The sequence below is a fragment of the Urocitellus parryii genome, chromosome 10 (genome assembly GCF_045843805.1).
Source record: "Urocitellus parryii isolate mUroPar1 chromosome 10, mUroPar1.hap1, whole genome shotgun sequence".
Classification (NCBI taxonomy): domain Eukaryota; kingdom Metazoa; phylum Chordata; class Mammalia; order Rodentia; family Sciuridae; genus Urocitellus; species Urocitellus parryii.
The window spans coordinates 78,050,522-78,155,337 of record NC_135540.1 but is presented as its reverse complement, the minus strand read 5'-3'; the positions used below and the strand labels follow the sequence as shown (position 1 = coordinate 78,155,337).

At 36.3% G+C, this 104,816-nt stretch overlaps 3 protein-coding genes across 10 annotated transcripts; 1 reads left to right on the top strand and 2 right to left on the bottom strand.

Annotated features, from left to right (window-relative positions):
* Positions 1 to 35,105: 35,105 nt before the first annotated feature.
* Positions 35,106 to 82,200, bottom strand: Helq (helicase, POLQ like). 4 transcript variants are annotated; one of them, XM_077803612.1, is made up of 19 exons: positions 81,808 to 82,200; positions 79,670 to 80,384; positions 77,118 to 77,296; positions 76,209 to 76,409; positions 75,706 to 75,778; positions 72,118 to 72,215; positions 70,294 to 70,392; positions 68,421 to 68,566; positions 66,846 to 67,085; positions 64,348 to 64,425; positions 61,576 to 61,717; positions 61,109 to 61,213; positions 55,547 to 55,766; positions 53,970 to 54,127; positions 52,293 to 52,391; positions 49,047 to 49,220; positions 47,137 to 47,250; positions 45,875 to 46,009; positions 35,106 to 39,524 (listed from the first exon to the last, which is right to left on the bottom strand). In XM_077803612.1, the coding sequence occupies exons 1-19, from the start codon at positions 81,994 to 81,996 to the stop codon at positions 39,417 to 39,419; spliced, it is 3,273 nt and encodes a 1,090-aa protein (XP_077659738.1). In that variant the 5' UTR covers positions 81,997 to 82,200; the 3' UTR covers positions 35,106 to 39,416. The 4 variants fall into 4 exon arrangements, with proteins under 4 accessions (XP_077659738.1, XP_026267723.1, XP_077659739.1 ...); XM_026411938.2 differs by lacking the exon at positions 64,348 to 64,425; XM_077803613.1 differs by lacking the exons at positions 35,106 to 39,524; positions 45,875 to 46,009; positions 47,137 to 47,250; ... (3 more) ...; positions 55,547 to 55,766; positions 64,348 to 64,425 and having other exon boundaries at positions 61,100 to 61,213.
* A 119-nt stretch (positions 82,201 to 82,319) lies between these two features.
* Mrps18c (mitochondrial ribosomal protein S18C) lies at positions 82,320 to 86,940 on the top strand. 2 transcript variants are annotated; one of them, XM_026411942.1, is made up of 6 exons: positions 82,329 to 82,496; positions 83,615 to 83,670; positions 85,016 to 85,099; positions 86,076 to 86,133; positions 86,669 to 86,728; positions 86,808 to 86,940. In XM_026411942.1, the coding sequence occupies exons 1-6, from the start codon at positions 82,400 to 82,402 to the stop codon at positions 86,882 to 86,884; spliced, it is 432 nt and encodes a 143-aa protein (XP_026267727.1). In that variant the 5' UTR covers positions 82,329 to 82,399; the 3' UTR covers positions 86,885 to 86,940. The 2 variants fall into 2 exon arrangements, with proteins under 2 accessions (XP_026267728.1, XP_026267727.1); XM_026411943.1 differs by lacking the exons at positions 86,076 to 86,133; positions 86,808 to 86,940 and having other exon boundaries at positions 82,320 to 82,496; positions 86,669 to 86,725.
* A 232-nt stretch (positions 86,941 to 87,172) lies between these two features.
* On the bottom strand, positions 87,173 to 104,162 carry Abraxas1 (abraxas 1, BRCA1 A complex subunit). 4 transcript variants are annotated; one of them, XM_026411935.2, is made up of 9 exons: positions 104,059 to 104,162; positions 102,073 to 102,163; positions 99,226 to 99,262; positions 96,546 to 96,612; positions 94,502 to 94,695; positions 92,740 to 92,859; positions 92,206 to 92,290; positions 89,475 to 89,589; positions 87,173 to 89,078 (listed from the first exon to the last, which is right to left on the bottom strand). In XM_026411935.2, exons 1-9 carry the CDS (start codon positions 104,143 to 104,145, stop codon positions 88,648 to 88,650), a joined length of 1,227 nt encoding a protein of 408 aa, XP_026267720.1. In that variant the 5' UTR covers positions 104,146 to 104,162; the 3' UTR covers positions 87,173 to 88,647. The 4 variants fall into 4 exon arrangements, with proteins under 4 accessions (XP_026267720.1, XP_077659740.1, XP_026267721.1 ...); XM_077803614.1 differs by lacking the exons at positions 102,073 to 102,163; positions 104,059 to 104,162 and adding an exon at positions 96,724 to 96,743; XM_026411936.2 differs by lacking the exons at positions 96,546 to 96,612; positions 99,226 to 99,262 and having other exon boundaries at positions 104,059 to 104,144.
* Positions 104,163 to 104,816: the final 654 nt, after the last annotated feature.

Here is a 104,816-nt window from a genome sequence, read left to right as displayed (position 1 = left end):
GTGATGGAGGATTTGCATCTGGGTGAGGGAAAGGGTTTCTGAGGGGGTAATACTTGAGTTGAGACCTGAAAGGTGAGTAGACAACTAGTCCAAGGTGGGGGAACTCGTTCAAGTCTTAGGAGAGGGTATGACTGAGAGAAGGCTGAGGCAGCTGGATTAGAGAGAGCAAGGGGTTGGTTGGGGACACAGGGACAAACACTGCAGAAACTTACAGTAGCCCTGGTGCAATGGGAAGCCATTGAAAGGGCTTCAAGCCTAGGGTAGGGGATGCTATATAGTTATCTTAGTATGTTTAAAAGGCAAACTATAGGGCTAGAGATATAACTTAGTGATTGAGTGCTTCCTAGCACATGTGAAGCCCTGGATTCTACCCATAGCACTGCAAAAAAAGCAAAAAGCCCCCCCCCCAAAAAAAAAGATAAACTGTAAATGTTTCCTCTTTGGGGTTGATGACTATTTATAGTACATGGATGTGCATTTTTCTATAGATACAGACAGAATTTCTAGTTTGTAATATGTGTATATGTATGAGTGTATATATGTATATATAATGTATGAGTATCACTATAAATATGTATACCATGCTATGCAATATGAAATATGTATTTCTGTATCGGTAGCCAGCTGGGCACTGGCACTGTGAGCCAGAAGATGTCAGGAAAAACAGGAAGTGTTCTTAGAATCATAAGAAAAAATGTGCTCCAGTGGCCACACATGATAACCAGGTAGATAATTTATGTAGTTTGGGAGGTTACTCAAAAGGCCCCTGAGAAAAGCTGGCTGCCTAAATTTGGTCATATGTCTCTGAAATGATAAAGGCCCTTGGAGACCCAACTAATTATACTCATTCCAGAAGTATAATAAAGTAAAGTAGTACATTAATTATTGTTACCTTCAGCAATAAACAGTAAACTGTAAACAGTATAAACAATATAAACGCAAACAGTTAAAACAGTCCAAACATGGGGCAGAGAATGAAGAAGTCCAGCAAATGCTTTGGAAATAAGGAAGTGGTGGGATGGGAGAAAGTATCTGTTCTGGTAAATAAGGAAACAAGAAAATAGTTTTGGACTGGGGATATAACTCAGTTGGTAGAGTGCTTGCCTAGAATGCACAAGGGTCTGAGTTCAATCCCCAGCACCACCAGAAGAAAATAGTTTATTATGAGCCCAATATGAGTGACCTTGCCCAGGAACATGGATTTAAGTTACCCTGAATATGTTTTACCCTTGAAAAAATTACATGAACTCTTATAGTCACAGCAGAGAAGAAAGTCATAAAGCAATACATTTACCACTGACATTGGTGGGAGCAGCTACAGCAAGGTACATCCCTCTGTAGGCTTCAGATGTTAAATCTTTCTTAGCTTTAGGGTCGATGCAGCCTAGAGGTCTGCTAAGCTGCATGCTACCTTCTAAGAAACTTATCTTTTAGTTACAAGAATGTTAGGCCAGATAAAAAAGATAGGCCAAGATAATCTTGGCTCTAGACATGTAATATTCTGTCTCTCTACAATTGCAGTGTTCTAGTCAGGCACGGCCCAGCAGTCTGTGGTCTGTAGGAAATATTTTTTGGGGGGAGGGAGGTGCTAGGGATTGAATTCAGGGGCACTCAACCACTGAGCCACATCCCCAGCCCTATTTTGTTTAGAGACAGGATCTCACTGAGTTGCTTAGCACCTCACTTTTGCTGAGGCTGGCTTTGAACTCCATCCTGCCTCGCTCAGCCTCTCATGCTGTTGGGATTACAGGCATGTGCCACCGCACCGGGTGGTCTATAGGACTTTAATACAGCTGCTGCTTCTTCAGGGAACTTTGTCATGTAGCCTATCCTAATATTATATGTAGGCTAGACGCAGTCTAGAGTGTTCTTGATTTGTGGCCAACTGTCAGTGTTATGGTTTGGATCTGGAATATCTCCTAGGACTCCTGTGTGGAAGACTGAGTCCCCAGGTGCTATTGAGGTGGCAGTGCTACTGAGGTGGTGGAAACTTCTGGAGATGGGGTCTAAATGAAGGAAGTTGGGCCAATGGGACATGACGTTGAAGGGTGTGTTTGGACCCTGGCCCTTCCTTTTTCTCACCCTGTCTCTCTCTTTGCTTCCTGGTCACCATTAGGTGAGCACTTTGCTGCTTCCCACCATGGCATTCTGCCTTGCCATGGGCCCAAAGCAACAGGACCAAGGGCCATGGACTGAGACCTCTGAAAGCTTGGGACAAAATAAATCTTTCCTCCTTTCAAGTTGTTTATAGCATCAGGAAGCTGACTAATACAGTCAGGTTTGGGCTCTTTCAAGAAATAAGTGCTTTGGCTGGGACTGAGTGGTATATGCATGCCTCGAATGTGTGAGGCCCTGAGTTCAATTCCCAGAATTACAAAAAAGAAAAGGGAAGAAAGTAAAGTGTCCTGAAGGTGGGACAAAATTATTTCCTTCTTTGTTGACTCCAAATAAGGAGTTAATAATGGCGATTGCCTGTGTAGGAAACAGTCCTTACTGACTTAGTACTGGTGACTGAGGCCTTGTAATAGCTGTTGTTTACACCCAGATTTTTGCCAAAGTGCATGTGAGAGCATTCAACAAGCTGGGTTTGTAATTGCTTCTATGAAATTTATTGAATAGTTGGTTCAGTCATTGCTGTGGTTTGAATGCATACCCCTCAAAAAGCATATGTTGAAATTTAATTGCCTTTGTTAACAGTACAACTAGGTGATTAACATCATTATTGGTGGAGTGTTCAATATCATGGGAATGGATTCCTTGTAAAAGGATGAGTTCAACCTTCTCTTGCTTTCTCTCTTGCCCTCTCCTTCTGCCTCCCACCATGGGAAGACACAATAACAAGGCCTTCTCTACATGCTGGCCCCTCGATCCTTGCCTGCAGAACTGTGAGAAATAAATTTCTTTTCAGTATAAATTACCCATTGACAGGTAATCTCTTATAGCATTATAAAACAGACTAAGATTGGTCTGATTGGGCAATTATTTGAGTTTTGTACTAAACTTTGTCATTATTTCATAAAATTCATAGAAAATGGAAAATATCATTGATAGGAAACATCATTTGCTTACTTCATTTGCAACCGGGTGGGATATCATTAGGTGTATAGGTACAGACAAGTTTTTTCCTGAAATTGACATACATTAGACAGTAGCTTAATACCTGAGACAAATCAACTTAAAAAGAGGAAAGACTTATTTTGGCTCACGATTTTGGAGGATTAAATCCATGACTGATTTGTTCTGTTGCTTTGGGCCTGTGGTGGCACAGTGCCTCATGGTGGGAGCACATCAGGGTAGAGGCCTATTCACCTCATGGCCTGGTGTGAAAAAGAAAGTGGAAGAGATCAGCTCCCTCAATCTTCCTCTAAAATGTCACACCTCTTAAAATTTCCACCACCTCAACAGCATGGACTGGCAATCAAGCCTTGAACACATGGGCCTTTGGAGGACTTTTCATAGCTAAACTATAACAATACATAAACATTTATGAGTTTGTGGGGTAGAATGTGATACTTCAGTACATGCATACATTGTGTAAAGTTCAAAAAAGGGTAAGCCTATCTGAGATCAGATTTGTCTGTCTGAGATAAGTCTGTGTCTTCAGTCTGATGCTCTTCAGATTTAAGCAAGTCAAATCTGCATTTATTTCTGAAGAAAAACTCACATTAAAGAACCAACAAATAAACTTTATTAAAAAACATTTACAAGGCAATCAGGGAAACACGGATGGGATATTGAATGATATTAAACAAATTAGTGTTAATGTTTTTAAGGGTTGATGTTGGCATTTTGACACCATTCTTCAAGGATCCTTATTTTTTCAGAGATACCTGCTGGAAGGTTTATAGGTAAACTGATATGATGTTTAGAATTTCATTCAAAATAATCTAAGAGGAAGAATGAAGATAGATAGGGATAAATGAAACTAGATTGACCATGAGCAGATAATTATTGAGGCTGAGTAATTGACATAGCTGTGGCAGACTTGGTTTTCTAAATGTGACAATATTTGTTTTCAACCAACAAGTGTTCTATAATTTTTGGTCCTTCCATAGAAGGGTGGGGACCTGCCAGGCCTGGTGGTACACACCTGTAATCTTAGCAACTTGGGAGGCTGAGTCAGGAGGATCACCAATTTGAGACCAGCCTTGGCAATTTAGCAAGAGCCTAAGTAACTTAGTAAGACCATCTCAAAATAAAGGAGGGGTCGAGGTGCTGGGGATGTGTCAGTGGTAAAGGGCCCCTGGGTTCAATCACCAGTAACAACAACAACAACAAAGTTGGGAGGGTCTATGTCCCTTTCTGTTGGATATTAGTCAGGCTTATACTGCTTTAATCAACACAGTACCACAGAATGACACAATGTGACCTCTGAGGTCAGGTCATTAACAAAAAGCCCACCTGATTCTCCTGGTGTGCTCACTCTCCAGGTCCTTCCCTCAGGGTGGCCCCTCTGGGAACCCAACTGCCAGAGACTGAAGCCCACTTGCTGAGTCAAAGGTATGTGGCATTTATCTATCATCTACTCATTCTCTTTTGCTTTTTATTTCAAATCAAGTTCTTTTATATGTGTTAATAGAATAATCTTAAAATTTGTATCACTGGCTATTTTTTTCATCAGTTTATTATAAAAATTGCAAACATACAGAAAAATGGAAAGAATTGTACAATAGGCACTCATGTAACCTCCACCTCAATTCTATAATGAGCATTTTGCTGAGATTGTTTTATCATATGTTTACCAACCACCCCTCTATCCATTTATTAATCCATCTTATTTTTTAAATCAAGATATAACTCTCATATCATAAATCTACACTTTAAAAATGTACAAAATGTGCATTTCTCTGATTGACAAATGATACTGAACATTTTTCTAGTGCTTACCTGCCATTTTTTTTTAACTTATCACAAGGTTGAGCTATCATCACTACTATCTAAGATCAAAACATCTTCATTGCCCTAAAAAGAAAATCTTCATCCATTAATTAGTCACTTCCCACTGTCATCTACTTTCAATCTCTGTGGATTTGACTATTCTGGACATTTCATACAAAAGAAATAGACTATGTAGCCTTTTGTGCCTGATTTCTTTTACTTAGCACAATGTTTGCAAGATTCATCTGTATGGTAGCATGAATCAGTACTTTATTCTTTTTTTATGGCTGAATACTATTCTTTTATATGGATAAAACACTTGTATTTGTCCATTAATAGGTTGATGAACATTTGTGCTCTTTCTATTATGTCTTATATTCGTGTGAATATTTATATACAAGCTTTTATGTAGACATGTTTTCCAATTTAGAGTTATGTATCCAGGAGTGGAATTTTTGAGTCATATGATAACTCTATGTTTAACATTTTGAGAAAATATGCCAAACTGTTTTCTACAGTGATTTTGCCATATTACATTTTTCACCAGTAATATATGAGGATTCCAATTTCTCCACATCTTCAACAACACTTGTTATTGTGTGTCTTCTTTTTTTCCAGGTTGGGGATGGAACCCAGGGGCTCACACACCGTAGGCAAGTAATCTACCACTAAGCTACACACCCAGTCTTTTAATTTTTTTTTTTTAAATTTTGAGACAGGGTATCACTAAATAGCCCAGACCGGCCTCAGACTTGTGATTCTCCTACCTCAGCCTCTTAGTAACTGGGATTACAGATATATGCCACCATTCCAGTCTGTATCTTTTTGATTATAGTCAGTGTAAGGGAGGAAAAACTTCTTCCTACCCTTTTAGGCTCTGGGTCTGTGCCTAAGAATGAAACTGATAGGAAAAACATACAAATTTACCCAGTACTTTAACATGCACATGGGCGCCTTCAGAAGAAAAAAGAAGACCCAAAGGACCCAACAGGCCTTAACGCTTATGTACCCTTTTACACAAAGAAGGACACATTTGTGGGGATGGGACAAGGCAAAGGGCTTGCCTTGTCTAGCAATGAGAGTGTTCTCCTCTCCCTGGTGCAGATGGGGTACACTTCTAGTGGGAAATTTTGTGACCTGCTTTTGGGTAGAAAGGGGGCAGGCGGAGAGCCCTTCCTGCATCTGCTGCTTCCCAAGTGCCTGCAGCTCAAAATATTCAAATTTCAAAAGTGACATATTTGGGAGATGGTATGTCCTGAACCTCTTCACTCTCCTAATTGGTGAGAAGTGACATCCCATGTGGTTTTGATGTGCATTTCTCTGATGACAAATGATACTGAACATTTTTCTAGTGCTTACTGGCCATTTGCATATCTTCTGTGGAGAAATGTGTATTTAAATCCTTTGCCCACTATCTTATTTTTTGATACATTTCAAAACAAACTGCAGACATTAGTGTACTTTACTCTTGAAGATTTCAACATTCATACTAGTAACTAGAGTTCAACATTTGTTTGATTTTTTGTTGTTGTTGTTTTTAGGTAAAATGTATACACATTGAAATGCACAAATATTATATATAGCATTGGATGAATTTTTTTTTTCTTTTCCTTTGGTACTGGGGATTGAACCCAGGAGAACTTAACCACTGAGCCATATCTCCAGCTCTTTTTATTTTTTGTTTTTCAGACAGGGTCTTGCTAAGTTGCTGAGGTTGGCTTTGAACTTGTAATCCTCCTGCCTCAGCCTCCCCAAGTTGCTAAGATTACAAGTGTGCACCACCAGCTGTATTGGATGAATTTTGACAAATGCATAAACCCCAAACTCTATTACTCCCGCAAGTTTCTTCAAGTCCTTTCCTGTCCCACAGAGACAATGATTATTTTGACTTTATTCATTGAAAGTTAGTTCAGACTACTCTGAACTTAAAAAAAAAAAGTAGAAGAATCATAACATGATACATACTCTTTCATGTAAGGCTCCTTTAACTCAGTATAAAGTTTTTGAAATTAATTCAGGTTGTTGTATATATTAGAGTTCATTCTTTTATTTTTCTAAGTAGTTTCCATTGTATGAATAGAAAATAGGCTGTTGATCCATTTTCCTGTTACAGGGCATTTGAGGTTTGCTACAGTTTTTAAATAAAGTATTATTCAAAGATTTGTGAGTTGAAGTCTTGGTCCCCAATGCAGCAATGCTCAGAGGTGGGGATTTTAGGAAGTTGATTGGATCATAAAGGTCCTTATCCATGGGTTGATCCATTCAGGAATTCATAGCAGAATAGATTATTGGGAGGTAAGGGAAAATGTAGGAAGTGGAACCTACTTGGAGGGAGTGGATCCTTTGGGGCATGCCTTTGTGGGCTAAATCTTGTCCCTGGCCCTTTTTTCTGTCAGTGCTTCACAAATGGTGCTGGGAAAACTGGGAATCCATATGAAGTAAAATGAAATTGAACCCCTATCTCTCACCCTGCACAAAACTCAACTCAAAGCGGACCAAGGATCTAGGTATTGGACCAGAGACCCTGCACCTACTAGAAGAACATGTAGGCCCAGCTCTAGAAGAAAATGTAGGCTTAGGAACTGAATTCCTCAACAAGACGCCTAAAGTCTCTAAGGTGACTGGCTTCACTCTGTCACACCCTGCTGCCATGTTATTCTGCCTCACCACAAGCCCAGAAGCAATAGAACAAGCCAACCATGAATGGAAACCTCTGAAACCGTGAGCCAAAATAAATCTTTCCTCCTCTTCTGCTGTTTGTTAGGTGATGGAAAACTAATACGAGGTTGCTGCCAATTTTTAGCTGGTTTGAATAAAGTTGCTAAGAACATTTATATTTCATTTCTCTAGGGTAAATCGGAGAGAAATTGTTAGATCCTGGGGTTGATGTGAAACCACCAAAACATTTTCTAACATGGTTGTACCATTTTTAGTGTTTGTCAGTTTAAAAATTTTAGCCGTTCTGGTGGGTGTATAATCCTTTCATTTCTCTGATGACTAAGGATGATTTTTTGTGTGCTTATTTACCATTTTAATAGGTTCCTTTATAAAATGACTGTTCAAGTTTTTGTTCATTGGATAGCATTTTAATGTGTAGAAGGGTTGTATGTTCATTAAGGTAGTAAAAAGAAAAGAATGGGGAATTCTGTGATTCAGATATATAAGTATAGAAAGAGCCAAATAAATGCAAATACATTGGCATAATTTGTCAGCCTAAGTGGGATGTCATTCTGTAAGTTGACTTAAAAATTAGACCCTGGATAGGACTCACACCAGGAATATGGGCTCAAGTGACCAGGACCACATTATAGCTTTTGGGGAGAAGTATTAGGAATTATAACTTTCCAGTGTTTTGATACACAAATTAATATAATTGAAGCTGAATTTGATAGTATGTGATCATTGTTGCTACATTAAGTTTTTCTTCTGATTTTAAAAGAAATGAAAACATATTTATGGGCAGCTAAAAGTATCATGGGCTCTAGGCACTGTACCACTCTGCTTAAAGTGTGTCAGCTCTGAAGTAGCCATGCGCTCCTTATGACATAAAGAGCTATTGTAACTACAAAAGAAAGTCAAACCTGAGTCAGGGTTGTGACAAAAGCTGTCTTGGAGGTGTGCAGTCCAGGACTAATGCCCTGTCTAAAATCTCTGGTTGTATTTAATTCAATTCCTATTAAAATTCCAATGATGTTCTTCGTGGAAATAGAAATGAAATTCATTTGGAAAAATAAGAGGCCCAGAATAGCCAAAGCAATCCTTAGCAAGAAGAGTGAAGCAGAAGGCATCACAATACCAGACCTTAAATTATACTACAGAGATATAGTAACCAAGACAGACATGAAGAGCAATGGAATGGAGCCAAGGGGAATGGAATGGTAGAATGAAACCCATATAACATTCTTATGTTCATATATGAATGTACAACCATTGTAACACCACATCATATACAACCACAATAGAACAGAAGACACAGAGACAAACCCACATAAATACAGTCATCTCATACTGGATAAAGTTGCCAGATGCACATATTGGAGAAAAGATGGCATCTTTCACAAATGGTGCTGGGAAAACTGGAAATCCATATGAAGTAAAATGAAATTGAACCCCTATCTCTCACCCTGCACAAAACTCAATTTAAAGTGAATCAAGGACCTAGGTATTAGACCAGAGACCCTGCACCCACTAGAAGAAAATGTAGGCCCAACTCCACCATGTCAGCTTAGGAACCAAATTCCTCAACAAGATTCCTAAAGCTCAAGAAGTAAAATCAAGACTCAATAAATAGGAAGGTATCAAACTAAAAAGCTTCTGCATAGCAAAGGAAACAATTAAGAAAGTGAAGAGAGAGCCTATAGAATAGGAGTAAATCTTTGCCACCTGCACCTCAGATAGAGCATACTCTCCAGGATATACAAAGAACTCAAAAAACTTAACATTAAATCACCATCATCATCATCATCATCATCACCCAATCAATAAATGAGCCTAGGAGCTGAACAGGCACTTCACAGAAGAAATACAAATGGTCAACAAATATATGAAAAAATGTTCAATATTTCTAGCAATTAGAGAAATGCAAATTAAAACAGAGTGGCTATTATCAAGAATACAAGTAACAATAAATGTTGGTGAGGCTGTAGGGGGAAAAGGTATACTCATACATTGTTGGTGGGACTGCAAATTGGTGCAACTCTGGAAAGCAATATGGAGATTCCTCAGAAAACTTGGAATGGAACCACAATTTGACCCAGTTGTCCCACTCCTCAGTATATATCCAAAGGACTTCAAAACAGCATACTACAGTAATACGGCCACACCAATATTTATAGCAGCTCAATTCATAATAGCAAAGCTATGGAACTAATCTAGGTACCCTTCAACAAATGAATGGATAAAAAATGTGGTATGTATACACAATGGAATATTACTCAGTCATAAAGAAGATTGAAATTATGGCATTTTCCATTAAATGGATGGAACTGGAGACTGCCATACTAAGTCAGTCCTGAAAAACCAAGGACTGAATGTTCTCTCTTATAGGGGAAGATAATAGAAGTTCATCGGATTAGACAGAGAGGAGTGAAGAGAAGGGAGGGAGAATGAAATAGTAGAATGAAACAGATATAACATTCTTGTGTTCATATATGAATATAGGACCACTGTAACTCCACATGTGATCCTGATTAAAATAAATTATACTCTATGCATATCTAATATGTCAAAATGCATTATATTATATGTGTGTATATATATAGTGTATATATATATATATATATATATATATATATATATATTATGAAACCTCTGGTTGCTCTGCAAATGCTCACACATCTGAGAGGGCAATCCCTATAGTATGGGATGGTGTCATCTTTTCCTTAGCAGGTCAGAGCCTCTCAGCCTCTGAAAGCATAAAGTACAGGAATGGCTAGGAGAATCACACCTTTACAGGAATATTTTGGGGCTAAAGGAACTGTACATATGGGTTATGGAAGCATTTGAATTTGGCTTATTAGAGCAATATCTTAGTTTTATAATTTCCGAGTAAGTATGCAATTGAACAATTGTCCTAGTTCATCATTTCAAGTCGAAATGTTATGAATTTATTAGATTATAGTTTACCTGAGAACATGTGAAGGTTTTCTTTTAGCAGTACTTGATAGGAAAATCAAAGATGCTAAATGTTTTACTATAGTTGTTACTATTTAAGGGAATTTACTTAATTGAATTAAAAATCCTTTAAAGCAGGTATGAAAATTGTCTGGATTTTTAAAGCAAGTTATATGTTTTTTAGAACCGTGTCTTACTTCCTATAAAGCTTAAGGAATAATTAGATTTTTAATAATCTGAGTGATAATTTAGAAAATGAAAATAACATTCTGTGCACAAAAAACCACCCAACAGAATATAGAAAATATTCTTGCTCTGGCATATGTGCCACACCGGGGAACATCTGCTTTGGGATGTGAGAGGAAAACCCTGCACCTTTTGACTAAGCCTCATCTGTGTCATATTTTGGTTTCAGTCTCAAGAGCAAACTCTGCTTGAGCTATGAATTTATCTGTGAATTTATATGGCACTGACACACCAATGTCAAAGCCCTCTATCAGTTCCCTATTATTGCCTTTCTGTAAAACATACTTTGAAATTTGCCATCAGTACCTGATCTCTCAAACATGGATTCCACCTTGGCCTGAACTCTCTGCTTTTGCATTATTTATCTGGCTATTTATTCCACACAGCTTTTTTTTTTTTTTTTGTACTCCCTAGGTGAAAATTAGAGCTTTTGGAAGCAGCTTTAAGTTTTTCAGTCACTAGGGTCCTATTTACCCTCAATTACCAGAATAAGAATTCCTTAAATGGTGCCCTAGTGGCCCAAATAAATGGATGTCCCTTTCAAATTGCCTAATTTGCATGGTGAGCATGATTTAGCCAGCCAGCAACATCTAGAATTCCATTTTTATTTTTTCTCATTAATTAACTTTTTAATTTTCTTTGATAACGATTCTCATAGTACCTATATCATATTGCTTGGATAAGGGAAATTAATGTCACTGAGCTAATAGGAGCCAGTTCAAGTTACTATATAAGAATACATGTTCATATGCAAAGAGTATAATTTTTTAAATGTGAAGAACATGATATTCAAGCTGGGGTTGTTGCTCAGTGGTTGAACGCTTGCCTCGCATGCATGAGGCACTGGGTTCAATCCGCAGCACCACATAAAATAAGTAAATAAGTTAAATAAAGATATTGCGTCCATCTACAACTAAAAAAATTTATTTTTTTAAAGAGAACATGATATTCCTACCTACAGACAGTTTAATAGTTACATTGATTTCTCATGAAAGTTACAGAGTCTTTGTTCCCTGGGATATTGTCACCCTTGTTCTACAATGTGTTTGCCTTCTCCTCCCACCTCCAAGAACAGCTCCTTCCACCTGTCCAGAGTTGATTCTGTGCATAAAAATTGTACTACATGATAGCCACTATTTCCTGGTCATTGCTGATTGACCAAGAATGGAAATCTAATTTAAGCTCAGCCATTCCTTTCTGGAAATTGTGACTTTAGAGAGTGGGAAAGTGCCTGTTGGTGTACAGATGCCAGGCTCTGTAATGGGAATTCTGAGGTCACTGCTGGGGGGCAGCCATCCTGCAGGAAATATTCTAAATATTAGTCATAGAATCTAAATCTTTTTAAAAAATTACCCTTAATTTAGGAGAAAGATAATGCAATCTTCAATGAAAGAAAATCATGGTCCACGTAGATTTTTAGGTTCTATGGTATTAGGGTTTCCATTCCCAGTTTATAGTAATTAACAGTATGCAGTAACTTCAATCTAAAAGACCAAACTGGTCAGGCACAGTGGCATTCTCCTGTCATTTGGGAGGCCGAGGAAAGAGAATCACAAGTTTGAGGCCAGCCTCAGAAAATCAGCCAGGCCCTAAGCAATGTAGCGAGATCCTGTTTCGAAATTTTTTTAAAAAGTAGTTCAGTGGTAGTGTCACTGGGTTCAATGACGAGCATCCCCCCAACCCCCACCAAACCAAACCTACCTACTTTTCTTTCTTTCTCTCTCTTTCCCTCTCCTTCCTTCCTTCCTTCCTTCCTTCCTTCCTTCCTTTCTTCCTTCCTTCCTTCGTTTCTTGTCATGTTTTAGTCAGCTTTTTCACTGCTGTGACTTAAATATCTGACAAGAACAACTGTAGAAGAGGAAAGGTTTATTTAGTCCATAGAAGGTCGGCTCCATTCCTCTGGCTCCAGGTGAGGCAGGACATCATGGTGGAAGAGTGTGGGCAGAGGAAACTAGGTCACATGATGATCAGAAAACAGAGACTCCACTGTCCCTATACAAAATGTATACCTCATAGCCTCGCCCCCAATAAACCACTTCCTCCAGCCACACCCCATCAGGGAATCAATTTACTGATTAAGTTAAGACTTAACTTAATCATTCCTTCTCCAAACTTCTTGCATTGTCTCACACGTAAGCTTTTGGGGGACACCACAGCTAAACCATAATAAGTCAGTTCTCAATAAAAATGCACAACATGATTTTATTTATTTGCAATACTTGAGATTGAACTCAGGGCCTTGCACATGCTAGACAAGCACTCTGCCACTGAGCTACATTCCCAGTCCACAGAAATTTTTACTTTTTTAAAAATATTTTTTTAATTGTAGTTGGACACAATATCTTTATTTTTATGTGGTGCTGAGGACTGATCCCAGTGCCTTACATGTGTGAGGCAAGCACTCCAACACTGAGCTACAGCTACAGCCTTTTACTAACTTTAAAAAAAAATTTTGTAGTTGTAGATGGACAGCATGCCTTTATTTTATTTGCTTATTTTTATGTGGTGCTAAGGATTGAACTCAGTGCCCCATACATGCTAGGCAAGTGCTCTGCCACTGAGCTACAGCCAGAGCCTTGAAAATTTTTATTTTCCAGTGGAGATTTTTTTTTTTTTTAGTGCAGGGGATTAAACTCAGAGGTGCTTTACCATTGTGCCACATCCCCATGCCTTTTTATTTTGAGACAGGGTCTCACTAAATTTCTTAGGGCCTCTCTAAGTTGCTGAGGCTGATCTTGAAACTGCCATCCTCCTCGGGAACTTGAACTTGCCCTAGCCTCCCAAGTTGCTAGGATTATAGGCATGAGCCAATGCTCCCAGTATCCAGTACATATTTTTAAATCCTATAATGTTGTATACTTTGATCAACAGCTTAATTCAGATTTTTAACAGATATTAAGTGAGTATATACAGATATGCCAATATTGGGGATACAAAATGATTAAGAGTGGTCTCTGACTTCTAAAGGTTGTGTCCAATAATAGAGAAAGTCAATGCCATAGACTGAATGTCTGTGTCCCTTCAAGATTCCTGGGCTGAAACCTTCTGTCCAAGGTGATGATTTTAGGAGGTGAAGACTTTGGAGGTGATGAGGTTATGGGGTAGTGCCCTTATAAAAAGGACCTCTGAGAGCTCTTGCATTCCTTCCACCACATGAGAACAGGGAGAGAAGTCACCATTTGTGAACCAGGAAATGAGCCCCTGCCAGACACTGAACCTGTGGGCACTTAGATCTCAAGATCCAGAGCTGTGATAAACAATTTTTTTTTTAAGCTGCCCCGTCTGTGGTTCTTCATTATCGCATCCTGAATGACCAAGAGAGTAAAAAAATTAAATATAAGTTCCTTTCCTCCCATTTCTCTGCTGATGGACTTCTATGGGGAGATGGAAGAAATTATAGGACCAGCTAGTAACAGCTGGTCTGGACAGACCTTCCTTGGAACCTGCGCTGACAGAAGAGCATTGAATAGGAGAATGGAGACCTGGGTTCCAGGCTAGGCTTTGCCAGCACTGACATACCTCTGTGGTTCCTGTATCTTGCTTGCAGAAACATTTCCCTATGCTAGTCCTGTCCTTTTCCACAACTGGAAATGGAGCAAAGGGAAATTGAGAAAGGTGCTCACATGGATAGATCACCCAGGATTCTGTTGTAGGAAAGGGACACTATTCCACATGTTTTAAGAGGAAAGGAATTTTTCTTAATGAAGGTATTTAGGTAGTAAAGATAAAACTCCGAGTTGGGATGATTCTCAAGATCATATGGCAGAATTAGTTCCCCAGGGAATCAGAGACTGAAATAGAAGCAGGACATATTGACTTCAAGGATAGACCTCCATAACCTTGATCCAGGACTGATTATCTCTGGACTCCGTGAAGCTAATGATGGACCTGAACCCTGCTGTAGAAAACTTCAGTGGATCCCAGGCAGCACTTGCCAGAGGAAGACAGCAGCGTAACAGGAAAGATGGCCGCCGCCTCCTCAGAAGAGCAGCTAAAACCACAATGATGATTATAATAAGGCCAGCACTCATTGATACCATGTACCAGGCAAAGTGATTTATATAATTAACTCACTTAGTTCTTATAAAATCCCTATGAGAGAGATGCTCATATCTTCATTTTAAAAACAAGAAAATGGAGGTAACTAGAACCTAGCTTCAAGGAATTCTGGGAAGCAAAGTATGGTTTTTGGTTTTTCCAACTCTGCAACTCTTGAGGTCGCTAGAAGGGAGATAGAGTGGCAACTATGTGGTTGTCCATCCTGTCCATCTTTGCAGGGCAGCTGCAGAGCCAGTGCTTATCATGGCAAAAATGTCACAATAGCACTCATTCAAAGCATCCAATCTGATCATCTGTTGTCCTAAGATTAGCCTACCACAAAACCCTATCAGAGCAATACAGATGGCATCTAGATTATAGCTGACAGTCATTCCTGTTGAATGAAGCATAAATTAGTTTGTTGCCTGTGTTTATTTTATGGATTCAAAATTACAAACAATTTTAAATTTTGTTTTTCAAATGTACACATTTTGGCAAATTATGAAAGGTTTTCTTTAAAAACAAGCAAACCCACCCTGAATAATAATCAAAAGCTCAATAGATATAAATAGTTTTCCTTCATGTTTCAGTCCCAACTGTCACCTCTTTTATTAATTGTGTTCTCTTCTATAAAATATTTATGTCTGTATGAATTTGCTAGAATGCCATAACTGCGTAGTTTAAACAACACAAAAGTCTCAGTTCTAGAGGCTAGTAATCCCTGGTCAAGCTGTCAGTAGAGTTGGTTTCTTCGGAGGCTTGTCATCTTGGCTTGTGGATGGCCATCTTCTTCCTGTATCTGAACATGGTCTCACCTCTGTCAGTGTCTGTGTCCTCCCCATCCTCCTCTTCCTCTTCTTCCTTTTTGGTACTTGGGTATTGAACATAGGTATACTTTACCATTGAGCCACATTCCTAGCCAGTTTTATTTTTTCTTTTGAAACAGGGCCTCCATAAGTTGCTAAGGCTGGCCTTAAACTTTTGATCCTCTTGCCTCAACCTCCCAAATTGCTGGGATTATAGGCATGCACTACTGTGCCTAACCCTAACTCTGGTTCTTTTAAAGACACCAGTCACATTGGCTTAGGTCCACTCTTTTATTTATTTAATTTTGATTTTTAGTTGTTGACAAAATACCTTTATTTTGTTTGTTTATTTTTATGTGGCTCTAAAAACCAAACCCAGTCAGTGCCTCACATGTGCTAGGCCAGTGCTCTAACACTGAGCTACAACCCCAACCCTAGGGTCCACTCTCATGACTTCATTTTTAACTTATTTTGCAATGACCTCCATCTCCAATGCAGTCATAACCTTCTGAGGTACGAAGGTCAGAACTACAACATAGGAAGTTTTCTGTATTTGGGGTGGGGAGGGGACACCATTCAACCTACAACAGTAGTCCTTTGCCAACTAGACTTTCATGCTCTCAGCAATTTTCTTACCAATGTACATAAGCAATTGGGGTGGCCTACGGTGTGCTTGTTATGTTGCCTAGACTGGTCTTGAACTCCTGGGCCAAATGATCCTCCTTAGCCTCCTGAGTTCTGGGGCTATAGTCATGCCACCATGCCCAGCTTTCACAAGTAATTTTGATAAAAATATACTAACCTTTTAACTGTCCAACTTGCTGCTGAAAGAGTGTAGACATTGCCATCCCCAAATATCCTGCTTGGTGCATTGACTGTTTTGAGTTAAAGGCACATGAAACAACAGCAGACACAAGGAGATCACTCTGATTTTCATGCTGTTTCTTAAAAGCAGGAAATGAAATTCCCAAGTGAAAGATACCTATCTAAAGGAAAACAGCATTCTTATCATCAAGCACGGAAAGTCAAGGCCAACAGCCTTGTCTTCCTAGTCACTTTTTATCCAATTAACTACCTGAGGCCAAGTCCCTTTGATTTGGCCTATTCCATAATTTACTATTCTTTGTTCAAGTCAGCATACGTGTCCAACTCTAACTACGTATTTGGTCTCATTCCTTACAAAAGCTACACATAAAGTTTTATTAAATAAACTCGTATACTTTTCTCCCATTGATCTATCTTATGTCAATTTAATTCTCAAACCCAGTCAAAAAACTCTAAGAAGTTGAAGGTAAAGTTTTGCCTCTCCTCCACTGCAAATAATTTTTAAAATATAATTATATTTTGACATATAGGTGTTAAAATTGTTTTATATAATTAAATATTCCTACCTTTCCTTCTTTTGTTTTTATTTTTTTGGGGGTACTAGGGATTGAACTCAGGGGCACTCAACCACTGAGCCACATCCCCAGCTCTATATTGTATTTTATTTAGAGACAGGGTCTCACTGAGTTGCTTAGTGCCTCACTTTTGCTGAGGCTGGCTTTGAACTTGTGATCCTCCTGCTTCAGCCTCCGGAGCCACTGGGATATTCCCACCTTTCCTTTAATCTACTTCTTTATCTCTGAAACTCTAGTTTCTTTTTTTTTTATTTGTCCATTTTATCTGTATATCCTTAAAGTATCTTGAGCTTATGGATATTATTCAGGTAAGAATCTGATCAGTTTTTATTTTTCTCAGTTTTTAATGGTTTCAACATCACTTTCTGAATGTGCCTTTTTTTTCCTTCACCTGATGTGATGCCCTGTCCTTTATAAAATGGTATTCTTATACAATTCTCTTGATTTGTGCTCAAGATGAGGAGATAAAAAGATTAGCCTTGGACACAAGAGAAAACTCTTCATTGTCTGAGGAGGGAAGAAAGAAAAGGGTGGGAGTGTGTGTGTGGATGTGGGTGTGTGCACACGCATGTGTGTTGAGGAAGGGCCGTGTGCAGAAACCGGAAGAGTCCCTGCCTGGCATGTCAAAGTGTCCTCCTAATGTGGAAGAAGAATAGGGAAGATACCCCTGTCTCATCCATCTGTGGTCAAGGCCAGGTTGTATGTTGCAGGCTCTGCACATCTGATACTCACTCAGGATTTTTAATCTGGAAGAAATGACACAGTGATGCTCCACTGAGATGGCAGCAGTGTCTGCTGTCTCAGTGCCCCTCCCAACTGTCATAGCTAAAGGACCTTCTGTACTTCCTCCTCCTTTGTTCTAAGCAGCTGCCTTTGCTCTGGTTCATTTCCCAAGTCTGGCCGTTGTCAGACCGCAGGCCAGTACTGTGAACCTCCACTATCTTTCTGTTATAATGGTCGGAGTTGTTTCTGGCACCTGCATCCAAGAACCCTGACTGACACTTGGGGGTGAGATTTGGAATTAACTACAGGTTTTTTACCTCAGCCTTTTTATTAGCTTTTTGAACTTGAACAAGAGGCTTCAACTATCTAAACCTCAATTTCTCTCATTTTATAAAATAATAATAATGATGATGATGGCGATGATAATAATAATAATAATAATAACGATAATGATAATAATGTATACCTTACAGGGTTGTTGTTAGAATTACATAAAATAATAAGGTAAAATATCTCAATAGTATCTGCATTTTTGTCAGATTTTGATAAAGAAGTTTTTCTTCAACAAAATGACTTTGTATGTATAATTTAATATAAACTTCATGAATCAATGTAGGGAATAGGTCCCTGTATTACAGATTTGGAGTGAATAAATCTGGGGTTTAGATCCAAGTTTTCTGTCCCATTCCCTTAGAAACCCTTGTTGAGAGTGTACAGATGGATGCGAGTTTCATTTGGTTTCACAGAAATCCTTAAGGAATGGTTATTTGGGGGAAGGATTAGAAACCTATGACCAGGAAGATGTCTTTTTGAATCCTATGATTGTAGTGAACAGGAGGAGATAGTGTACCTGGTATATGCCCAGGTCAGAGGGGAAAGCAGAGCAGACAGAGGTGTGGAGTAGTAGATGGCAAAGAAGAAAATAATTGGCTTCTAAGCACCTGAAAATAAAGAAGAGTATGGGGTTGACTGACAGAATTCAGCATTTCAAAGAGATCATAGACCATAAGGGCTGAGACTGGCTGGATGCTACTATAGATATTACCTGTATTAAAAGATACCACATTGGTACCCAGTCTAGTTATTCAGACTTATCTGTATCAAGTTGACAATTATTTTAAAGGACTTGTTTCATTCACAAAAATTAGATATAAATAAATAGAAAATATACTAATGATATAATTCATTACATATGCTGTATAATGCTTTTCACTAATTGCCATTAATTTTTTAAATGGTAATATTCCCAGAAATGGAAGACCATCATTATAATAATTTCTGAAATCACCCCATAAAGTTAAAGGCAATTCTTGATTGTTAGAACATTTTTTGTATTGATCACTGGAAAAAAAATGAATAGCTTTTCTGATGCACGTAAATGCACAATTAAAGCAGTTAAAAAAATCTAGCAAAGCAAGTAATGTAAGGCTATTTCCTACTATATAGGAATAAGAAGCATATCACACTGGTGAGAGGTTCAGATTTTTTTTTTGGTTTCCAAGTTCAGGAGTATAAATGAGCTATGTGCCTCATGGGTTCACTCAGCTCCAAAGTCACAAGTTAATGCTGCTGAGCACATTATTTGAAATTAACTGTGGAGGTCAATCAATGAAGACAAGGCCACAGGAGAAAAACTTCTGTGATGCTTTGCACAGTCTCTTCTGTATCTTCTCAGAATAATATGATTAAAAATGAAAAAGAATTATTTGGAAAATATGTGGTTTTTTTTCTTTTGCTAATTTTTTGAAATTTTATTTTTTTTGCATATTTTAATGAAAATCCATGAATACTGTGTTTGCATCATCAAAACTTATTATTTTGGTTTTTTTTTCCCTTCTTTTATGTAAGGCCAAAAGAAAAACACTAACTACTCTGACAACCTTCAATCAGACTCGAGAAATGTCAGCAATAGCATAACCTTTGTGATCAAATCCAGCCACAAGACCTTCATCATTTTCTCAGTAAAGTCTGAGCAGTGTCATTGCTTGAACATAAGTATAGCAGAATTTGGCTGTTAGGCTTTTTCTAGCACAAAGGAAAAGTGCACAGGAAGTGCTCCAAAGCATTTTATTAGGTTTTGCACTGGAAAGACACTGCAAGAAGAAGGATATTCTCCTAGTCTGGTTCTTCTATTCATCTGTCCCTTCAAGCAGAAGCAGTGCTGGACTATAAGACAGTCCCCTGAGCTGGAGGTGAGAAGTCTCTGAGGGCCACATCCCCTTTGCCAGTGGGTGCATCCACCCCAGCTGCTGGGTGTGGGCTGATGACAAATCCCCCAGGTGTCCCTTTGTTAGAGAATTGCCCTTGACCACACAGGAGCTGCTGTGACCTGCCTAGCAGGCTCTGGCACATTCTCACTCACCTGCCCTTGGGTCCTCCAATGACTGACCCATGGAGGAGGGACCAAAAAAGGCTGGTCCTGTCTCCTCAAGGAGACTAATTCTGTTGCGATTTGCATCCCAGCACATCTTGATGGGGTTCGCCTTAAGGTAGGCATATGGTTTAGATGTGGTGTCCCCTAAAAGCTCATATGTGAAATAATGCAAGAGTGTTTGGAGGTGAAATGAGTGGGTTATGAGAGCCTTCACCTAATCAGTGTATTAACTCCTGATAAGGATTTACTGGGTGGTAACTGTAGGCACAGTGTGGCTGGAGGAGGTAGGTCATTAAGGGCATAACTTTGGGGTGTATTTAGTCCCTGGTGAGCCAGGCTTAGTCTCTCTCTGCTTTTTGGACATCATGTCCTGAGTTCCTGACCTCCTCTACGCCTTTCCACCTGAGGTAAGGTTTGCCTTACCTCAGGCCCAGGCCAATGGAATAGGCCATGTATGGACTGAGACCTCTGAAACCATGAGCCTCAAATAAACTTTTCCTCCTCTAATTCTTCTTGCCAGGTCTTTTCATCACAGCAGTGAAAAAGCTAAGCCACCAGGCCTCAGCTGAGCCCCTTCTTGCTGAGCTTCATTCCCCGTCTCATGCTCCTTTCCTCACTTTGCTTCTCCTGTGAGCACTCTCCCAGCAAAGCCCAACAAGAATTGAACAAAATTTAACAAGAATTCTCATTTCGTAGTGTGTGCAAGACCTGGCTTCCATCCCCAGCACCCCTCCCCCCGAAAAAAGAAGAATTCCCATTTCAGATTCTTCTTGGGAGCCTGATAATATGGAGGCAGGCCAGGGCTGACAGAAGAGAAGCTCTTTGAAGGCAGGAGCACCCCAAAGAGGAAAGTGGGAGAAGACAGAGCTGCAATATGACCCTTGTTCCTTCTCCCCAACTCAGCAGTCACAAACTATTCTTCCTTCACATCATATTTCTTTCCTTTATCTATTTTTTGTGTGCTTGGAATAGAACCCAGGGCCCCACACATGCTAAATGTTCTACTACTGAGATATACCCCCACGTCCCACATTATAACACTGTAAGAACATCAGAGGTGTTGGATTAGCAGCTCACCCTGTTCCTGTTTGAATCTTAACAAATTACAACTGCAATCATTTCCAAATAAAGTTGCATTCAGAGGTACTGAAGGTGAGGACCCTAAGGTACCTTCTGAGGACACAGTTCAACCTGTAACAACTATATAGGTCAAATACCATATGTCACAGGTCCCCTTCATCAAGAAAGCTACCACATAGCTAGCTGGTGTAGTTTTTTCTCCTCTGTTTCTACAGCACCTACCTGTGTGTGCAGAAGAGCAGTCTCTATCACAGCATCACACTATACAATAGTCACCAGCCTGCTTTGATTTCCCCTAGACTGCAACGCCTTCAGGGCAGGAGCAATTAATTTGTCTTTGAGTCAGTACCTGGTTACCAAATCTGCCACATAAAGTTCACTCACTAAATGTTTGTTGAATAAAAGTTCTAGATGTCCAACCAAACACAATTGAGGTTCAGATTATTGGCCTTTGACTTCCACTTACTGAGCCTCTAGTTTGCCATTTGTAAAATGGGATTCATTAAACAACCCACATGGCACTGTTTTGAGAGAGAGCCGGCCCCAGTGCCGTGATTTGAAGAGGGTGAGCTTCCAACACTTTTGCTGCTTTTTCCTCTTTGAGGGTATGGGGCCACCTGGATCTCCAAAATGTGTATCCAGATTTCTTTAAGCGGAAGGGCACTTGAGATCCCACAGATGCAGAAAGCTTCCCTTCACAGATTCAGAGCTTCCCTTATCTGAGCAGACATTTTCAACAAATAAGGATGTTGACAGAAGAGAGGATGCCATGAATTTCTTCTTTGGGGCAGGTCCACTCCAAGAGGAGAAACTAAGAAACTAAGTGACCCTTCCATAAGTCTCCTCTTCCTGGGAGTTTTATGGCCTAAAAAGATGGAAAGACCACTCACACCCATTATCACAAACTTTCCAATCTGCCATTTGTTCTCCTGAAACCTCATTTTTCTTCCCTGAAGAAACCTATTTGCTCTCCCATAGTAGCTTTTTCTTCCTCCTCCCTTTTCCATATGATATTAGAGACATCATAAACCTTTAACCATTGAAGAAGCCAACTTCTTTTTTGTTGTTGTTGTTGGCTCCTGTGTGCATACAATTTTCTCTTGGTAATGTCTTTTGTCAGTTTAATCAGCAGGCCCCAGACATAGAATATAACAGGGTAGAGAAAAAGTGTTTCCTAAAGGAGCCCATTTTAAAAAAATTTGTGTCCATGTGGCTTAACTATGTACAAATACAAATATCCTGGAATATTATCTTAACAAAGATGGATGATTCTGCTAAAAAGGTGTGTTCATTTTTGCTGTCATCAGTTTTCTAGCATTTGCTGTAATACATCTAAACCACAGATGTCCCCAGTGACCCCTCTCTCCCATACACAGACTCACAGCACAAGCAGGTACATTGTTAAAATGTATCTGTTTGCAAGGGAAGACAGAAGGAATGCATACTAAAGTGTCAGCAGAAGCTATTTCTGGATGAAGAAGCTTTAAAATTTCCTTTCTTGCAGTTATTTTTATTTTCTAAGTTTTTACCAGCAAATACTAGTTTTATCATAATAAAGCTTTGTCCTCCATAATAAATATTAACTTGAAAACAAAAGTAAGTAATTAAAAGGTATAAGAGGCATACTCTAGATCACTTGTTTGCTGGTATTTTTACCTTTTTTTTTTTAACCTTCTATCCAGATTTAACATTGCTATTTAAGCATTTATGCATATTCCGCATTCCTTGCCTTTGGATGGTTATAAGTAGTAAAAGGGAAGTTTTTCCTTTGGGATTTTGCAGTCTCTGCAGGGATTTAACCTTTGCCTCTGAACCTGAAGTCAAAGCTTATTTATTTATTTATTTATTTTGTTACTGGGGATTGAACTCTAGGGCACTCAACCACTGAGCCACATCCCCAGCCCTATTTTGTATTTTATTTAGAGACAGGGTCTCACTGAGTTGCTTAGCACCTTGCCGTTGCTGAGGCTGGCTTTGAAGTTGCAATCCTCCTGCTACAGCCTCCAGAGCTGCTGGGATTACAAGCTGTGCCACTGTGCCTGGCTCAGAGTTTATTCTATCTTACTTTTTGCAATTGCACAGCTAATCACTACTTCTTACAGCCATAGGAATTATTTTTATTAAGCAAAGATCCTAACAATAACGGATGAAAGAGGTTAAAAAAAAAGAAAAAGAAAGAAAGAAAGAAGCTATTTTAGCCAGTTTTCCATCACTATCACACATACCTGGGGGCAATCAATTTATAAGAAGAAAAGGTTTGTTTTGACTTGCAATTTTGGAAGTTTGGACCTATGATTGATTTGTCCCATCATTTTTGAGCAGGTGGCAAAGCACATGGTGTAACAAAGTTGCTCACCTCATGGCCAGGAAGCCAAAGAGAGAGAGGGGAAGGGACCAGGGTCCTACAATCCTCTTGGGAAGTGTGTCCCAATAACCTGAAGTCCTCCTGAAGAATCCACCACTTCTCTAAGGTGCCATTCTAGAGACTAATCCCTTAACACCTGGGCATCAGGGGGCATTTAAGATCCAACCGGTAGAATGGTGTAAGGGAGAAAAGTAAGATCTTTTCCTCCCCTGTCACAAGATTCCCAGTTGACACTCCAATCAGAAAAGCAAAAACAAAAACAAAATCAGATTAACAAGAGAAAAGCATAACAAATTGGCTTTCTTGAATGAAGTTTTTTGTGACACGGATCCTTCAGAAATGAAAACCCAAAGGAATGGGGAAAACTGCATTCGTGTGCTGAGGTTGGATGAAGAAGGGATAGTTGTGGAGAAGTGGACAAGGGAGTTGGTCTAATGATAGTTAATGGCGGTAACTTGAGCGAGGCCTGTTCATTCAGATCCATCTTGGAGTCTCTGTGTCTTCACTCCTTCCTTCTGGGGCTGGAGGAGGAGTAGGAATTGGGCTCTATTGAGAAGCATTGGCCTAGACAAATTACCAAAGTCAGCAGACCAAACCTTGAGTTGGGCCTGGACAGGGACCAGGCTTTCAACACCCCCTTGTCTCTCCCTGTAGCTCCAGGCCCATCTGAAGTGTGTGGCAGGAGTGTCTGGTGACATGGGACCGGGCCTCTCCTCTTCACAGTCCTCTGAGAGGATGATAGCTCAGCTCCGTATGGACCTGCCCAGCAGCCGGGTGCCTTTTCTTTTTTGTAACAGCACCTTGATTATCTTTTTCAGTCCTTATGGTGTGAGAAGAGAGGATTGATCTTGGGAGCGAAGGGAATTTTCCCCCACACCTTCTCAAGAGTCACTGAAATAAAGTGACAAAAGCAAATTGGAGCAAAGACACACACATTTACACACCTGCCTGGAGGCAATCCCAGGGGGTAATTATCCAGTACAACACGATTCATAAGATTATCTACCCCTTTCTATAGAGGAGGGGCAGAATGAGGAATACAGATATAATTTTAAGGGGGACACAAATTTTTACTAGGAGAATAAATAGTCCTCAGAGACAGGAATTAGCTTGAAAAATTATTCTCATAGGAATTTGATTGATCTCTAGTGACATACATCATCTTGAAAGGGAAGTCTGTCCAGTGTCCATCCACCCCTGTCTTTTTAAATTTTTTTTTTAATTCTGATGAATATTGTACATTAAAAGAAACCTGACAGTGCTAATAGGAGCTGAAATCTCCTAATCAAATGATAATAAGCAATGATAGCAATTATTTGCATTTACAAACGTCTGATAACATTCAGTATTTTTTTCATATAATTTAACCTCACTGAAAGCTGTTCAGATAAAAAAAATTTTTTTTTTGGTTATTTGTTTCTTATTTTTTTAAAATCTCAGACCAGGACAAATACTCTATCACAATCTGGCCTCAAATACACACTCATAACTCAATCATTTAAGTCTTCTTTTCTTGACGGACAATGAGACTTCAGGGTAGGATGGAAAGCAGTTTTGTTCCCTCCTGCAGTCTGGTCTCAAGGCAAACAAGAGGATTCCAGAGGGAGTCTCTCCTTGTGCTTATAAGGGAGAGGAGGAAGACAAAGCCTTTTAATTTTATTTATATCAAATTGCTCAGCATACCAACAAATGCCATATTTTAGGGTTATCATTCTTTGAGACTCATTGTGATATAAACCATTATAGCTCTGGGGGTTTCTTCTATCCAAGGCCTTGTACATGTAATTCACTGTTCTAGCCACCATGAAAAGGATAAAAGAGAATTCTTTTTTTTTTTTTTTGGTTTTGCCTGTGAGGGCATGAACCTGTAGACTACTATTTGCTATCATCATGAAAACAGTTCAGGGGTAAGAAGAATTAAGATAAAAGGAGATAGTGTCCTGGAAACCCAAATTCGAGCCCTGGATCAAGTCAGACCTGAAGTCATTGCTTACAAATTGTCAATATGAGTTATCAAAGCCATTGTTGGAAAGTGACAAAGATTCTTTGCTTGACCAAACTTTAATCATGCTCTAGGATCATCTGTGCACTCCATTGTCAAATCTAGTTTTGAGCCTGGACTCAGTAGTACATCCCTCTAAACTCAGCTTCTTAGGAGGCTGAAACAGGAGTATCACAAGTCTGAGGCCAGCCTGAGCAACTTATTGAGACCCTGTATCAAATTAACATTTAAAAAGTCAAGGGATATATCTCAGTGGTAGAGCACTAGCATGTGTGAGACCCTGGGTTCAATCCCCAGTACCTCAAAAAAACAAAACAAAACAAAAAAAAAAATCTAAGAACTCTCTCACTTTAGCAAGACATTTCATCTATGATATCTGATCAGTCCTTACCAGGTACCTCATCCTCTACCATCCTCCAAGATAATGTCTGATGACCCTATGCTGCTTTCTGCAAGAATCCTGCTTAGCCGGAATTCCCCATTACCCTTGTGTATCCTCTTAGTAATTTTCCACCCACTGACCCTGCTTCTTGGCTGTAAATTCTTTCTTGCCCATGCCATACTCACAGCTGAGCTCAATCCCATTGCTGGTCTCCATAACTACAGAGATGGTCCTGCATAAAATCTACCTCGTGAATGAGTTAAACACATGTCACCCCAAAATACATAGTCTGGTATAGTTATTTTGAGTTAAAAGCACTTAAAATACAGCAGGTACAAGATCACTCTGATCCCTAGCCAGGCGTGGTGGCGCAGGCCTGTAATCACAGCAGGAGGATCACAAGTTCAAAGCCAGCCTCAGCAAAAAAGCAAGATGCTAAGCAACTCAGTAAGACCCTGTCTCTAAATAAAATACAAATTAGGGCTGGGGATATGGCTCGAGTGGTCGAGTGCTCCTGAGTTCAATCTCTGGTACCCACCTTTCCACAAAAAAGATCACTCTGATCCCAGCAACCAAGAAGGATCACAAGTTAGAAGCCAGCCTTGGCAACTTAGTGAGACCATGCTTGAAATTTTAAAAAGTAGGGAGTGGTGGTGGGAATGTGTCTCAATGGCAGAGGCCCCTGAGTTCAATCCCCAATACCGAGTGAGGCAGGGAAGTTACTCTATTTTTCTGTTTCTTAAAATCAGGAGATGAAGTTCCTGTGTGAAAGATGCCCTCCTCATACCAGAAGAAAAATGTCAACTTTATGGAGGATGGTAAGTTGAGGCCAATGGAAATAATTGCACATAACCTTATTAACCTTTATCTTTCTGGCCACTTCTCCACCTGTTTAACGACCCTACCCCAAGCCCATTTGCTTCATTACATTTTGCAATTTATTACTCTATCCAATTTAGTATATAAGTGTTTGCCTAGAACTGATCTTTGGGTCTTCATTTCCCTATAATCTCCCCTCTGCCATGTAAAAGTTGTATTTGTAAGTCTTTCTCCTGTTTAATCTGTTCTACGTGTAGGGAAGTTTTAAATTTTCTTTTACCCTCTGACTGCTTGATAATTTTAGTCTACGAAATGAATAGACAATAGAGAGATTAATGGGGGAAAAAAGTCAAACAAGGTTTATGCCTAAGCATAGGAGTCACACACACTGCCGGGTTTCTGTTCTGAGACTAAAAGGCTCAGGGATCACTCCAGTTAAACTGGGCTAACTGGGCTGAGCAAAATAGCCACATAAGAGACACAAATACCTTTTTGTTTGGGGTCACTGTGACAGCTCCTCTGACCTTAAGGGTCCACAGAAAGAGAGAGAGAAAGCACACACGCACTGACCCCTTTTATTGAGGAGAAGCTATTCAAATGAGACAAGGGGTCAGGTTTCAGGGGGCTGAGTCTATCTTCATGATGTCCACTGTCAGCAGGTTGACTGACACCTGGGTAGGCCACACCCAAGGGCACAGTAGGAGAAGGGGACACACACACAAGGCACTTCCATGGAAGATTCTACCCTAAACAGGGCAAGAGGTTATATTACAAAGGAGCAGGTGAGCATAGCTTCACCCATGGGGCTGTATCAAGACACTCCCATGCCCGAGACACCAACCCTTGAACCCAAGAAGGGTGGGGAAAGCTCTGCCACATTTCTGTGACTGAGTGCCTCAGCACCCAGCCGGAGAGTGTGACTCAGTTATGTGTAAGGTTGGTCTCCCACAACACAGAGTATGAGACTTGTATAGGTGCAAGATGGCTGACCCTTACACAGCTAATCCCGGGAGAGGGGCTTGGGCTTCTGGAGGAAGGGAGGTGGTATGTGATGTGGAAGGCTGGGGGAGGTCTGCACAGCAAAGGTTGTCTTGTTTTGCACATGAGGTGTCCCAGGTAACAGCACCTGTGGTCACCTCTATTTGGGTCAGGTGTCAGACTCTCAGTTTCTCTTTCTCTGGAAAGAACTCTCCAAGGCAGAAAGGGAGACATCAGAAAGCTTGTAGCTATCTGCTGTTTGCTTCACTAACAGAGATTTCCCTTTTAGACATAGATTTCTTTTTACAAAACAATGAGTTTTGGGGAAAGTCTATAATTTCTCTGAATAACCAACTCAATATGTGCCAAAGAAATCTATTTCATGATGGCACATTTTTGGGTCTCACACATGCCAATTGAATTCTCAGCTAAAAAACAAAACGAAACAAAAGGGGTGGGGAAACCCCAAACCTTATAAAGTTAGAGGTAAATAATCTTCCACTCTTCAGTTCTTAGCTTGGTCTCTGTAACAGAAAACAAATTAACAAGAGGGGAAAAAAAGTAGAAGCTTAATACCATGAATACCTCCTGCATACATGGGAGATAATCCAGAGATTGAGTAAATTGCTAGAGTAGACCTCAAAGAGTTTAAACTTCAGGTTTAAGTGCCATTGGTTTCTGAAACAAGGAAAGAAGGGTGTGAGAGAAGCCTGGTGAGGATGAGATGGCTAGGAAAAGCACCATAAACCCAGGTGAGGTTTGCCATGTAGATGGAGCCATGTGTTCACCTCTGAGAAAAGCCTAACGGCAAAGTGTCCTTCTCTTCCCAGTGCAGTGGGGGAGACATCCTAATAAGTGGCAATTTCCCTTATAGATGTCAACTTCTCTTACAAAAGGACCATTTTCCAGAGCTTCAGGGCCTGCAGTTTCTCAAAATGACCAGCTCAAAATAATCCTTATCCTAAAGAGGCAAATTTTGGGGTGGCATGTTCTGGGCTCCTGCACTCATATTTTAGAAGACACATCTGAGCCCTGTAGTAGCAAGGACTTAGACTCTTCACTTTGTTCTGCAAATGTCTGATGGGTGACTAAAAGCAGGATTAAAGACTTGGTGTCTCTACTTCCATTTTGCATCTGCCTCCTATCCTCTGAGTCACCTTGCATGCCAGGAACAACAGGTCTGATTATTACATGTCTTGTGACGAGTTGAAGCTACCCCTCCACCCCAGGCAACAGCAACTTTTTCATGCTGACAAAGCCCTGCCTGATCAATCCTGAGACCAGACCTCAAGATCACCTGCTTGGGCAGCTGTGTAAAGCCTCCAGCAAGGCAAACCCACAACCCCTCCCCTCATTTCCCTTTCTGTAAAACCTCAAAGTTATCAGCCCCTTGAAGACAGGGCTAAGGACATAGGACCTCATGTCTTCCCAGTGTAGCTACACTGATTAAAGTTCCTTTCACCATTACCTTTTCTGTTAGGTTGTTCAGCGGCCAGACCTGATTTGTTGGATCCCCACTGTTAGGCCTCTGGCCCAGGACTCCAGTAGCACTGTCACTGTGCTTTGATAAGGACCATTGAACAATATTCCCTGCAACCGAATTTAGTGTGCAACTGGCATGCAGTAGTCATAGACCCTCCGTGCCTTCCCTTCTTCCAGGCAGATCAGAGATGAAGGTGGAAGAAGCAGCTCTTTCACGGTCTCTTCTAATCCCCCTCAGTTCTGTGCTTTGACCCCTCCTCTTAAATCCCTCTCCTTACCACTTTTGATGTAGTTATTTATGAGTCTGCTTTGTTCCTGAAGCTAAGCTGTATGTTTCCTAAAGGACCACAGGCGTCAGGTTCACCTTTATATCCTCTGCAGCACACAGAGAACTCAACAAAAGAAAGCTGGGGCTACATGAAGCAACTTCCAATGGGTATCAGCCTTGATCTACCTGTATCTTAAATTGATGCCTTTCTGGTTCCCACAGTAAGATTCAAGGAAAAATTTCAGCAGCATTCAGATTCTGGAAGCTGGGTCTGCTTCTTCTCTTTTGCACGCTGGACTCCATTTTTCTCGGCATTCCTCACTCATGTTTATGGACACACATCATGGCCAAACAGCTCGATCATCCCTTCCTTGGCTAGCCAGCCAATGTATTCTGTTCTTGAAGACTACCGGAATATGCCATCCCAAAACATGACTTTTTGGTTTATATATTATTTTGAGCTAAAGGCACCTGAGAACCAGCAAACACAGGGAAACCTCTTTATTTCCCCCTAATTGCTTAAAAACAAAGGCTATATATATAAAGGTAACTTCCATCTTTAAAGGTGTCTCTGTACAGAGCTACCCAGTTCTTATCACTGGACTCTTATCTGCATAATAAGACAGTTCTTATTTACCATATATTTCCTCCCCTCCTCTATCTATAACTTATCTTCTCTGTCCTTAAGTTCCAAACATCTTTTCCTTTGTTCAGACTCAGATTGTATATATGTGTCAATCATTTGATTGCCTCCCCCGCCACAATTTTCTTGATGAAATTTTATGCCTACAGCTGTAATTAAAACTGTTTTTTTTTCTCAAAACACTAATCTCTGTCCTCTGAAGAGGTTTTTGTTTGTTTGTTTGTTTGTTTGTTTTTTGTAGTGCTGAGGATTGAACCATGTGAGGCAGGCACTCTACCAACTGAGACATATCCCTGCACGGTGACAAGGAAGACCAAGCCATGCTGTTTATTTTATCAGAGAGGATCCAGTATGGAAAACAGTTCATCTCAGATAATTTGAAGAAATTTGATGTAGGGAATTGCTGTGGTTTGGGACACAAAGGACCTTATGTTAAAGGTCTGTGGCACTATTGAGAGGTGGTGGAACCTATAGGAGGTGGGGCATGGTGGAAGGAAGTTAGGTCATTGGGGGATATGGCTTTGAGGGGGATATTGGCATCCTGATCCTTCCTCTTTCTCTCTTCCTGCTTCCTGGATGCCACGAGGTAAACAGACCTTCTCTGCCATGTGCTTCCAGGCCCAAAGCCATGGGACCAAGTGAATATGGACTGCAACTTCTGAAAACATGAGCCCAAACAAATATTTCTTCCAAGTTGATTATCTCAGGTATTTTTGTTACAGCAACAGAACCCTGACAAACAGTGGGAGTGATCACCACATGAAACGTACAAAAGTGCTAAAAAATTTGAAAAGTCAAGCAAAGGAGCAGGGCAGGAGGGACAAGCCAGATGAGAGCAACAAAGAGCTATAGTACCCAGAGGGCTAGAGAGAGCAAGGGAGAAGGGGTGTTAGGAGCCCAGGAACCAGGCTCAGCACTATTGATGGCAACAAACCAGACTGGAGCCTGCCAGAGGGGCTGAATCTATCGAGGAGCTGTCACACAGGGGCTGGAACCTTGGCGGACACAGCCAGAGATGCTGCTCAGTTTCCTGCGGTGGCTCCCACTGGCCTGCTGGGGAGGGGAAATTTTTCCTTTATCCTCTAAGGTCTAGTGGTTGGTTCCTGTGAAATTAATTGAAATAAGAGAGATAAGAGTAAATTCAGTTTGTGCAACACACATACATGGAAGGGTGCTCAGTAATGAGCAATTCAAATTGCTGGTTAGAATTTAGAGTTTATGCTGGTGAGGTGGCACACACCTGTAATCTGTTTTGGGAGGCCAAGGCAGGAGGGTCATGAATTCAAAGTCAGCTTCAGCAAAGGTGAGGTGCTAAGCAACTCAATGAGACCCTGTCTCTAAATAAAATACAAAATAGAGCTTGAGATGTGTCTCAGTGGCCAAGTGCCCCTGAGTTCAATCCCTGGTACCAAAAAAAAAAAAAAAAAAAAAAAAAAATTGGGGGTTTACTACTCAACTTCACTGAGGAAGGGAGTGGGGGGAGAAAAGGCACCTAAGGAAGAACAAAAAGGTTTCCTTAGTAAGGACACATGGGATTTTACGAGAATGAGAGACAAGAATGTTTAGGCAAGTGTGAGTGGACTTTCTGTCTTCTTCCTTGCTATTTGCTTCCCCAAAGAGGGGCTTTATGGGAGGGTCACCACTATTCTCTCTTTTAGCAATAGACTTGCCTCCAAAGAGGAGATTTATGGCAGTTTTATTTCTTAGAAGTTTCTGGTTTTGTCAGAGAAGAGAAGCTCTGAGAAGGCTTTTTAAAATTTTTTATTTCTCCTGCATCCGTTGAATCTCAAATGTCTTCAGCTTAAAATGATACCAGTGGGTCCCCCTAGGCTAAAGCTGACTGAATGCTAGTTGCTCAAGAGGGCGTGGAAAATGTAGATGGCCAGATTCCAGTCCATGGGCCTTGGAGAAGACAGGAGCAAGGAATGGGTCTGAGAACAGGCAAACCACCAGCCTTCTGTGGTCATCTGTGATATAGCTTTCCCATTTCCTTTTTCTAGAGTCCTCCATTATGAAGGAAGCAATGCCTACCCCTCCAAGAGCAAGTCCGACAGTTCACTCCTGGGTCTACTTAAATCACTTACTTGATGGTACTGCCTAAATAACAAAAAGAGCTTTTTATTAGAGAGACCTCACTATCCCCAATGGTGACACACATGAAACTATTAACTTATTTGGGTTTATGGAATATGGAATAGAAAGAACTCTTTTTTTTCCAAGCCACTTGAATTACTAGGAACACTTTCCCTGCAATTCCCTCCAAAAATTAAGTCAGGGAAAGTTACCAATGATGGGATCCATGCTTCTCATTCAAGAGAGATCACTGAAGTTTATTATGGACAAGCAGAAATGTGAAATGGATTTTTCTGGTCTTACCCTTTCTAGTGGCCTGAATCAGATCTTGGAATTCCGTAGACATTATTTGTGAATGAAACCACTAGCCATTAAGAATCAGTAGCTCACCAATTATGCATTTGGAGTAAATAATGGGAAAAATTATTTACTTTTGCTAATTTGACAAGCAAGGTAGTTTGATGGCATGTTAGAATCTTCTCATGTTGCAAGAAAAGACAAAAATAACGAACGTACCATAAGCTTGTGGGAAAGCCAGACTCCCCTGAAGTGCAGGCTGCTCATAGTACCAGAAGGGTAAATTCAGCAACTGCCAAGTTCATTCTGTTTTCAGCACTATTCAGTGGGACATACACCAGATCATTTTTACTTTTTTCTATGTATGTACTCATGCCCTCTTTTTGTACTTCCCTCAAGGACTTTCAGCTTCTCCTTAAATAACTCATGTTCTTCTAGCCCAACACGTTGGCAAAAGCAAGTTGTTTTGGCAGCAGGGCCATTAATGATAGGTGTTGGTGTAAGCCTTGGCAGCCAGTGCTCTGGGGAAGGCAGTGACCTGATTACTGACAGCTGTTAGAGCCTCGCTTGTCTGTGTTTTAATTTCCCCAGCAGAGTGGCATGAACACCACCATCATTAACATTTAATTTTGATTTAGTACGTTTACACAGGCTGGGACAACTAAAGTGCAGCCTGTTGCCTATAAAAGTTCAAGCCCTCTTGAAGTCATTCTGAACGGCACCTGCTCAGGGTCAAGCGATGGGCAGAGGGAGCTTTTCAAGGTTGTTCCAGTTTTTGAAGTTTTCCTTTTGCTACAGGAGTCCTGAAAGGTGAACCAAAGAGCTAAAGAGCCAAAAGAACAGCAAAATCCTCTTCCTACTCCTTGGTAATTATACTGATAAAAAAACCCCCAAGAATTAAAATTAAGTTAAACTAGAGATCAAGACCCAGGTTTATAACACAGATTGAAAGGAATTAAATATCAATATTAGTGGTGGCATGTGTTGTTAAACTGAGCTAAGTGGATAATTTCAACAAATATTGGAAGGTGACAAAGACTCTCCTCTCAACCAAACTTTAGATAGACTCTTTTCAACTAGGCCTCAATTTTGGCCTATAAAAATGACAAATTGTTGCCACAAATAATTTTGTCTCCCTTGCACTAAAAAACTCGAAAAACACTAACATAATTTTCTTTTTTCTTTCTCTTTCTCTCTTCTCTCTCTCTCTCTCTCTCTCTCTCTCTCTCTCTCTCTCTCTCTCTCTCTCTTTCTCTCTCTTTTTCTTCACTACTGGGAATTGGACACATAGACACTCTACCACTGAATTATATCCCTAACTCCTTTTATTTTTTTGAGATAGATTCTCACTAAGGTGCTTAGGCTGGACTTGAACTTGTGATCCTCCTGCCTCAGCCTCCCAAGTAGCTGGGATTCTGGGGTGCATCACCATGCCCAACAGAACAAAGATTAACACAGTTTCTAAAAACTCAGGGCTACACCTCTAGAATGAACCAACCCCTGTTAAAATGTCTGCCTGAGGAAGTCAACACTACCAAGAGAATAGTTTGGTCCAGCTACACCTGTTAATAGGCCCCTGAACTTCCTACCAGCTATAGAGCAGTTCCTTTAGAAAGCTTGCCATTGTAATCTTCTCTTCCTTTGAGATGTTGATCTTCAACCAGCCAGAATGGCTTCTCTAGGACCTGAGAGCATTTTTGAAATGTAAACATTCAGGGAAGAAATAAGTCTCAGTGTGCGTGCCTTGCTCTGTCTTTTCTAGTCCTTCCTAGCATAACAATTTGAGAAGTTTGCTTCCTCTAGTCAGGCACCAATTAACAAACCCAGCCTTTGCTCACTCCTCTCCTTGTCTTCTACCCTAAACCCTCAATTTGCCTCTGAAACACCTGGTCACCCCTACACAAATGGAAGTTGATCTCGGTTCACGCTGGACCTCTTCCCCTTCACTATGGGGTTATCACAGAATATTCGTAGCACTTTAGTGTCCAGCTTTACTTTTGACAAAGATTAAATACACTTTCTTTCTGTCCTAGTTTTGACAGATCACAGAGCCAAGAAGGCCAAGGTTGTGAACTTATTCTCCATATGGCTTTGCCTGCACTGTGGTCACCTGTGTGCTCCTCCGTCAGGTGTTTCACAGATGCCTTTCATTGATCACAGGGGAGACCAGATGAGAAAGCGGAGATGGCTCAGCACAAACCATGAGTGATTTTTTTTTAATGGTTTCTCATAACCTCTTCTAGAACTCAAATACATAGATGGTGTGGCTCACTGACTTCTCTTTGTACACCTCAGCTGGAAGAGTACCTATGTCCTCCCTTCTGCAGATGCCCTTCTTTCTTTGTCTCCAACATTCGGAATTCTCCTGTCTTTTTAGCATCTAGTTCATGGATCATTTCTTGCACAGTTCTTCGTCGAGGACTCTGTCTCTGGGGTCTACAGCATTTGTCCCTGTCTCATTTTGTTCCTGTCATTGGCACATAGTCATTTTACTTGTGCCTAAAAGAAACAAGGGAATTATCAGTGTGATATTCCACCTCTTTATTTTCCACCTGTGTCTAGCATCAAACTAAATATATTGAAATTATTCAGTAAACTGTATTTTAAATATTTTTATTGAACTTTCAAATGGCTTTGACAAATTTCAGCAAAATGATGTTGAACTTCATTTATTGGGTGGACAACAGAATTTTATTATGACTCTCAAAGTGCTTACAAATATATACAGAATTAAACCAGTGTTACTGTATTTTATAGAGTGAGAAATCTATTGTCTGTGAAAATTTCCCCAATTGTATGTGCTACCATGCAGTAATATTGTATTTTACCACAAAAGAAAATCATTTGGCATGTTATATTATAACAGCTGGTTTTTTACACTTAAATTGCTGTTAGCCTACATTTTTATAGCTTTATGCATATCTCTTTATTATGACAATATACTTTCTGCCCATTTTAAAGAGAGAAAAAATTATAAGATGTCCTAGATTAGATGGCTCAGAAAACTCCTCAGAAGGATTCAAATGTCCAGTTATCTGCAGTAATTGGATCTCTTTTGTTGCTTTGTTTTAATCAGGGATAGAACTTTAACATTTTATATAAGCTGCTGTTAGGATAAGTAAAAAAATCAAAACATTTCACTAGAGAAAATTACAATTTATAAAAATTACAATTTATAAAAAAAAACATTTCACTAGAGAAAATTACAATTTATAACTATTTATCATAGTTAACTTCCATAGAGTTTTTAGAAACACAAAATACCCTTTCATGGGCATAATTGCTCATGTGCTAACAACCAGAAAGAATCCCCCAAAATGGTGATTTTCTAATTGTGTTCCATAGAGATATCAAAGAGCAATTTTCAGATGTATTAGTTTCTTATTGCTGCTGTAACAAATTAGCACAAAGTGCAGTGGTTTAAAACAATACAAATTTGTTATCTTACAATTCTGAATGTCAGAAGTCTAGAAAGGTCTCAGTAGTCTAACAGAAGGTATAAGCAGGACTGTATTTCTTTCTGCAGGCCCTAGAAGGGAATCAATTTCTTGCCTTTTCCAGCTTCCAGAGGCACCATTCATTCCTTGGCTCAAGGTCTCCTTCCATCTTCAAAGTCATCAATGGCTGGGGAATCTTTCATTATATCATTCTGACTCTCCTGTCACCTCTTTCACTTACAAGGTCATTTGTGACTACATTGGGCCCACCCAGATAATTCAAGATAACCTTGCCATCACCAGTCACCTAATTGGCAACCTTAATTCCATCTGCAACCTAACTACATATCAAATTTATAGGTTCAGTTATTATAAGGCAAACATGTCTGGGCAGGTTGTTATTATGCTTATCACCCCAAGAATCACACACATTTAAGTTAAATTCTTAAAACAGAAAAAAAAAAAAAACAAACCCAGGTTAATTATTTAGAATATTCAGTAGAAATGAAACAAATACTAAAATGTATAATGTTTTGAACTTTAAACACCAGACACTACAAGCATATTGTGCTGCCAGGTTACTCATTGGTTTTGGTACAAACTTTAAAGCTTCTAATGCTATGTGTATGTATGTGCATATAATTCATTTTGGGGAAGTTTAATTATCTAATGTGTTTGGTTCAGCTAAAACAGAATCCAATCCACCATTTCCTCCTTAATATTTGGCATTCTTGGTTGTTTGTGAAACTTAGCACCTGAGAATCCCTGTTCTCTGCTTTTGCTGTTATCAGATTGTGCTAACATGCTGAGAGCGTGTGCCAATATCTTTTCTTGTGGGTAGGAGGAGGTCATCTTTTTCTCCTTTATGGATTCCATAGAGAACCCTCCTCAACACTGCCTTAGCTTATGTAGAAAATGCAGCTTCTATAAAAATGTGCTATTCTGCATCAACAAAGGGCCTGGATGTTCCAATTGGCTCTTTAATCATCACAACTGTGTGTTAGTGCCCATCTTCATTGTTTCCCCCCACCTCTACTATATACTTAAGCTATGTTTCATATCTTTTTTTGTAATTATTTCATAGGGTTTTAGACAGATGGAAGAGTAAACAGATATGTTCAGCCTGCTATCTTGACCCACAACTTTCCAAATATTTGTTGGGTAGCTTGTGCTGCAATGTGCACAATCAACAGAATAATCAGTGTGATCAGGTTTGAGTCCAGGTTGTCACTTATTAATGGTGGGTTCCAGGCAGGCCACATTTTATTTGTAACATAGGGTAAAAAAATAACATCATGGCTTCTCACTCTCGAGGAGGCCTGCATTCTCCCTTGAATGTATATTTATCATCCTAAATAAACCTGTTTATGCCTAAAAAAAAAATAGCATCTTAGATGTCAGTAAGGAATCATCTAAATAGTGCTATCCAAAGGATTTAGCATAGTGCTGGCACATGGCAAGCCTTCAATAAATGGAAGTTTATTGTTTATTAACTTATCAGTGAGAGTACCATAGAAAATACACACATCACTGTGATCATGTTATTGGAAATTATCAAAGAAAACCAAGTATAAGTAATGCTTGGTGTTACTTCTTGTCACAGTGAGATGGAGTTCAGAAACTGCAGTGATGATTGTATGGGAAGGTTCTTGAAAATGGAAGCATAAAGCCAAAGAGGGTTTTCCATCAGTCCTTCCTAAAAAAAAAAAAAATCAGTGTGGAGATTTGCTAAGAGAATAACTAAGTTTGAAAAGGCTTATACTTGACCAAAACTTGGGTGTGCTCCACAGAAAAGCTTTTTTTGGGTGGTGGTTGTTTAAGCAAAATAAGTGTGGCCATTAGAAAGAGCTTAATGGAGTTAGGCATCCTAGAAATGGACAGGCTGACTTACAACTTAAAAACATTGAAAAAAGGAAAACCTGATACCACATTGGAATTCCCAACATTTTAATGTTTTGAAATTTAATATGAAGGAACTGCAGGTACCTTCCTTGATGTGTCAGTGCAGTCAGATGACAGCAACAAAAATTTCAAATCTGAATGTGATATACATAAAATTTAAATTAAGTCTGAGATAAGTAGATTTAATATTTTTCTAAATGGTGAAGTAGCCATTTATTCCAACTCCATTCACTGAGTGACCCACATTTTCCACTATGACTTGAAGTATCACCTGTACTACTTATTATTTTCTTCATTTACCGCCACTTCCTGTCTTCTGAAAAAATCATCAAAATTCTATACCCTGGTCATAGGGGTGGGAAATGGACCCAAATGACCACTAATAGCTTTTTCCAGATTATTTTTTTTCCTAACTGAAATTGTCAGCAGTGAGATCTTTGTGCTTTGGTCTTGAATCTATATGTCAGTCAGTCTTAATTTGCCTGACAGAGGACAGGTGGCAAGTACTGATGGTGTTAAGCTTCGCTGATTCTAATTGCCCTAAGGGTAGGTTTGTTGCTGCCCCCAGTTTGAGAATATGGTGGCTAAATATTCCTTTTTGCTTAAACTAGATATCCTTGGGTTTTTAATCACTCAAAAATGAAAAAAAAACATGTTTATTATAAATTCGTAAAAATATTTGGGTCTATTTTATTCTCCATCTGTTCCCACTGATCTACTTTTCTAGAACTAAACTGCTTCAATGTCTTCATGCTTCAATATCCTTTAGTGTTAATACCATGTTAGTCAACTTTCTATCACTATGACAAAACCTGAGATAAATCAACTTAAAAAGGAGGGAAAATTCATTTTGGCTCATGGTTTCAGAGGTCTCAGTTTGTAGTTGTTTGGCCATTGTTTTGGGCCGGTAGCAGCACAGTACATTATTGTGGGAGTGCAGGGTGGAGGAGTTGCTCAGCTCATGGCAGCCAGAAAGCAGTGAAAGAGGAGGGGTCAAGATCCCAATATCTTCTTTGAGGGCATGTCCCTAGTGATCCAGTTTCAGATAGAAAATGATGGGTTTGAAAAATCACAGGGAAAATTCTGGGAATTTCAAATAATCCAGTTTGAAGGAAGAAATGGGTAAGAGAGGGCTGGGGTGTAGTTCGGTGGTAGAGCATATGCTCTGCATGAACAGGGTCCTGGGTTCAATCCACAGCATAACAAATAATAAAAAAAAAAAAGTGGGGTTGGGGATATAACACAGTTGGTACAATGCTTGCCTTGCAAGCACAAGGACCTGGGTTCAAGTCCCAGCACCACCAAAAAAAAAAAAAAAAAAAAAAAAAAATCCAACAAAGGTAAGAGAATAATAAAAGGAAGCTTGAAGATAGGTTGTGGCAGTTTGAATTCATTTTGTGGTGGACAGATTTTGAACAGAGAAATAATGTGTAAATGTTGAAGAAGATGGATTATTAGTAGAAGGTTATGTAAATATGAGCATTATATTAAAATATTATCCATAGTTCTTAATGCATAATTTAAGTATATTTCATTTGTAAAGCATAAGGACTCTTTAATAAAATATATGTAATAAATAATTCATATTTGAAAATGTGCATCAGATAGCTTCATGCCTTTTCACTGGAAGATGCCTCGACATCAGGCAAATCAGAAGGCAATCTCAATAATTCTTCTACTTCTTCTTGCAAAGCCTCTGCTTTTTCATGCAACAGCATCTACAATAAAAAAATCAAGACCTGAGGCCAAAATGTACATTGCTAGAATTGCCAACATTTTTACCACTATTAGAAGCCTGAATCTTTACACATCAATAATCTAGACATTAAAACTAAAATAACAAGATTGAAAAATGGCCATTTAAGAACAAGTGATTATAGTAAATGAGGCTGAGGCATTTAGTTAAAACCATTTTAGCTGATCATTGCATAGTATTCCAAAAATAAAGAGGCTTTAATACTCTCCAAGATTTGTTTTATTGGAGACTTGGCCACTTGAAAATTAATTTTTAATCTATAAAATCTTAGACAATTTTGCAAAAATTTAATGAGCTCCTGGTAAAGTAATCCTTTATATATGCATTTTATTAATCCTCAAAATTTAGTATGCTTTTAAAAATTCATCAGTATTTTTAGGAAAAGTTATTCAACTTCTTTAGTGACTATGGTTGATTTCAAAAGTAACAAAAAAGGAAAACAAGTATTTCTAAAATAAGACACATAGAAGATTTCAATAAATAATGATTCCCCTTTCTTCTAAAACGCAGGAACAATTTGGGTTTCATATATGTAGGGGTGAAATATTAGCACTACTTCTGTTATAACATTTTTATAATAAAATGTTTATCAAAATCATACAAAGGGGAAAAATAATATGAAAGCAAAAATAAAAAAAATACTCTACCAATTTGATAAAGTATAGCACTACACATTATATAAAAGTGATTAAAATGTAATCAAGTAAACTTTCCAGTATCTGAGAGAAGGATCACCAAGTAAGATAAATCTCCCTCTAAAAAGTACACAAACCAACAAGTAAATTGCACAAAAACCATGTTCCAGTAATAGTATAGAGAACACCATCTACCTCAAATTACTTATAGTTTTAAAAATATCCACCAAAGAGCTGGGGATATAGCTCAGTTGGTAGAGAGCTTAACTCCCAGGCACAAGGGCCTGGATTCAATCCCCAGGACCACAAAAAGGGGGTGGGGAAGAAGAAGAAAAAAGCTCCAAGTTGGTTTTTAAACATATTATTTGGGCTGGGTATGTGGCTCAGTGGTTTAGCACCCCTGAGTTCAATACCTGATAACCCCCCTCCCCCCAAAAAAAGGAAAAAAAACATCTTCCAATTCTCAGATCTATTTCTTGAACTCCTACTTTAAGCATTTGCAGAGATGGAGGTGAGGCTGAGAAAAAACTATACAGATGTGATAAGAGGGAACCAAGAGTCTAAGATTAAGTAAAATCATCTCCAGAGAGAGAAAAGTTACAGTAATATAAAAATACTGGAAACAAATTTTGGTAGGTTAAAACGCTGTTTATAGGAAGGTATTTAAAGTACGTGGAGAACTCTAAGAGGCAGTTTTCAGAAAAAGACTGGCTAAAAGGGGAAAGGTGCCCTTTGGAAGCAGAGCCATGAAGAAAAAAGGAAATGAGGGCAAAATTTAGGATGCTGTAGGACAAAAGGAATAAAAAATTCCAAGGACACAAACCTTGGTACACTTCTCCCCACCCTGAGCTATCCATGAAAGACACCATATTTCACGACTCTGAGATAATACTCTTAAACTGGGAGTCTCATGAACTATTCCACGTGGCAACCCTGTCCAAGAAATGCAACAGCATAAGCATTTCTCATCACTGCTTGAGAAAAAAAAAACAAACAGAAATGAGAATCAAAGCTCTTCAGTTCATAAAAATTCCCTCCCTGCCAGGTGTGATGGTATATGTCATATCTGTAATCCCAGGGACTCAGACTCAGGAGGCTGAGGCAGAAGAATTGCAAGTACTCCTGGGTCTAATCCTAGGTACAAACAAAGCAAACAATTTTTTTTTCTGAGCTCACAAAGAAATAGGAAGAAAAAGGCAAAATGTTCATAACAAAAAGTAATAACTACAATTATGTTCAAGGAAGAACAGATGTTCAAGGAAGAACAGATCTGAATAAAAAACCTAATTAGGGTCACTGAAATATGAAAAGTGGGAAAATTATCAGGAGAATAAAAACAACAACAAAAAAGATATAAAAAAGAGATCGGTCATATTGAAATGGAAGATAGGCAAAGAAGATCTAATATAAATACAATTAGAATTGTTAAAGAAAAAAATCAAAAGGATCAGAACTAATATTAACTTCAACCCCCTAAAAATTCTTAAAATAAGAGAAAATAAAGACATGTCCTAATGAAAGTACTTGGATTTAAAGATAAAGAAAATAGGTTAATGTTTTATATACAAAAAGGAGGGCAGGGAGCCAGGCATGGTGGTGCATGTCTGTAATCCCAGCAACTTGGGAGGCATAAGCAAGAGGATTGCAAGTTCAAGGACAGCCTCAGCAATTTATTGAGGCCCTAAGCAACTTAATGAGACCCCATCTCAGAAAATAAAAAAGGGCTGAAGATGCAGCTCAGTGGTAAATTCCCAGTACCAAAAAACAAAAACAAAAATGGGAGAGGAGAGAAGAAAGCAAATAAAATCTGTGTAATAACAACTACACCAAAGCAGATTTTTTAAAAATTAAAAAAAAACAATCCCAAGTAACATTTCAACACATTATTTCTATTGTGTACTTTCAAATTAATGAAAAAAAAAGAGTTGTAAATAAATATTGAATTCTGGTTAGCAAATTAGGCCCCCCCCCATCAGTGGTAGAATTTAGCAATTCTGAAATTACTTTCAGTGTATTCTATTGAACAATATAGACAGATATATAATGAAAACAGGAAGCAAGTTTCTCAATGTTGGAGAAAGGAACTAAAAATACAAAAAGAGAAATTTCTATAACAAGTCCTGTAGTGTAGGATGACTGTGGAAAATGAATGATGACTGGAAATTCTTCAACACCTCCATTAAGAGGTGGAGTTAATTCTCTTCCTTTTGGTTCTGGGATGGCCTTGGTGATCTACTTATAACTAACAGAGTACAGTAGAAATGATGCTGCATGATAGGGCTCAACTGAAAGAAGTCTTGTAGCTTCTGCTTTGGTTTCTTGGAATGAGAACACTGCAAGGTCATTTAACTGCTCTTAGATCACAGCACCCATGCTGGAAGAAAGCCAAGTTACATGGAGATTATAGAAAGATAAATAAGAAACCACAATATTTTAAAAGAAATAAATTATATTGAATAATAAAAAAGAGAGACAGTACAAAATACAAAGAGTTTTTGAACTCTTGAATTTCTTATTCTTTTCTTTTTTTGGTGTTTATTAGGCATTGAATCAGGGCCTCACATATGCTAAGCAGGCACTGTACCACTAACCCTAGACTCCTGAACTTCTATAAGAGCAGACTTATGCACATAATAGCAAGGGCTGTTACTTATGGAAAAGGAAGATTGATTTGGATGAGGAAACCCAAAGTCAGGAATAATTTACAGAGAGAACTGGTTCCTAATAAAGGAACTGGTTACAAATGCCTGGATAGATTTTAGAATTGCTGCAATGCACTGCTCATATATAGTAGTTAGCCTACCTCTGATTTCACCATTGTATCCTTTGTCTTTTCAGTTCACAAGTCCTCACTGAGAAGAGCTTGTGAAATTGTATCAAGGTACTTCACCCGCATGTGGACTTGATTTAAGAGAAATACTGTACCTTGAACCTGGAGGCTGAGGCAGAAGGACTGCAAGTACTCCTATGAACCTATGTCTGATGCCATACTGGAAAAGTCTTTTGGGATTGACTATATGATGTATATAAGAGAAATGTAGATAATCTATGACCAGAGGGAGGGCTTTGGGAATGACTGCAAATTATCTGACATTCCTTTCATGTAGAAGTGGGATTCTAATTTTCCTTCCTTTCAATCCAGGTCTAATGACTGGTAACTAACTGTATGCAGCAGAAATGATACTGTGTTACTTCTGAGGTTAGTTCAGAAGATTTCTTGCATTTTTTGCCTTGATCTCTTGGAAATGCTCACTCCTCAGATGTTCCTTCTCCTAACCTAGTTGCCCTGTAATGAGACCCAAGCCACATGGAAAGGCCATGTGCAGTTGCTCCAGTTGAAAGCTCCAGTAACGGGGGAGCTGGGATCATGGCTCAGTGGTAGAGTGCTTGCCTCAGCACTACATAAAAATAAACACAATAAAGGTATTGTGTCCATCTATAACTAAGAAAATAACTGAGTTATGTAGAAAATCACTGGTACATGCTAAAATGAGTATGTGAAAGTCTAATAAGGAATAGGCTATCTACTACAATCTTAAAAGTATCCATTCCCCAAATATTTACTAATCACAAAAGGGAAAATAATAGCTTTATAGTGAAAGAAATTGGCAAACATCACTTCCTTAAACCAAATGGTCTAAGTTAATGTCAGCAATGGAACAAAAATGATATCATGTGGCTCCTGATATGATGTACTGAAGGATACACATAATTTTTGTGGCATTCCTGCCAAAAAATGTATAACTTCAAAATAATGTTAATTCATTTCCTTATTTCCATCCCGGATTCCTTATTTACAATTTTTTGGGGGGTACCAGGGATTGAACCCAGGGGCGCTTTACCACTTAGCCACGTCCCCAGCCCCTTTTTATATTTTATTTAGAGACATGGTCTCACTGAGTTGCTTAAGGCCTTGATAAGTTGCTGAGGCTAGCTTTGAACTGCCAATCCTCCTGCCTCAGCCTCCAAGAGCCACTGGGATTACAGGCATACATACACCACTGTGCCCGGCCTTACTTACAATTTTATAACCCAATACTATACTCAAAATCCTGCTGCAAATATCCATTTACTCTTTAATCTGGCTGGAAAGTAGAAGAGATTGAATCAGAAAAAGTATCTTAATCTATAAGATGAAAGCCTTGTATTAAGAATGAGCAACAAGAAAGAAGGAATACTGGTCCCTGGATACACCACTCATTCCCATGTCACCTCTAAACTATTTATGTTTAAACTTGTCTAATAAATTTTTCTAACTTAAAGTCACTAATTTTGTTCATTGTTACTACAGCTCCATTTATAGCCTTAATAATATACAGTCTAACCCTACAGTCCTGGCTATCCTACCTCCTATTTCCTTGTATACATCACCTAATTTCGTTAGGTCTCATTTATTCATTCAAATAGTTGTTAAACACATATTATAGACTTAATGCTGTGCTAGGTGCTATAGAAATGAAATTGACTATAATTTTGTTCTTCCCACCAACCCAAAGAACTTCTAATCTAATGGGACAAAGACCATCTAAGTGGTTTCATCTGTATACTGGGGATAGTACCAACACTGCCCACTACATAGGGTCATTATAAAGATTAATTAAGGTAATGTATTCAATGAGAGCCCCATTCAAATAAGTAAGATTTATTTTCTAACTATTTCTGTTTTATATATGGCAATTATGTAACAATGAAGTCTAAAAGAAGCCAAACAATTTCGGATTTATAACTATAGTGGAGACTAAGTAAGAAATAAATCAAATTATTGAGTAATAGCTTTACCTATGTAGACAGATGGGCAATGGTAATCCAGATTGGATCCAGCAAAGGGTACCTAGATAGTGAATGGCCTAAAACAACATTATTTAATATGGATGAGGAAACATACATAAAACAGAAACTCTTTGGGGCAAAGAGAGCTGTTTTCAAAATGAGAGCTGTGAAAAACTACCATAAAAATGAAAGACTAGCTGGGCATGGTGACACACACACACACCTGTTATCCCAGTGACCCAGGAAGCTGGGGCAAGAGGATCACAAATTTAAGGCCAGCCTGGGCAACTTGATGAGATTGTATTTTAAAATAAAAAACTCCAAAAGATCTGGCAATGTAGTTCAGTGGTAGAATGCCCTAGTACTTCAAAAAAGAAAAAGAATGAAATAATAGATTAGTTTCAGAGGGTAGTACTCCAGTACAGTGGTAGAAATTTTTTTGCCTCAATATATTGGAATAATTTTTGTAATACTAAGAGCACCCGAAAATTGAAGAAACTGAATTTTCAGAAAGTGAATTCATCAGAAAGTGAATGTTTTTTTCTTTCCTCAGTGTCTAAAAAGTTCCTGTCAATGATGGTGTTCAAGGTAGGAAGACCAGATGTCAGAGATGCTGAGGAAAGAACTTCTGTGAAAAGACTGCGGAGGCAGAACTCAATGATTTCTAAGGTTCCTATACTTCAACGAACATTCAAAACTGTCTTTACATTTTAGGAAGTCTGTTCTTTTTAGCAAGCCTTGTGTCATAACAGGTACAGTATTTGTACTCACAAATTCTGAATACATATATTTGTTTCTATCAAAATAAACTCATGTGATATTAAATATTTTGTTCTGAAGTATAAAGTACAAGGAAATAATACTACGAAATTTATAATAAAAGTTAAAAAATAGTTTCCTTGCTTACCTTTGCTGATGAAACAATTTGCTTGGCCTGGCGTCTTGATAAATGATCAATTGTCCTTATTAGCACTTCTGGGTTAGCATTAGCTAAATGCATTAGACTTTTGTAACCTGCATTGTATAACTGTTTTGCTCGACCCTAAAAAGTGTTACAAAAATAAGTAGGATGAGAATTTGAAATTAGGAAAAAATTCATACACAGAGATAGGAATAAACTAAGATAATAAAGTAGTTATGTGTGAAGAGATAACACCTCAGAATCCTAAACAACTTTAAAGATGCAGCTGAGTAGTTCCAATCTGAGTGCATGTAGTTTTTTATGTAGCTTAAGTTAGCTAATGTGTGCTAAAATCAGGAATGAGAAAGCCATTAAGGCATTTAGGTTAATGGTACTAATAAAGTTCTTCAAGCAAAATGTTCTAGCCTGATATCTTTCAAATGTTCTCATCATCTACTCAGGAGACCAGTGTGTGTGTGTGTGTGTGTGTGTGTGTGTGTGTGTGTGTGTGTGTGTTTTCTCAGTGGAATTAAGAACTAAATAATAAAGAATAAATTAATTAAAAATAGAAACCACTCTCTTAGAAAACATAAATGACCTTTGCTGTCACTGAATCATCACTACCTTAAACAAGCACTGAGTACAAACTAAGAGAAGGTAATTCCACATTGGAATGGAGGAAGGAAGTGATGTGGTAGCATGCACATTCTTGTGGAGAGTCACTCCCATCTCTACTGTTATTTTTTTTTTCCACAACTGAGATTTTTCATTAGATTTATTTCCCAATTAGCAGTGGATTTCTGGAAGGCCATGGCAGCAGCAACTAATACACAGACACACACATATATGTGTATTTATATGTATATATATATATATATATATATATATATATATATATATATATTTTTTTTATTATATATGTCAGGTTTTATTGTTTTGTGAAGTCTTACTACAGTGCAAGTGATAGAGCCTTGTTGCTTATTTGTCATGGGAGCCACACACACAAAAAACATTTATATATACATATATGTGTATGTACATATGTGTGTATGTATATTTGCATATATATAAGTGGAACATATGTATGTATATATGTATATATGTGTATGTGTATATATGCACACACATAATGCCATATATATCTCGCCATGAAAAATGAGCAACAAGGCTCTATCACTTGCCCTGTAGTAAGACTTCACAAAATAATGAAACCTAATTTTTTTGTTATTTGTAATAATCTTCAGTTGAGAAATTGAAAAGCTACTAACCTCTAAGACTCCAGTCACTTCCATGAGAGGGATTAGCTCTGCCTTCACACAGTAAGTCAGCTTCTTGGTAAGTTCTACCAAAAGGGCCCTATAAACCCAAAACTCCTCAAGTTCCTGTAGAATGCAAGGAAATATATCAAATTTAACTTTTGTAAGTTATTTCCAAGTTTAATTTGTGTGGTATGAGGCTCAGATAGGATATTATCTTATTAAATTCAGGAACATGGATTAAACCAGAGATGAAAGATTATTCCAGGCCAAATTATTAAGAGGAAACATGACAGAGACTCTGAGGAACTGGATGAACTAGTTTAGGGAGGTGGAAAAAGATTGAAAATTGAAAAACAAGTGAATAGAAAGGGCTCTATTCATTTTTATCAAAACATCAGAAAGTGAATGATTTTTCTTTCCTAAGTGACTAAAAATAATTCCTATTTCTAGGAATTTATCCTGAAGACAAAATATTAAATATGGAAAGATTCAAATGCATGATAATGTTCAATGCAGCATTATTAAACTTTCACAAATACTGGAAATCATGAATCAATAACTATTAACTCTTGGTGGGTAAATGATCATATCATTTTATCTATTTTGTATGTTTGAAATTTCTATAATAGTAGTTTATTTTATCAAAAGGTTCATTCCAGCCATTGTGAGAGTTTGTGATGCATGTAATAGCACTATCTAGCCATATCGAGACCACCAAGAAAGTAGTCAATAAAGATGGCAGAGTAAAAAGAAGACCATGAATAGAACTACTGAATCAATCAACCCTGGAATTGCATTAGTTCTTGCCTTCCTGTTACATAAGATAATCATTTTTCTTTATTGGCTAAACTTCTTTTAAATTTTCCTATTAATTGTAGTTAAATATAATTTACTAATATGATTGGTATACTATTTTATACAACTTATAAAACTTTTTAAAAGAAAAAAACACTTTAAAATATTAAAAATACATTGAGAACATAAGTTATCAGATTTTTTTTAGGATCAGCCATCAAATTACAGTTGTTTTTCAAGTTCTATGTATAGATTATTTTATTTGAGCAATTCCATTAGGCTCAAACCCTCAGTCCTAAATAACACAAAGGGAAATAATATCAAGGAGAGCAATTTTAATTATGGAGAACAACAAACAAAAAAATTAAGAATATACATTTAAAAAATTTGTTTCACCTTATAACTTGTAATTTTTGTCTGATGCTTAACTGGCATATGATTAGGGATTATAAACTAACACTTAAAAATCGTCCTAAGTAAATTATATTTAGAAAGGTAAATTTGCTAAAATAATTATCATTCAATCCAAAGCCAAGTATTTTTGGATTATTTACTCCCTTCATCAGTACATATGACAGAATTAATTGTCATATAAATACATAGAACATCGATGTTTAAGGTATAAAAAATGAAGTAAATTTAAATCTTAGAAAAACAGAATTCATGAGGAAAGAGTTTAAAAATTGAGCATAGACACAAACATGGAAAGGATTACTATGCTATCCAATAAAAAATTAAAATGTAGGAAAAATGGTTTATGTTATAAATTCAATTAAAAATTATCTCTGTAGGAAAGTCTATAATCCTTTGTTATATATTTTTGAGGAAATACCTGAAAAATACTAATGATGGCCTTAAAAGTAGATTAACTAGGCACTTTCTACTTACTTTATATTTTAGTTAATTCAGGAATTTTTATATCTTTACCATCAGTATGTATATAGTACTCTTTTGTAGGCAGATAAAAACAAAGATACTTTTTAGATAAATTTTGAGTGCTTTGAAATAACACAATAAGTCAACAATGAGGAATACTGACATACTGTCAGTATTTATTAGTGGGTTTAGTAACAGTTAAAACAAGAAGATGTACCAAGTATAAATTATATGTTTAGTGGAATTACCTCACAGAAATGTAACACACAGGATGAGAAGGAAGCAGCTCCCATAAGTAGATTTTGTATATATCCTCGAGACATGTTAAATTTTTCAGATACACTCCAAATGTTGGTCTCTTTGAGCAAGGCATAAAGAACAAAAGACAGGTAGAGTCTGTTGACAATGTCCTTGTCCACCTTCTAGAAAGACAAATAAATTCATGTACCCAGATGGACAACAGGTAAAGTGGATGAAGCTGTACTATAGGACAGCAAGAATAGAATGATTCCAAGGAAATAAAACTAATTTCTAATGTAAGCTTCAAACTGATTATCACTTGATTGCCAGTAACCCATACACAGGAGAGAGGCAAAGGATGGTTTCCTTCTCAGCAACACTAGGAAACAAATACAGGGAGGAAGCTGTAGAGATTTGTATATATTTACTGTGGTATTTATAAATTGTACATTTGTGTGACTGCTATTATAAATTACATAAATGCATGTTGATAAATATGTTGATAAGCATGCCTATATTGTAAACTAAGAGTGAATATTATGCTATGATTTCCATATTATCATGATAAATTAACTGATGTTCCCAAAGTTAAAACATTAAAAGAGAAAAATGCTTGCTGTTTTTGAAGATTTCTGTTTCTGTGCATATTTTTGCCTGTGGTATCTTTGGTGTTTAGTGACTATTTCTGAGTAAAGTATTTCCTTGCTAGCATCAAATTAACTGAGAAAATAACTTGTGCTTAAAATTAAAGGAAAACAAGGATGAACCTGAAGGAAAAAAAGGGGGTATAGAATGTAAAATGATACCTTCTACTAAATGGTGTTCGAAATGAGAACTCAGGGTGATATATTGGAGCATTTATGAGTTATAGAATCTGCATACTGATGCTGGATCACTCTTGAAAAGTATTAAGCTAAAAAACCTTAGTTGAATAGCAAGTAGGACAAGATAGCTTTTTAATTTCATAATTTTAATGTACCTTTACTATTAACTATAAATTGAGTTAATGTAGGTTTTGCTTAGAACCTATTTTGTTAACCAAGAAAAAAATATAATTATTATGTGGCAAGATGTTTTGTGCCAATTTTAAGATATTTTGTAAGATATTAAAAGGGGGTTCTTTTTCAATATGGAGAAATCAATTAGATTTTAAGTATATATCATGTTCTTTCGGATTCCAATGATCATACTTCTAAGGTATTGAATTAGTTAACTAATCCATTCATAATTAAGGTAAATCCATACACTACTACTTTACACATTTAATTGTCAATTTGATAAACATTTATTGACTATATTCCATAAACTATAACAAAATTAAATCCTTGATTCAAGTTTTAAAAGATGCCTTGTTCTATTATGATTTTGCATATGTTTATTATTTGGTAATGAGTTCCAGAATAATATGATTTTTGTTTTTACTTTACATTTTAGAGTTGGATATAAAAGGTTTGTTTTAAGAAAAACTTTTATTCAACATTGAAAGTCTAAACAACATAGACATTTCTAAAGTAAAAGACTTAATCTAAAAATTGTAAGAATGTAGCTGGGTGTGGTGGCACATGCCTGTAATCTCAACAACTTGGGAGGCTAAGGCACGAGGATTGCAAGTTCAAGCCCAGCTTCAGCAATTTAGGGAGATTCTGTCTCAAAATAAAAAAAAGAAAAAGAACTGCAGATGCAGCTCAGAAGGATCTATCCCTCGAAATTATAAAAATATGAATGTTTAAAATAGATATATTACTATATCATATATCTATATATTTATAAATATATATAATTGTACATTCATATCTATAAATTTATATATTTGTAGATATAAATATATAGATGCTAAGCTAGGGTTGTAGCTCAGTGGTGGAGTGCCTGCCTTGCATGTGTGAGGCACTGGGTTCTATTCTCAGCACAACATAAAAACAAATAAAGTTATTGTGTACATCAATAACTTAAAAATTGTTAAAAAAATATAGATGCTATTAATTTTATGATATAGCAATGCATAAGATAGCTGCACCATTCAATTCAAATGCAAGTAAACACCATCTTCCATTTTTCAAAGTGAAATTAGCACTGTCTACATAAATTTAAAAGATATAGGGGAAATGGCAAGTAAGATAATTGTTTCAATGAAAGATGAATTAAAAAATAAAATTAAAAATGAAAAAGTATATTATGAGAAAAAATGATATTAGCTTAAGGAAGTTGAAGGTATGGTTACCACAGAATTATTTCTACTTCTCTTAAAGTTAGTATATGCATTAAACACTTGCTTCATGCCTACCGACTGAATTGTGAAACATTATAAGATATCACACAAAAGAATATTAACTGATCCACTTCAACCTTCTAAATGTTTTGTTTACTACAAGGACTAAACTTGAAGTTTTTTGAGGACAAAAAATAACAACAAAAACATCTAGACCTGTCCTATGTTAGAATCCCTGATACCCAATAGGATGTAAATTTCTGTAAAATATATTGGCTTGTTTGAATTGAACTTATTTTAGGAACATATGATATTGTGAAAATATTTTATAAATGTTTTAGTACTTTTATTATATAAGTAACAAGTAGCCTAAGAAAAGTAGATTAACATTTTATTTCTCCTCCATCTGTCATCAATTCTCCCAGTGCCCAAAGTTGCATAATTGAGGAAAAAGGGATTCCTTCTGAACCTGGGTCTTTTTTATCAGTGTTGTTAACATTTGTGCTTATTTCAGGATGACTCTTCCAAAACTAATGAGAGCCAAGATGCTCTTCAGACTTTGCAAATCCAGCTGACATATTGCAGCAAGCCCACAGCAAGCTCACCTGAACTGTTGATTATAGGACTTGTTTATTTTAATAGTAAGTACAACTAGCTCTGACTAGACCCTAGACCACTGTACCTGTCTGCTTTGCAGAATTAAAAACTGTGTACACCATTGTAAAGAAAAAAAAGGGTAGATTAATAAGGTTTATCCTTTCTTATGATAGCCTTATACATGTATGACAGAAATGCAAAAATATCAAAAAGAAAAAAAATGGCCATCACACCATCCAGAAATAGCCTTTAAAAAATTCTTACTTTTCTGGTATTCAGAAAGATATGTTTTAAATAGCAAAATGGAAATTATATTAATTTAAAGAAAAAAAATGAAACAAAAAGATCCAATCACTAAAGGAGATGAATGGTATTAGTTTTTTTTTTTTTTAATGGTATTAGTTTTGGTGAATGAACTTCATTATTTAGGAAGGGAAAATGACTGTGGTACCTTCCTGATGGCTTGACCAGATGCTTTCTTCCCAATAAAGCTTTCAGAGACTCCAAGAAGAGCAGCTACATTTTGTTCAGCTGGACTGAGTTGACTAAACTGTAGAAAAAGAATACATACATGGAAAAAAAATCAATGTAACTTAAAAATGTGCCATTTGAAACAAATCTGGCATTTCTTTGGAAATCATATTTTCATGATTTTAAAGGATATGAAAAATGACGATTTTATTTATAAATATTGCAACTTTTAAAAGAATATGTTATATTCTCATGTGGCAAAATGAGTCAAGGCCCACATATATGATGATAGTTCCATAAGATTACATGGTCTAGTAATGTCATAGCCATCTGATGTTCATACAGTAATGAAATTACCTACCAGTGTGTTTCTTAGAACATATCTGCCATTAAGTGATACATGACTCTACTTAAAGACATGGCCACAAATACTGGTTTCCATGTGATTGTTTAATACTACAGATGGCTGGGGAGAGGGAGAAGATGGAAAGGTTTTGAAAGTAACTGCATTATATATAGCAACACTTAAAGAAATCTTATAGTAATGATTTAAAAAGATGACATTAAAAGTAGAAGTTAGTTTCCTGAGATTAAAAGCTATATGCTAGCTGGGTGTGGTGGTACATGCATGTAATCACAGTGATTTTGGAATCTGAGGCAGGAAGATCATAAGTTTGGGGCCAGCCTCAGCAATATAGTGAGGCCCTAAGCAACTCAGGAAGATCCTGTCTCAAAAACTAAAAAAAAAAAAAAAAGGCTGGGATATAGCTCAGTGGTAAAGCATCCCGGGGTTAAATCCTAGTACCCACCACCCCACACCCTGCAAAAAGATACATATTGCAGGACTGGAGATATAGTATGCATGAAGGCTTAGGTTCAATACTTAGTATCAAAATAATAATAATAGAAATTATATACTCTTTCTGCATAATGTGTGTTCATACAGCTAGCCTGGTCACAGTAAAATCAAAATGAAGTATATACTCTATCATTTAGGTTTGTTAAGTGGGGCTAGTTCTACCTTGGTACTGGCAATAAAATAAATATTCCTTTATATGTATTAATGTCATTGGGTTTGGAGTATCATCAGGCTTGGCTCTGACAGACCTTTCATATAACTAAATTCTCACTCATCAGTGATAGTTTCACTGTTTTCTTTACACTCTAAGCATTATAAAATGCAGAAGTCACTAAACTTTAGAAGAACTGTTTTTGGGGGAATGTGATCAGTGATAATCCTGTTTTTTGGTACCTTTATTTTTGGATAATAATATGTTTATATATAAAAGAAAAGTAATATTTAAGTTAAATAAGCCAAAAATGTTGTTGTCATATTATTTTTTAAAAAAATCTCACAGACAAAAAAGGCCCAATTCTAATTTTTTTTTTTTTGGTACCAGGGATTGAACTCTAGGGCACTCGACCACTGAACCACACCCCCAGCCCTGTTTTATATTTTATTTAGAGACAGGGTCTTGCTGAATTGCTTAGTGCCTCGCTGTTGCTGAGGCTGGCTTTGAATTCATGAGTCTCCTGCTTCAGCCTCCCAAGCCGCTAGGATTACAATAAATATATCTTAATAGAGTAAAAAAAAAAGTAAAGATCAAACATCATTGATAAACTAAGTAGCCTAAGTAGAAAAATCCTATATTCTTACCTGCCTGAAGTATATCATCCAATCAGGGTCACATTGAGAAACCAGATCATAGGGAGTTGTTAAGTAGATGAGATGCAAAAGGCTTTCAAGCACAAGCCCTTCAAGACCTTTCTTCAAGTCTCTGTAGAGAATGTCACAATAAGCCAAATCTATAGTTCCTAAAAGAAAGATAAAGATACTTCATCTTTCATAATTACTCAAGGAGGAACGAGCTGATTTTAAATAAAGTCTTATTTAGAAGTTAACTAAATGTAACAAAAAGTCTTCAAAGTCTCTTACTATGTAATCTTCACTTATTTGGAGGCCATTTTGATAGAATAATCAATACTTAATAAGTTCTGATCCAATTACTCTATTTCTGGGAATCTAGCCAAGAGAAACATTTCCATATGTACATAATACAAAATACATAAATTGAGATGCCCATACAGCTCTATTCACAACCGAGAAAAATCAGAAATAATGCAAATTTCCCTCAATAAAGAATAGTTAAACTGTTATATCCATATTATGGATGACTAGGGTATTAAAAAAAATGTGATAGACTAAAAGGAATAGACCTGTTAAGATGTTCATGGTGGGGGTTGGGGTTGTGGGTCAGTGGTAGAACGCTTGCCTAGCATGAGTGAGGCACTGGGTTTGATCCTCAGCACCACATAAAATAAATAAATAAAGGTATTGTGTTCATCTACAACCAAAAAAAATTAAAAAAAGATGTTATGTTTTATAAATGAAAATAGCAAATTGCAAAAACCCCAATGACTCCATTTTAAAAAAGTACATATGTATACACACATATATACACACATGAAAATACAGTTGTGTATGATAAAGAGACATTTCATCCTTGAGAAAACACCATTGGTGATACGATCTTATGGGCTTATGGGCCTACCATTGTATATGTGGTCAGTTGTTGACTCAAGCACTGTTTTGTGGTGTATGACTGTATAATGACATAAATTGAACTGTTAATGGTGGTAGCTCCTGAGAGAGTGTAAATAGGACTGAGTATGGAACTTTCCTTAATATAATCCTGAGTTTTGGGATTTTTTTTAAAACAACAGAAGTGTATTAGTTTCCATTAAGTAAATTATGATATAACCATTGAGAAAGAAACTCTTTAGGTATAGAGTAATCTCTAAGATATCATATTAAGCAAAAAAATAAGTTCCATAGCAATATGAATGATTTATTTCTTTAAAAATAAAAACTTAAAATTGTATAAATGCATGTATTAATAATTGAAATGAAAAGCACAGAATAGGTCTGGGAAAATATAAACCAACTTGCTGTTCTTGGTAGGATTTCAAGGTCTGTGTGGTTAATGGGGAGGGAGGTATCAAAGTGGGATCACCATCTTTTCCCCTATATACATTTGCAGTATTTTAATTTACTTTTGATTCAAAACATTTTTTAACTTTTGAAAGTTGAAGTAGCTTATCAGCTTATAAAACGAATGTTTATAAATATGAAATCACAAATCCAATTTAAAGAAAGATACATTTAATTTGCATTTTTCCAATACATTGCCTCAGATTAATAATGAGGTATGAGTTTACCTAAATCTCTCTTACCCTTAAAAGAAGCTCGTCCTAATTTTGTAATACGAAAATTATATTGCAATTCTTCTTCAGACAGAACAGTATATTTTTGTAGGAGTCCTTTCTCTGTCAGGTATCCAAGTGATTCGACAGTTATTTCCCAGAGACTTTTTTCTTTCAATAAAGTATTTTGCTGAACCGCAAAAAATGTACCATTCATAAAGTGATATATATCATCAAGATTTGTTGCAATCTGAAACAATCCAGGACATCATCAGAGCTTTTTCCTTAAATTCAAGGCATCATTTTGTACATTAAGCAAGATTATTATTTATTTCTGTAATTCAAAGCTATTTAAATAAAAAATTGGTATAAAATCTATATAGTTGCATATGATTTTATAAACTAATCTAAAAATTAACAAGAAAAAAAAATTAAAGGAAGAAGATATCATGTTCATGCTTTTTTTTTGTGAAAGCACATATATATTTTTCATTAAAAAACTCTTAAGGCTTTTAAATAATTTTTTTTTCACAATATCTCCAAAGCTGTGCTATTTAGTGCCCAATGCATCTTCACTAATTCCCACCAACCTCCTTCCAGAAACCTCTCTTTGCCCTTTCAAGCCAACTGTGAAAGTATCCTTTAATTCTAAAACTTGCATTAAAAATAAAGAAAGATGAAAAATGTAACTGAAAGAATCCACTAAAACAGGATGTACTAAAACAGGATCAGGCAAAACTTTGCCTGAAAGGTTAACTTTCTTGTAAATAAATAGTATGTTTCTACCACTTTTTTTCTCTCTCTCATTCCCATGGTCTTTTCCCAGTCTTTCACCGCCCCTTCCCCCACCCCTTATTATTTACTGCTTAACAATGGAGACCATAAGTAACGCTCAGCCCTCCATTTGGAATTCAGATGCACAATTGACTTTGAATTAAAATAATTCATTCAGAGTCAATTTCAATGAAATCAGCATGTTATACTAAAATATAGTAAATCAATAAGTATATTTCTTTCTCTTATAATTTTGATGATACTTCAACTGGAAAATTTTAGTAGTTATATTATAGGGCACATTTTATATTGCTTCTCTTCTTCCTTCTAATAAAAATCATTCTTAATATTCAATTAAACTAAAAATGCACTTTTAAGATATCCAAGAATTGATACTCAAATTGATTTGTGGATTACAAATGTACTTAGTTTCTGTATTGTTTCCCACCTGACTGATTACTTTTAACCTTGTGGGAGGCTAGGTGGATGGGTGGATGGGTGGATGAGGCATCTTACTTGATTCCTCTACTACTTTCATGTTATCTTTCTATCCTTCTCTAAAAACCTTTTTGACAATAGTGACTTTTCCCTATTGGGTTAGCCTCTGCCTCTCCAAAGCTTCTTAAAGCTTCACTGATGCTCCAACCTACAAGTTCACTCATACCTAACTCGAAGGTTAATTTCATTAATTTAAATATTTACTGAGTGTTGTCCAAATGCCAACCACTGTCCAGGGGATGGGAGTCAGTGATGAATGGAAAAAAAAAAAAAAAAAAAGAAACTGTGAGCCCTGCTTTCACAGTGCTTACATCCCAGTGGGGCAAGGTCATTAGTAAATAATTTCATGAAGAATATAATTACAGTTGGTAATGGCGGCGTGCGCTTGTAATCCCAGCTACTCAGAAGGATGAGGAAGGAGGATGGCAAGTTCAAGACCAGGTTGGGCAACTTATCAAGACATTGTCTCAAAATAAAAAGAGCACAGCTTAGTGGTAGAGCACTTGAAGAGCAGACGTGAGGCTCTCGGTTTGATACCCAGTGCCACAAAAATAAAGAAAAAAAGAATATGCAAGCACAGATACATGGTCAAAAGCAGCCTACACAACCTACTTTTCTTTGCCTCCAATTCTTCAAATATAATAACAGAAATTATCTCTTGATAATTTTATTGGGATTGCACTGACTGTATGAATCAATTTGGGAAAAAGTAAAACTAAATATTCCAATTCATGAATATGGCATCTCTCTCCATTTAAATCTTTTAAAATTTTTCTAAGTATGTGTTTTATAGTTTTCGGTGTATAGATCTGGCACATATTTGTTAAATTTATCCCAAAGTACTTTATGTTTTTTGGATGTCACTGTAAATGGAATTGTTTTTATAATTATTTACAGTAAGCATTTAGAAGCATAATTGTTTCATTATGTTGTCCCTGTATCTTATGACAATGTTAACTATACTCTCAATAGTTTTTGCATACTCCTTTGGACTTTCCTTGAGTTCATTGACATCAGCAAATCAGATGACTTTATGTCTTCTTTTCCAGTCTGTATGGCTACCTTACTATACTGGCCATGACCATGGATAACATGTTGAAGAGTATGGTGAGAACAAATGCTGTTGCTTTTTCTAATCTTAGAGGAAAAATATTTAGGTTTCCTCTATTAAGTGTGATAAGACTTGTAGATTTTTAAATAAGCACTCTTTATTATGTTGAAAAAGTTCTCTTTTACTCTATTAGTTACTGAGTTTTTTCATCATGAACGGGTACTGAGTTCTATCAATATGAAGAATTACATTGACTTTTAAATATTGAACCCATTTTGCATTGTTGGAATAAACCTCAACTGATCATGCAATAGTACTTTTATAAAGTATTGATGAATTGCTACTTTTTTAAATTTTTTTTTTTTAGCTATAGATGGCTACAATATCTTATTTATTCTTATGTGGTGCTGAGGATTGAACCCAGTCTCACATGTGCAAGGCAGGCACTCTACCACTGAACTACAGCTCCAGCCCGGGATTGCTACTCCTTTGATAAGGATTTTCATATCTATGTTTACTAGAGATACTGGTCTGTAGTCTTCTTGTTAACATCTTTATTTGGTTTTGGTATCAAATAATGCTGGTCTTATGAGATGAGCAGTTCTTTCTCTACTTCCTGGAAGAATATGTGTGTAACTGGTATTATTTCTTTCTTAAATGTTTGATAGATTTCACCAGTGAAGTCATATAGATATGGAGTTGTCTTTGTGAGAAAGTTCTGAATTACAAAAATAGACAAGAGATTTGAAAATACATTTGTATTTTTAAATTTCTCTTTCAATTAATTTTGGAAATTCATATCCTTCAAAATTTTTTCCTATTTCATCCAAGTTGTTTCATTCATTATACAATATTTAAGGATACATTTATTCAAGGATAAACCCTTACTATCTTTTTAATGTCTCTAGGATCTTTACTGATTATCTTCTTCTCATTCCTGACATTAACTGTTTATATGGTCTCTATTAGTATTTTTATACATTCTTTTCTCTTGACCAACCCATTTGATAACCTTACTGACCTTTTCAGAGAACCAGCTTACGGTTTCATTAATTTTTTTCCATTATCTATTTTGTTTTCATTGATTTCTATTTCTTGTATCTGTATTATTTACTTCCTCTTTAATTTTTTTTAGCTTTCTAAAGTGAAATTTAGATCATTGACTATGATCTTTTTATATTTAATAATCATGTAAAGCTATAAAATTTCCCCTGAAGCACTTTTATTTTTCCTGAAGCACTTCTTTATTCTCATCTCACTACTTCTGATTTATTGCTTTTTTTCCTCATTATATGGAAAATATTTTCTAATTTTTCTTGTGATTTCTTCTTTGACCATGGGTTAAAGAGTGTTTTTAGTTTCTGAATATGTGGTATTTCCTTGGTATCTATTTATTGTTGATGTATACTCTACTAATTCTATTGTCATTCGATACCATATTCCATGTTTTCAATCCTTTTAAATTTATTGAGACTTACTTTATGGCCTGTAATACTGCCTGTCTTGGTGAATGTTTCATGTGTACTCAGCAAATGTTCCACATATACAATGCACACTGGAAAGAGCATAGGCCAACAAGTCAGAAATCTGAGTTACAGTCCCATCTTAATCATAACTCACTGAATAACCAAAGTGATCATTAATTCTCTGGGTCTGTTACTTTAATTAATACGTATATGTACTAAAACCAGATGATCTTTATGATCTCTCTCATTCCCTTATTAACTCCTTGGCAACTCTCCTATTTATTATACATGGATTTGCTTCCAAACAAGTCTTGCAATAGTGCCTACAATTACTGATGTTCCTCACATTACAATGAACATCCTGAATAAATCCATCATAAGTTGAATATATTATAAGTTAAAAATGCATTTTATATACCTAGCCTAATTAACATCATAACTTAGCAACATGGTACTCTGTGTAGCATTGGTTGTTTACTCTCATGATTGCATGGCTGACTAGGTTATAGCTCACTATCACTGTCCAGCACCCTGTGAGCTACCATAGCACATAGTGCTAGCTTGGGAAAAGATCAAAATTTGAACCATTATAAGTCAGTGACCATCTTATCCTCATTTTATAGATAAGATCACTCTGTGAGGCTTAAGAGAGAGTTAATAACTTAGGGTAAAAAGAGAACTGGATGTATTACTCTAATAATACCCAAGTATGTGTAATACTTGAATGACCACGAAACTAATTTTCCACAAGTGACCATATCAACTCTTCAGATTAGTATTTAAGCACGGTCCTCCATTCTCCCCAGTCTATGGCACATAGTCTTGTGCCAATGTTTTCCTTTGGTCTTCTACTCTTCAGAGTCCTCAGTCCTCCTGTAGAGCTAGAGTATCTAGTCTATTAGCTATTACCCACATCAACTTAAGCTTTCTTTCATTTTTGATTTTTCTCTTCCCCCTGCTTATCTAATATCTGTTTCTCTTTCAAACCCAACACTAATTCCTTTCTTTCCTTTCCTCTCTTTCACCCTTTTAAGTAACCAGGTGATACAGTAATTATACATGCTTCTGTAAGATAATAAAAAATTTTGTCTTGTGATATCTCTTATTTATCAGTTTTATTTTATATGTTTACTTAAACTGTTCATGTTGATGAAGGCAAACTATATGATGGGTAAGAACACTGACTATCTATAGTTAAAGACAAAGCTAAATTCAAACTCTGGCTTTGCCACTTTTTGGGTGAAAGACCTTAGGGATAGGGATAGATTTTAATTAACAAGAATAACCCTAAAAGAGAGATTTAACTAAAGGATCACTGTGAGAGAGGTAAGTTTTAATATCTGGAAAAAGAATGTTTTCCTGTCATACTTCTCTTTCTCTCTCCCATCTGATTAAAAACTCTGCAGATCTGCCCAGTGTTAATAATATCCTAGAATGGTCACAAGACTGCTGTACCTAACTCCTAATAAGGACAGACATGTTGGCTTATCCCACACAAGAACCCACTGTTTTACAGTTCCTTTTATTCCCCATAGTATACACTAAAGTCTCTTACTTTTGACATGACATAGGATACACAAAAGTCTCATACTTATATGCCAGTTATAAGAAATGAAAATTTGAAATATAACTCAAGGATTAAAAAATATACATATACATCCAGATTCAGATTTAGTATGTCATAAACTTCCTTTCCATATTAGATTAAGTGTTAACATTTCTTTCATAATTTATAATGTGCATAAGTTTTTACCTCTATTCTCTCAGGTAACAGTAATAACACTAAAAAATATTTTAAAATACCTTCAAACCAATCAAAGACAGAAACAAAGTTTGAATTCCCTTGGTGAATTCCTGAACAAGACAGCTATAACAGTTTTCCAGTGGTCTGCTTATTAGCTCCAAGACCTATAAAAGTTAAAATAATGTTATGTTTTGTGTTATTATTAAACATAAGTGATGTTCAATATAAAATTTTGTACTTTTGCATGAAACTTGTGGAGCCAGGGGACAAAAACAAAACAACAAAACTCAAAAGGACAAAGAATAAAAATTTAACAGTATCTTTATAAAATTAAAAGTTAAATAGGGAAAATACTTTTTCATTGTCTGAAATATAAAAATATTCAAACTCTAATTTTTAATCATATAATAGAAGGATATATCATTTAAAGGAACATTAATAATTAATTTTAAAAGATGATCACATATAAGGGGTTAGACCTAGACCAAGGGGGGTAAAAAAATCAACCAACCAGATTGAGTACTACCTGTTGCTTGTCTTTTTCTTGCAATATGAGGATACTCTCCCCAATAGTATCTATTCCAGCACGGCCAGCTCTGCCAATCATCTGTTTATATTGATTCCTCTTTAAAAATTCCTTAGCAACATAGGGAGCTCTTAAAATAACTCTATGGAATTGATAAAATTAATTAAATTGAATCTAAAGCAATAGCATCTATTTTTAAACTCAATTTAATTAGATCTATGTGATATTAAATTTAATGATGTATTAACAAAATAATAGGTAATTATTATTTACCAAAATCTAGGATGCCTTAGGTTCTTTATGTATATATTTTCAGTAATTCTTTTAAAAATTAAAAAAATATTGTACATTGTAATTATACATAGTAGTGAGATTCATTGTTACACATTCATATAGGCAAGTACACAAAGGAATAATAAAATTTGATCATTTTCCCCCCATTACTTCCTCTCTCCCTTTCCTCTTCCCTCCTTCTGTTCCCTTACTCTACTGGCCTCCCTTTGATTTTCATAAATATCCACCCCCTCCCCTGCTTTCTTTTCCTTTTTCCTCTGTAGCTTTCTCATGGGAGAAAACAGGACTTTGAGTCAGGCCTATTTTGCTTAACATAATTCTCTCAAGTTCCATCCATTTTTTCTGAAAATGACATAATTTCATTCTTCTTTATGGCTGAATAAAACTATTGTACACATACACCACCTTTTTTCATTCATCAACTGATGGACATATAGACTGGTTCTATAATTTGGCTATTGTGAATTGTGCTGCTATAAGCATGTGTATGTGTATAGCACTATGGTATGCTGACTTTAATTCTTTAGGATCAATACTGAGGAATGGTACAACTGGATCATATGGTGGTTCTATCCCTAGTCTTTTGAGGAAACTTCTTACTAATTTCCATACTGGTTGTACTAATTTACAATCCCACCAACAGTGTAAAAGTGTTCCTTTTCCCTTGCATCTTCTTCGGCATTATTATTTGTATTTTTGAATTTCAGTGTACTTTTGATTTGCATTTCCAGTAATGCTATCAGTTATTTTTTTAAAATACTTAACAATACCCTTTTTTATTTTATTTTATTTTTCTACAAAGGAGTTAGCCAAATCTCAGTTAAGTGGCTTACCCTAAACCAAAAAATTAGTAATTGCCAGAACCATCTTTGAACTCTAGTCTGAATAGCTTCAAGGACTATGATCAATCAATAAGAATAGTCCCCAAAGTTATTTTTGTATGCATGTGTGGTAATGGGGATCAAACCTGAGGCCTTGCACATACTAGACAAGTGCTCTACCACTGAATTATATTCTCAACTCTTTTTATTTTATTTTGAGACAGGGTCTGAATAAGTTGCCCAGGCTGGCCTCAAACTTTTGATCCTCTTCCTCAGCCTCCAAAGTCACTAGGATTACAGGTATATGCTCCTGCAACAAACTCTAAAGTTTCTTTATTTTATATTCCAGAAATGAAAAATCTGACATGCACCACCAAACTATCCATATTTATGAATTTATTTTATTTTGAACTATTTAAAATTGCAGTTAATAATTGTGTGTGTGTATGTGTTGTTGTTTTTATAGTACTGGGATCTATCCCAGAGGGTCTCTACAACTGAGCCATACTCCCAACCTACTTTATTTGGTTTTGAGACAGGGTCTTGTTAAGTTGCCATGGTTGGCCTCCAACTTGCCTCCCAAGTTGCTGGGATTACAGGCATATGCCACCACTCCTGACTATCAACTATTTTTGATGTACAAAAATGACAATTTGAGTCATACTCAGATATAGAGAAGTCTGTGGTCATTTTCCTGTACAAAAGAATAAGAAAAAGCTATGTCATTTACCTATACTAACCAACCTATTTATTTATTTATAAAACTCAACAATCTTAAGACTACTTGAAGAAAACTAACAATATAGAAGAAAAACAAGAACAAATAGAATAAATGTCGAAAACTGATAAAACAAAATGGTAGAGAATTTTTAGAAGTTCTAATTAGTATCCATAGAAAATTCCAGAGAGATTATATTAAGAATGAGAGTATATTGTTATAAGAAAGTGCCATAATAGAGAATTTTTGGAAATTAAAACTTCATTAAAAAATTCTACTGAACTGTTGAGTAAAGACTGAACAAAGCAAAAGGATATGACTAAAAATTGATTTATGTTGTTGTTGCAGTACTGGCAAGTGAACCCAGGGGTACTTTACCACTGACCTACATTCCTAGCCCTTTTTATTTTCTATTTTGAGACAAGGTCTAAGTTGCTTAATTTCTTGCTAACTTGATGAGGCCAGCCTTAAACTTGTGATCCTCCTGCCTCAGCCTCCCAAGTCACTATTACCACTATGTACCACCACACCCAGCAAAAAACTGATTTTTTGATGTGGAAAGTAAAGTTGAAGAAATTGCATAGCTCAGATAGACTGAAAATGTGTAATTAAAGAGAACTGGAAGCCTTAACTTTGTCTAACTGAAGTTACAAAAGCAGAGAACAGAGATAATGGGAGAAAGAAATAGAGAAATAACCCCCCAAATTAGTTTACATTGAAGAAAGGTGTAAAGCCCCAGACTGAAAACCACCCAAATGCCAAACCCTATGAATGACAAGCAGGTAAGTTGAAACTGTTAAGAATCAGATTTCCTGGATGCAAATCTTGACACTGAAATTCAGTCATTGGGTATGAGGTTTGGTAAATTATTTAATTATTCCATGCCCCAATTTTTCCTTCTGTAAAATGTGGGTAACAGCTGGGTGTGATGGTACACACCTGTTATTCCAGCCACTTGGAAGGTCGGGGTAGGAGGATCTACAAATTTGAGTCCAGCCTTGGCAACTTAGTGAAACCCTGTATTAAAATAAAAATTCAAAAAAAAAAGCCAGGGATGGGGGTGAGGGTGCAGGTGGCTAGGGATATAGTTCAGTGGTACAGCATCCCTAAGCTCAATCCTTAGTACCACACGAACACACACACACAAAAAAAAAAAAAAAAGAAAAAAAGAAAAAAGAAATACATAGGTAATGAGCCTTCTTACAGATGAGTTGTGAAGACTGAAAGTATTTAAAGCATAAACTATAAAGACATATAAAGCAGTTACTATATGGGGAGGGAGGACTTGTAAGAACTGTAGTTATTATTTCACACCATGATGAAATTTTAAGGTTAAAAAGTCTAAAAGCTTCTAGAGAGGAGAAAGCTGCAAATTCATCAGAAACAAAAATAAGCATCACCTAGAAGACATGGAACAATATCTACAATACCCAAAAGGAAAAAAAACAATTGAACCTAGAATTCTTTTCCTATGGAAGTTATTTAAAGTGTGAGGCCCAAGCAGACAACTTCAGCTATGCAAAGACTCAAAATTTTAAACCCCCAATGCAGTATTTTAAAAATAATTACTTAAGGATGAAAAAATTTAAAAAGGAATCATAGAAGGAAGAAGTGGAATACAAGAGATAGTGGTAAGCCAAAAACAAGTACAATTTATAGGTCAGTTTAAATGATTATTGTTCATAAGACAAAAAACATTTTGAAATAAGGTAAGATTCTAGGTAACAGGAACATACATAGGGTATAATAGAATATACAAATGCTAAGACTCTTGTTATGCTCAGGAGAGGATAGTTATTGATTCTAAAGTGCTTAAAAATGTTTGAATAAAACTGTTAAAATTGGAAGAGTAACCCCTGGAATAATAGAAATATGATGTATTGCTTCCTTTTTTTTCCTTCAATTTTCTGGAAAACTAAAAAAAATTGGTGATAGGATTTGAAAATAAATGAACAAAGATAATGAGTAAAATATGGGTCCTCATATTCAAAGCAAAATCATTTAAGAGTAAAACAAGGTCTGTTGTACTGATAGAAGTATATTATATACTGATAATTCAGTAATAATATATTTGAAGTAAATCTTGGTATACCTGAATAGTTTTGAAATATTAAAAGAAAAAATTTCTAGAAATGCAAAAAGAAGACACTGACAGTTTCATAAGTGGGAGATGAACATACTTCTCTGAAATTGATAGACCAAGGAATCAAAACTAGTAAGATGATAAAACAATTATGATCTGATTGGGAGATATAAACATGTATTCCCAACAGAAAATATATACATTTTTTTAACTCGCTTTTTTTTTGGTTGTTGTTGTTCTAATTAGTTGCATCTTTTAACACTGATAAAAAATTGATCATTTAGCTCAGTGTGGTGGTACACACCTGTAATCCCAGCCACTTGGGAGGCTGAGGCAGAAGGATTTCGAGTTCAAAGCCAACCTCAGTAATGTAGGGAGGCCCTATGCAACTTAGTGAAACCCTGTCTCTAAATGAAATATAAAAAAGGACTGGGGATGTGACTCAATGGTCAAGCACCCCTGGATGTTTAATTCCTGGTACCAAAAGAATAAATAAAAAATAAAAAGAATTCACAATTAAATGGCTTATGAATCAATTCTCCAAGTTTTTAAGGAAGTCTTTGTTAAACTCTTTCAGATCAACTAAAAAAAAAAAAAAAAGGAAAAAGCTTGCTAACTGTCTATACAACTAGAATAATAGATCCTAACATTAAAACCAGATAGGGCTGGGCATGGTGGAGCATACCTGTAATCCTAGTGGCCTGGTAGACTGAGGCCGGAGGATTGAGAGTTCCCAAAGCCAGCCTCAGCAAAAGCAAAGTACTAAGTAACTCAGTGAGACCCTGTCTCTAACTAAAATACAAAATAGGGATGGGGATGTGGCTCAGTGGTTGAGTGCCCCTGAGTTCAATCCCTGGTACCAAAAACAAACAAACAAAAAACCCAAGAAACAGATGGGAAAAAAAGAAAAGCAGGAAAGAATTCTAATATCAGGAAATCTGCTAATGCTATTTTTCATTAAAATATTAAAGGAAGCCAGGTGTGGTGGCACATGTCTGTAATTCCAGCAGCTCGGGAGGCTGAGGCAGGAGGATTGTGAGTTCAAAGCCAGCCTTAGTAATAGCAAGGCATTAAGCAACTTAGTTAGCCCTGTCTCTAATACAAAACAGGGTTGGGGTTGTGGATCAATGGTTGAGTTCCCCTGAGTTCAATCCCCAGTACCAAAAAAAAAAAAAAAAAAAAAAAAAAGGATTAAAGGGAAAAAAAAAAATGACTCAGCAAATGCTCAAAAAAACAAAAACAAACACATATGATAAATTCGCACCACTACTAAGGGAGTAAAACAATACCAAAACTCTTCATAAACTGGGAATTAAAAAGTTGTGAGCCTGGCCAACACATTCTTATCTCTTACCTTCTTGCTGGTAGGTTGACACCTGCTGCTAGGGTGGATGTGCAGGTAAAAAGGCAGAGAGTACCTGTGGAATAGGCCTCCTCCAGGAGCCTCCTTTCATCATTTGTTAAACCACTGTGGTGGTAGGCAACTCCGAATGGGATGGTGCGCTTTAAGACAGGACACAGGTTGCCACTGCTCATGTTCCTCAAGTTCTTAATCAACTCACATTTTTCTTTCTCCCTTTGTTTCAGATATTCCCTTAAAATAAAGATCCATTAGAAATATGAACTCTTGGGCTGGGTATATAGTTCAGTGGTAGAATACTTGCCTTACTTCAATGCTAATTTAACTTCCTTAGTTTTTTTTTTTTAAATCATCATTATAAAGGCACACTATCATTTACTGAAAAGAGCAATTCCTTAATCTTATTCCAAACATTTATATTATTATAATATTCAATAAAATCAATTCTATATTAGACTAATCTCTACAATAGGATTGGAAGGGTAGATGGAAGGTAACTAGATTAGGATCCAGGTTAATAGTCACAGGCCAAGGGGCCAAAAAGAGTCTGAAAAAAAATGATAAAACCACACAAGAGAAACATGTGGAGAAAAAAACTGAACTACTTGTAAAGACATTTTATACTTATCTCTATGGTACAACAGAGCCAATGTTAAAAAAATTCATGAGCTGGGGATGTGGCTCAAGCGGTAGCGTGCTCGCCTGGCATGCGTGCGGCCCGGGGTTCGATCCTCAGCACCACACACAAACAAAGATGTTGTGTCCGCCGAAAACTAAAAAATAAATATTAAAATTCTCTCTCTCTCTCTCTAAAAAAAAAAATCATAAGATTACAAACCAAGACTTAATTTCTTTTTTTTAATATTTATTTTTTAGTTTTAGTTGGACTCAATATCTTTATTTATTTATGTTTATGTGGTGCTGAGGATCAAACCCAGGGCCTCACACATCCTAGGCAAGTGCTCTACCACTGAGCCACAACTCCAGTCCAAGACTTAATTTCTTAATTACTTAGGAAATTAAATTCAAATGTCCAAATTACTTAAGTGTGAAGATGACTAAGAAAAAAAAAGGCAACGGTATGTAATTAAAGAGAAGTTTAAGCTGAATATGGGATACGATTTATCCCATAATCATTGTAATGATTAGTCCTTTTTGACTATCTAAGTTAGTAGTTCTTGACCTTGGCTGTATGTTGGACTTGCCTGGGCCCCGCTCCCAGATTCTGATTTGTCTAAGATGTATCCTGGACTCTAGAATTTTTTAATTTCCAACATAATTCACAGGGCAGCCAATATTTCCAATCACTGATCTCAGCCTTTATATTGGCCAGCATTAGCTTACATGTAACCTTAGAATTTTTCCATTTCACATGTAAAACCTCTACAAAAATTCACATGTGAATTTCACAGATAAGTTTTCTTTCTTTAAGGTCATTTCCTTCAAAATTTAGTATAACAACTGAATACAGTGTTCTGCAAGAAGTAGTCAGTGCTTATTCAATAAATATAACATAGTCCATAATTCATGATAAAAATAAAACAAAATATTTTTAAAAGATTAACATACTTGCTTAAAAATTTGCATATCATTTCTGCTACATTTTCACAGTTCTTTTTACTGGGACAAAAAACTAAGCAAGAATAATTGGGAATAACTTCTGTTACCAATGCTACTAAACGATCAGGATCCATCTTTTTCAAGGTATCAGAATACTGCAAAACAATAAGATGTAGAAACCAGATAGTTAGAAACCATGAAAGCCTACCATTTTTAAAAATTTTTTTATACCTTATTTATTTATTTTTATGTGGTGCTGAGGATTGAACCCAGGGCCTTGCACGTGCTAGGCAAGCCCTCTACTGCTGAGCCATAACCCCAGCCCTGCCCCCCCGAAAGTCTTTCCTTTTTTTTTTTAACCTGTGTGTTTAAAAGATAAACAAATAATCCATAATTCTGAATTTATCATTTAATTAATCTTATCATTTCAAAGAAAAGAGAAAACCTACACAAAATATCAAAATTTCACTTTTAGGTTATTTGTTAGAGATTTGATTACTGGGTATATTTAATTTTTTAAAAAAGGTATAAAAATGAATTAAATTCAAGAAGTGATAATGGAGCTGGGCATGGTGATGCACACCTATAATCCCAGTGGCTTGGGAGACTGAGGCAGGATAATTTCGAGTTTAAAGCCAGCCTCAGCAACAGCAAGGTGCAAAGCAACTCAGTGAGACCCTGTCTCTAAATAAAATACAAAAAAGTAGTAGGGACATGGCTCAGTGGTTGAGTGCCCCTGAGTTCAATCCCTGGTGGCAAAAAAAGCAGAAGTGAAAACGGTTAATATTATTAATAACTCTACTACATATCTATATCCACCAAAGCAGAACAAGAGTCCAGAGAGAGAAACACAGATTGATCCTAATATTGTCAAAGGACTGCATAAGACATATCCTCTACAATTTCAAATATATATTTTTTAAACACAGATTCACTAATACTAAAGGACAGACTTTAAAAAATAAAAAAAACTTAACACTGAACTATGATTTTCTGTAACATTAAACAGGCATGAGGAACTCAAAGAACATGAAAGGTAAAGTTATATAAGATCTCAGTTCATTTTACTTTACTAAAAATGAATTAAGATGTAGATTTAGGATATCTTAAAGAATTTTAAAATTGCTATAAAATTCCTTTCTCCTCTTTTCAGTATTCCTCATAAAAGTCACAAGACATTAACACAGTAGAAATTAACATTTTTATGCACCAATATCTGACCTACCTGGACCATGAATTATTCTTTTGTTGTTATTGCTAAATAAATAAACATTTATAGAAGTTTCCAAATTTTCTTGGTTCACAGAACTCCAAGGTAAAAAGATATACATAACAGTTTTATTAGATTCAAATAATTTAATAGATCCATACTTCCTCACAACTTAGTAGCACTTGAATTAAAAAAAATTTAATTCTCAAATAACTCAACAAAGGGATATGTACAAACTTGGTACTGTCTTTATAACTTTGGAATGAAACTAAACACAGCTGCCTTCTTCTGTTCCAGGTTAATTTTCACATGGCATTGGCTTACAGTGACTACAAAAACCTCAACTTTAGTGCCCATGGTTTAGGTCAATGGTGCAGTCATTACTGTAAAGTCTTGGGTTTGATACTCAGCACCATACACACATACACAAAACCCACACAAACACAACTTCACAAATATTTAGTGTCACAGAAAGGAAGATAAGGTGATATGGTGTTAAAACTGGAAACTAGCTACACTGAACCAGTAGTATCTTGTCCAATATATGTCAGATATGAGCCATTTTTCTCAAAAATTTAAACTGTCTCATGGCATCCATGCAAATCTTCTGTGATGTCCCAGCACACATGGGCAAAGTACAGGAACCTGGGGTATAAAGGTTATAAACATTACCTTATAATTGAGGAGACGTGAAAAAGTCATGCCACTGTCAGCTTTGCTGTCGACCTCATATATTGTATCATTTATTTTCAGATATTCTTTTAGTTCAACCTTGAATTTTAAAACATTGCAATTAATACCACATATCTTCAATTTTAAATTTTGTAAAATATGATATAGAAAGGACAGCTATGCAAAGATTTTAGCTTTTTTAAGATATCTAAAATATGTTTCAACTTAAAATGGTAAAGTTCTTGCTTTACAATTTCTTTATTGCCTCTTTAAATCAACATAGGGATTAATACTTTTGAAGAAAGATTTGAATTAAGTAGTCTAATGTCCAAAAGGAAAACGCTTTGGTATTTGTTACAAGAAGTACAAGGGAGTCACAGTGCTCACATCCTTTATCTTCTATAAAGGAGTTATCTTCTCTCTTAAGATCTAAAACTTCCTATGTGAGTCATCAGCTTTAATTCCAAACACCAACATATTATTTTTAATTTAAGTATTTGTGGACAAAAATAGTTTGTGAACACATCTCATTTCATTTTTAAAAGAACAGTGTCTAAGCTAGGCATGTTGACACATGCCTGTAATCCCAGTGCCTTGGGAAAAGTCAGGAGGATCACAAGTTCAAAGCCAGCCTCAGCAATGATGAGGTGCTTAGCAACTCAGTGAGACCCTGTTTCTAAATAAAATACAAAATGGGGCTGGGGATGTGACTCAGTGGTTGAATGCCCCTGAGTTCAATTCCTGGTACCAAAAAAAAGATAATGTAAAGTTCAAAAAATATTTTTTTAAAATATTTTTTTTCAAAAATATTTGAAAATATTCCCTGGGGATTGGATCCAGAGACAATGTCACATCCCCAGCCCTTTTCATTTTAAAAAATTTTGAGATAGTTTCTCAATAAATTATTTAGGGCCTCATTAAGTTGCTGAGGCTGGCTTCAAACTTGTGATCCTCCTCCCTCAGTCTCTCAAGTTACTGGGATTATAGTCATGCACCACCATGCCCATCTTAAAACCTATTTCTAGAAAATTTTCAAATTTGGAATGTAAAAATATTATATTTCAAATTAAGAACTGGTATTTTTCAAACATTATTTTCTGAAAGCCTATTTAAGACAAAGAACATGTGCACTATTACTGTAGACAGGCAGTACATGTATGAGATATTTTCAAATAAATATGAAGTATGTTTGTTTATTTCCTTCAAATACCTTGGGAACGCTATTACTGAGGAGTTTAAATTTAAATGCATGTTAAATCTTAACTTATTAAGAAAGAATAATAATCAAAACATAGCTACTTGAAAATATTTTAAGATAAAATCTTCAATGTATCAGTAACTCCAAGCACATCTCACGAAACTGTGGCCAGCTAAAAATTTACATTAGAAAATAAGAAGTGAAAAAATAGTCTGAAAAAATTCACTCAATATGGGCTAGGGCTGTGGCTCAGCAGTAACGCACTTGCCTGGTATGTGTGAGGCACTGGATTCGATTCTCAGCACCACATATAAATAAATAAAAAATAATAAAGGTCTATCAACAACTAAAAAAAAATATTTTAAAAAATTTCACTCAATAAATGTTCACTGAGGCAACATAGGCTGGGCATTATTCCCAGTGCTATGGATACATTAGGGACCCAAGCCAAGAACCCCAACCTCAAAGAATTAATATTCTCTATATACAAACTATTAGCATATACTATAGTGAGTGCAGTTATGCCCCTTCACTACCCCATAGAATTTTAAAATATACTATATTTACTTTTATTTCTAATATGAATATATAACAAATCAATACCGTGCAAACCTTAGGGTACATACTGGTCTAAACTGACTGGTATAATATTCTGCTTGAAGGAACTGTTGGAGGTCTTCAACGTTGTTTAATGTTGCACTCATACCAATAATCTGAGTTGTTTCTGAAACAAAAACAAAAAAATCTTAAAAGTATTAAGAAAAGGCAACATTTAATATATCATAAAACAATTTAGCAATATTTTATGCTCTGAATACTTCCTGAATAATATGGGAAAGGGGAAGTGGGGAGAGAGTAAGAAAACTAAAAATACAGGTTGAATACCCTTTATCTGAAATGCTTGGTAAAAGAATTTTTCAGATTTTCGACTTGTCAGATTTTTGAATATTTGAATATACATAAAGAAATATCTTAGGGAGGTGGACCAAAGACTAAACAAAAAATTCATTTATTTCATAAGCATCTTATATATGTAGTTTGAAGGTAATTTTACATAATATTTTAGTGAACCTGCATTTTGACTTAGTCTTGGTTGCTCACAGAACCTTCAAGCAGGAATATTATGACCATCAAATGAGGTCAGTGAAATTTTCCACTTGTAGCATTGTCTTGGCACTCAAGTTTTGGATTATGACACACTTCATATTTTTGGATTTCAGATTGGGAATGCTCAAACTGCATATGACCAGAATATTAATCTGGCAATCAAATAATGCAATCTTTCAGGAATCCTGAAAGTTATTACTTAGAATTTTGTAAAATTTCAAATGTGGCAAGAAGTAGGATATTTATTAAGGCTTTAAAACAAAAATAATGGGTATAAATAGGTATGTGGCTATCTGAATCATCTTTATGAGAAGTTACAGTATGTTTCTTTGGGTGATGGACACTTGTAGGATATAGGGCTAAATGAGTCCAAAACTCTTGCAACTTGAAAGTTCTTCAGGTAATCTTGCTATCAGGTTGCCAACATTTTCAAAAATTTTTAAAAATACATGAAGCTCATGAAGTTCTATGAATTCCTAGGAGTAAAAAATGGTTGCTTTTGTACTTAGCTATCAAATTAAAAACTCAAGAAGCCTTTTTAGCAAATGTTTCTTCATTGCTACTCTCATTTTGAAGGAATCATTCAGGATGTTATCTGAAAAAGAACTAAGTGCTATTCCTTCCTACTTCATTAAGGTGGACTCTGAATCTGAAGAGGTGAGCAGAGGGAGGGTCAAATCAAAAAGGCAGTGCTATGAATTTTGGGATTTATGCAGAAAACAAAGGGAAGCTATTAAAGGATGGCAAATAGTAAAATAAACTAATTGCTTCTGGGAAAGATTATTGATTCTACACTAGACAGTGCAGAAGAAAGAACAAAGGAGAAGCTTGGTACTTTCTGTAGCAATCCAGGTAAGTAAAGGATGAGGTCTTGAATTAAAGAGGTAGTAGTGAAAAGGGGCAGAAAGAAAATAATTTAAAATACATTCATGAGGTAAATCAGATAGGAAGAGTGAAGACTGTAAGATTTTATCCAGCTGAGGTTGGAGAATCATTTGAGTCCAGGAGTTTGAGGTCTGATGGAGCTACAATGCAAGCGGGGGTGGGCTGGTGGTGGTGGTGAGGTCTAACTTGGCTGGCTAAGGATTCAGACTGAAGAATGAGTTTGAAGGAAATGAGTGAGTCTCTGACCAAGCTTTGGTTAGGCTTGGTTGCTCACAGAACATTCAAACAGGGGTCTCCAGTTGGCAGCTGATATTATTCAGAAGAGAGTTATAGTCTGGAAAAACAGAAATACAGACTAGGAGTCACTGGCACACAAGCAGTCCTTGAAGTCATGAGTATGGATGACAATTAGTAGGCACTATAGGAAACATGGGAAAAGCCTAAGATGAATTTATGCTAACTAAAATGTACAAAATGAATACGCTTAGCTATGACACAAATAAAAAGAAGGAGCCACTAAAAAGGTTAATTTTATTCAAATATCTATTAAGCGTGAGGCACTGGTGATAGGCCAAATTATACAATAGCAAACATCATGTAGCAGGTACAGATGTTTTACAAAGATTAACCTGTGTCATCTTTGCAGCAATTCAGTGAGAAAAGTACTACTACTCTCACCCACATTTAATGCCTAAGGAAGCATAGGCACTGTTGGTATAACTTGCCCAAGGTCATGTAGAAAAGTGAGCCAAGATTCAAAAAGTCTGTCTTCAGCCATTATGCTCTGCTATCTTTCAATGCTAAGCTATGATCCCACTTACAAAGAGATAGTAGGAAAGTCAAGAGAAAATGTTTCTGCACACAAACGAAAAATAGTCAAACATTGAAATAAAATTAAGATGTTCATTGAATTTGACAAATAGGTGATCATTTCCTCTCTTCCTCTTCTTTAAGTCCTACAGAATTTATAACCATTAATAAACCATCTTTTCTTCTTCTTTTGAAACCAGGCAGGTTTTAACCATTGAGCTACATCCCTAACCCTTTTTATTAATTTTTTTTTTGAGACAGGATCTTGATAAATTGACCAGGCTAGTCTCAAACTTGCAATTTTCCTAACTCAGCCTTTGAAGTATCTGGAATTCCAGATGTGTCACCACCACACCTGGCCACCATATGTCTTCTTATTCATTTGCTCATTATCTGTTCACTTTCATTAAAATATAGGCTTGATGAAAGAAGGGATTTGTTCTATTTACTGCTGTATTTACAGTAAATGTTCAATAAACATTTTTTTAAATGAATGATTTTAAAGTGCTGTAACCTACCTAAATACAGCTGCTGTCAAAATTAATTTGGGGAAGCTGAGCGTGTAGCTCAGTGGTGGAGCATGCACTTAGCAAGTGTGAGGCCCTGAGTTCAATCCCCAGCATCTTCATCCACAAATCTTAAGATTTGATTTTATTGTTAATAACTATTCCATATACAGGCTAAGTATTACAGCATTATATCAATAAATGTAGAGATGACATTTAAAATAAATATTTCATGTATATTTAAAGACTATTTGATGTTGGAAACTAGTTCATTAAAGTAACCACTTAAATATCCTACTTTATTGGGATTATGATGATAGTTATGACACCCTTCCTGAGTGGAATGGTCCAGGCACTGTGGAATGCTTTAAATGTTTTAACTCAGAACACTCACAATTCTCTCCTCAGGTTGAGGCTGTTATCTCCATAGATAAAGAAACACAAAAGTTGAGTGACGTGACTATGCAAACAGACCTAATGAGTGTACAGGAATAAGAGGTGATTCCTTAAATACTATAGTACTCATTCCTACTGTGCAGGGGCACACATGTGTAATCCCAGCAGCTCGGGCAGCTGAGACAGGAGGATCGTGAGTTCAAAGCCAGCCTCAGCATCTTTGAGGCACTAAGCAACTCAGTGAGACCCTGTCTCTAATAAAATATAAAACTGGGCTGGGAATGTGACTCAGTGGTTGAGTGCCCCTGAGTCAATCCCGGGTACTTCCCCATCTACCACCAAATAAAAGAATTCTACTCATTCAACAAAAATTAATATATTTACTTTAGAAATAAAAAAAAAACACCTAAGGCAGAAAGCTTAAGTATCTTGCTATAGGTTACGTAATCTACTGATAGAATTAAGTTATTTATATATAGGCATTTTGATTAGAAGTCAATAAATACTTACTGCTGGTGTAGAGAATTTTTGCTAGGGTCATTTCCAGTATAGCACCCCGGCTCCCTTCACCAATCATGTGCAACTTTGAAATGAAAAGAAAAGGGGTGGAGAAGTAAATCTTCATACAATGCCCACATAAACCATGAATATATTTGTATAGAATGAATAAATAATCCTTGCTTAATAACTTTTCAACATTTTGAATATAACAACTATAGTACATATATATTAATCCACTGGTATTTTATGTTACTGAGTTTTTGGGGAAACACTCTGACAAATCAGAGATTCATAAGTAATATAAAACTGTCTATAAATACAAATATTTGCACTTCCAGAAACACTTGACATAAAACCAGATTTAAGATTATCAAGAATGAAATATCTTCACCTGAACTGTATATATATTAAAATACTTTTTGTTATATAGATACTAAGCAGATTCACATAATAATCAGATTGATGAATATAGTACAATAAAAATGTCAATAAATTATAAAGTAGTAACCAACCTCATCTACAACAACCAGACCCAGACTGTCAATCCTTCCAGTTTCGATCAAAGAGTTCACCAAGCTATGTGCTTTTTCAATAGTGGCAATATATAGCGATTTCTTTTCCCTTCTTTTAATTGGAGGAAATCTTCCTTTGCTTCCAGCATATTCTTCAACAAAGAAACCTAGTTCTATAGCAAAACTTGACAAACCTGAAATCTAGAATATTAGTTAAAATGAACAAAAACAAAACACAAAGACCTCTAATTATTAAGTGCTCACAAGGATTTAAAAAAGAAAAGCTAAAGTGGTGTTTAATATCAGTCAATGGGAATGGGTCAGATTAGACACACATATCTAATGAATATCATAAAAATAAGGTGTTGATCTTTGCAAAATAAATGCAATGTTTAAACCACATAATAAATGTGAAAATAAACTTCCTCTTTTGATGTCAAAAAAAGCATCAGAATAACTCATTTGTTTTATACAAATTGGTTAGTTTTTGCCTTAGAAACAGCTAAATAGTAATAGAACATTTAGGGTAGAATTCAATCCACAATTAAAAAAATAAAACTAGTACTAGAAGAGATTTTAGGTAAGTATTCTGTTGCTTTTGTACATCCTAAAAGTACTACTGAATTGTGTGTGTGTATATATATATATATACACACACACACTTATATATATATATTATATAGTTCCTAAGCAGTTTCACATAATAATCAGATTGATGAATACAGTATGTTAGTATAATAAAAATGTCAATAAATTACAAAGTAGTAAATATTTAAGATAGAATGTTCTATTATTATCACAAAGAGGTACTGCTTTATAGTCAGTAAAAGTCATTAGTAGTGTTTATGCTGATGTTTAGATCTTAATGTTACGATAATATTAGCAAATAACACTTTTTTTAAAACACACCTTTTCTTGGACAATTGCCACATATGGAAGGATCATTAAAACATCCTTCCGTCTGCAAAGCAGTTCTTGTAGCATTAAAATCTCGGCCACAAGGGTTTTTCCACCACTTGTTGGTAAGGAATATATTAAATTTTTTCTTTCTTGCACAGAACTCAGTGTTAAGCAAGTATGTTGCCATTCTGTGGAATTACAGAGAAAAAAAACAGAAATTATTTCCTCTTTTCTTATTGTTAATCTCAAGGAAGTTTTCCAAGAAGGTAAAAATCAGCTCCTTCATCTTGTGGCAATCTTCTCCTAGAAGCAAATGCAGTTATAATCTATGTTAAATGTCAAAAATCCCAAATGTGCAATGTGGACAGCCAGTAAGAATTTAGTTCAGGCCTACTTAACAGTGTGAATAACTACTTTACCTCACCACCAGCTGGAGATTTGTTGTAAGATTCTAACAGGGCAGCCCGGTGGACAAGGACATGTCATTTAGAACATCAGAGGATCAAAAGGACAGTGAAAGGACCTGTGGGACTTTAAATTTCTTCCTTTTACATCCTGTAAGCAGAATATGTAAGCTTACCTTCCTCGTTTACCTAAAAGCCATTTTAAAGAGAAACAGAAGGAGGAGGAGAAATAAAGCAAAGCAAAACCAAACCAAAAACAACAAAAAACAAAACAAAAAAACCCCAAACCAAAACAACAACAAAAAAACAAAAACAAACAAAAAAACCCTATGAGATTCTGCACAAACTTGGGGACTTGAACTTCATATGGAATGGAAACTACTTTAAACTGACAGAATTATTTAAATAATAAAAGGTAAAGATTACTACCTGGCAGTCAATTCCCACAATTTGCAAAGATGGGATTCATGAAAACAGATCAGATTCAAGATATGATGTGAAAACTATAATAGTTACTCCAGAGTAATTTGACAAGGGAGAGCATTAAAAATCTTCAAAAATATGCATTAGTATTTTATCAGAAGAAAAGCAAATGACATATTTCACAACAGAAAGTATTGCAAGTGGCCAATAAATACATAAAATATGCTCAACTATAATCTGATAGGTTGGCAAAGTAAACAAATTATCCAAAAAAAAAAAAAAAAAAAGAAAAAATAAATGTCCCATGCTTGTGAAATCTAGAACTGACTATAGAGTAAGAACAGGTGTTCTTCTGTATAGTTTGTGAGAACATAAACTACTACAATCTTTTTGGAAAGTAATCTAACAGTATCAGAAATAAAAGTACAAGCCATGTGTGGTGGTGCACATCTGCAATCCCTGCTACTTGGGAGGCTGAGGGAGGAAGAGCAAAAGTTCAAGGGCAACCTGGCAATTTAGCAAGACTGTCTCAAAATAAAATTAAAAAGCTGTGGGTGTAGTCCAGTAGTAAAGTGATCATGTGTGAGGTCCTGGTACCAAATAAATAGATAAAAAAAAAAAAGGGAAATCCATATGTGGACAATTTTTATATGTTCACTATATAGTTAAAGCAGATCATAAATGTGTTGAACATGAACCAAAGCATGTGCAAATATTTGAAAAAAAAATATTCATAAGTTGGGCTTAAAAATAGTTTTTTAAGAATTAAAGGAATAGTTTATAGGATATTTACAAAGCTATTTAAAATAGTTATGTCTGAATAACAGTGTTAAAAATTATTTGTTGTTTTGTTTAGTGAGTCCCAAATATTTACAATGATTATATTACTCTTGTAGAGACTTTATTTCCTGTAGTCCTGCTTCTCCAACATGATTGTCTTCTCCTTGAAAACCCACATTTTCATACAGCTCCAAAGATCCCAACAGGAGTTCCAGAAATACTAATACAGTGATAGGTTGATGAATTGATCTCTCAGTACGGCAGCAACCATCCCTTCTTTGTTTAAAATGATGCATTGAAAAGATATGAAAGGACCCAGATTTTTTAAAAAACATAAAGTACATTATTACTCTGCTACAATGTTTTTTTTTTCACTTAAATATTAATGCCACTATCTTTTAACATGCTTAATTTTAATCAATAGGATTATTAACTTCTTCATTCAAGACATGAGAATGTTCAAAGAAATTTCAACTAAATTTGGTAGAGAAAACAAAGCTAGCTAATGCCAGCTAAGAAAACTGTGTACAGCTAGATAATCAAAGAAAAAACAGAAACAGGGTGTCAAAAAAAAAAATTTCTAGAACAGTGTGGTCAATATCTGCAGGTAAGCTACCAAGAAGTCAGGTAGGTTAAATATTGGAATTACCATTGAGTTTCGATACCATAATCATCATTTCTCAGGCAAGAGTACAGAACTCAGAATTGGAGTAGGCCAAAGAAATATTCAAAATAAGAAAAAATAAAATAAGCACAAAAAACGGTTTGAGAAATGTTTGAGTATGAAGGGAAGAAAAGAGGTTCAAGGTGACAGGATAGGGATGGAAGGTTGAGACAAATAATACTGGACTTTCAAAATAAGAAATACAATCATGGAAGCATTTGCTTCTATTGATTTACACTAATTTTATGATAATGGAGAATTTTGTTTTTATTCCAGAAAAAAAGCATTACCATATAATTTTTCAATTCCTTTGAACTGAACATAAAGGTCTCTCACTTTGCTGGGCAATGAGTAAAAAGGACCAAGATCATCTGATGAAGACTCAATTGTTTTCTTAGCAACATTAATTTCTTCAGATAGGAGAGTCTCTTTGAGCTGTTTACTCCTAGAAAATATTGGTGTTTGGGCCTTTGCATTTCCAGTCATGGCACTTTTTAGATGATCTTTAATACTTTTTCTCCTACTTGTATCTGAATTACTTCTGACTTTAGAAGAGGATCCATCATTTTGCTGTTGTTGCTTTATGCAATTATGGGACAATTCTTCATTCACAGTATTGGGAAAGGATGAACTCCCATCCCTCTTTTCAGTCAACTGATCACCCAAATCATTTGAAGAGTTCTGCAAATTTTCAAAGTATAAAACCTGAGAAGAAGGCAAATCATACAAAACATCAGTTCCAGGTTCAACAGGGACATCTTCATGCTCAGTCTGGTTCTCCGTGTGCTCATCACTTTTGTATTCAGTAAAGTTGCTTACAGTAGTAACACTGAGTTTGTTTTTTATGCTTTCTGAACAAAAATCTTCAGTGGCAAAGTCTGTAGCATGCTTCCTTTGTTCAGAAAGTTGTATGTATTTCTGTTCCAAATCATCAACTTGAGCTAAAAAGGAGTTTTCAGTAAAGCTATCATAGCCACCAAACATGTCCTCTTCACTGTCATTATGCTGGAAAGAAAACAAAAATACTTACAGGCAATTCCAGATTCATGACTGAAAGAAGTTTCACTACAGAGGAAAAAGGAAAACAAGGCCGGGTAGGGTGGGGGAATTTCATGAAAATCAAAGGAAGATCAATAGAGGAAAGGGCCTAAGGAGTGGGAAGTAAAGAGGGAGTGGGAAAGTGTTGGGAAGTGATATTGGCCAAATCATACTGTTATATTGTGTGCATGTATGAATGTGCAACAACAAATCCCATCTTAAATACAACCAAAATGCATAAATAAAAAATGTGGAATGAAGGCTGGGGTTGTGGCTTAGCAGTACAGTGCTTGCCTACCATGTGTGAGGCTCTGCGTTTGATCCCCAGCACCACATAAAAATAAATAAAATCAAAGTATTGTGTCAAATTACAACTAAAAAATGAATTTTAAAAAATGTGGAATGAAATAAAATTCATTACTAAAGCAAATAATAAAATCTTCAGCCTAGGGCTGTATCAAGTACATAATTATATTTAAGTCCTGTAAGCCACCCTATAAATAGATATGATTATTACCATTTTACAGATGAAAAACATGGAGGCCCAGAGAAGTGCTCCTGGAAGCAACACTGGGCTACTTCTTTGGTTTTTGGTGGTGGGGATTGAACCCATGGCCTGTCACAGGCTCTCTAATGCCCCTAGGATTCTAATGCTTAAACCTTTGCTAAATTGTTAAACAACTGCAAGAATGACAGCCTCTGGGAATTGCATCTCTCCCTTCCAATCCCTGGCTCTGAGGCAGTGACTGGCCTATAACAAAAAGTTGTACCACAATATACTACAGAGAAATTCTGTTGAATTTGGAATTGATACAGAATGCGTGTACACTGACTTGGGGAGCTCTACTGAACAGAAGAGACACTTTGAGACAGCAAGAGTGTAGCGACACAGAATTTGAAGTAAGAAAGTAGTTTCTCAATTTCTTAGGGTCTGATTACTGTTGTAAAATCTAGATAATGTAGCTTGTTTAACACAGTAACTAGGGCGTAATGGGTCTTCAATAAACAGCTTTTATTAGTAAAGTAGGGGCAGTAGGAATTTCGAAGTCTGGGTTTGCGTCTCAGTTCTATGTCACTTAATTGCTGGATGTAAAATTTTTGTATCTACGTTTCATGTCTATATAGAAGTGGGGATAACTGGGCAATACCTCAGTATTGTTACAACAGCAGTAACAAAAATGAGGGAGGAAAGGAAAGGTATTTTATCTAACTGGTTAATTGTCTGCACTTGGGAAGAAACTGCCTCAATTTGGCAGTTTCACGTCCTCTATATCTGGTTTCTCACCCCTGGTGGGCAAGCCAAGTAGGAGGCTCAGGTTTGCATCAGCGCCCCAAAGGTCATAAGGAGGACAAGGCCCTCGGGGGAATTTGAGAGCTGATGGGGCTGTACCTCAACAGGTTGCACGCCCACGGTTTTCCGCCGCCGGCTCCTGGCTACCATCTCCTCCTCCTTTTCTTCCTGCTCATCGCGGGACTGGAGCTGGGCCGCCGAGGGGATGGCAGAAGTGCTTGCTAGGCTAGGGCGGTTCCTTTTGCGGACCGACACCCGCCGGCGGATGCGGGAACAACCTTCCTCCATGACTGGGTCCGAAAACGCTGCCCCGACTTTGTCCACAGTGACTCAGCCGCCAACCTCGAAAGGAGGGCTGAGCGGAGGTGGATACAGGGAGAAAGTGCTGGCGTCTCCATCCACCTTTCGTAAAGACCTTAAACTTATTCCCAGGGCTCTCGGACCGGAACCTGGAAGATAAACTAGACGTCCGCCCTCTCGGTCCAATCGCAAATGTCACTTGATTCTGGCGCGGTGAGGGCGGGATTCAAAACCTGCTGCGCAGGCGCACTAAGAAACCCCCTTTCGCGTTTTTTTCCGCGTTCGCCTACGGAACCTTAGAATGAAGTCCTCGAGTCCACAGGGAAGATTAGCGGAAGGGACCTATTTGGAAGACTTGGAAAAAGGAAAGGAAAAGGAATAACGAGGAACCATGGCAGCTGTGATTGCTTCTTGCGGTACTTTAGGGAAGAAGTTGACACATTGGATAACGGCTACAGTCTGCCTCCCAAATCCCGGAACTCGCTCGGGTAAAGCCTCCATTGTAGCACCATAGCCATTGCTTTGGCCCTATTGGTCGGTGGACTCATCACTGTTAACAAAACGAAGCTGATTTCTAGGCGATAACGTTTTTCTGAAATGGATGGGAATCAGTAATGTCCACGACTGCTGCTTTAGAACTGATGGGGCCGTGAGATGCTAAGTCAACTCCTTAAAAATTTTTGAACATAAAAGGAAAGTGATGGGTGGAATAATTCTGTAAAAAGGGCGCTAGCTCGGTGGTGCAGGCCTGTAATCATTTACTCAGGGAGCTAAGGCAGGAGGATCACAAATAAGTCCAGTCTCCTTAACTTAGCGAGACCTTGGCTTTAAAAAAAAAAAAAGTGGGGATCTAGTCCAGTAGTAGAGAGCCCCAGGGTTCAATCCTCTGTACCGAGGGGAGGGCCCTGCCTAAGATTTTACGTATAAACTTGGGGAGAAAGGAACATTTCCACAGTCCCCCAACAACGAACTTCAGAGGTCTAAGGTCCCAGATCAGAGCGGAATTGTGACATAGGTCCTCGAATCTATAATTTATGCAAGTTTATCTTCGCTATCAATAATTACTCTCTGGAAAGAATCCATTTTTCATTTTCCCTTTGGTATAACAGTGCCTTTCTTTTGTTTCTATATGTATTAGTGTTAAAATCTGTCTATAACTGTGGAATAAAAGAGTAAATGTCAGGAAGACAGCAGGTGAAAGGTTTTATGGAGGAAAATATATGCCCTATCCTCAAAGCCCTGGGAATCACGTTTTATGTCTTATTCTGACCCAAATTTAAAGACTATAAAACCTTTATGTTTTGCCCCTTGATTAGTCTTACCTCTATACATCTTTTTGGTGTGTGTGATACTGGAGGTCAACCCAGGACCTCCCTCAAGCTAGGCAAGCATCCTGTCACTGAAGTACTTGTCCAATCCTTTTGAAATTTTATTTTGCCACAAGGTCCAAGTTGCCCAGACTGGCCTTGAACTTTTGAGTCTCCTGCCGCAGGCTCTATAGTAACTGGGATTACAGACACTCACTGCGCTGAGCTAAAACAAAAATCCTTATTAGCTACTCAGCTAACAAAAGGAACTGCTTATTACTGTTTCTGTTTAATTGCAGTGCTGTGGAGAAGAGGTTGTTCACAATATAAACAGGGAACCAGCAATGAGGACCTGGTAAGAATTTTTTTCTTTATGTTAGTAAAGCACTTTATAACTAATTGGAGTTCAGCTGTAGGATAACATAATATAATTATCATTACTCTGAGTTTGGAACTTATAACTCATTGATTATAGTTTCCTAGGTGAGTTTCGAAAAGAGAGAATTCCTAGACTCTTGTTAGAAGCATAGCTTCTTGCTGTATTTTCTTCCTAAATATTAAACGTAAGATTATGTTATTTGGGAATTTCAAAAGGTAGTTTAGGTGAATAGAATAATTGTGTATAATTGAACAAAGGGATTGTCCTACCTTTATTTCAATCGTTTGGTATTCTGCCTTAATAAATGTGGCATCAAAATTAAAGTTTTACACCAGAACATTTAATAGTTTCCTCTAACCTATATTTTTATTGGGTTTGAAGTACTATCATGGACTTGGGCAGCATAGGTTTCCTTACTACATGCAAAGGTAATTTGTTTGACACTAATCATCCCATACAAAGCACTTAGCCAGTGTTGAGAAGGAATATAGTCTTTATATGTGAGCTGAATATAAATCAGACTAAGAAAGTTTGAGAAATGGGGAAAAAAGAAAAGCACTTATCTATTCCCTCTGTGCATCTATCTTGGTCATTTAATCCACACACCATACTTTAAGAGAATAAAGGAAGTTTACTCCCTTTTTAGGCCATATACCCCACTGAGACTAATGAAAGATATAGATCCTCTCTACAGAAAAAGGGACATGGTCATATTCATTTAAAATTTTGCATACAATTTCAGGGGATTGTAGACTCCAAAAACATTTCTAGATTAAGCACCTCCATACTGGAGACAAAACATTGTGACAGTAGGAGGAAGGCGTAACAGAAGCATCAGAGATAGTAGTGAAGACAGAGAAGTCAAAAAGGCTAACACTAACTTATAGAACAGTTTGGGGCTATAGATAAAGCATAATAAGGGGATGAATAAACTATTTAATGATTATATTAACATAGGAATAGCATGCCATCTATTCTGCTTTAAGTTTATCTTAAAGAAGTTTATTGAATTTAAATTAAAAATGTTTAAACATCTATAATTGGAAAAAAGCATTTGAACATAAAATCACTTTCTTTTTTACCAGACTTGCATTGTTTCTCCTATAAACTCTTTTCTTAAAAAAGTTTATTTTATTCCAGAATCTTCATGAGTTAATTCCTTCTTAAGCCAAATTGACACAAAATAAAGTGCTTGTGCAAAATATGTACACAGGAAGAAATGTACTGAGTGCCTTTGAATGGATTTACATTTGTTAACTTTAATATATTTTTTCAAATCCAGATCACATTATGTCATGAGATTTCTCTTTCTTTATCCTAGCCTGTTCCAATGGAAAATCCTTATAAGGAGCCTCTTAAGAAATGTATCTTGTGTGAGAAACGTGTAGATTATAAAAATGTACAGGTGAGATCTGGTTTTATTCTGATACTTAATTTTTAGATTTTTGCACTTTTGTTATTAATCAGTTTTATAGCAGGTTTTATGTAGAGGCAACTATTTTAGTAACTTCATAATTTCAAATCTGGTTATAATTATATTTGTAAGGTATCTTTATTCAACTTCAATTATTTACTATTATTTTAGCTCAGAATTTCTCTATTTTCTATGCTCCAAAGGTTTGGATAATATAGCTCTTCATAGCAGTGATTCTCATTTGGTAGGTGTAAATACTTTGGAAGAAAGTTCCTCTGGTGAAGCTGAAATTTGTACCTCACTATCCCTGTCACTGCTTCAAATGCTGTGTCTTGTTTACTCTCAGTAAATTAGAAGCGTCAAATTTAGGGGGAGTGAATGGTGCTGGAGTTAAGTGTACTGATGGTAATATAAATTGTAACCGTCGTTGAGGGAAAAAATTATTAGAATACAGTATAGGAGGAAGATTATGCAAAGTGCTAAGAACACTGTCTGGCACCTACAATGTGAACAGTATTTAAGTTAATAGAACATAAGTTGTAGAAAATGGCCCAATGTGTGTACCTCTTGAAGATCCCAGTTCAGTCTGATAATTTATCTTCATGAGTATGTAATAGCTTATAATGATAGATGAAATGTTTTGGTAACTTGTTATAAGCGCAGTATTTTAGAAGGATATCTGTGGTTTATCAATACCACTTTAGCATTGGCTGAATATGCTAATTAATATGTTATTGCTATATATACTTTTTGATATGCTGGATTAGATGTTAACTTTCAGTATTTAGAAAGATGACTTGTTAATATGATAGTATCTCAATTAAAATTTCTCTAAAACTTATTAGATCTTTATGTTACTTGAAAGTCATGTATATGGATTTTTTTTTCCTTGAAATTTACATTCAGGGTTGAATAACCAATGTATTAATATAAATTTTTTTCCATCCACATAAAACTCCAAACACAGCTTCTGTCCCAATTTATTTCTCCGTTTACTGGATGCATTTATGGAAGACATATAACAGGTATTTATTTTTTAATCATAACCATTTAAGTAAGAATTATATCTATCTCTGTCACTTAAGAAAACTGGCAAATTTTTAGATCATGTTATAAATCACTATTAGACCAGATACTACATTGTTAGACCACACTGGATTTAGGTACTTAAGGGAAAACACTCTGTTGTCCTCAGGGTTAACTATACACTGGCCATGTGAAAAACTTGGGCTTAAAAAATTGTACCTTTTGTTGTGAATTATACTTCAGACATTCTAAACTAAAACTTGTTGATCGCAGACTGTCCATAGATAGACTAGATCCAATCTGCCTCTTGTTTTTGTAGTTTTATTTACATAGTGCCACATGGTTGCTTTGTAGTTACAACAGCAGAGTAGAGTAATTGTGAATGGAGACTGTAGTCCCAAAGGCCAAAATATTAATATTCTGGTCCTTTACAGAAAAAAAAAAAAAAGAAAATCTGACCTTTGACTTAAAAGTTGTTATAGTTTGACTACTGGCATTTTTATGAATAAAACAGCACTTTTAAAATTTTTGTAGGTCTTTGTGGGAAGAAACAGAAAGAAATTACAAAAGCTATTAAGAGAGCTCAAATAATGGGTAAGTGTGCCTTGAACAACTGAATTAGTAAAAAGTTTGCTCATTATTTTTTGTGAAGAACTTTAATATCTCTTTACAGGGTTTATGCCAGTTACATACAAGGATCCTGCATATCTCAAAGACCCTAAAGTTTGTAACATCAAATATCGGGAATAAATGATATAACGTTATTAACAATAAACTTATTTTATAATAAATTGACCTCAAACTAACCTTTGCGAAGAAAAGTGTTTCAAGAGATCAGGAGTGAAGCATCTCCTTTATATGACTATTCACAGAATAGGTTGCTTACTTAAAATGTTAATACTCATTAAATGGCATGTACCTTGAATAAAAGTGGTCCTGTCTGATTGTCACTTATATCCCCAGTAGTTCATTCATAAAGTAATGAACCACTAATAGGAATAGGAAATATGGGAGGGATGGCATGTGTTGGAATACTACTTTGGGTCAGATTCTGTGTTACAGATGGGATGACTTTAGGGAAATGGGTGCAGCAAAGTGTAGTTCTTATGTAATGTTTGGATCCCATGAAGTTATAAATGCTTGAAACCATTTTCTAATTACCAAATGTAAGTGTGCCTGGTTAGGAGGGCGGCTCTTCTCTTTGCAGAGATGTACACTGGGCTGTCTCAGAAAGACAAAACATTTATTCCTGGATGAATCTATCCTTAAACTGATAGTATTCTTTACATAAAGGGATGACAAATGCATAAATCTACTGCCAATCATCTTCTCTTACTCCAGTGTTGCAAATAAGGTTCAGACTGATTCTTGTCTTCCTGCTGTGTACAGTACCAGTTATTTAAGTTAAAACAACACTAGAAATCTACACAAGTCATCCTGATTTATGATGTGGATTCATAAACATCCCATAATAATTAATGCATGTTAACACAGAAGATTCAAGTTTCTGTTACTAGATTATATATTTTTTTCTATTTAGTAATGTCTCTAGAAAGCAATAGGAGTACAAAGTTCAAAGTGTATATTCAGTATGATGTCCAGTGGTAAAGCCTTCATGTGATGGAAGACATATAAATACAACTGCACATAAACACTTTTTTTTTTTTGTCCTAGAGATTGAACCCAGGAGTGCTTAACCAGTGAGCCATACCCCCAGCCCTTTTATTATATTTTATTTACAGATAGGGTCTCACTAAGTTTCTTAGGGCCTAAATTGCTCAGGCTGGCTTTGAACTTGCCATTTTCCTGCCTCAGACTCCCAAGCTACTGGGATTACAGGTGTGCACCACTGCCACCGTACCTGTCATGAGTGCTATGTTGCCCTGGATGGCCTCTAACTTCTGTGCACAAGGGACCTTTCTACTCCAGCTTTTAGAGTAGCAAGTACCTAAGATTACACATGTGTACCATCATGTCCAGTTTAATAATATACTTTGTATCACTGCATAAGGACTAAAATCTTAATGACTTACATAAGGGTTAATGACATAAAGATTATATAAATTTTCATATAAACTTTATGCTTCTTCCCATGTTGTGAAAAATAGTCTCTTTCCCATTTCTAAGAGCCATACTAGTTTAAAAGAATGTGCCTTTTTAAGTCCTTTCCCTCAACAGTTGTGAAAGCAAGATGAAAAGTTTTGATTTTACAATAAAGACATCTTGGGCTATGGGTGTAGCTCAGTGGTACAGCACTTGCCTAGTATGTGCAAAGCCCTGGGTTCAATCTCCAGCACCACAAAAATATAAATAAATAAAAGCATCTGATATTTTTGGAAGTACTTTATAAAATAAATGCAGAACTTATCTATGTAGTACTGTAAAAAGGTGAACATAGTAAAAACAAAATACATTATCCATGTATTACTATGAACAGCTGAATATAATAAAAATAATAAACATTTGTCTTTACACTTCGACCAAATAAAAAGTCTTATTTTGGGTTAAAAGGATCAAAATGTGGGAGACAGTGGATATTCACCAGAACCCTTCATTTTCTCAATCTCTTCATCTGTTTCTGTGCCACTGGTTGTGGATGCTTTTTCTTGGTTACTACTATCAGTACCCGTCTTAGATAGTTTGTGTTCTCTCTTTAACAATCGTGATTTCTTCATTTTCCATCTGTCCTCTATGTCTATAGCTTTTCGCTTAGTCGGTGGTGTACTAGCTGGGCTAGCTTCAGGAGTATGGGTATACTCTACCATTAAGGTCAGGTTGTCTACCATATCCAGATGGTGGTTGGTGTTACACCTACTTTTAGAAATATGCCTATTGGTCAAAGAGATAACACAAGAATGAAGAAATTCACTGCCTGGAAAAAAGGTCTGTAAAGCTTGACAAAGCAAAATGTTCTCCTGAGGGTCTTCTTGGACATTCTTCTCTCCTAAACAAAAGAAAACAACAGGATCAACATTTTTTATTCCATAAAAATTCCATGTTCTTTTATAATTAGCTATTTGTCAAGAGTCAAAAAGATTTCAACAATTCTATCAAATTATTCAAAGTGAGAATAATGACATGTATAATCCCAAATTCCTATTTTTATGCCATAATATTCTAGGAGAAAATTAAATTTTAAGTTATATGCTTTAATATCAACAAATACAGCATACCTACTATAGTACTAGTTCCTTTTTTTGGTAAGATTTAAGAGTATTAGTAAAATGACTGCTTTTAATCCCAAAGTGGACATATCCTTCAGTGAGCACAGTTGGTCCATCCATAATTCCAATCAGTGAGAAATGCAAGGAAAGTAGTGATGTGTTAATATTTTACTTACGTGCTGCCTGAATCTGTGCTTGTTGCCTTTTTTTAATTTCTTGTTTTAATCTGTTTACATCCTTTATTAATTTCTCTACTTCTCGTTCACTTTGCTCCACTTTTTTGCATACAGTCTGCAAAATAAAATAATTTAATAGCATAGGTAAAACACCAAATCATGAAATAACAGTCTAGATTCACAAGTAATATAAAACCCTCAATGGTACACTTCCTATAAATTTTATATTAGTTTGCTATTTTCTAGAGGACTTTAATAATAACTCTGTATGGTACTTTATAGGTTGTAAAATGCTTTTCAGATATATTAACTTCTCATTAAGAGATCGATTTATCATACCAAATATTTCCTTGATAATAGAAATAAACTGGAATATTTAATTCACTGATGTAATTTTGAAATGCAAAGTTCCTGCACACATTTAACATTAAGAAACTGACAATTGAAAAAAAGACAAATGACTATTTCCATGTTATGAAAGGAAACTGAAAGTTTTTAATTCTTATTAGACAATACTTTTGAAAAGCAAGTGGCTGTGTATCATCAATTTTAAAAGTATGAATAATTCCACTTCCTGAGATATCTCAATATACAACAAAACTTTATAAAGATCATGTTCATATTATATCAAACTTAATATAACTTCTAATTATAGGCTAAAAGTTAAGCCAGTTTCAGTGGATACTTTTAGGATATCTACCCAGCATGATTCAAATAGTCAAGACCTGGAATCAATGTAAATGTCCACTGACTGATGAATGGATAAAAAAAATGTGGTAATATATACATAATGGAACACTATTCACCCTTAAAAAAAGAATGAGTGGTACACACCTGTATTCTCATCAACCCAGGAGGCTGAGGCAGGAGGACTGCAAGTTCAAAGCAAGCCTGGTCAACTTGGCAAGATCAATAGCAACTCAGTGAGACCCCATCTCAAAATAAACAATTTAAAAAGATTGGAGATGTAGCTCAGTGGTAGAGCACCTGAGTCCAATCCTCAGTACCACCAGAAAAACAAAATAAGTCAGCTTGATTATGTTGTCACCAATGACAAGATTCTTCCTCTTTATTTTTTTCATCCCTAGAACATTTTGAGATAGAGTCTTGCTAAGTTGCTCTGGCTGGTCTAAACTTGTGATTCTTCCCTCAGCCTCCTGAGTTGCTGGAATTATTAGGAATGTATTACCATGCCCAGCTAGTAAGTTGATTTCATAGAAAAGTGATTACCAAGGGCTGGAGTGGTTGTAGGGAAATGGGGACAGAGACATATTGCAAAAAATTATCATAGGCAGGTAGGATGAATAAGATCAAGAAATCTATTGTACAAGGCTGGGGATGTGGCTTTGTGGTAAAGTGCTTGCTTAGCATGCATGAGGCTCTGGATTCAATCCTCAGCACTGCTAAAATGGAAAGAAAGAAAAAGAAATCCATTGTACAACTTTGAGACTATAGTAAATGACAATACATTGTGTGCTTAAAAAATGTGGAGTGAATACTAAGTGTTCTCACCATGAAAATAATAATTATGTGAGGCAATACATTTGTTATTTAGATCAATTTCTCCATTCCACAATGTGTATAAAAACATGTTTTACATGATAAATCTGACAATTTAAAAAGTACATATACTGTATTAAAAATAAAGAATATGTAGCAATATGAAAAATGTTTAATGATATAGGAATTTTTTTTAAACTTACGGAACACATTTTTGTTGCCATGATTGTCAACTACAAAGTGTGTATACATTAGGGGAAAAACTGGAGACTATAGCAAAGTGAAAACAGTTATGTTAAATGATGAGATCTGGGTGTTTCTACTTTCTAAAATTCCTGCTTTTTCCCCCCTCATATTAAAAACAATATGTAATATTAGTGGTATGTAAAGTATACTAACCCTTTTTCTCTTAAATGTGCTCTATTGACAAGTAGGGTATCCACAGACATATATTACTTAGATATCCAATTGGGGGAAGCATAGTTAAGGACATCACCAGCTTTGGATTAGGCTTAAGCCACAGCTGTTTCCAGCCAGTTACTGAGCTAGGTGCTAGAATGGTATGTGCAAATCCATACCTGTAGAACAACTTTGCTCATCAGCCTACCTGAACTTTCTTAGAATGGCACTGTAATCTGAAGTTCTACCTAACCAACTGTAGTCCTATCCACTTCTTTCTCAGATTTTTGCAAAATTGCAGTCTGAAGGCTCTTCTTGATCCCTTTATCTTTCACAGGCTCAATAAATTCTTGTACTTCCATTCCCATATTAATGCTACTTCTCAAAGTACATGATATAATCAGATAGACTGCAATGCTATGATAGTTGCATTGTTACCAAATATTTGCTTCCCTGTTCATCCTGTAAAAGGATTATGTATCCTTGGCCATTGATATGTGATGGCATGGCAGTTTTGAGCTAAATTTTAAGGCTGTTGTGAATTTCCAATCTTCTGGCTTTTTTCTTTTTGACACAAGAACATGTCCCAAATAAGGGCTGCTTCTTCAGCATAGAATCTGGAATGAAGGTGACATCTCCAAAATGAATGGCTATAGCCATAATATAATGTGGATAAGATTAAACTGTTATTCACTACTAAGGTCACAGTCTTTATGACTAGAGTAAAGGAATATAATATAAATCTGAAGTCAGGTTATCCATAAAATATTTCAGTGATCATTTGATATGAACTCTGAAGTGGTCTTTAAGTGTTCGATATTAGTTAACTTACCTTTAATTCTTCTTGTAGTGAAGCATACATTTCATTTATCTTATGTACCTCCTTTAAAGATCCATCTTCTTTAAAAAATTCAGAGCTGTGAAAAATTACAATTTCCTCTGGTAAATATACATAACTTGTGTAAATAGACAAGTAATAGAATGAAACTTGGAGACTATAAAACAGTCTAGTTTTCACCAGGCACGGTGGTGCACGCCTGTAATACCAGTGGCTTGGGAGGCTGAGACAGGAGGATCGAGAGTTCAAAGCCAGCCTCAGCAATGGTGAAGCACTAAGCAACTCATTGAGACCCTGTTTCTAAATCAAATTTACAAAATAGGGCTGGGGTTGTAGCTCAGTGGCTGAGTGCCCTTGGTTTCAATTCCTGGTACCCCTCCTTCCCTGCCCAAACAGTCTAGTTTTCTTGAGTAATATATTCATTTTATCAGTTTTCCTTTCATTTTTATTCTTCTGTTTGTGTAATAAACCTAATTTCAAAAAATAAGTAAGAGTAGGATTAGTGGAAAAACAGTTCAGGAATCTTACCTGTGTGTTTTTACTGCTCTTCTAAAACCAGTGGACATACAGGAACCTGAAACAGTTTTATAACCCAGCTGTTCAGACATGCCCAGATTGGCAACCACTAAAGGAACCCTATAAAACAGTCTGATGAAATAAAATTTTATAAGTTTAAAATATAAAGAGAAAAAATAGCATGTATACATCACAATAGATTACTTTACCTCCACAAGATTAAACAGCGCCCGCTGCCCCCCCCCCCATTCCTTACTGTTTACCAAGATAGAATTTACTTATTTGAGCAACACAAAGCAACCTGTTTTTAAAAGCTGTGAAATGAATATGGTATAAGAAAATCTTGTGAAATAAATAGTATTCGTCTTGGCCACTTAGCAATATCCTGTCTCAAAAAAAAAAAAAAAAAAAAAACAGGACCTGGGTGTGGTGGTGTACACCTATAATCCCAGCAGTTTGGAAGCTGAGGTAGGAGGATTTCAGGTTTGAAGCCAGCCTCAAAAACTTAGTGAGGTTCTAAGCAACCTAGTGAGACCTTGCCTCAAAATAAAAAAAAAAATAAAAAGGGCTGGGGAATGTGGCTCAGTTGGTTAAGTGCCCTTGGCTTTAATCCCTGGTACCAAAAACAAACAAACAAAAATCAAAATGGTTAAGGATGTACATTAGTGATAGCACCCCTAGACTCAATCTCTTTAATATCCTAGTACCACCACAAAAAGAAGAAAGAAAATTTGGCTGGGGATATAGCCTGCTATAGAGTGCTTGCTTAGCATGCATGAAGCCATGGGTTCAAACTCCAGCATTGCAATTTAAAAAAGTGTGGGTGGGTCGGGCAGTATGAGTTGAGCATCCCTTATCCAAAATATAAAATCCCTATATGAAACCTTCCACAAGGGAAATTCTATACTTCCCCTCAGGTCCCACTCAAAACACAGGGGCAATAAAAATACTGTATAAAATCATCTTCAGACTATTATAAGGTATAAATGAATTTTGTGTTTAGACTTCAGTCTCATTTCCTAGATATCTGCAAATATTTCAAAATCTGATACATGTTTAGTCCAATGTGGTCCCAAGCATTTCAGATAACCTTACGGTATTAAGTCTGAGATTTATCCTATCTTCCATGAACAATAAATTTTATCTTAATTGGTACTCTTTAACCTAATTCTTATGTTCAATGCAAATGTTTATAGAATGAAGGGGAGTTCCTGTTAGACTCGTTTTGGTAGACCATCAAAAACTACCTTGCTTCTTTGAAGAAGGTTACAAAAAAGCTGCACAAGTACCCAGGCTTAAGTTCTACATGATATCCTAATTAACCAATATCTACAACAATTATTTTTCTACCTCACATAGTAAATAACAGCAATTCATCATTCTGCACTTAGTTTCTGATTTCCTTATTTGACTTTCATTGTCTCATCTGTAATTAACAGATGGGTAAGATCACTTCAGAGAGTTGTTGTGACGATGTAATACAACACTGTATGAAAACTTTATAAATTGCCAAAGTACTATAAAAATATTAGTTTTTTTTCCCTATTAGCTTAAAATAGCCAATGACCAACTAACATTTACCCTTTTTTTTTTTTTTAAAGAGAGAGTGAGAGAGGAGAGAGAGAGAGAGAGAGAGAGAATTTTTAATATTTATTTTTTAGTTCTCGGCGGACACAACATCTTTGTTGGTATGTGGTGCTGAGGATCGAACCCGGGCCGCACGCATGCCAGGCGAGCGCGCTACCGCTTGAGCCACATCCCCAGCCCCATTTACCCTTTTTGAGGTTTATATAAAGCATGTTCCAGCCGATGAGTAGAACAGCTTTCCGTTATTATACTTGGTGTTAACAGCAGAAAAACAAGTTCTTGGCTTGAAAGATGCTTCTGTAAGTTTTTGTGAAGCAGTCTCTCTCTAAATGTCATGATCTGATCTGAATGTCGACGGAATTTGTACCAACCTACCACAGTCTGAAAAAAAATAACAGAAAAAAATTAAATACATATCTTAATGATTATAATTATTATTGCCTGTCTTAATATAATTTAGCAATAAAACTGAGTCGTATAATGGACTTTGTTTTTTCGATACTAGTGTTTTAACCCAGGGCTTCGTACATGGTAGGCAAGTGTTCTACCACTGAGCTACATGTCCCCAGTCCTTTTAGTTTTAAGACATGGTCTTGCTAAGTTGCCCCAAATTGGCCTCACTTGTGATCTTCCTACCTCAGTCTCCCTAGTAGCTGGAATAATAGGCATGCACCACCTTGCCAGGCTTTTAAAAAGACTTTCTTAATAGTAAGATTTGAGTCACAGATAAACAAAGAATTCACTTGGTTATATGATTTACCTTTGCAAAGTATGAAAACTGTCTTATAGTTTATTTTCTATTCAGTTAAAAGGCCACAATTTTGATCAATGTAGATTAAAGGGAAAAAATAATTCTTCACTTACTCTAGTCTATTTAGGGCATGTGCTATATTGCAATCTATTTTTTTTTTAATTTTCTTTTAGTTGTCAATGGATCTTTATTTTAAAATAATTTATTTATTTATATGTGGTGCTGAGGATGGAACCCAGGGTCTCACACATGCCAGGCAAGTGCTTTACCACTGAGCCACAACCCCAGGCCTGTGCAATCTTAATCTTTAGTAAATACACATGAAAAATATTAATGCCATTGTTTCACTTAATGGATAGTCACTCCCCTCAAAACAGTTAGTTATCTATATTGAATATTTAGTTTATTAAATAAGCTTAGTTGATTCCTTAGCTTCTATCTGAAATTTAAACGGGAATGATTATCACATAGCCCCAAAAGTTAAATTCAAGATGACTGAGTCGAGTTTTATAAACGTAACATGCTAAACAAATGTGTTGTTAGTATCACTAAGTCATTTTTTAATCAGAAAAATAATTGATTTACTGAAAACTTAGTAATCGGAACAAAGAGAAAAAATAATCACCATGATTCATAGAAATCTGTGACAGCTTCAACAACTAAATTTGACATTTGTACTTTTAAACTGAAATTAAAATTGCTTCTGTTTTTTTAAACCTAAAACATTTTTGCAGGGACATTTTTTTAAATACTCAAATGTAACTGTGAAAAAAGCCCAAGCATTTTCAACTAAGGATGCTTTTTGAATGATACTTCTGTTTTTCCTCTCCAGTCAAAGATACAAACTTTAAGGGGGAAAATTATTAACTTGAGAAATTTTTGCATTGGGGAAAAATAATCCATTTTGACTGTCTAACAACTTTTAACTGAACCTGAAGCAAGCTGTGGAGAATTCAAATTAAGTGCTCTATAGGAAGTTGTCCCTGTGGTATAAAAATAGTTAACTGCAAAGCTAGGTGTACTGGCAAGTGCCTGAAGTCACAGCTACTTGGGAGGCTGAGTCTGGAGGATCACTTGAGCCCAAGGATTTGAGACCAACCTGGGAAACACAGCAAGACCCTGTACCCTGTATTTAAAAAAAAAAAAAAAAAAAAAGGAACCACAGCTAAATAAAATAACAGAAATGGATTAAGTCCTAGAATAAATCATACTGGGATAGGGAAATATAGAAGAGAAGAAATCAGTATTAAGTGTTAATTAGAGTAGTCAAGGGAAGGATGGGAACAAGATAAATACTTTTAACTATTAGTTTTGTATTCAAAGCAACTTCTCTGAATTTTTGGGAAGAGCAAGCCTTTTCTTATCTGCTTTACTGGATACTGTGAAGACAAATATTGCTTAAAATTTGTGTCAAAATACTGTTTTCAAGAGCTGAAAATAATGCATATAATACCAAAAATAAAAGGTAAACCATGAATACCTTTTTGACACTTGAAAATATTTTCTTCAGTGCATGCTCATTTACTTCACCTGAAGAATTATAAAAGCTGTAAAAGTCACAAAGATATTTCAAGTAAGGTAGAAGTTGGATACTTTTATTAACTTTTTAAATTTTAGTTACTCTTAACTCAAACTACCCAACCAAAATCAATACCTACTTGCCTGTCAGATGGAAGTCCTAAAGTAAATAGTAGAGAAAATTCACAAATTAACAGACTTAAAATGATAGAAACATGAGGTCCAGAAGCAGTGAAAAGAAAAGGAGTGGAGAAACTTTCAAGAGATAAGTTTGCACATCATATATTTTATTAACCTAAAACGAAACAAACTATCCATTAAATATAGGTATTAGACAGTTCATATAGCCAGTTCACAATTAATTTGGTTTTACTTATTAATTTTTTTACAGTTATTGATATGTATGAAAGAATGCATACTGAGTATTGAAGCACATTAACAAAAGAACAATTTATTGCTGATTTCAATTATTGTTTTAGGACATGGTTGGGTTTTTGGGAGAGGTGGGGGAAAGGAATAGATTTTGGTTAAGTTCAGTGGTCTTTATTATGTAATTGGACTGTCCAAGATGAAGGAAGAATCAGAAGATAATCCTAAATTTAGGATTCTAAAACATTTGCTTCTGACTTTCTTTCCCTTCCTATGAGATCGCAAATTATTTCCTTCCTTTTAGCATTGAGATCAACAATATTTTCTATGATGATAAAATGTTATACAAAATCCTATATAAATAATATTAATTACAACAGGCTTTTATTGGGCACTTCCAAAGCATTCACTGAAAATGTTCAGTTACAGAAAGCTGAAAAAAAAGTAACTTAATAGGCAATATGTTTTTAAAAGAATTGAAAATTTTCCCATTAAAAACATTTTAAGTCAGGCACGGTGGTGCACGCCTGTAATCCCAGTGGCTTGGGAGGCTGAGGCAGAAGGATCATGAGTTCAATGCCAGCCTCAGCAAAACTGAGGCACTAAGCAACTCAGTGAGACCCTGTCTCTAAATAAAATACAAAATAGGGTTCTAGATGTGGCTTAATGGTTGAGTGCCCCTGAGTTCAGTTCCTAGTACCAAAAAACAAACAACAACTCCCTCACACCAAAAACAAACAAACAAAAAAACTATTTTAATAAGCCAGATAGTGTGGCACATGCCTATAATCCCAGCAATACAGGAAGCTGAAGCAGGAGCTCACAAGTTCAAGGCCAGCCTGACATCTTAGGGAGACTTGGTCTCTAGAAATAAAAAGGGCTGGGGATGTAGCTCAGTGGTAGAACACTTGTCTAGCATGCACAAACCCTGGGTTTCATCCCCAGGAATGAAAAAAAAAAAAAAGAAGAAGAAGAAGAAGAAGAAATAACCCTGTTCCTGCTTCTTTTAGTTTTTACTCTACAATTAATAGTTCTTTGGCCTTCATTAAACTGTGAACTTTTTATGCCTCTTTGTTTTTAAATGAAAATGACATGTATAAAATCTTTTGAGGAACAAATATTTCAAATGGCTCTCCTATGTACCCGTCCCTTAATTTTGTTAGCTGCAAAAAGGTTCAGGCATTACTGGATTAGATGGTTTCTTCAGCTCAGTTGGTCTGATGATAATAGAGCTGCCAAATGAAACTGAATTACTTTTTTACTCTCTCTCTTTACTGGTCCATTGGGTTCCTTAAAGAAGTCCTTTCTCATTTAATCAACAGATATTTTGAATGTCAATTGTACATTAAAGCACTTCATAAGGTAATTTTTTTCTGGTATATCAGGTTTTTTTTTTTTTTTTCTCTCCTGTGGTGCTGGGGATTGAACCCAGGGCATTGTGCATGTGAGGCAAGCATTCTACCAACTGAGCTATATCCCTATCTCTGGTACGTCGGTTTTTAAGATCACACTTAGCCCCTTTTTCTGCCACACCCCTGGCATAGATCTTTCTTACTTTAGCCATGAACTCTATTGTAAATTTTACACATTCTTAGAGATGTGTATGTAGACAGTGTAACTATACAATAATAATGCTTCTTCTCATGTAGTTTAAGTAAATCATAAAGCTACTACATTAAAATTATGGTTACATGTGTTTTCTTTGTGAAAGTTCATTTATTTTCTATTTTTCCGTGAAAATTATACAAGTTTTTTTTAAAAAAAATACAGTATATTAGAGTTAATGGTTCTATTATTATCTGTAGGACTAAAAGCACAAGCTTTCACCCTAAAGCAACAGGAAACAGGTTAGATAAATAATATAACACTAAAAAATATCAATGAGGAAACAGTTGCTAAAATTAACTAGAATCAAAGGGTTAAAAAGAAAGTCTGCCATCAATTTACAAGAACATGCCAGTGAGTGAGCTTATAATATGCAATGAAGTTGCAAAAAGGTGACTGGTTGTGAGATGGAAAAGCAATTGTCAAGGTAAACTGGTACTTGCAAGAGGCAGCAGAGACCAGCTAAAGTCAGTAATATAATAGAGAAAGAACTATAAACAGGGTTGACAATGCACAAGTGAATTTTCAGGTATTAACACAACAGCAACAAAACCTTCATAGTATAATTGGTAACTAAAATACTACATTAGTTTTAAAACTTATTTCACTTGCAGAGAATTAACTTTCGCATGTATGGTTTACTTGCTCTTACTAGTACTATTACTCACCTAAAAAGCCGGTAGCATGGAATATATTTCTGAATGTCTAGGGGGAAAAAGGGATGAATAAATGGGTTGTATAATGAGGGAAATCCAAATTACATTAATACTTGGACTGAAACTCAGCAAGATATGATACTCTTAGCACAATTATACCGAATTTTTGGTTATGATTAATTAAATAATCACTTCCAAGCATTTACTTCATGCCAGGAAGTACTTTAGTATTATCTCATTTAATCTTCACAACTCAGATGCCATCATTCTTTCCCTTTCAAAAATGATGGAATAGGCTGAGCATGGTGGTGCACACCTGTATTCCCAGCAACTGTGGAGGCTGAGGTAAGAGGATTGCAAATCAACCAGCCTCAGCAACTTATTGACATATTGTCTCAAAATTAAAAAGTGGGGGTGGAACTGGGGAGGTATAGTGGTAAAACTAGGTTTTACCACTCCTAGGTTCAATCCCCAGGACCAAAAAAAAAGAAAGAGAGAGATGAAGTGGTTCCCCAAGCCAGTGATAGAGCCAAAATTCAAACCTAGAGTTTCCCTGGGAACCACAATGCCATATTCCCTCAAATGATGATTTAATAAATACAGTACAAAATATAAGTTGAAAATTGCAATATTTTCATTGTGTACTAAAAAGGTTATGCTCTAAATTTACCCAACTGTTAGAAATATCTGTCAAATAGAAATATCTTGTTTTAAGTAGTTATTTCATAAAACTTTTGTCTGTGTTAGCTACAAACTAAAGAAAACAAAAACATATGCTAATATCTTTTAAGAGGCAAATTTTATTCTGTCAATAGCAATGTTAAACTAAGAAAGAAAAGTGTAAAAATGATGAACATCTTATGACCAGTGTGAGGCAGTAATTTGTCTATCTTGGATTTTCATCTATTCTCCATCTGTGTTAAAGTAATCTTTTAAAATAATTTGACCAAATACCTTAAAGCTTAGCAAAGTACCTGTGTACACAGTGTAGTTGGTCAAGAAATGTTTGCTTAATTAAATTTTTCTAAATGTGTTAGATTCTTTGGGTGGCATGCTAATTCCAGTTAGGGGAAAAATGCTCTAAATCTTGCTTTTAAAGCTCCAAGTGTCTGACTAGCAAAAATAAAAAATTCAACAAAGTTAAATTACAGACTGCTTGGGCTGGTGGTGTAGCTCAGTGGGAAGTGTATACTTAGTATGCCTAAGGTTCAATCCCCAGCACCAAACCAAACAAAATAACAACCTGTATAAACATGTGTATAGCACATGACAAAAGGCCATTATTAAAATGTTATACAAATCAATTAAAGTAACATAGCCAGTAGAAATAGAGTCAAAGAATAGAACAGGTCTGTGCTTTTCAAAGGCTAAAAAAAAAAAAAAAGTAAAAACCAGGAATATTTAACTTCTTTTGTACTCAAGAAATACAAATTAACAGTAGCTCAGCGCTCTAGGTTTTGTGTTCTATGTCCAGCAACACCAAAAAAAAAAAAAAAAAAAAAAAGCAAACTACTTTTTAAAAAATTTATCAGATTGGGGCTGGAGTTATGGCTCAGTAGTAGAGCGCTTGCCTAGAATGTGTAAGGCACTAGGTTTGATTCTCAGCATCACATATAAATAAACAAAATAAAGTTCCATTGACAACTAAAAAATATTTCTAAAAAAAGTACCTTAACTCTAAAAAAAAAAATTTATCAAATTGGCAAAGATTAAAAGAACTTATAATTATATTTCATGTTGGCCTGAATATGGAGACACAGGCATTATAGACTGCGGAGGAGTCTAAAATGCAGTAAATTTTCCAAAGTACTATTAGCTAGTCTACCTATATGAATTTGGTTTTCAGAGAGACAAGGGCACAAAGATATATAAAATATTCACTGTAATATTGTATTAATAAACAGAAACTTATTCATAGTAGTTAAAAGTTATGCTGTGTCCACACAATGGGATAGTTATAACCATTAGGAAGAATGAAAAGTTATATACAAGGCAAATTATATCAGCTTGCCAAGCAGTCCCAGTTGAAGTAGGAGGATGACTAGAGTCCAGTAAGTTGAGGCCAGCCTAGGCACCAGAGCAAAATCCTCATGCCATTAAAAAAAAAAAAAAAGTTTTTTACCCTGTAACAGCATAATAATATCTAGGAATTGATAATAAAGTCAAATGTTTATGTACAAGAATATTCATTGTAGTGTAATCTATAATAAAAAATGGAAATAGCTGATTATAATTTATTTAAAGTTCTGCTTAAATCACAGAAAGGTCATAGTGGAATATATTGCAGTTATGAAAAATGATATTATAGAGATATCAGTCATGACAAAATGTGTAATGATGTCAAACCTGTTATAAAGTACAATACTATTTTGTTTTAAAAAAAGAAATATATATCCTACTAGGCACAGTGGCACATGCCTGTAATCCTAGCAGCTCAGGAGGCTGACGCAAGATGATCACAAGTTCAAAGCCAGCCTTAGCAACTCATGGAGGCCCTAACTAAGTAACTTAGTAAAAGAAAAAAATGTACACACACACACACCCACACACATCTCCTTATTAAAAACTGTATATGTTAGGTAATCAGAAGACTTCCTATATATTTTAAAGCTACCTTATCTTTTTTTTTCCTTTAAGAAACAGCAGCTGTTTCCTCTTAGTTTCCCTGCAGCAATTTTATTTGCTTCCTATATTTCACATTGTTTCAGTCCATGGCCATAATTTTAATTGAAAATGAGTGCAATGTATTTTAAAAATTCTGCTTTTAAAAATCAGTGTATTTTTTTAACAATTTAAAAGTAATAACTTATGCTGATCCCTTTCATCATAAACTATCAAAAATAGAAGTATGTAACTCACCAATTGTATAAACAACTTCAACATCATCCATTTGGGAGTCAGTAATGCTATTCTTGGCTTCACCTTTCACTTCCCCAAGGAGAAAACCTTCCTATAAAAGAAAAAGAAGCAGAATTTGGAATACATTGATAGAATTACAGTCCAGTCTCTTAAATAATTCATATTTCCCAGTATTTTACAGTGTATACATGTGTGTGCTACTAGGGGACACATAAAAACCTAAGGTGCTTCCAGTTTAATTGGAAAACATGACCAGTTAAATAAGAATTAGAAGAAAAAAATGAGAAGAGATTATAAACAGCACTGTGATTTTATAAAGGGGAAAGAGATTAACATAGACGAAAATAACTGGAGAAGGCCCAGTGGAAGAGGTGAGAATGAAGTTGATAATTTGTGTAGGCAGAGCTTGAAGCACTTAGCACACCTGAAAGCATAAAAGGCTTAAAGCCAAAAATAAGCACACACTAGTAGAACAGTTTGCCTTGAAACAAAGGCAAACTTAAGTGGAGCCAATAATAAAACATCCCCTATGACTAGCCAGGGATTCTGGATTTAACAAATGCTTCTAGGAGTCAGTGGAGGTTTCTAAACTATGACACAATCAAAGTGTTTTCAGATTTAAAATTGTACAAAATGGGGAAGAGTGTACAAAATATGAAAGATTAAAGATTTTGGAATTCAATTTGAGTCTGCTTTCTAAAAGGGGTCCTGTAGGCCTGATTCGTTGTGAAACTACAGGTATATCCTCACAGCAGTGAATTTGTCCTGGTTCAGAGTATTCGGATATTCCTTTAGGTGCATTTAAAGACCAAGTGTGGCCAGGCAGAGTGACCCAGCAGCTCTGGAGGGTAAGGTTAAATTCAGGTCAGCCTCAGCAACTTAACTTGAGACACCCTCTCAAAAAATAAAAAGGGCTAGGGGATGTTGCACAGTAGTAAACCACCCCTCAGTTGAAACCCCAGTACCAAAAATAGACCTAGTGTGCTTGGTAATGAAATTTCACCTTTTTAAAAACTGGTTAATAATACGTAATAATAATAATACCCCCCCCCCATTTCATCAAAGGATAAAAAGCGCTAAAGGAATGTTTCTACAATGTTTTCACTTGAATCAAGGTGAAAAAAAACCAGAACTGTACACTCCAGTGTTTTGACTTTGGTACTTCAGAAACAAAAACTAAGAAACGTGCAGCAAGGATAATTTAAGTCTATCTTTTAAAAACCACCATTTAAAGAATTTAGTTAAAAGATCTGAGAAACCGCTGACAAGAAGGTACCGTAATTTACAAGAATTTTACTGTGACTTGTTCATTTAATAAATTTTTAGAAAATAGGCACTATATTTTTAAAAACTTCGCTTTTTAATTTCATCCAGTGGTTTTGAAGCTAGGCAAAACGTTTAAATGTTTAATATTTGGGGGAAATTTGTGGTTAAGTTATAACCAAAAGTATCAGAAAAGTAAATAGAAGCCTTATAATTTTAAGAAACTTGATGGCACGTGCAAACAAATCAGGTATCTGATACATCAAATTAAGGGTTTTTTTTCATTCACTAGGATTTGCCGAAAAACAGACACTGGATGCAACACCTATATTTACTCCTTCACCTTCCTACCATAGGAGCTGCCCGGCATGAAAAAGTCCACGGTTGTCATTGCAATCGATCACGGGTAGTCGGGCGAAACGGAAAGTTAACCTGCTGCCTCCCCAGCGGTAGCGGAGCACGAGATGAACTTTCTATCCGTTCGCGCCCAAGTTTGGCCAGGAAAAAGGGAGACCGATGAATGAGACTGGGGCGTGTGGGGCATTCGGGCCGGGGAAGGGGAGCAGGGGTTAGGCCTGGGAGGGCTACTCTTGGGAAAGGCTCGTCGGGCAGGAGGCACCTCCTGGACCGCGAGGGAAGAGGCGGCCCGGCGGCGTAGGGAGAGTCCCCGGGCGGGGATCGGCCGCGGCGCGGTGAGGGAGGGAGGCTGCGCGCCCGGCTCACCGTGTCCGAGTCGGTGTTGAGGTGCTGGAAGGAGAGCGCGCCGAGCACAAAGCCGGAGAGCACCGCCGACGTGCTCTCGCCCTCCATACCGCCGCCGCCGTCGCAGCGCTACCGAGACGACCCGCGCGGGGGGCGGGGCGCGGACCCGGACGCGGCTCGGCGGCGAGGGCGGGGCTGAAGTGGAGGCGGGGCCGGGAGCCCGGGCTAGGGCTTCCCTGCATTCTGCGGAGGGAGGCGCGCCCCCTGTTGGCGAGGCGGCTGTTGCGGGGTGCTTCCTTGGTTTATACTGTCAACCTCGCGCAGCTGTGGGCTCTGCAGGGATACCCCTGCAGAGAGCGGGAGCAGGTTTCAGGGGCCAGGTGCTGCAGAGCGACACGTGGAATATATGCAAAATCATGAAAATGAACAATGTCGACAGGGTCAAGAGAAATGATGGTTACAAGAATAAGAATTTCTTAGCAGCATTATAATAGCACACCTTTGTAGTTTTCAAACTGCATTACACTGCCCTTCACCTATTGAAACTCCTAGAATACTAACAGCCATTTCTGGGATTGTTGGTTCTAGAATGTTCCAATGATTTCATATGGAGTTGTCCGTATGTTTGGTGTGGTTCTTCGGTTTATTTGCTTGCTGGTTTGATAAGCATGATCATACTGTGCTGGATCATTTGATTAAATATTAAAGTGGGTGGGAAGACCCGGGCTTGAAAAATATATTTTACACACCCATGTTTATATATATAGATACGAAAATTA

Coding starts and splice junctions, on each gene's coding strand:
- Helq (XM_077803612.1), bottom strand. CDS start 81,996: ATGGAGGAAGGTTGTTCCCGCATCCGCCGGCGGGTGTCGGTCCGCAAA. Junction 80,385..81,807: donor TGGGCGTGCAACCTGTTGAG/GTACAGCCCCAT, acceptor TTTTCTTTCCAG/CATAATGACAGTGAAGAGGA. Junction 47,251..49,046: donor GTGTGTTACATTTCTGTGAG/GTAATTCCACTA, acceptor TGCATTCTACAG/GAACTTGAGGAGTTTTGGGT.
- Mrps18c (XM_026411942.1), top strand. CDS start 82,400: ATGGCAGCTGTGATTGCTTCTTGCGGTACTTTAGGGAAGAAGTTGACA. Junction 82,497..83,614: donor AAATCCCGGAACTCGCTCGG/GTAAAGCCTCCA, acceptor GTTTAATTGCAG/TGCTGTGGAGAAGAGGTTGT. Junction 86,134..86,668: donor TTATGGAAGACATATAACAG/GTATTTATTTTT, acceptor AAATTTTTGTAG/GTCTTTGTGGGAAGAAACAG.
- Abraxas1 (XM_026411935.2), bottom strand. CDS start 104,145: ATGGAGGGCGAGAGCACGTCGGCGGTGCTCTCCGGCTTTGTGCTCGGC. Junction 89,590..92,205: donor CACTACAAGAAGAATTAAAG/GTAAGTTAACTA, acceptor TTTATTTTGCAG/ACTGTATGCAAAAAAGTGGA. Junction 89,079..89,474: donor AGCACAGATTCAGGCAGCAC/GTAAGTAAAATA, acceptor TCTTTTGTTTAG/GAGAGAAGAATGTCCAAGAA.